We start from the raw sequence: 144,179 nt of genomic DNA on the forward strand, positions 1-144,179 counted from the left end.
TGAATACTTATGGACATAGGATTTCTCAGTTTTTTTTATTTTGAATAAATTTGCAAAAAACTCAAGTAAACTTTTTTCACGTTGTCAGGCCTATAGGGCTAAACCCCTAGCACACCTTGGCCAGTCTGATCATACATCTCTGCTTCTAATCCCTGCATATACTCCCCTCAGGAAACAAGCTCCCATTATGACCAGGACTGTTACCATATGGCCCGAGGAGGCCTCCCAACAGTTGCAGGACTGCTTCCAGAGAACCGATTGGGAGGTTTTCTATCACCAAGACTTGGAGTACCACACTACGGCAGTCCTGGATTACATCAGGTTCTGCACGGACAACGTCACCAGGGACAGACGCATAAGGATTTATCCTAACAGGAAGCCCTGGATGACGAGGGATGTCCAGAGTCTGCTGAAAGCTAGGAATACTGCTTTCAGGTCTGAGGATGGGGCTCTTTACAGTGTAGCCAGAGCGAACCTGAAGAGAGGCATCCGAGAGGCCAAGGCAGCATACAGAAGGAGGATAGAGGACCATCTGAGGAGTAACAACACCAGGCAGGTGTGGCAGGGTGTCCAGCACATCACCGGCTACAAATCCAGCAACTCCTTGGCCGCTGAGGGAGACGCTTCTCTGGCAGAGGAGCTGAACATCTTCTTTGCCCGCTTTGAGGCGACACCAACAGCAGCTCCATCACAACAGCCTGTTCACAACAGCAATATACTCACAGTGGAAGAGTGTGAGGTGAGGCGGGTGATGAGGAAGGTGAACCCGAGGAAGGCTGCAGGACCCGACGGTGTGGCTGGATGGGTGCTGAAAGACTGTGCAGATCAACTGGCCGGAATCTTCACCAGGATTTTCAACCAGTCCCTGTCCCAGGCCACTGTCCCATCCTGCCTCAAGTCCTCAATCATTGTTCCGCAGACTGTTCCGCAACACGAACAGTCTGAATGATTTCTGCCCAGTGGCACTCACATCTGTCATCATGAAGTGCTTTGAGAAACTGGTGTGGAGTCATATCATCGCCTGCCTGCCAGCAGACCTGGACCCATTTCAATTTGCTTACAAAGCAAAGAGATCCACGGAGCATGCTGTGGCCACAGCCCTTCATGCTGCCCTGACCCACCTGGAGCAGCAGGGGAGTTATGCCAGACTGCTCTTTGTAGACTTCAGCTCGGCGTTTAACACCATCCTCCCACAACGACTGGTGTCCAAACTGGCAGATCTGGGACTTCCATCACTCACCTGCAGTTGGATACTGGACTTCCTGTCGGGTTGCTCCCAGAGGGTCAGGCTGGGTCTCCACACATCCACTGCTCTCAGCCTCAACACTGGGACGCCGCAGGGTTGTGTGCTCAGCCCGCTCCTCTACACCCTCTACACATATGACTGTGTCCCCACTCACCATAGCAACAAGATTATAAAGTTTGCGGATGACACGACGGTGGTCGGACTCATCTCGGGCAAGGAGGGTGAGCTAGCATACAGGGACGAGGTGGAGTGACTGTCAGAGTGGTGCACAGTCAATAACCTGCTCCTCAACAACAAAAAAACAAAGGAGCTTGTTATTGACTTTAGGAAAAACAAAACTGACATCCAGCCACTCATCATTGGCGGGGCCTGTGTGGAGAGGGTCCCGGTGTTCAGGTTTCTGGGTATGGAGCTGGAGGATGACCTGACCTGGAGTGCAAACACCAAGGAGCTGCTAAAGAAGGCGCAGCAGAGACTGTACTTTCTGAGAATTCTCAGAAAGAACCACCTCCCAAAAAATCTGCTCCTTGCTTTTTATCATTGTTCCATCGAGAGTGTGCTGACGTATGGACTGTGTGTGTGGTACGGCAGCTGCACTTCCTCAGAAAAGAAAGCGCTCCACAGGGTCGTCAGGATAGCGGAGAGAACAATTGGTTGTACCCTCCCTACTCTGGAACAAATCTACACATCCCGTAGCCGCAAAAAAGCAATAGACATTTCACAGGACTCATCACATCCCGGTCATTGTCTCTTCCAGCTTTTGCCATCGGGCAAGAAATACAGAGCTATGAAAACCAGGACAAACCGCCTTAAAAACAGCTTTTATCCGAAAGCAATCATGGCCCTGAACTCAGAATAAAACTGCTCCATATCACTCTCCCAATGTGCAATATAGACCTTAGGTCAACAAGTGCAATTTGTATATTTATTACTATTTAGTTTGTTATTATTTTCTCTCTTCTTGTCTTTTTAACTCTTATTCCTCACACTGAGTCGATTGCACCTTCAATTTCGTTATTCCTTTGTAAAAGTGACAATGACAATAAAGATCTATCTATCTATCTATCTATCTATCTATCTATCTATCTATCTATCTATCTATCTATCTATCTATCTATCTATCTATCTATCTATCTATCTATCTATCTATCTATTATATAGTGCCTTTCATATCTATCTATCTATCTATCTATCTATCTATCTATCTATCTATCTATCTATCTATCTATCTATCTATTATATAGTGCCTTTCATATCTATCTATCTATCTATCTATCTATCTATCTATCTATCTATCTATCTATCTATCTATCTATCTATCTATCTACAGTGGTGTGAAAAACTATTTGCCCCCTTCCTGATTTCTTATTCTTTTGCATGTTTGTCACACAAAATGTTTCTGATCATCAAACACATTTAACCATTAGTCAAATATAACACAAGTAAACACAAAATGCAGTTTGTAAATGGTGGTTTTTATTATTTAGGGAGAAAAAAAAAATCCAAACCTACATGGCCCTGTGTGAAAAAGTAATTGCCCCCTGAACCTAATAACTGGTTGGGCCACCCTTAGCAGCAATAACTGCAATCAAGCGTTTGCGATAACTTGCAATGAGTCTTTTACAGCGCTCTGGAGGAATTTTGGCCCACTCATCTTTGCAAAATTGTTGTAATTCAGCTTTATTTGAGGGTTTTCTAGCATGAACCGCCTTTTTAAGGTCATGCCATAGCATCTCAATTGGATCCAGGTCAGGACTTTGACTAGGCCACTCCAAAGTCTTCAGTTTGTTTTTCTTCAGCCATTCAGAGGTGGATTTGCTGGTGTGTTTTGGGTCATTGTCCTGTTGCAGCACCCAAGATCGCTTCAGCTTGAGTTGACGAACAGATGGCTGGACATTCTCCTTCAGGATTTTTTGGTAGACAGTAGAATTCATGGTTCCATCTATCACAGCAAGCCTTCCAGGTCCTGAAGCAGCAAAACAACCCCAGACCATCACACTACCACCACCATATTTTACTGTTGGTATGATGTTCTTTTTCTGAAATGCTGTGTTCCTTTTACGCCAGATGTAACGGGACATTTGCCTTCCAAAAAGTTCAACTTTTGACTCATCAGTCCACAAGGTATTTTCCCAAAAGTCTTGGCAATTATTGAGATGTTTCTTAGCAAAATTGAGACGAGCCCTAATGTTCTTTTTGCTTAACAGTGGTTTGCGTCTTGGAAATCTGCCATGCAGGCCGTTTTTGCCCAGTGTCTTTCTTATGGTGGAGTCATGAACACTGACCTTAATTGAGGCAAGTGAGGCCTGCAGTTCTTTAGACGTTGTCCTGGGGTCTTTTGTGACCTCTCGGATGAGTCGTCTCTGCGCTCTTGGGGTAATTTAGGTGGGCCGGCCACTCCTGGGAAGGTTCACCACTGTTCCATGTTTTTGCCATTTGTGGATAATGGCTCTCACTGTGGTTCGCTGGAGTCCCAAAGCTTTAGAAATGGCTTTATAACCTTTACCAGACTGATAGATCTCAATTACTTCTGTTCCCATTTGTTCCTGAATTTCTTTGGATCTTGGCATGATGTCTAGCTTTTGAGGTGCTTTTGGTCTACTTCTCTGTGTCAGGCAGCTCCTATTTAAGTGATTTCTTGATTGAAACAGGTGTGGCAGTAATCAGGCCTGGGGGTGGCTACGGAAATTGAACTCAGGTGTGATACACCACAGTTAGGTTATTTTTTAACAAGGGGGCAATTACTTTTTCACACAGGGCCATGTAGGTTTGGATTTTTTTTCTCCCTAAATAATAAACACCATCATTTAAAAACTGCATTTTGTGTTTACTTGTGTTATATTTGACTAATGGTTAAATGTGTTTGATGATCAGAAACATTTTGTGTGACAAACATGCAAAAGAATAAGAAATCAGGAAGGGGGCAAATAGTTTTTCACACCACTGTATCTATCTATCTATTATATAGTGCCTTTCATATCTATCTATCTATCTATCTATCTATCTATCTATCTATCTATCTATCTATCTATCTATCTATCTATTATATAGTGCCTTTCATATCTATCTATCTATCTATCTATCTATCTATCTATCTATCTATCTATCTATCTATCTATCTATCTATCTATCTATCTATCTATCTATCTATCTATATCGCCTTTCTGTGGGGAGCACACACCTGAGGCACTTCACCTGAAGTTGTACTATAATGGAATTGTAATCTGACTGTGAGGTCAGGCAGGTAAAGTGACTCGCTGGGGGTCACCCAGTGGGCTAGCGGAGGGGAGATGACATATTCAGACATTGTATAGCGCCTTCTGTCTATTATTATATTACCAGTAACGGCGGACTGCACTATATTGTGCAGTGAATACACTTGACTTGATCATTCCTGGTTCTCCTCCTCTTTCTCTGTATGTTTATCGTTCGTTTGCTCAGAGGTTGATGCCCTCGCTGCTTCCTGAGTCGCTCTTCGTTACTCCACCCTAGCGGCCCGCTGCTTCTCTTCTTTCGTTGGCATCGCGTTAAAGCTGATTAAGTTAGTTTTTGTGTTGCAATTACTTAGTACGTTTTCTTTAATTTTTCACTTAAGCCGGCACTTAAGTCTTCAATCTGCCTCAAGAATGATTAGTGAAGGTGGTGGGGAATGTGAACGGCTCCCATACGCATGTGCCGCATGGCCGACCTGCTGCGCGGTGCTGAGAGTTAATTCAACAATAAAATAAAAGTAAAAAGTAATCCAAATCATCACCCCGAAAGCAGATAGTAGACGTCACGTAGTATATGTGTACCAATTTTCAAGTCAATAGGTGAAACGGTTTGCGAGCTACAGGTGATTTAAAATCAAGGACAGACAAACGAACAGCCACGGTAGCGTATTATAGAAGAAGATAAAGGTAGGACACAATGCTTTTCAAATTTCTAGGGGCAATGTTAGGTCTCATAACTCATTTAGGGACCCACACTGTGTCCCTGTGTGAAGAGCTTTTTGCTGTTATATAGTGCCTTTATCTACTGAGTACAATCCTATCATTGCATGTTTTCTGCAGATTGGAGCACGGCGATCTGAAACGACTCACTCCGGGACACACCCTGTGACGGTTGAAGGGGACGCATATTATATATAGTGACTTTCTGTACTACACGCAGTCTTAAAAGCACCTCACAGCTGGGAGGCCATATTAAAATTATTTTCCAATTTCACTGACCTCAGAGGCTAGGGATCTGCACTGGTAATCGGAAGGTTGCCGGTTCGAATCCCGTAAATGCCAATAGGGACTCTGCTCTGTTGGGCCCTTCAGCAAGGCCCTTAACCTGCAATTGCTAAGCGCTTTGAGTGAGAAAAGCGCGATTTAAATGCAAAGAATTATTATTTATTATTATTAGAGGTCACTGATGGAGAGGAGTTTTACACCCTTCTGTTATCATATAGCGCCTTTACATCATGAACACTGTCCTTCAGCACTTTACATAATGGGAGTTTTTAAGTGGGGTGACCCATCAGTGCTGATGAATTCTGTAACCTTTGTGCTATTAAATGGCACCTTTCTGTAATGAACACATTGACAAAGCACTTTAGAATTACAATCTCACAGAATAATTACTTCCATGTTTTTACAAGACTGAAACGACTCACTCAAGGCCACACTGTGAGCCAGCTGAGGAAGACGGATGCTGTGAACTTTTTATTATATAGCGCCTTTCTCTATTGGACACAATCTGAAGGCACTTCACAGTTATAGTGCCACAATATAATTATTTTGATAAGATAAAATGGATCAGTCAGGGTGACACAATAAGCCAGCTTCGGAGATGGATTTTGAGAACTTTGCACTATATAGCGCCTTTCTGTATTGAACACAAAGCACCTTACTGAGCTGCAATGCAGTTATTTCCATATTTTTACAAGATGAGCTCTTTTGGGTTTAATTAAGTATTCATGGTGACAGAGTGAGCCAGTTGAGGAGACAGACTCTTAGAACGTTTGTTATATAGCGCCTTTCGACATTATAGCCATAAGGCACTTTAAAATGACAGAAGTTCAATTCAATGGCGTAGCTCGAGTTCGCGTCACTCGGGGCTGGGCGGGGCTTCAATTTACCGCCCTCCAACGTATCTGAATATGTTAACTTATTTAAATAGAAAATTAAAATGACGTATTGAGAAAAATGAAGATACATTTTGCATAGATTTATTTATATATATAGAAATAGCAATATTTTTTTTCACATATAAGTATTTATAAGCATCAACTAGACAAGAATATAGTACAGATGCATTGATAAGCCGTGTTCTGATTAGTAGTTTAATATAATTACGCTGCGAAAATCAGAACCGGTGTGGTGTACAAGTGATAAGTGGGGACGAGCAAGAACGCATTCGGATTGCTAACGAAACGAAATTACACATTGTGAATTAGTTGTTTATCTTCCTTGAAATTATTATCGGTGTAATGTTTCTGTTTATTTTTGTTATTGCCTCATAAATTTCAACTGCCGTGTCTGATGCCGTCACAGAACGACCGTCTGAAAATGATTTTTGAAGCATTTGTGGATGAAAATCAGAGAATTTGACTTTTTTTTTTTATTCATGAGTGATATTTTTCCGAACCCTGCTGCTTACACGTGAAGTGTTCTGAGCCTTTTGGCCAATAATGCCGCTCCCCAAAAATGTGCCGCCCCCTCCTAGCTATGCCACTGGTTCAATTATTTCCACATTATTACAACGGAAGCTTTTCTTTTTACACTCATTTAAAGCCAAACAGTGAACCGGTTGAGGAGATGACTCGCTTTATTATATAGCGCCTTTCTGTACTGAGCAATTTGCTGTGATTAAATTATTTCCATATTTTTACATTTGGGTTAAATGAATCACTCAGGGCGACACGGTGAGCAAATTGAGGGGAGATGGATTCTGAGGTTTTTTTTTTATTATATGGCGCCTTTCTCTGTAGAACAGAATCCCATACATTGGGGTCGCGCTTTGACTCACAGGTGGCGACTGCTCATTAAAACAATAATAATAATAATAATAATAATAATCTGCGGTGAGTTGGCACCCTGCCCGGGATTGGTTCCTGCATGGTGCCCTGTGTTGGCTCCAGCAGACCCCCGCGACCCTGTGTTCGGATTCAGCGGGTTGGAAAATGGATGGATGGATAATAATAATAATAATAATAATAATAATAATACTAGGGCGGCACGGTGGCGCAGTGGGTAGCGCTGCTTCCTCGCAGTTGGGAGATCTGGGGACCTGGGTTCGATTCCCGGGTCCTCCCTGCGTGGAGTTTGCATGTTCTCCCTGTGTCTGTGTGGTTTCCTCCGGGCGCTCCGGTTTCCTCCCACAGTCCAAAGACATGCAGGTTAGGTGGATTGGCGATTCTAAATTGGCCCTGGTGTGTGCTTGGTGTGTGGGTGTGTTTGTGTGTGTCCTGCGGTGGGTTGGCACCTTGCCCGGGATTGGTTCCGTGCCTTGTGCCCTGTGTTGGCTGGGATTGGCTCCAGCAGACCCCCGTGACCCTGTGTTCGGATTCAGCGGGTTGGAAAATGGATGGATGGATAATAACAATAATTCTTTATGCAAGCCTGGCATGAAATAGTCATCACCTTTACATGACACTTTTATCCGATGTGACTTATGAATCACAACAGCACGATCGATTCGTATTTCAGCAGACTTAGTGACACCCGAGGCTGTGAGACGAGCCTAACTGCAGCCTTGCCACACCTGTGACATAAGTCGCGGGACGCCCCGGATGATTCCGGCAGGTTGCACATGCAGTTTATGACTTTGTCCACTAGATGGCGGCATTGTATGTCTGTTCACCGGCGATGCCGCTTTGTGCCGCCCTGACACTTTGTGAGTTGCCGTTCCCGGCTCGTGCATCAGGCTTTTTTGTTTGTGAGTCCTGTTTTTGGTTGTCGTCAGTGTGGAGTTTACGTGTTCTCCCCATATCTACTTGTATTTTTTTTTCCAGTTCCCACACTCCCAAAAAAGTAAGTGATCTGTCGATTCTGGATCGTCGCAGTCACATTGTCACTTATTGTGTGGAGCACAGTGACATTTGTACATGCGTGTCCAACCAAGTTGTAATGTGTCAGCACTTTCCAGCACCAGGACGAGAAAGAATGCATTAAAATTCTGAATTGTGTGTGATTGAAACAAGCAAACAAAACAACAAAAAATAGCTGAGCGAATGTGCCGCTTACCTCTGTTGAAGACGGGCACGGTGCCCTATGCTAATACTGGCACACTTAACTGGTGAATGCAGTTTGATGTGACTTACGACTTTCTAGGGGTGCAAACAATTGTAGTACAAAAAGAAATTGTTTAATAATAAGAATTTCTTTTTCCTTTTTAGTTCTTTTATTTCAGGTGAAATTCGATTTTAGATTAAAGACCAAGGAGATAAACAATGAGGGCATTTGTTGTGTTCATCAGAGTAAGTTTGGTGCCTCCTCTAAACTTAAGACACACCGTTCAACGCCTCTCGATATCAGGGACGTGCGATCAGGGCAGGCAGGTGACGTCATCATGAAAAGTAAAACAAAAATCTAATAATAATGTCATAAAATTAAGGAAGCGTATTAGAAAAAAATACGGACACAGTGACGAAAAAAAAAACTTGACTTTATTCTCAACATTTCCACTTTATTCTCGTCGTTTATGTCCAGATTAAAGTTGACATGTTGACTTTATTCTCGTAGTTTATTTTGTCATTAAAGGGGAATGTCGTAAACTAAACTTCATCTTAAAAGGGATGTTTAATTCAGTAGATTTTCTCAAACCCCGTCATAAGTTATGTAGCACATTAAATGCTTTGTGTTAAGTGTTCCCCGACCCAGTTGTTAATCGCTACGCTGTTCTTAAACTGACTTCCTCTGCACTGACAGCGATCGGCGCACAGAATCCATCGACTTTAGATAGATAGATAGATAGATAGATAGATACTTTATTAATCCCAATGGGAAATTCACAATTTATGATATTCCTGCTCTCTGAACATTTAGAATGCTAAGATAAATACTTGATATCATTTTCAGGATGATATGCATTAAAGCGTGTATTAAACATGAGCGGTAGTGCTGCTCCCTCACAGTAAGGCCGGATTCATACTTCACGGATGCTCCTGCTACGCAAGCGTTTTACTGTTTATTCTCACGCGCGTACTTTACGTAAATCTGGAGGAATCCACCAGGTGGCAGTGTGAGATATCATCACGGTGAGAGCAGGTTCGGCTTCGCTGCGTTGTGAACTGCCTGCTGGAACAGCCATTAAACTCCGATGACACCTTACTGCAATATCTATCTATCTATCTATCTATCTATCTATCTATCTATCTATCTATCTATCTATCTATCTATCTATCTATCTATCTATCTATCTATCTATCTATCTATCTATCTAATGATTAAATCCATCAGTCCCGGGATTTGTCCATTTCAGCTAGCATTGCGCACGAGGCAGAAACAATCCCTCAGATGGGACATCAGCTCATCGCAAGGTGAATACAAGCACTCACATACACGCTGGCGTCATTTTAGTGTCACCAAATCTGCATATTTTTGGAAGGAAACTGGAGCACATGGTGGAAACCCAGCAGGAAAACATCAAACTCCAGGCAGGGAATACCAGCGACGTGACTCCCTGCGAGACAGCAGCGCTAACGCTCCGCCACCATGTCACCCCGACGTGTGTCATTATTAACAGTATTCATTATTTAAACGAAATTAACGATTTATCTGTAAAATGTAACATACATACTTCAATGCATTTCATCATGAAAGTCCTATCAAGTATAAATCTAAGGATTCTAAATGTGCAGAGAGTTGGAATATCACACATTTAATGTGCTCAGTGTGGTGATCTATTGCGGTTTGCCGCTGCTGTCAGTACCGGAGGAAGCCCTAGAAAAAAAGATGGCGCAGAAGACGGTATGTGAGATTTTTAAAATGTATCGTGTCATTACAATCAGGAATATGCAACGCTTGAATATAAAAGCACCACGAATGCATCTGTATGTTGGCATTTTGCTTCACCACTTCGAACCGTTCATCAAAGATTGAAGCGCGCACACCGATCTCGTAGGATCCGCAAAGCGGCTTTCTGTCACACAGAAAGAGACTCGGACGTCACATTCCAACTTTTAGCATACTGCGCCCCCCGACTTTTGGCTGGTACTACAACTCGCGCACGCGTCACGTTAATTTCTGAGGACCTGCTCAGAGGACGCATCAAATGAACGCTCAGAACGTGTGGCGGCCATGATGCGAACGCATACGCATTCTGAGCGTGAAGTATAAATGAGCCTAAGGGGTCTGTCGCTACCCGATTTGCGCGCGCAGGCATATTGAAAGCCTAACATGCTGTAAAGTGTTCACGCATGCGTTAAACAGATTGGGTAGCACCGTAAAGTGTGTGATGACGTAACCTTTCAATACGCAGGAACCAGGTAGTGACACACACCGCATGCGCTTAATGAAAAAAACATTAAAGACAAAAAAAATCCACGCAGATCGGGTAGCGACAGGGACTCGTGTCGCGAAGTAGGGAAAACTCAGGTAGTCGTAATAATAATAATGTTCTGCGCGCGCATGCGCACACGGCTCTAATTGTCTTTGTGTGCATGCGCGCGCAAATCGGGTAGCGACAGGGTCCCCAGGTGTACCTTCAGTGTAGAGAACTTTATGGAAGGTGTGACAAGGCTCCAAAAAACTGGATGTATGAATGGGTATTGCACAGGTTTAACTTCAATATTCTGTAAATGTTGGGTTCGTGAACTGGTGGTTGGAGACATGAACACAGAATTCAATGGATGTTCTTCTCAATGGGCTTTCTTAATTGCATGTGTGCTGTCTCTGTCTGATGTACCAAAGTTCCTATCTTTCTTTTTTCTTTCTCCACATAACCAATCACCACACGATAAACATCTTTGTAACATTAAAGTTATAGTTATAAACTTAGACCACGGAGTGTTCAGAACTTTAAAAAATCTTTGTTATACATTTTTAATTATGCCATCCATTCAGGGTTGTGCCCATCCCAGCAAACATGGTGTGCGAGGCAGGAGCAAATCCTGAACGGGGTGCCAGCTAATCGCAGGGTGAATACGAGCAACACATACACTAGCAGGGTTAATAGAGCAGAACAAAACCCGCCATCCTACATGACTATGAAAGGAAACTGAAGCACGTCGAGTAAACCCACCAGAAAAACATGAAAACTCAAGGCAGGGAACACCCGGGACCCCCTTGCTGTGAGGAAGCAGTGCAACCTCCACGCCACCGTGCCCCCACACGCTTTAATACATTTCATCATGAAAATGATATCAAGTATTGTTGACATGTAGACTAAATGTCTTTGTGATGGCAAGAAAATTATTAACAGCGTACACTTAGGTAATATACTGACGACGGAAGAAAAACAACACTCTGAAGCTTCTTGACCAGGGTCAAAGTACACCAGTGACGCAGTCTCCTTTTATTACAAAAAAAAAAAAAATCTTGTACATGCACCTGCGCAGCACTGTGCACCATAATCACGCGAGCACGTAACAAGGGAAACACATCTTTCAATTGAGAGCGTTTTACATGTACAGTTAGGTCCATAAATATTTGCACAGAGACAACTTTTTTCTAATTTTGGTTCTGTACATTACCACAATGAATTTTAAATGAAACAACTCAGATGCAGTTGAAGTGCAGACTTTCAGCTTTAATTCAGTGGGGTGAACAAAACGATTACATAAAAATGTGAGGCAACTAAAGCATTTTGTGAACACAATCCCTTCATTTCAGGGGCTCAAAAGTAATTGGACAATTGACTCAAAGGCTATTTCATGGGCAGGTGTGATCAAGTCCGTCATTATGTCATTATCAGTTAAGCAGATAAAAGGCCTGGAGTTGATGTGAGGTGTGGTGCTTGCATGTGGAAGATTTTGCTGTGAACAGACAACATGCGGTCAAAGGAGCTCTCCATGCAGGTGAAAGAAGCCATCCTTAAGCTGCGAAAATGGAAAAAACCCATCTGAGAAATTACTACAATATTACGAGTGGCAAAATCTACAGTTTGGTACATCCTGAGAAAGAAAGCAAGCAGCACTGGTGAACTCAGCAACGCAAAAAGACCTGGACGTCCACGGAAGACAACAGTAGTGGATGATCGCAGAATCATTTCCATGGTGAAGAGAAACCCCTTCACAACAGCCAAGCAAGTGAACAACACTCTCCAGGGGGTAGGCGTATCGATATCCAAGTCTACCATAAAGAGAAGACTGCATGAAAGTAAATCCAGAGGGTGCACTGCAAGGTGCAAGCCACTCATAAGCCTCAAGAATAGAAAGGCGAGATTGGACTTTGCTAAAGAACATCTAAAAAAGCCAGCACAGTTCTGGAAAAACATTCTTTGGACAGATGAAACCAAGATCAACCTCTACCAGAATGATGGCAAGAAAAAAGTATGGAGAAGGTGTGGAACAGCTCATTATCCAAAGCATAGCACATCATCTGTAAAACACGGTGGAGGGAGGCAGTGTGATGGCTTGGGCGTGCATGGCTGCCAGTAGCACTGGGACACTCGTGTTTACTGATGATGTGACACAGGACAGAAGCAGCCAAATGAATTCTGAGGTGTTCAGAGACATACTGTCTGCTCAAATCCAGCTAAATACAGCAGTCAAATTGATTCATGATACAGATGGACAATGACCCGAAACATACAGCCAAAGCAACCCAGGAGTTTATTAAAGCAAAGAAGTGGAAAATTCTTGAATGGCCAAGTCAGTCACCTGGGGCCTCATGTATAAACGGTGCGTATGCACAGAAATGTTGCGTACGAACCTTTCCACGCTCAAATCGCGATGTATAAAACCTAAACTTGGCGTAAAGCCACGCACATTTCCACGGTAACTCATTCCTTGGCGTACGCAATTTATCCGCCCGGTTTTGCAGACTGGCGGCACCCAGCGTCAAAGCAGTGCTACTGTTCCTGTGTGATCACCCTTTCTTAGATCCACATTCCTGGCGCGGCTTTATCAAATACACTGAAATTAACTGCATATTGTTTATTAGTGTAATGCATCTGATTGTAATTAACCTGCAGCAATATAATGGTCCAGGGAATAGCCATAGTGTTCCAAATACCAGAACTGCTTTAGCGTTGTAACTCTCACTGCATCTTCTTTCAGCTGATCCCGTTAAGGGTTGCCACAGCAGATCATCTTTTTCCACATTACTCTCACTGCACCACTCGGAGTATTTATATCACTGTATCTGAGTGGGAAATCACAGCAGCAGCTGATTGGAAAGAGAATTATCAGTACACAGCATGAAGCAGATGCTGCCTGAGCCACAGCAAACGCTTTAGTCCCTGTACGGACTTCGCGGTTTAGAAACAGTTTCATCCCAAGAACTCTAAACACACTAAATCAGTCCATCAAGTGCTCCTTGTAGAAATATTTGGACTTATAAGTACAATTACCTCACTGTAAACTTGCACTACAGTTATAATATTGCACAACCTGCGCCACTTTATAAAGCGCGTATTTACATGTGATGACGGTATTCATTTCTAAGACGAAATGCAGCAAAACATGTTGATTATATTATACAGATAAAACTTTAACTTCATTTAAATAATCTGTATTGTTAATAATTAAACATGTGAGGACACGGTGCCGCAGCGCTAGCTAGTTCAGTAATTGTTCCTGCCTTGCGCTGTATTATTGCTGGTGCTGACGCGACACTGGAAAGATAGACGGATAGAATAATTAAACACGTACTACTAAGATATTTCAATGTTCCTTAAAAGTTTTGAAGAATCGAAGTTCTAAGCTTACAGATGGCTTCACGTCTATTACATAGCTGATTGTGTGGCGATTGAGTTTTTGGAGAAAGAAAAGTAAGGACAGGAATTGGAGGTTAGTATGTTTGAAAGAGACAGTACTGCTGTGATAAATTATTTCATCGAAGGTCACACATGGTGCAGCAAGCCTCTTGCGTGAGATATGAACAATCACTGCGCCACCGTGTTCCCATGTTTAATAACATGCTTTCATTCCTATCATCATGAAAAAGATCTCACGTATACATCTCAGTATTTTAATTATTCAGAGAGCTGTAATATCAAGAATGTAATGGATTATGTGTCCTGTCGGAGAAAGAGAAAGCCCGTTTAAAAAGCAGGTAGTGATTCATACACATAGAGCACATAGAAGATCAAATACAGAACAAAGCATTTAACATGCCACTTTAGTTACAATAGGATTTGAGAAACTAGTAAATTAAACGATTTTAAGATGAAGTTTAAGATGTTCTACTTTAATGGCAAAATAAACTACGTGATTAAAGTGGAAATTTCGAGATTAAAGTTGACATTTCGTGCTTTTTTCCCCACTGTGTGCCTTTTTTTTGTCTGTACCCTAATAAGCTTTCATATGACACTCAGACGGTGGGCTACGACTCGCTTTTTCACGGCGACTTTGATATGTGATTTCTTTTTTATTTCGGGCACTGTGCGACTTTGTGAAGTTGAGCCTTCGAGTTTCTCCGACACTCGGTCACTCGATCAGCTTCCTTTTGTTGATTATCCCACTGTTTAAACCAACAAATAGTACGTTTTTCCTTTGCCTCCACTTGGTATTCGCTGAAATTCTTATATTTTCTCCCGTGCTTTTCCCATTGTCTTTTCACAGAAGGCTATTTATATTGATTTGCATATTCAAAGAGGCGTAATTCTGGGAGGAGTTGGGGCGGGACAGAAGGCGCGTGCACGTGCGTTACTTTTCACGCAAATCGGGATTTATGTAGTAGAAGAACGTGAAAGTATGCGTGCGCACAGATTCCTGCATCTGGATTTTTCTGTGCATACGCACAATCCCGCTTTTGTGCTTACGCCATGTTATAGTGTGAGTTCTACGCACGGCGTTATACATGAGGCCCCTGATCTTAACCCAACTGAGCAGGCATTTCACTTGTTGAAGACTAAACTTCAGACAGAAAGGCCCACAAACAAACAGCAACTGAAAGCCGCTGCAGTAAAGGCCTGGCAGAGCATTAAAAAGGAGGAAACCCAACATCTGGGGCCTCATGTATAAACGGTGCGTACACACAGAAATGTTGCATACGAACCTTTCCACGCTCAAATCGCGATGTATAAAACCTAAACTTGGCGTAAAGCCACGCACATTTCCACGGTAACTCATACCTTGGCGTACGCAATTTATCCGCCCGGTTTTGCAGACTGGCGGCACCCAGCGTCAAAGCAGTGCTACTGTTCCTGTATGGTTACCCTTTCTTAGATCCACATCCACGGCGGCGGCTTTATCAAATACACTGAAATTAACCGCGTATCGTTCATAAATTTAATGCATCTGATTGTAATTAACCTGTAACAATATAATGGTCCACAGAATGGTCAAACTACTGTTCCTGTGTGCTCATCCTTTCTTTCTTAGCTCCACATTCCTGACGCGGCTTTATAAATACACTGAAATTAACTGCATATTGTTTATTAGTGTAATGCATCTGATTGTAATTAACCTGCTGCAATATAATGGGCCAGGGAATAGCCATAGTATTCCAAATACCAGAACTGCTTTAGCGTTGTTACGCTCACTGCATCTTGTTCTTCTTTTTGCTGTTCCCGTTAAGGGTTGCCACTGCGGATCATCTTTTTCCATATTACTCTCACTGCACCACTCGGAGTATTTATATCACTGTATCTGAGTGTGAATCACAGCAGCAGATGATCGGAAAGAGAATTATCGGTATACAGTTTCAAGTACACACTACCTCAACCACGGCAAAAAGCGTCAAAGCCTTTCCTGTACGGACCTCGCGTTTCAGAAACAGTTTCATCCCAAGAACTATAAACGCACTCAATCACCTCACTGTAAACTTGCACTACAGTTATAATATTGCACAACCTGCGCTACTTTATAAAGCGCGTATGATGGCAATATCATTTTTAAGATGAAATGCAGCAAAATGTGTTGCTTATAGTATACAGATAAAACTTTAATTTCATTTAAATAATCTGTATTGCTAATAATTGAACATGTGAGGACACGGTGCCGCAGCGTATAGCTAGTTCACAGATAGCTCCTGCCTTGCGCTGTATTCTTGCTGGTGCTGACGCGACACTGGAAGGATAGACGAATAGAATAATTAAACATGTACTACGAAGATATTTCAATGTTCCTTAAAAGTTTTGAAGAATCGGCGTTCTAAGCTTACAAATGGCTTCACGTCTATTACAGAGCTGATTGTGTGGCGATTGGAGAAAGAAAAGTATGGACAGGAATTGGAGGTTAGTACGTTTGAAAGAGACAGTACTTCTGTAATAAATAATTTCATCGAAGATCACACATGGTGCAGCAAGCCTCTTGCGTGAGATATGAACAATCACTGCGTCACCGTGTTCCCATGTTTAATAACATGCTTTCATTCCGATCATCATGAAAATGATATCACGTATACATCTCAGTATTTTAATTATTCAGAGAGCTGTAATATCTCGAATGTAATGCATTCTGTGTCCTGTCGGAGAAAGAGAAAGAACGGAAGCACGTAGTGATTCACACACATAGAGCACATAGAAGATCAAACACAGAAAAAAGCATTTAACATGCTACTTGAGAAACTAGTAAAATAAACGATTTTAAGATGAAGTTTATAATGTTCTACTTTAATGGCAAAATAAACTACATGATTAAAGTGGAAATTTCGAGATTAAAGTTGACATTTCGTGCTTCTTTACCACTGTGTGCCTATGTTTTTTGTTTGTACCCTGATAAGCTTTCATATGACACTCAGACGGTGGGCTACAACTCGCCTTTTCACGGCGACTTTGATATGTGATTTCTTTTTTTATTTCGGGCACTGTGCGACTTTGTGAATTTGATCTTTCGAGTTTTTCCGACACTCTGTCACTCGATTAACTTTCTTTTGTTGATTATATCACTGTTTAAACCAACAAATAGTACGTTTTTCCTTTGCCTCCACTTGGTATTCGCTGAAATTCTTATATTTTCCACTGTGCTTTTCCCATTGTCTTTTCACAGAAGGCTATTTATATTGATTTGCATATTCAAAGAGGCGTAATTCTGGGAGGAGTTGGGGCGGGACAGAAGGCGCGTGCACGTGCGTTACTTTTCACGCAAATCGGGATTTATGTAGTGGAAGAACGTGAAAGTATGCGTGCGCACAGATTCCTGCATCTGGATTTTTCTGTGCGTACGCACAATCCCGCTTTTGTGCTTACGCCATGTTATAGTGTGAGTTCTACGCACGGCGTTATACATGAGGCCCCAGGTGTTGTCCAGGAGTTCAAGACTTCAGGCTGTCATTGCCAGCAAAGGGTTTTCAACCAAGTATTAGAAATGAACATTTGATTTCCAGTCATTTAATTTGTCCAATTACTTTTGAGCCCCTGAAATGAAGGGATTGTGTTCATAAATTGCTTTAGTTGCCTCACATTTTTATGCAATAGTTTTGTTCACCCCACTGAATTAAAGCTGAAAGTCTGCACTTCAACTGCATCGGAGTTGTTTCATTTAAAATTCATTGTGGTAATGTGCAGAACCAAAATTAGAAAAAAGGTGTCTCTGTCCAAATATTTATGGACCTAACTGTAGATAGATAGATATGAAAGGCACTATATAATAGATAGACAGATAAATATGAAAGGCACAATGTAATAGATATAGATAAATATGAAATACACTATATAAGACAGATAGATAGACAGATAATGTGAAAGGCACTATATAATAGATAGATAGTATTAAAGACTCTGTATAATAGATAGATAGATAGATAGATAATGTGAAAGGCACTATATAATAGATAGATAAATAAATATGAAATGCACGATGTAATAGATAGATATATAGTGTATTTCATATTTACCTATCTATCTATCTATTACATCGTGCATTTCATATTTATCTATCTATTATATAGTGCCTTTCACATTATCTATCTATCTATCTCTCTGTCTTATATAGTGTATTTCATATTTACCTATCTATCTATCTATTACATCGTGCATTTCATATTTATCTATCTATTATATAGTGCCTTTCACATTATCTATCTATCTATCTCTCTGTCTTATATAGTGTATTTCATATTTATCTATCTATTACATCATGCCTTTCATATTTATCTGTCTATCTATTATATAGTGCCTTTCACATTATCTATGTATCTATCTATTATACAGTCTTTAATACTATCTATCTATTATATAGTGCCTTTCACATCTATCTATCTGTCTTATATAGTGTATTTCATATTTATCTAAGACAGATAGATAGATAGATAGATGTGAAAGGCACTATATAATAGATATATAGATAATGTAAAAGGCACTATATAATAGATAGATAGATAGTATTAAAGACTGTATAATAGATAGATAGATAACGTGAAAGGCACTATATAATAGATAGATAGATAGATAGGTGTGAAATACACGATATAATAGATAGACAGATAAATATGAAAGGCATGATGTAATAGATAGATAAATATGAAATACACTATATAAGACAGATAGATAGATAGATAGATAATGTGAAAGGCACTATATAATAGATAGATAGTATTAAAGACTCTGTATAATAGATAGATAGATAGTATTAAAGATAGATAGATTGATAGATAATGTGAAAGGCACTATATAATAGATAGATGTCCTCCCAACAGGCCAGGCCATGTTACCAGACCTATTCTAAGGTCCAGATTATAAACAGCCCACCACCTCACCTCATGGAGTCAGCAGGCGAGAGTTTACAGAGAATTTGTAATTGTGGGGTCATTGGCTCTGCACACTTGGAAGGTGTTGGTGTAAAATAAAAATCTGAAGCTGAGGCTGAGTTGGGCGTTATGGTGTCTGAGGTTTGAGGCTCAGTGGTGCCCCCCTGTGGTTACTCATCATATTGAATCACTCCCTTCAGATTAAGCACAGTAATTAAGGCCTTTAAAGAGCAGGCAGGCAGGTGTAACCCATAACCCTAACTGTTCAATGTGACTTTGCCCCTTTATCCATAACCCTAAGGTGAAGTGTATTTAGGACTGAAGCCAGGAAGCCCTTCTTTATGTAAAGAGTTCTAGGACTCTTGTACAAACTACCGAGACATGGAGTTGAATGAGAAACCTTGAGAAGCTTTAAGAAGAACTGAATGAGGTATGAGGACAGCTGAGCTAAGAGCTAAACAAGCGGGACTGATGGACTGAATGGCCTCCTCTCGATGGTCAAATTTCTTTTCTTCTTTGTGGTCTTTAAAAACTCCTTCATAGTTGAAAGCCTTACAAAGCAGTTGATCAGTCTTGATTGTGTGTGGGGCGCCTGTCACTATTAGAGCTGTCACAATGGAGATCCTTTGGCCGTTAACCTGCAGTTGCTGTACAATGGTGGACCCTGTGCTCGGACCCTAAGGGGTGTGCGAAAACGAACGTATTCCTAATACAAGAAATTGTATAAGGCGAAATACAGAATGAGAAAAAAAGACTTGGCATAGAAATCCCAACGTAGGGTGACTCAGTTTAACAAATGGTGTGCCATGGTGTGGTTTTCTTTTTCATGTTGCAACTTTAATTAAATTACAAAATTAAAAAGAAAACAGTTTGGTTTTAATATGATGCCTTTCATTGTGGGCTTTATCATACAATAAATGATTTTCAGATCTTTGCATAGATGTTTTCAGATAGAAATTAGAAAGCAGCCAATGTGGTGTCTTCCTTACAGATTAAATAATCCAAACTGTACTCAAGTTTAAAAAAAAAATGAAGAAGAAGAAGAAGAAGAGCGGTGTCCTCGGGTTTCGGTGTTGCATCAGCACCCCGGCAGGTTTCTCCAAAACAAAGATGGTTGGACGTTTTCCACAAACAGGTGCCTGCAAGGGAGGTAGTGGCTGAGAAGACTGTGGGAAATGAACCTGCGCCATTGTCTCCAGCGCTGAGGGCTGCCCAGAAAATCCAATGGCATGACGTCTCTGGTGTACATTTCAGCTGTGCAGCCGGGTAACCTTAGAGGGGCCTCATGAGCTGGAGGCAGAGCTGAAGCCCAGCATTAAAGTCGACAGCACATTAGAACAGTGGTGACAAGACCTGACCATCGAGGCCATCAAGCTCGCCCCCATTCTCCTTATTATTGGCAAAAATATCATCAAGTCGAGCTGTAAAGGTCCCTAAAGTCCTCCTGTCCACCACAATACTTGGTCATTTATTACAGGTGTCTATCGTTCTTTGTGTAAAGAAAAACTTCCTAATGTTTGAGTGAAATTTACCCTTCACAAGTTTCCAACTGTGTGTCCGTGTTCTTGATGAACTCATTTTAAAATAACCGTCTCGATCCACTGGACTAATTCCCTAGACATAGATAGATAGATAGATAGATAGATAGATAGATAGATAGATAGATAGTATGAAAGGCACTATATGATAGATAGATAGATAGATAGATATGAAAGGCACTATATAATAGATAGATAGGTAGATAGACAGATATGAAAAGCACTATATGATAGATAGATAGTATGAAAGGCACTATATAATAGATAGATAGATAGATAGATAGATAGATATGAAAGGCACTATATAATAGATAGATAGATAGATAGATAGATAGATAGATAGATAGACAGATAGATAGTATGAAAGGCACTATATGATAGATAGATAGATAGATATGAAAGGCACTATATGATAGATAGATAGTATGAAAGGCACTATATAATAGAAAGATAGATAGATAGACAGATAGATAGTATGAAAGGCACTATATGATAGATAGATAGATAGATAGATAGATAGATAGATAGATATGAAAGGCACTATATAATAGATAGATAGATAGACAGATAGATAGATAGATAGATAGATAGATATAAAAGGCACTATATAATAGATAGATAGATAGATAGATAGATATGAAAGGCACTATATGATAAATAGATAGTATGAAAGGCACTATATAATAGATAGAGAGCTAGATAGATAGTATGAAAGGCACTATATAATAGATAGATAGATATGAATTCCACTATATGATAGATAGATAGATATAAAAGGCACTATATAATAGATAGATAGATATGAAAGGCACTATATGATAGATAGATAGACTGACAGTATGAAAGGCACTATATAATAGAGGTGTATGCTCCCAGCTGGCCAGGCCATGTTACCAGACGTATTCTCAGGTCCAGATTATAAACAGCCCACCACCTCACCTCAGGGAGTCAGCAGGTGACACTCAACAGGAGGAGAGGAAGAAGAGGAAGAAGAGTTTACAGAGAATTTGTAATTCTGGTGTCATTGGGTCTGCACACTTGAAATGCGTTGATGTAACTTATTTTAAATAATAAACTGAAAAGACAGGCAATGCCCCCTTCACTCATAAGTCATGAATACAACGACTCGTCCAGTAGCCCACTAACTGGTTGGCCCATTCACTCACCCACTGTCATAAGTGGTCTTTGGCGTAGGGCAGATTTTTTAATAAGTGATCGTGTCCGGGAATGTCAAACTGTAGCCCTGCTCTGATGTTCTTTGTAGACAACAAAGGCTTTTCCTTTGCACACCTGGCAGGCCTGTCAAATCTGTGCCATCTCTTTCCGATTGTAGATGTGTTCACTGTGGACTGTGGACTCCAGTCACTCTGGGGTTGATTGGGGTACTTGGCTGATCTCACACATGTGTGTAGTGCTGGGCAGAACAGTTGGGTGCTTCGTTCGCGCCTCGGAGGTAACAGCGGATCACATCTGCACCCAGTCACAACAAAAGGGTGAAAGGGAGCCAGCATGGAAGGACAGGGTTAGTAGATAGAGAGATAAAGGACAGGAAGAAGGAAGAAGAAAAGGAGTAGGAGTGAATGAAGAGTGGGACTGAGAGAGAGAGACTGAGTCTGTGTGGAAAAGGGGTGAGAGGCAGGTGGTTAGGAACGAGGAGCATGCTGGGGAGTAGGAGCTGCCCGCTATGTGGTGTCTCCTGCTGACACAGAGGGACTGCTGGTGGGAGACAGGCATGTGGCTCAGCATGGTGCCAAATGATAGCTGCAGGCCTGGTAATGGGGACCTGAGCTCAGGCTTAAAGGTACAGTCATATGAAAAAGTTTGGGAAGCCCTCTTAATTCTTTGGATTTTTTGTCTCTCATTGGCTGAGCTTTCAAAGTAGCAACTTCCTTTTAATATCTGACCAGCCTTATGGACACAGTAGGATTTCAGCAGTGACATTAAGTTTATTGGATTAACAGAAAATATGCAACATGCATCATCACAAAATTAGACAGGTGCATAAATGTGGGCCCCCCAACAGAGATATGACATCAATACTTAGCTGAGCCTCCTTTTGTCCTCTAGACGCTGTCCTCCTATAGCCTCTGATGAGTGTCTGATTCTGGATGGAGGTATTGTTCACCATTCTTCATACAAAATCTCTCCAGTTCAGTTCAATTTGATAGACAGCCTGCTTCAAATCATCCCATAGATTTTCGATGATATTCAAGTCAGGGGACTGTGACGGCCATTCCAGAACATTGTACTTCTCCCTCTGCATGAATGCCTTTGTAGATTTCAGACTGTGTTTTGGGTCATTGTCTTGTTGGAATATCCAACCCCTGCATAACTTCAACTTTGTGACTGATGCTTGAACATTATCCTGAAGAATTTGTTGATATTGGGTTGAATTCATCCGACCCTCGACTTTAACAAGGGCCCCAGTCCCTGAACTGGCCACACAGCCCCACAGCATGATGGAACCTCCACCAAATTTGACAGTAGGTAGCAGGTGTTTTTCTTGGAATGCGGTGTTCTTCTTCCACCATGCAAAATGCTTTTTGTTCTGACCAAATAACTCAATTTTTGTTTCATAAGTCCAAAGCACTTTGGTCCAAAATGAATCTGGCTTGTCTAAATGAGCATTGGCATACAACAAGCGACTCTGTTTGTGACGTGAGTGCAGAAAGGGCTTCTTTCTCATCACCCTGCCATACAGATGTTCTTTGTGCAAATTGCGCTGAATTGTAGAACGATGTACAGATACACCATTTGCAGCCAGATGTTCTTGCAGGTCTTTGGAGGTGATCTGTGGGTTGTCTGTCACCATTCTCACAATCCTGCTCATATGCCGCTCTTGTATTTTTCTTGGCCTGCCAGACCTGCTGGGTTTAACAGCAACTGTGCCTGTGGCCTTCCATTTCCTGATTCCATTCCTTCCAGTTACAGAAACTGACAGTTTAAACCTCTGAGATGGCTTTTTGTAGCCTTCCCCTAAACCAGGAGACTCAACAATCTTTGTTTTCAGATCTTTGGAGAGTTGCTTTGAGGATCCCATGCTGTCACTCTTCAGAGGAGAGTCAAAGGGAAGGAAACACAACTTGTAATTGACCAACTTAAATACCTTTATATCTCATGATTGGACACACCTGTCTATGAAGTTCAAGGCTTAACGAGCTCATCAACCAATCAGCATTGAGCAGTGACAGGCATTCAAATCAGCACAATGACAAGGGGACCCACATTTGTGCACAGCCAGTTTTTCACATTTGATTTAATTTCATACAACTAAATACTGCATCACTAAAAATCTTTGTTCAGAAAACACCGCAGTACTCCTAGGAAATGAAAGACAGACCACTGTTATCTTTATTGTTGAAAGGAGAGTCAATTATAATGCAGGCTGAGAGGGGGTCACAAACTTTTCCATATGACTGTAGACCGCACCTGTTGGCGGGCGTCTCCTCATACTGTGACAGGGTAATGAGAGGAGATGCCTTGTTTTAGAGGGAAGCATTAGGGCTCACCGTTTATTTATGAACTGTCTCTGGATTTTACCCCATTTTTCATTGGATTATTTATTTGAACTATTTTTTCCAAACCTCCACAGATTTTGCAATTTTATGGAAGAAGAAAATATGATCCACTGCACGTGATTGCACTTTGTGTTTTTAGGTTGGATTTCCCCTTCCTACCTACCCCTTGCGGTGTGTGGGTGTCCTCATTTGCCCGGCTCATCCTGGTCTATGACTATTGACGGTTCAGGCTCAAGAAGTTCTCAGATGCAACTGGGAGTGTGGAGCCCACCCAGACAATCACCCCCCCCCATCTTTAATATAGTGCCTTTCCTATGACAGGTTACTTGGCTTAAGCTTAACTCAGTGCCTTTCTAATGGCAACTTGCTGAACCCACCAACTTCAATCCGTCTGCCTTTGTTTAGTTTAGCGCCTTTCCTCTAACAATTGGCTTAACCCACCAGCTTATTCACCGATTTATACCACCACAGATTCAATCAATCTTTTTATATTTAATATAGCACCCTTCCAAGGGCCGGTGGCTTAACTCATATATTTACCCACCCCTGCGGTGGGTTGGCACCCTGCCCAGGATTGGTTCCTGCCTTGCGCCCTGTGTTGGCTGGGATTGGCTCCAGCAGACCCCCGTGAACCAGTGTTCGGATTCAGCGTGTTGGAAAATGGATGGATGGATGGATTTACCCACTGAATCACTCACCCGCTCATTTAAAAATCAGCCAAGATCGAGTACACAAGCTTTCCTATAACAAGTTAGTTAGTTAACCCACCATCGTCTTCATCCATCTACACACCTTATGCTTAATGGAGCCCCTTTCCTGTAACCCTTGCACTGTGCACTTTTACTAATACTAAAAACTGCTGCTGTATCCTCACTTGCCCTAATCTGTCCTCGGGTGTGACTATCGGTGTCCCAGCAGATGGATGATGCCCAGGGCTATGGGCACCCGGGGTATCACAGAGTAGGAGACATTATTACACTGAACTGTTGAAGATGTCTGGGGAAGTTTTCTTTCCCAAAGCTTACTTGGCTTTCAAGTGAAATCTACATGATGAACATCCATCCCTCCAGATTAAGGTTCAATGTGCATTATTATTAGTTTTGGATCTATGGACTATTAAAAGCAGATGCTTGACATCTCTTTTTAAGCGGCTTAGACAGCCACTATTATTTCACACGCCGCTGCTTTGATTTTTAAAGACGTCAGCTTGTGGCCTTCTCTTTGAACCAAGGACTCTGTGCTTTGTGAGGGAACTGAGTGAGCAAACTTTTGTTTTGGGACATGGCGGGTCTGCTGGGACTGACAAAAGACTAAACAAGTTTCCAAACGCCTTCAAGGTCCTTAATCTTAAAGAAAACTGAGTAAAAGCTCGCACACTAGTGCGTAAACATTTTAAACATATTAACATTTTTTAAATTGCATTTAAATTTATAGAGTAAGGCTTATGCATATCCTAGATGATTGAGTTAAAAGCAAGCTGCATTGTGTTAGCTAGTTTGAGTTTTGAAAAGCTCGGCTGTCTGTGAGCTTTCAGCTTCAGAAGCTCAGCCCTTGTGCTGGCAAGTCGTACAGTACGCCCAACGCAGGCTGTCACATTGGCACATATACATATCTCCATCCATCTATCCATTATACAACCCGCTATATCCTAACTACAGGGTCACGGGGGTCTGCTGGAGCCAATCCCAGCCAACACAGGGCACAAGGCAGGAAACAAACCCCGGGCAGGGTGCCAGCCCACCACAGTATGCATATAGCTCTATTATAAAAAAAAAAAAAAAAACTTGTGACGAGACGTTTTTCCGGGGACGAGATGTGATCTTTTGAAGAGAGACACTTTCACTTCCCACAAGACGAACAAGTCACGTCGTACTCACAACCTTCAGACACCAAGTCCCGCGATGCACATGCAGAGCAGGTTAGAGATAATGGAAGTAGGAAGATTCGAAAGTCAAAAAAAGATGAGAGCAAAGATCGCATTAGTGCAAACAAATGGAAAATATTACTTGGGGAAATAACGGAACAGCGAAAAGAGATTGAATATTCAGGTGCTGTGCAGGCTTTTAAATGTTCAAGCTCTGCACGAAATGCAGATCACGTGGCACGCAGTAGCAGCAAGCCAGCAGCTTCTCGAGCAAAGAGGAGGTGAATTAAACACCTGTTGCTTGTTTCCCAATGTATCTCCGTTTAAGAGGGGGTTTCGGAGGAGCAGCCGCATCTCCTTGGGGTGTGCTCAGCCCCCCTCTTCACAATGGCACCTACCGTTGGCGGTTAGGGGTAGGTGAGCGAAGTTCAGATCATACGTGAGGGCGACAGCAGCAGCACGCCAGCAGCGGTTCGCACATAGAGGAGTTTGAAAAAAATGTATTTGTTTCCCATTGTAGCACCATTTAAGAGGCGTTTCGGAGAAGTGGCCTCTGGCAGGGGGGGAAAGTGGTTGGCATGCGAAGCGAACAGGGGGCGAAGCTCCCTAGTATTATATAAAAAAAATCCTGGGACGAGACGAGACGTTTTTCAAGTCCCCCGAGACAAGACTTTGGCCATGAGATGTTTTCAAGTCCCACCCTCCTCTCAATCATATTTAGCCACGCCCACAGTCCTCTCACCTCTCATTGGTGTGAATGCTTTTGACAGACACACTTCCTGCTCTCTCAGCTCTTATAAACGTTTTCCTCACTTTAAGTTCCCAATTTAAGAAGACGTATTATGTCCAAAAATTATTGGATAATTTCACCACGAAGGGTTATATAAAAGAAGAAATGAGTACACGGGCAATCCTAGCACCGAGAAACGATGAAATCAAATGATGAAATCAAACAAACCCCAAAAATGTTAGATAGGTTACACAGCAAACTGGTTAAATGCATATCAATAGACTCTGCTGAAACAGTTGGTGGTGATGGTGCGGAAGATGAAAACATCAACTTACAATATCATGAAGAATATCTACAACCGTTAACACCGTCTGGTCTTCCACCGCACAAATTACTGTAGAAAGAAGGATGTATTCAAGCAAGGTAATGTAGTCCATCTTCACTAATGACATTAGACACCAAAGGAGATATTGATATGCCATTCGTATTAAAATGTTTACAGTTTCCCAATAGAATAGCTTTTGCAAAGAAAATTAACAAATCACCAGGACAAACATTTGAAAAAGTTGTTTTATTTAATAGAGAGAAAGAAATGAAATTTAATCACAGGCAGTTATACGTTGCATTGTAACGATGAAACACAGAATCAAAATTCAATGCGATTTTGACGAAAAGTTAATTCAAAAAATAGTTTTTATTGAAGTTTTACAGTAAAAGTGTAAGTTTAAAAAGTATTTGCATGTTAATTTCAAAGCCAAACAAAACAAAATCGACTTACTGTTTTTTAATATGGTTAATTACTCACTGAAATGTAAAATAGTTAGTTCTATTATGTATATGTAACAATTCCCATGAAAATAAAAAATCTGTTTGAATTGCACATCTCCATACGTGAGCAGCAGAACCGCAAAGAGGCTAATGTGTAGCGCCGGCCCAGAGGTTGGAGAGCGAAGCGAGCAGGGGGCAAAGCTGCCTAGTATTTTAAATAGAATTTAGAGTCATATGAAAAAGTTTGTGACCCCCTCTCAGCCTGCATAATAATTGACTCTCCTTTCAACAAAAAAAATAACAATGGTCTGTCTTTCATTTCCTAGGAGGACTGCAGTGTTTATCGAACAAAGATTTTTAGTGACGCAGTATTTAGTTGTATGAACTTAAATCAAATGTGAAAAACTGGCTGTGCACAAATGTGGGTCCCCTTGTCATTGTGCTGATTTGAATGCCTGTCACTGCTCAATGCTGATTGGTTGATGAGCTCGTTAAGCCTTGAACTTCATAGACAGGTGTGTCCAATCATGAGATATAAAGGGATTTAAGGGGGTCAATTACAAGTTGGGCTTCCTTCCCTTTGACTCTCCTCTGAAGAGTGACAGCATGGGATCCTCAAAGCAACTCTCCAAAGATCTGAAAACAAAGATTGTTGAGTCTCCTGGTTTAGGGGAAGGCTACAAAAAGCCATCTCAGAGGTTTAAACTGTCAGTTTCAACTGTAAGGAATGGAATCAAGAAATGGAAGGCCACAGGCACAGTTGCTGTTAAACCAGCAGGTCTGGCAGGCCAAGAAAAATACAGGAGCGGCATATGAGCAGGATTGTGAGAATGGTGATAGACAACCCACAGATCACCTCCAAAGACCTGAAAGAACATCTGGCTGCAGATGGTGTATCTGTACATCGTTCTACAATTCAGCGCAATTTGCACAAAGAACATCTGTATGGCAGGGTGATGAGACAGAAGCCCCTTCTGCACTCACGCCACAAACAGAGTCGCTTGTTGAATGCCAATGCTCATTTAGACAAGCCAGATTCATTTTAGAACAAAGTGCTTTGGACTGATGAGACACAAACGGAGTTATCTGGTCAGAACAAAAAGCGCTTTGTATGGCGGAAGAAGAACACCGCATTCCAAGAAAAACACCTGCTACCTACTGTCAAATTTGGTGGAGGTTCCATCATGCTGTGGGGCTGTGTGGCTAGTTCAGGGACTGGGGCCCTTGTTAAAGTCGAGGGTCGGATGAATTCAACCCAATATCAACAAATTCTTCAGGATAATGTTCAAGCATCAGTCACAAAGTTGAAGTTACGCAGGTGTTGGATATTCCAACAAGACAATGACCCAAAACACAGTTGGAAATCTACAAAGGCATTCATGCATAGTGAGAAGTACAATGTTCTGAAATGGCCGTCACAGTCCCCTGACTTGAATATCATCAAAAATCTATGGGATGATTTGAAGCAGGCTGTCTATCAAATTGAACTGAACTGGAGAGATTTTGTATGAAGAATGGTGAACAAGACCTCCATCCAGAATCAGACACTCATCACAGGCTATAGGAGGACAGCGTCTAGAGGACAAAAGGAGGCTCAGTTAAGTATTGATGTCATATCTCTGTTGGGGTGCCCACATTTATGCACCTGTCTAATTTTGTTATGATGCATATTTTCTGTTAATCCAATAAACTTAATGTCACTGCTGAAATCCTACTGTCTCCATAAGGCATGTCAGATATTAAAAGGAAGGTGCTACTTTGAAAGCTCAGCCAATGAGAAACAAAAATCCAAAGAATTAAGAGGGCTTCCCAAACTTTTTCATATGACTGTAATTCTATATGTTAATGTGTCCTCGTAAATTGATATCTTAATTAATCAAATTAAAGCAAAATGTGTTATATCAGCTGGCTTTGAGCAATATAAGAGTTCAGTGTTGTGCATGAACAAGTTCAAAAGAGCGCCTTCATTGAACAAGCTCATATCTCTAAGAACGGTGAACTTAACATTACGTATTTTGCAAGTGAAGAACTTGAACGTGAGCAAGTTCAGTTTTATGTGATGTTCTCTGTCTGGTTTAGGTCCAGATTAAACATTTTGCCTTACCCTTTACTGTAGGGGTGGAGCAGAATCCAAATACGGTATTTGGATATGCACAAATGGATGGTGGATTTTTACGAATACAGGGAGTCCTCGGATTACAACGTCTCGACATGCGACGTTTCGAGTTTACAACGCTCACTCCCATAAAAACGTAAAAAAATTGAGACTGAGTGTTTCGGCTTACATCGTTAGGGTTGTACTTACAGACTACGTGGGCAAACTAGTTTGGCTGCGCGCAGCGTAAGAATACACAATAAGGCGGCGAATGAGTGAGGGAGTTGGCAAACTAGTTTGGTTGCGCGCAGGGGAAGTGTTCCGTTTGTGTTGCTTTGCTTGGCGACTCTTTGGCCCTCATCATGGCTCCTAAATGAAAGTCAGAGTCTACAGATGGTAGTGCTTCGACGAAGAGGAAAGCCATCACGATGGAAGTGAAATTAAACATTGTAAAGAGATGAGAAGGAATAACGGTTAGGAATTTTTTTTTACACTCATTTTTTGTCATTTTTTTCTGTTACTACAGTACAGTATATTTATGTCCTTTTCGTTTTTCTGTGGCTTAGTTGTGTTTTTATATTCTAGATTATGATTTTATGATAGGTAAGTGACTTAGGTTAGGGTGTGTTTTGACTTGCACTAAAATTTCGGTTACATCACTTTTGTAGGTACGGAACTGTGTCGTAACCTGAGGACCCCCCGTATTTATTTCGTACTAATGTTTTGCCATTTATTTGTATTCGATAAAAACAACGTCAAATGAAATGTCTGCCTGCTTGTGCTTAAGCTGCACCCCGCTGACACAAGCACACGGTGAAGCTTTGCTTTCACTTTTAGGAAAACGTACTTCGCGAGGCCATTTTCTATTTTTTCCCATTGAATATACAATATGTGATGTGAATTTTGACCAGCAGCGAAATAAGTTAGTTCACCTACATGCTGGTTCCACAGTCACCATTTGTGTCACGCGGTTGGAAATCGAGCGGTCATTTCTATGTATACTTGCATCTATTTAATTTCTTTATTGACCAGGAGGATATTAGCATATATGGTTATACGTGTCTGCTGCTGGGTATAACTTAAAAAAGTGTATTTAAATAAAAAAGTCTTCATAATTATTGTATTTGATTCAAGAACACTGTAATAGCCTAATATAAGGCATGCAAAATTGAAACTGAATTGGGTCATTTATTCTCACTCCTTCAAAAATACAAAATGAACTGAACATGAATGAGTTCAAAATTGAAATGGTGAACTATGAATGTGAATTTATTCCTTTGAATCTGTGTGAAGTGAACTTTGAGTGAGTTCTTGTGAGGTGTGAACTTGCACAGCACTTTAAGAATTTGAGGGTTAATTAGTAAAGGCTTGTATTGTTCTCTTTAGCACTGTGCTTGTCTGCTCAAGGCCACCCGCCTGCTTCCAGCTCCAGCAGCTTAGCCCTTATCAGTGAAGCCGTGTGCTGCTCTTACTAGCAGAGCTGCCTCTGATTTCAGCCTTGACGGGATGCTGTTGCAACAAGTCATTATTGATTGAGCAGTTCAGTTTCTCCTGTGTGGGTCATCCTGGTTCCAACTTAATGTGTGAATTGGGATTAATAAAGTATCTATCTATCTATCTATCGTGGAGGACAGCCAGGGTCCATGCCTGGCCAGGACGGTCCTTCTACTTATGTTCCGGGGGAGTAGCCATGGACTCCTCAATACCTTCCCCAGGATGCTTGGTGGCAGCCTCCCTGGTTAATGATGCCTTAGTTTCCCCACAGGGTTTCATGGGAGATGGAGTTCTTCCCATCCCTGTGGGGATGGCTGCCAGGGGGCGAGGCGGAGATAGTTAAGCCCAGCTGGGCTAATCATTGGGCCCACACAGGAGTGCAAGTAGGAACAGGTGGGCAAGCACCAAGAGCACTCCCGGGAGGACCATAAAAGAAGCCAGCAACCACCACTGAGGGCCAGAATCGGGAGGAAGAGGACGAGGGGCCTGAGAGGAGTGGTGGTGCCAACGGAAGGATTGCTGTCTTGATAAAGAGGTACTTTGGGACTGTGTTATACCTGTGGGGTTCACGGGGAACACGTGCCCCACAAGTGAAGAAAAAGATTTATTTGTGTTTATTGCATTAAGTGCCTGTGGGACTGTGTTGGGTCTGTGGGACACGGGGAAGACGTGCCCCACGGCTGAAGAGAAAATAAAAAGATTTGTGTTCAATTTATACGAGCCTCAGTGTGAATCTGTGCCGGGTCGGACGCTTATATAGCACCTTATTCACTCTATCTATCTATCTATCTATCTATCTATCTATCTATCTATCTATCTATCTATCTATCTATCTATCTATCTATCTATCTATCTATCATATAGTGCCTTTCACTCTATCATATAGTGCATTTCACATCTATCTATCATATAGTGCCTTTCACATCTATCTCTAATGATGTGGACTAATTAATTAAAAGGCCATACATTTTTATTAGCTCAAGAATAGGAATGTGAGAATCTGAGGAATGTAAAAGATGATTAGGTGATGGTCATCTCTGGACCAGGTGGCAAATACAACCTTCGAGTCTTAATGATTATTAGGGGAAAGAAGTCTACAGGTACTTGTTATAAAAAAACAGGTACAGCATGAGGTCATTATTATGAAGATAACATGTAAAGTGGATGACGGGAAAAATGGTACGCAGCGGAGAGGTTTTGTGATTAGAACTAAAATAAAAACGAACTGCGCCTAACCGACTCGGCTCATTTCAATTGACCTGAGATGACTTTATGCACTCTGCAATGGTGTCCTATGCTCTTAAGTAAAGTCCAATTCTGATTACCCATCTTAAGACTCTGCTTGTTTATTTCCGAAAAAGTTTTCTCCATGACATCATCCATTCATTCCATGCCACCTCACTTGGGGTGATGCCGAAGTGTCCCTAGGCCAGCTGAGTGTCCTGCGTCTGCCCTGAGCTCTCCTCCAGGTTGGACATACCCGGAACACCTACCCAGCGAGGAGTCCAGGAGGTATCCCTAATTAGAAGCCTGAACCACCTCAAATGGCTCCTTTTCATGTGGAGGAGAAGCAGCTCTACTTTGAGTTCCTCCTGAATGTCTGTGCTCCTCACCGTATCCCTAAGGATGTGCCCAGACACCTGGAAAGGAAGCTCATTTCTGCCGTTTGAATTTGCAAAGCTAGTTCTTTCAGTCTCTACTCAAAACTCGTGATCAGAGTCGAGAGCAGGGAGTCGACTCTCTTCACCACAACTGACTGGTACAAGGACTGCACAACTGCAGACACCACTCTGATCCATCTGTTGATTTCCCATTCATTTTTCTTTCATCACTCATGAGCAAGACCCCAAGTCATTCACTTGAGGCGGCACCTGGAGAGGGCACTCTATCTTTTTCCAACTGAGAATCATAACCTTAGACATGGAAGCTCTGATCATCATCCCGACCCCATCACACTTGGCTGCAAACCACCTCAGTGCGTATTTGAGGTCACAACCCAATGTAGCCAGCAGGACCACATCTTCTGCAAAAAGTGAAGATGATTGAAACCAAAAGACATGTAACCAGTTGTATCATAAACGTTGTAAGTCACTTTGGATTAAGGCGTCAGCTAAATTTAAATGTTTGTTTGTTCTCCTGAGGTTAACACTTTACTTCTTGGCTACACCTAGAAATTCAGCCCGTAAATAATGACCAGAATCGGTGACAGAGGGTAGCCCTGGTAGAGTCCAACACTCATAAGGAACAAATCCCACAACAGCAAGTCCAGTACCCCCTACTCCTGAAGCATCCCTCAGATGACACCCAGAGGGATGCGGTCGTCCAAAAAAACACATATAGACTGGTTTGACAAACTCCCATGAACCCTCCCAGAAGCCTTGTGAGGGTGAAAAGCTTGTCCAGTGCTCTACCGCCAAGATGAAAGTCGTAATCTTCCTCCTCAATCCAAAGTTCAACCAACAGCCAGACTCTACTTTCCAGAACCGTGGTATAGAACTTCAAGGAGGCTGAGGAGTAATCTTCATAAAGTTGGAACGCACAGTCCGGACCCCCTTTTTAAAGATGGGGACCACTAACTCAGTGTGCACCGTCTGCCACCTTCATGCAATGTTGAAGAGGTATATGAGCCAAAACAACCCAACAAGATCCAAAGCCTTCAGGAACTTAGAGCAAATACCATCCACCCTTGCCACGTCTTGCCACTGAGTTCTTCTTTTTTTAACTACCCTTGCTCTAAACTGATGGCATGAAGACATCACGGGGGATGTCACCAACACATCACATGACCAGCAATGGAAATTGGCTGCCTACATGAAGACAAAGAAGGGAATAGGAAAAGACATTACATAAAGGGGATAAAAAAATTAATAGAACCACAATGGAGTATCCCAGTAAGAAAACCAAAAAATAACGAAAATAGAAGCCAGAGGAGCCAAAATGAATTATGACAGAACAAAAATAAAAGGAATAAATAAATGGAAGTAACATTTTGAAAAAACAAATGAGCAGAAAAATTTTCAAACACATGAAGCTAGTTCAAAAATAAAATGGAGATCCAGACAAAGACCGCGTGGACCTGGGTGCTTCCCTTCCATAAATGTAGTATTAACTCCGTTTGTGTGTTCCTCCTAGCTCCTCAATATTTTATTTTTAATAAATTAGTAAAAACATTTGTAAAATTCTGTTTTTGTTTTGCTATTCTGGGATACTGAGTGTTGTTTGATGAATTTAAAAATGAATTTAAATGAATTTAGCACAAAGCTGCGACAAAACAAAATATGTTAAAAGTGAAAGGGGTCTGAATACTTTCTGAAGTCACTGCAATTTTTTTGTAAATAAAAACAATTCCTACTATCAAAACACACCGCCATGTGAAAAAGTAAGTACACCCCATGAAAACAGTAGAATTTTTCAACAGCTTTGAGCAGGCGAACAGTAGATCTTCATCTAAACAGTGCCTACAGATTGTGGGATATGGCCGGCCGTTTATCCCGGCCAATACCCCCAGGCCACCAGATGGAGCCCTCCCTGCAACATGGAGGTGCCTCGAATTCCAGCAGGGCCTCATGGACAGTGGAGTTTTAATGCACAGCCTTGCTGGATACCATGGGGGCTGCCAAGAGTCGCTGCAGGGAGGCCCAGGGATTTATATTTTCCGTATAGCCCAAGTCACGGGAACGGAAGAAATGATATACTTCCGGGCTGAAGAAAAAAGAGAAGTTTTTACCTGACCCGAAAGTGCTGGATAATCACATGGACTGAGGGCTCAGAAGCACTTCCGGGTCAAGGACTATAAAGGACTGTGGGAAATCCCAGACGGATTGAGCTGAGTTGGGAGGCAGGGTGGCTAAGCGTCTGGGAGTGAGGAGGATTATTGTTTATTGATTGTGTTTGAGTATAGTGGAGAAGAGGGTGCTTTGTGCACATTATAATAAATATTAATTTTGGACTTTTATCTGGTGTCCGATGTCTGGTCTGAGGGTTCAAGCGGTCACGGGGACTCGTAAACTGTCACAAGACAAAGGAGATAGACTCAAATAAAAATTCCAGGAGTGCTGGCCTTTTCGATCATTTGTTCAACAAAAAATATCAACAGATGGTCTACTGGGGAAAAAGTAAGTCCACCCTTGGCCTCAGAAGCCGGTGTTGCCCCCTTTGGTAGAAATGACTTCTTGTAGATGTTTTGCATACCTGCTCACCAGTCTCTGACATCCACTTGTGACCCCTTCCTCCAAGCACAATTCCTTAAGTTGCAAGATGTCCCCACCTGTTTCAATATTTCATATGAGGCCTTGGTACGAGGCCAGTCCATAACCCTTGTCACACACGTGCGCTTAGGAGGCAGTGAGCAAGCCCTAAGGTGAGTGAGACATCGCGACTTGAAGGGTTCATTTATGGTACTAACGCCTCTCTCTCTTTTTCATCAGACCAAAAGACCATTAAATAATTCCATGTACTCACCACATACACATCTGGATTCCCAAGATGGCCGCCCAACGTCACTTCCACATCTGACTCCTGCTGATGACGGCACTTCCGATCACCCGTTACGAAGTCATCTCCTGCCACATCATTTCCATCAGCCATATTTTATCTCCATAAAAATGCCATGTCACTATCTCCATATGTCAAATATTTTTTCAAATATTTATTTTCTTTGCTTCTATGGGGACTTTATCCAACTCTGTGTTGTGGAAAATCCTTTATTTCAAGGTACCTTACATTTCTTCCTTTTGAGACATTTCTATAAAGATTCACTAGTGTGCTTCAGATCATTATCAGGTTGAAAAGTCCATTTCCCAGTTCAGCTTTCAGACAGATGGCCCCTTGTTCTCCTCAAGCACACTGTGATACTTGAATGATGCATATGGATGACTGCAAGCTGCCCAATGCCCAAGCAACCCCAAAGCAGAAACATTTCCACCACCATGCTTCACAGTTGGTATGGAAATGCTGTCAGACATGTCTACTTTCACTGTGGCCAGACAACTCTTTCTTTGATTTATCTGTCCAGAGCGCATTGTTCCAGAAGGTTTGGATGGTCAACATCAAACCGTAGTCTTGCTCTGATGTTCTTTTGAGATCGCAAAGGCTTTTTCCTGGCACACCTTGCATGCCGGTCAAATTTGTGCCAATGGTAGATATGGGCACTTTGACACCAACATTGGGTAGGAGTTAACCTGCAGATCCTGCAATGAAATTTTGGTGTTCCTTTAGAGCAGGGGTCTCAAACTCCAGTGCTGGAGAGCCCCAGTGGCTGCAGGTTTTCATGCTAACCCTTTTCTTAATTAGTGGCCCGTTTTTGCTGCCAATTAACTTCTTTTCCTTTCATTTTAATTGACTTGTATTTTTAAGATTTGTTCCCCAGAATTTCTTCATCGTTCCTCTGAATTGCTTCCTTTCTTTCCTTAGACAGAAATGAAATGTGAAGTGAGTGAGCCAACAGAAGACCAACTAAGTCAGGGCCTCAAACTCCAACCAGCTGCTTCATTAGGCGCCGAGTAGAGATGGGAAAATGATACAGAAGTGTTGAAGCTTGTGTCACTCAATCTGAAGTGTAGTGAGTCGAAACTTGTGTCAAAACACCGCTGTCACGTGACCCAGGACGTTTGAAGCTTCACAGAGTGCTTTATTGGTTTGACAGCTTTGGTGCTAAATCAACAGGTAGCCTGTATAAAATGCATCGTTCGTATTCAACAACGTTGGGTTGTGAGAGATTTGGAGAGCTTTGGAGACAGATGGCGACTAACAGCGGAAAACGGCATTCAAAAGTCAGTCAGTCATTGTCCAACCCGCTATATCCTAACACAGGGTCACGGGAGTCTGCTGGAGCCAATCCCAGCCAGCACAGGGCACAAGGTAGGAACAAGCCCTGGACAGGGCACCAGCCCACTGCAGGGCACACACACCAAGCACACAGTAGGGACAATTTAGGATCGCCAATGCACCTAACCTGCATGTCTTTGGACTGTGGGAGGAAACCGGAGCACCCGGAGGAAATCCATGCAGATAACATGCAAAATCCACGCAGGGAGGACCTGGGAAGCAAACCCAGGTCTTCTTACTGCGAGGTAGCAGTGCTACCACTGCACCACCATTCAAAAGTTAAATAGTATAAATGGACAAGGACCTTAGCAGAATAAAATGAACACCGGCTTTTCTGACCTTTTACTGGTGACTTGAGACTGAAACAGTGAGTGTCACTTCACTTGCGCTATTGAGAGCTTGCCTTGACCGCAGTTAACCACCAGATGTCGCTGTTCATACTGGGGCTGAGACCTCAAAGCTTCAAATCTTTTTCAGCACAAATAGGATCATCCAAATGATTTGAAGGCTAAAATGGAGGAGGAATTCCCAGTCCTTCACTTTTTTCTCTTCACTTTCCTTCCAAGTATTTAATTAAACCCAATAGTGCATGATAAATACACACAGGTGTAAATGGAGACATGCTGGTCTCTTTTGTCATTTGCATGTTATTACTAATTAGGAGCCATTAAAAACCAAGAATACGGCTGTTTAAGACTAAAATAAGGGTTCAAAATCTTAATGAGTGAGACAACTGAAGTGAAGCAGAAGTGTCACTTGAGCAATAAGGGCTTCTTATTAAGCAATTGGGTTGGAGCAAAAACCCGTAGCCACTGCGGCCCTCCAGGACCGTGACTGAGGACCCCGCAATAGTGCAATAGAAATATTACAAGTACAGAGCAGAATTCAACAGAAGATGATATCCCATAATACGAGTCCTGGAGACCTCGGCCATCAAGCTGCCTCCTCCTATTGGCCATTCCACAGCTGAGTCAGCGCTGGGCCAGCCAATCCGAGGAAAGGACCCCACTATCCGATAGCAAAGAGGATACCAGACCCTCCATTTCTTGTGGTCCAGATAACCCACCTGCACATTTCTCCATGGAGAATTTAGCCGTTGGTACCTCATCCTGTGTGATGGACGGCCGGCAGCTCATCCTGGCCACTAGATGGAGTCGTCCCTGAAGCATAGAGGTGCCCCAGATTCCCGCAGAGCATCATGGGAGATGGAGTTTGGATTCACAACACTTCTGGGTACTGTGACAGGGATTTTTAGTTTCCCTGTAGCCCGGAAGCGCTCCTAAGTCACAGGAACGGAAGAACAGAAGTACTTCCGGGCTGAAGAAAAATATGTCTTCATCTGACCTGGAAGCGCTATTGCATCACATGGACAGAAGCACTTCCAGGTCAAGGATTATGCGAGACCCAGCAAGCTGAGCCAGAGTTGGGTGGTAGTGTGACGGAGCTGCTGGGAGGAGAGGAGGATTTATTGTATTGTATTATTGATTTATTGTTAATTGGGGTGATTGTCTACTGTGGCCCAATATCGAAAAGAAAAGAAATGAAAAAGATTATTGGTGCTTTTACTTGGTGTCCTGGATGTTTGTCTGCAGGGTTTGAGGAGCGACAGCGCCCTCTAGTGTCACACCTGAAAATCCTGATTGTCATCTGATGGATCCGAAGTGGTGAAGAACGTAGAGGTGGTCTGACTTTTTCCTCATTAACGAACAAAAATGTAGATTTGTTTCGGTGGGTTGGTGCCCTGCCCGTGGTTTGTCTCCTGCCTTGCGCCCTGTGTTGGCTGGGATTGGCTCCGGCAGACCCCCGGGATAGGATATAGCGGGTTGGATAATGGATGGATGGATGGATATTCCTTTCGAACACCTTAGCAATGTGATGTGTCATTTGTTCAGAGGGAGATGTCCCCCTGAGGTCACCGAAAGCCCTTTACACCTAGAAATTCTGCCCATAAACATTATGAACATAATCGGGGACAGAGGACAGCCTTGATAGAGTCCAACACCCATCAGGAACCAATCCTACATCAGTCGGTCTGGTAAACCCCCCAAAAGCATCATCCATCCTGCCCCCCCACAGGACACTCTTTTTTTTCTGTAGGCAACTGTCTGCACAAAAATCTAACGACTGCCTGTTCAACTCTGTCGAAAAAACCAACAATGTCCATGGGGTGCACTTACTTTTTCACTTGACTGTACCAAGCTCTCCAGGCCCAATTCCCTCTTTTCTTTTTGGTAGCCAAGACAGAGAATGTGTTTTGTTCTGATTTGCAAAAAAAAGCACATACTTTATTCTGTAAATAAAGATAATTTACAACAGAAGGCTAAAAACTCAACGCTCATATTTGATTGATGCTGTTCACATTTTACTAATAACATTTTTGGGCGTTTTAGCACCACAGGGTCCTAACGAAACAAAGTCCTGCAAGCTAAGATCTTGTCAATTCCCTTCAAACGAGCAGGGCACGCGGTCAAAGTCACAGTAAGGTTAGAAAAGGTAACTTGGCGCTAACAGATCAGACTGACCCGAAGACCCTCGATACTCATTGTAGCTCATGGTGGGGCTGGTATTTCAGGTTTCGCTCTAGCAGGTCTTTCTCCCAGTTGCGCCGAGATTTGTTTGAACCACTGGAGTGGCCAGACTTGGAGCTGTGGCAGCGGGAGGACGCCCTCCGCATCAGGTTCTGGGAGATGGAGCGGTGGAGGTTCTTCATGGAGGAGGAAGCTGCCATTGTCACTATCCATGGATGCTTGAGTGCTTGGCTTGCAGTCATTCTGTCATTTGGGTCGATGGTGAGCAGCCTGGTGATGAAGTCCTTCGCTAGGTTGGAGACGTTTGGCCAAGGCTAACATCATGAAAGAAGAAAAGAAAAGAAAGCAGATGGTTAGTGAGGGGGGAAAAATGCGCACAGGAGTCAAGCAGGCGATAAAATGTACGCACAAAAAACTATGACACGGTCAGGATGGCGTGTATCGTTACGTCATCCTGATGGCTGATTTGACACCCAGAGTACCTTCTGTGTGGAGTTCACTGCTACTTTTGAACAAATCTGGTGAATTACCATAGGGGACCCAATTTATTCTGGCAAAGCACCGCAAGGCTTTGTGGACATCTTGATAGGGCAAGTGGTGAAAAGAATAGTCAGATACTAAGACGTGTAAATGATCGTCAAAACTCGAAAATGCAAACCACATAAGAGAGTCCAAATGAAAAAAAAAAAAAAAAAAAACAAGTCAGACATTTGTAGGTTTGTTTTTTTTAATGCGAATCCACAGGCAGAATTGGAGGCTTAGGACAGGAGATGGATGGGAGGAAGGAATCACACAAACAATAAAAAATAATTCCATTAGTTTTAGTCACAAACAAACTGCTACATATTTACAGTGAAAACATAAAGGATTGAGTCCCCTTTGCTTTCTGCACATTTTATTGTGTTGGGGATTGTAAGTAAATATGTTGTGGATTGTTGTGCACCATCTATTGGAATGAATTTTGTAATGCATGTAATAATAAGATGCATTGCATTTGTCATTCCAACAGATGGCACCTTCCAAAAAATTTGTAGTAATAAGATGCTTTACTAAAAATGTTTCTTGATGCACCATCTGCTAGAATGACACATGCAATGCATATGTCTCTGTTACGTGCCATTTGGTATAGGATTTGTTAAAGCAGTGTTAATGTTTGTGATGCACCATCTGTTGGAATGACAAAGGAATTGCATTTTATTACTTATGAATGTTGGTCATGCACCATCTTTAGGGGTGACAGAGACATCACAAATGCATTTTATTTGTGCAAATGTTTGTGATGCACCATGTGTTGGAAAGACAAATGTAATCCAAATGTCTCTGTTATATGCCATTTAGTATGAGATTTGAAAAAGCAGTGTGTTCATTTTTGTGATGCTCCATCTGTTGGAATGACAAATAAATTGCATTTTTATTACTAATGAATGTTGGTCATGCACCATCTTTTGGAGTGACAGAGACATCACAAACATTTTAGTAATGCATTTTATTTGTGCAAATGTTTGTGATGTGCCCTCTGTAGGAAAGACACACGTAATGCATTTTATTACTAAAATGTGTGTGATGGCCCATCTGTTGGAATGTCAAATGTAACATATGCCATTTAGTATGAAATGTGTAAAAGCAGTGTGTTAGTGTTTGTGATGCTCCATCTGTTGGAATGACAAAGGAATTGCATTTTATTACTAATGAATGTTGGTCATGCGCCATCTTTTGGAAAGACAAATGCAATGCATTTTATTACTAAAAATGTGTGTGATGTTCCATCTGCTGGGATAACAAATGTAATCCAAATGTCTCTGTTATATGTCATTTACTATGAGATTTGTAAAAGCAGCATGTTAGTGTTTGTGGTGCACCATCTGTTGGAATGACAAAGGAATTGCATTTTATTACTTATGAATGTTGGTCATGCACCGTCTTTTGGAGTGACAGAGACATCACAAACATTTTTAGCAATGCATTTTATTTGAGCAAATGTTTGTGATGCCCAATCTGCTGGAAAGACAAATGCAATGCATTTTATTACTACAAATGTGTGTGATGCTCCATCTGTTGGAATGACAAATGTAATCCAAATGTCTCTGTTATATACCATTTAGTATGAAATTTGTAAAAGCAGTCTGTTCATTTTTGTGATGCTCCATCTGTTGGAATGTCAAATAAATTGCATTTTTATTACTAATGAATGTTGGTCATGCACCATCTTTTGGAGTGACAGAGACATCACAAACATTTTTAGCAATGCATTTTATCTGTGCAAATGTTTGTGACATGCCATCTGTTGGAATGATAAATATAATCCAGATATCTCTGTTATATGCCATGTAGTATGAGATTTGAAAAAGCAGTGTGTTAATGTTTGTAATGCTCCATCTGTTGGAATGACAAAGGAATTGCATTTTATTACTTATGAATGTTGGTCATGCACCATCTTTTGGGGTGACAGAGACAACACAAACATTTTTAGCAATGCATTTTATTTGTGTTAATGTTTGTGATGCGCCATCTGTAGGAAAGACACACGTAATGCATTATATTACTAAAATGTGGGTGATGGCCCATCTGTTGGAATGTCAAATGTAATATATGCCATTTAGTATGAAATTTGTAAAAGCAGTGTGTTAGTGTTGGTGATGCTCCATCTGTTGGAATGACAAAGGAATTGCATTTTATTAGTAATGAATGTTGGTCATGCACCATCTTTTGGAGTGACAGAGACATTAAAAACATTGTTAGCAATGCATTTTATTTGAGCAAATGTTTGTGATGCCCAATCTGTTGGAAAGACAAATGCAACGCATTACTAAAAATGTGTGTGATGCTCCATCTGTTGGAATGACAAATGCAATGCATTTTATTACTACAATTGTGTGTGATGCTCCATGTGTTGGAATGACAAATGTAATCCAAATGTCTCTGTTATATACCATTTAGTATGAAATTTGTAAAAGCAGTGTGTTCATTTTTGTGATGCTCCATCTGTTGGAATGACAAATAAATTGCATTTTTATTACTAATGAATGTTGGTCATGCACCATGTTTTGGAGTGACAGAGACATCACCAACATTTTTTAGTAATGCATTTTATTTGTGCAACTGTTGGTGACGCGCCATCTGTTGCAATGACAAATATAATCCAAATATCTCTGTTATATGCCATGTAGTATGAGGTTTTTAAAAGCAGTGTGTTAATGTTTGTGATGCACCATCTGTTGGAATGACAAATGAAATGCCTTTATTACTAAAAATATTTGTGATGCACCATCTATTAGAATGACAGAGACATAGCAACCAGATGGACACACAGATAGACACACAAACACTGGTGGATAGACCAGTCCAACCATCTCCAGTCTTTTTTACTGTACAGCACTCAGTACTGAATATTCTGAGGGAAAACTTTTCACATCTTTATATGCATAGCACCTTCCATTATTTGCCATACGCTGTTCTCTATTGTGAAAGGAATCTTACAGTATACGGTGGACTCAGAAAATCTTCTGTCCTCTTTACTTTCTGCACACTTTAATGGAAAAATTTGCCATTTTTGACCATCAGTCTACACTCAGTACCCCAGAATGAGAAAGTGAAATCACGTTTGCCGAAAGTTTGCAAATATATTAAAAATCAAAAACAGAAATGTCTCATTCTCACGAGAAAGGTGTCAGTTCCAGTCTAGAATTGTTTACATGCATTCATTCTGCAGGCATCTGCCTGGCGTCTAGCGGGTTTACATGCAGTTCAATATCCCGATTACTCACAGAAACTTGAATTCTAAGATGCTATGTTTTCGAGAAATCGTGTGGTTGGCCTTTGAGTAATCTGGTAGGTTTTTCAGTAAAAAAATCTGATGATGTTGCCATTCCGAAGTCTGTACTTGTCTGTTGCATGCGTATTTACTTCACACTCGCATTCAGCAGCCACAGGGAGAAGCGTCCACAAAAGAAACTTCCAGAGGCAAACATTCAGGCGATCGCATTATTCCTTCTCCGGGCTGAAACAGTCTGTCTCAAGATTTAAGAAAAATCACTAAATGAATGTTGAATGTACAGAGCTAAACTTGGCGACACAACCTCGAGAGTGTGACAGTGCAGATCGGCTTCAGGCTTCTCCTGGGAGAGCCTTTCCAACCCGAAACCGTCGATAGTCACAGACCGAGATGAGCCCGGCAAATGAGGACACACGTATCCAGCAAGGGGTTGGTAGAAAAAGGGTCCATCCAGCGCAGTGCACCAAATCTTCCACAGAGTTAAATAAATAATCTTGAAAAATCCATGTGAAGGTGGAGGTCAACCCTGAAACTGCCACATACTTGGGGGAGTTAATGCACCCCTGGACGCCAAATACTGTTTTTGATGCACTTTCAAGGAAACGTCACAATTCACCAAGAAAAAGTGACATTTAAATGGAGCACATATTTTTTTTCCATGCAAAGAGCTTCACAATTACTGCAACACTAATCATTTTACACACTGCTAATGAACTGTAAAAAACAACTTAAAATAAAACTACTGCAACAATCTATGATTACATTTACTGTACAAGGTGCAACTGACGCCATGGATGAGATTCAGTAAATCAATGACTGCGCTTGAACACAGTGGCCAAAGCTGACACTGGCAGGCTGGTCTAGAATCCCAGGGACAGTGATGGTGATCCACTAGGGGGCGCCGGTGGTCATGAGCGAATGTACGGCACGGAGTGTACAGCTCTGGCAAATTGCACTGGGAACAGAGTAGAGCCAGTTGTGGCAGTTTAAGGGTTAAAACAATTCAATAAATGAATATCTACTAAAAACGAGATTAAAATCATAAGGCAGGAAACGGTTCTAAAAACTCGGTCCCCAACACATCCTTTCCAAAAATAGACGTCTCCCCCTCTGCCAGATGGGATTCTGCTGTTTCATTGCAGGCTCGGTCACTGCTGTCACCCTGGGCTCCGAGCATCAGGGGCCTCATGCATAACGCCGTGCGTAGAACTCGCACTATAACATGACGTAAGCACAAAAGCAGAAATGTGCGCACGCACAAAAAAATCCAGATGCATAAACCTGTGCGAACGCCAGCTTCCATGTTCTTCCGCTACATAAATCCCGGTCAGTGTGATAAGTAACGCTCGTGTACACACCTGCTGCCCCACCCCCAACTCCTCCCAGAATTATGCCTCTTTGAATATGCAAATCAATATAAATAGCCCTTAAGTTCAGCCTTCTGTGAAAAGACAATGAGAAAAGCACGGAGGGAAATAGAAGAATTTCAGCGAATACCAAGTGGAGGCAAAGGAAAAACGTACTGTTTATTGGTTTAAACAGTGGTATAAACAACAAAAGGAAGTTGATCAAGTGACATAGCGCGACAGAGGTACTCGAAAGCTCAAGTTCACAAAGTCGCATTGCCTGAAATTATAAGAAGTTATCAGATATCAAAGTCGGGGTGAAAAGGCGAGTCGTAGCCCACCGCCTGAGTGTCATATGAAAGCTTATTAGGGTACAGGGAAAAAAAAAAATAGGGACACAGTGTGAAAAAACACGAAATATCAACTTTAATCTCTTAATTTCCACTTTAATCACGTAGTTTATTTTGTCATTAAAGTAGAACATCATAAACTTCATCTTAAAATCGTTTAATTTACTAGTTTCTCAAATCCCATCGTAACTAAAGTAGGACGTTAAATGCTTTGTATTGTATGTGTTCTTCTATGTGTTCTATGTATGTGAATCACTACCTGCTTCTTAAACGGGATTTCTCTTTCTCCGAAAGGACACAGAATCCATTACATTCGTGAAATTACAGCTCTCTGAATAATTAAAATACTGAGATGTATACGTGATATCATTTTCATGATGATAGGAGTTAAAGCATGTTATTAAACATGGGAACACGGTGGCGCAGTGATTGTTCCTGCCTCACACAAGAGGCTTGCTGCGCCATGTGTGACCTTCAATGAAATACTTTATCACAGCAGTACTGTCTCTTTCAAACATACTAACCTCCAATTCCTGTCCTTACCTTTCTTTCTCCAAATACCCAATCGCCACACAATCAGCTCTGTAATAGACGTTAAGCCTTCTGTAAGCTTAGAACGCCGATTCTTCAAAACTTTTAAGGAACATTGAAATATCTTTGTAGTGCCTGTTTAATTATTCTATCCATCTATCCTTCCAGTGTCACGCCAACACCAGCAAGAATACAGCTCGAGGCAGGAACAATCCGCGAACGGCACGCCAGCTCCTCCCTAGCACTGCGACACTGTGTCCTCACATGTTTAATTATTAACAATACAGTAATCCCTCCTCGATCACAGGGGTTGCATTCCAGAACCCCCCGCAAAAGGTGAAAATCCACGAAGTAGAAACCATATGTTTATATGGTTATTTTTCTATTGTCATGCTTGGGTCACAGATTTACACAGAAACACAGGAGGTTGTAGAGAGACATGAACTTTATTCAAACACTAAAAACAAACATTTGTCTCTTTTTCAAAAGTTTAAACTGTGCTCCATGACAAGACGGAGATGATAGGTCCGTCTCACAATTAAAAGAATGCAAACATATCTTCCTCTTCAAAGGAGTGCGCATCAGGAGCAGAGAATGTCAGAGAGATAGAGAAAAGCAAACAATCAAAAATCAACAGGGCTGTTTGGCTTTTAAGTATGTGAAGCACCGCCGGACAAAGCAGCTGTAAGGAAGGCAGCAATGTGAAGGTAGTCTTTCAGTATTTTTTAGAGGAGCGTCCGTATCCTCTAGGCCAGTGTGCAAACAGACCCTTCTTCTCACACCCCCTCCGTCAGGAGCAGAGAATGTCAGAGAGAGTGAGAGAGACGGAGAAAAACAAACAATCAAAAATCAATACATGCCCTTCGAGTTTTTAAGTATGTGAAGCACTGTGTGGGAAGTATGTCACTTGACAGAGCAGCTACACGGAAGAGAGCAACGTGAATGTAGTCTTTCAGCATTTTTAGACGAGCGTCCATATCGTCTAGGAGTGCGAACAGCCCCCCCTGCTCACACCCCCTCCGTCAGGAGCAGAGAATGTCAGAGTAAGAGAGAGAGAGAGAAAAGCAAACGATCAAAAATCAATACGTGCTGTTTGATCTTTTAAGTATGCAAAGCACCATGCGGGAAGCATATCGCTCGACAAAGCAGCCACATGTAAGCCCAGCACTGTCAAGGTAATCTTTCAGCGTTTTTTGAGGAGCGGCCGTGTCCTCTAGGGGTGCGAACAGCCCCAGTTCTTACAATATATTTGAGGAGTTTTATTTAATACGTAATACGCGCTCTGGTTGGGTAGCTTCTCAGCCATCTGCCAATAGCGTCCCTTGTATGAAATCAACTGGGCAAACCAACTGAGGAAGCGTGTACCAGAAATTAAAAGACCCATTGTCCGTAGAAATCCGCGAACCAGCAAAAATACGCGATATATATTTAAATATGCTTACATATAAAATCCGCGATAGAGTGAAGCCGCGAAAGTCGAAGCGAGATATAGCGAGGGATTACTGTACAGATTATTTAAATGAAGTTAAAGTTTTATCTGTATAATATAATCAACATATTTTGCTGCATTTCATCTTAAAAATGATATCATCATTATATGTAAATATGCGCTTTAAAAAGTGGCTCAGGTTGTGGAATATTATAACTGTAGTTCAAGTTTACACTGAGGTCATCACACTTATAAGTACTAACAGTTGCAAAAGGAGCACTTGATGGACTGATTGAGTGCGTTTAGAGTTCTTGGCATGAAACTGTTTCTGAACTGCGAGGTCCGTACAGGAAAGGCTCTGAAGCGTTTGGCATATGAGTGAAGTTCAAATAGACTGTGCGCATGGCTGAGGCAGCGTGTGCTTGATGCTGTAATTCTCTTTCCGATCAGCTGCTGCTGTGATTCCACACTCAGATACAGTGATATAAATACTCCGAGTGGTGCAGTGAGAGTAATATGGAAAAAAATGATCCGCTGTGGCAACCCTTAACGGGAGCAGCTGAAAGAAGAAGAAGAAGGTGCAGTGAGAGTAACAACGCTCAAGCAGCTATGGTATTTGGAATAGTTTGACCATTCTGTGGACCATTATATTGTTACAGGTTAATTACAATCAGATGCCTTAAACTAATAAACAATATGTGGTTAATTTCAGTGTATATGATAAAGCCGCGTCAGGGATGTGGATCTAAAAAAGAAAAGGAAACCACACAGGAACAGTAGCACTGCTTTGACGCTGGGTGCCGCGTATGAGCTACCGTGAAAATGTGCGTGGCTTTACGCCAAGTTTAGGTTTTACACATCGCGATTTGAACGTGGAAACAGGCTTACGCACCGTTTATAAATGAGGCCCATGGTCGCTAACGCTACCCCAAGAAATGGTCAGTTGGAGTGCCCATCTTCAGCCCCCTCAAGTATCCGCTCTACGTTCCTCCTAGGGACTCACTTCCCGGCTACCTGCCTCCTTTCTTCCACACACCGGTGGCTCACAATCCAGACATCTTCATAAGTCTTCCATCCATCCATTATCCAACCCGCTATATCCTAACTACAGGGCCAATCCCAGCCAACACAGGGTGCAAGGCAGGAAACAAACCCCGGGCAGGGCGCCAGCCCACCGCAAGGCACACACACACACCCATTAGGGACAATTTAGGATTGCCAATGCACATCTTTGGACTGTGGGAGGAAACCCATGCAGACACGGGGAGAACATGCAAACTCCACTCAGGGAGGACCCGGGAAGCAAACCCAGGTCTCTTTACTGTGAGGCAGCAGCGCTACCCACTGCGCCACCGTGCCACCCCTCGTCATAATCTCTGATTCTCTTTGTCTCTTCTTTTCCAGTTTCCTCCCTTTGCTGTGCAGGCTCCTTTCTATCTTTCCTACCTATTTGGGCATAGATGTGATTCACCGCTACCTCCGAAGTGTGAATGAGGCACCTGACTGATCTGTGTATGCGCAATCGGCCAAGTAACCCCGCAGTGCAGTGTGCTCACTCATTCACGCCCGCACCCGATTGAGGCCTGGACATCCCAGCAAGCGATTACTCATTGAAAAACGCCACAGCGCCATGGACAACTCATCACAGAGAGCAGCAGGGTAACATGTAAAAAAAGTAGCATTCCATACATAGCTTGAATAATTATACAATTAACAAGTAACCATAACGTAATTCTTATTGTAATGAAGTAAAAAGAGCTGCATTACTATTATTATTTGAGCACACATATCAGTATGCTGGTCCTATGCTGGGCTCAATCACACAGTCAAGCAGAAAAGAGAGTGCCGAGTGCAATCCAGTAACATAAACCTGTAAATAAAGCATCGATTTGACCGAACATATTCATAAAATACATGACAATTATGACAGGCATCAGGCTTATTGGAGGAATTAGAGGATGACATGTAACATTTTTTCACACAGCTTAACGTCAGCAATTCGCCTTGGCAGGCTGTCTGTCCATCAGCTTCTGGGCCCAATCCTGACTGATGGCAGGTGCCCATCCTTGCAGAATCAATGCTTGGAGTTTATTAGAATTGGTGGGTGTTTGTTTGTCCACCCGACCACAGGTTCTCAATGGGATTAAGGTCTGGGGAGTTTCATGGCCATGGACCCAAATTGTTGATGTTTTGTTCCCCAAGACACTTAATTCTCACTTTTGCTTTATGGCCCGGTGCTCCATCATTGTTGGTCACCAAACTGTTCTTGGATGGTCAGGAGAAGTTGCTCTTGAAGGATGTTTTGGTGCCATTCTTTATTCAGGGCTCGGGATCAGGGCACCACCAGTGTACAGAGAGATAGATAGATAGATAGATAGATAGATAGATAGATAGATAGATAGATAGATAGATAGATAGATAGATATGAAAGGCACGATATAATAGATAGATAGATAGATAGATAGATAGATAGATATGAAAGGCACTATATAATAAATAGATAGATAGATAGATATGAAAGGCACTATATAATAGATAGATAGATAGATAGGAAAGGCACTATATAATAGATAAATATGAAAGGCACTAGATAGATAGATAGATAGATAGCTAGATAGATAGATATGAAAGGCACTATATAATAGATAAATATGAAAGGCACTAGATAGATAGATAGATAGATAGATAGATAGCTAGATAGATAGATAGATAGATAGATATAAAAGGCACTATATAATAGATAAATATGAAAGGCACTAGATAGATAGATAGATAGATAGATAGGAAAGGCACTATATAATAGATAGATAGATAGATAGATAGATAGGAAAGGCACTATATAATAGATAGATAGATAGATAGATAGATAGATAGATAGTTATGAAAGGCACTATATAATAGATAGATAGATAGATAGATAGATATGAAAGGCACTATATAATAGATAGATAGATAGATAGATAGATAGATAGATAGATAGATATGAAAGGCACTATATAATAGATAAATATGAAAGGCACTAGATAGATAGATAGATAGATAGGAAAGGCACTATATAATAGATAGATAGATAGATAGATAGGAAAGGCACTATATAATAGATAGATAGATAGATAGATAGGAAAGGCACTATATAATAGATAGATAGATAGATAGATATGAAAGGCACTATATAATAGATAAATATGAAAGGCACTAGATAGATAGATAGATAGATAGACAGACAGACAGACAAGCACTCTAGAGTTAGATGTAAAGATTCTGAATTGGCACAAAGCGCCCGTTTTAAGTTTTCCCCAGTGGCCTCAATGGCCTTTCTGTCACACTTGTATAAACCAGTCCCTCCTTAGCAGGTCACCCTCTTGTGTTTACCTCCAGATCAGCTTTCTCTTTTGTCTTTCACCTCAGGATTAAAACCTGCCAGGCATGAAACTGACAATCTCCATAGTGCTCCCTCCAATCTGAGGTAAGTGTAGGTTTCAGTTTCCCTGCACGCAAGTGAAACAAAGAGAACAGACAACTAGGCCATAAAATGGCGCTGGGCACAACTGGTAATGTCACTGTAAGACGATTCCAGACTTTAAGACGCTGAGCATTTCACTTCATGGAATCCCGTTCTTTCAAACTGCAGTCTTCCCAATTAAATGGTGGGTACCACTTGTGCCTCATGGCATCAGACTGCTGGGTCCAAATCCCAGACCTGGGTGCTACCTGTGAGGAGTTTACATGTTCTAATGTGTCAACATTTGGACCTGCATTTGGTATGAGACTTGTAAAATGGTGTGAATGTCTGTGACACGCCATCTGTTGGAATAACAAATGCAATGTGTATATCCCTATTACATGCCATTTGGGACTTGTAAAAGCAGTGTTAATGTTTCTGCTGTGCCGTCTGTTGGAATAACAAATGCAATGCACCATCTTTGGGAATGACGGAGACAACAGCAACAGGACAGATAATTTCAGGATGTTCTTTTAATAACTGAAGCTCAGCATCACCCAAACTGTGGCCAACAGGCATTGAACCAACCACCTTCAGGCTTAGTGCCACACAATCAAGTTGGAGAATAAAAAGATGACGGTTATTGAGCGATTGATTGATTGACTGATTGATGGATTGATTGATATCCAATCATAAGAAACATAGATGGACAACCAGAGCGTCATGATTTATACATTTGGGATTATCAGGAGTCAGTTTTCGTGTGCTCTTTCAGATTTTCACTTTGTTTTCTATTTAAATGAAAGCGTCTTCTGTTTCATTGATTACCTTTTCATTACACTTCATTCCTGTGCCAGATACATGCGCTCATCATGCCTGCAGCATTAAGCCTGTTTATTCATTTTGTGTAACGTTATACCCACGTCGGCTTCCCGTTTCTGTCCCAGGTATGCAATTAGAGAAACCGAGGAAGCGTATTTCAAAAGTTTGGATAAGGACCACATTTCTCTGTTAAGCTCCTGCCTTCCCAGGTATTTGATAACATCTGACAGACGTTAAACGGGTCTGAGGAGAAAGACAGAGAGAGACTACAGTGTGACACAACACCATTTAAGACATCACCTCCCCTTGTGACCTGCTGACCCGTTTCAGTCATTGGTCTGCTCCTGATCCAGCAGTGTTACGTGAACCTGGTGGTCCTCAGTACTCAACAACACAATGGACATGTCTGGTAAGTGTTTAGGCTTATCCTCTGTGCCCCGTGTTTGTTTATTTTTTTAATTTATAGAAACATAGAACATAATTTCACCAAACACATGTGCACACACCTTGTTTGTGCAGGAAATTGACATTGACTTGAAAAATATCAAACTTATCCTTTCATTTACCTGTAATGATGCACATTAGGCTTACTTGCCTTTAGTTACCCGGATCAGTCCCATCATCCATTTTATTTAACTTGCCCCAAGGGTCTGAACTCAACGATTTCCTTAAGCCTTCAAGAATATTTGTTAACTGGTCCTGGTGATTCGGTTGATTTCAGCCTATTTAATTTATGCCACACATCTCTCTCTACAATTTCCAAATCATTCAGAATCTCCTTAGTAGTCCCTGTTACTGCTGGAGGTTATCCGCTTTCTCACATATGTTAACTTCAATAAAATGCAAGTTCATTGCATATAAATTCCAACATGCCATTATCCATCCATCCATCCATCCATCTTCCAACCCGCTGAATCCGAACACAGGGTCACGGGGGTCTGCTGGAGCCAATCCCAGCCAACACAGGGCGCAAGGCAGGAAACAATCCTGGGCAGGGTGCCAACCCACCGCAGGACACACACAAACACACCCACACACCAAGCACACACTAGGGCCAATTTAGAATCGCCAATCCACCTAACCTGCATGTCTTTGGACCGTGGGAGGAAACCGGAGCGCCCGGAGGAAACCCACGCAGACACGGGGAGAACATGCAAACTCCACGCAGGGAGGACGCGGGAATCGAACCCAGGTCCCCAGATCTCCCAACTGCGAGGCAGCAGCGCTACCCACTGCGCCACCGTGCCGCCCACATGCCATTATTGTTCCTAAAATTCTTTACCTCCACCTTGACTGTGTTTTTATTACTAAAATATTGAAAGAATCTCTGACTCATCTTTTGGCCTTATTTCAGGATTTCTCTCTTACTGCCTTTTAGCTTTCATAATAACCTTCTTAACAGTTGCTGTTATGCTCTCATATGCCGTGTGATTAACACAGTACGAATTAGTCTTACAGTATGTCTCTGTTACATGCCATTTGGTATGCGATTCATACAAGCAGTTTAAATGTTTGTGATGCGCCATCTGTTAGAATGATTAATGCAATGCATATGTCTCTGTTATATACATTTGGTATTGGATTTGTAAAAGCAGATTTAATGTTTGTGATGCACCATCTGTTGGAATTAATAATGCAATACATATGTCTCTGATACAAGCCATTTGGTATAGCACTTCAAAAAGCAGTGTTAATGTTTCTGATGTGCCATCTGTTGGAGTGACAAATGCAAAGCATAAGTCTTTATGAGTCTTTAAGACTTGACCATCATCATTAAATTCTTCCATGTGAAGCCTGAAAACCATGAGGACTGATTGAGCTCATTGATGTTAGATAGAATGCCTAGAGGGGGCTGGGTGGACTCATGGCCTGGAACCCCTGCAGAATTTTTTTTCTCCAGCTGTCTGAAGTTTTTTGTTTTTTTCTGTCCTCCCTGGACATCAGACCTTACTTTTATTCTATGTTAATTAGTGTTCCATAATTCTATTTTCTTATTTATTTTGTCTTTTTTCGCTTTCTTCATCCTGTAAAACACTTTCAGCAACATCTTTTGTATGAAAATGTGCTATATAAGTAAAAGCTGTTGCTGTTGTTTATTATATACATTTGGTATGGGATTTGAGAAAGCAGCTTTAATTTTTGTGATGTGCCATCTGTTGGAATGACAAATGCAAAGCATATGTCTCTGTTACATACATTTGGTATGGGATCTGTAAAAGCAGCTTTAATGTTTGTGATGCACCATCTGTTGTAATGACAAATGCAATACATATGTCTGTTATATACAAATGGTATGGGATATGTAAAAGCAATGTTAATGTTTGCGACGAGCCATTTGTTGGAATGACAAATGCATTGCATATGCCTCTGTTATATGCCAGTTGGTATGGGATTTGTAAAAGCAATGTTAATGTTTGTGACGTGCCATCTGTTGCAGTGACAAATGCGATGTACAGTATATGCCTCTGTTATATACCATTTGGTATGGAATTTGTAGAAGCAGTGTTATTATTTGTGATGTGCCATCTGTTAAAATGACAGACACATATCCTTTTATTAAGGCGGATACATACAGAGTAGATCAATCCATTGGGTGACATAAGCAGACGCCTAGAACACCAAAACCCATGGAGTGCCATTTTTGCAACTGAAATGACATGGGCTCTGTATCTTTCTGTTACATCCGTGCTATGGACAGCATGGCTTGGTGTTTTGGTAAGTAAAGGAGTGTGTACTACGCAGACTGTAGTCTATGAACACTACAAAGTCTATCACTAATGAACACACGCTATAGACACTGAAGGGCACCATTTTGGTAAGTCAAGGGACATGTGTTACAGACACCAAGGCTGAACCCCTAACCTGCGTCCACTAAGTCTAATAATACCGAAAGCACGCTATGGACACTGAGGGTCTCCGTTTTGGTAAGTCACAGGGTGAAGGACACAAAGGGTGACATCCTCAACTCTCAGTGCTTTAAGTCTATGATTGTTGAAAATGCACTTCAGATACAGAGGGGACCCATTTTGGTAAGTCAAGTGGCACACCTTCCGGACCTTTCCACCTCCTCCACCTCCACCTCCATCCACACTATGGACACTGGGGGGGTCACTGATTTGGTAACTAAAGGGATGTGCGTGTCTTCTTCCCACTTAAGGCTCCATATGCGCTTCGACTGGCACTTCATTCACACATACATACGTATGCAAATACAAATACTAAGAAACTTTAGACCTAACTATACAGTGGCTTAGAGGAATCTGCCACATCAGTGACGGACGTGTATTCCGGTTACCTGTTCTTATTAAACAGCCTAATTCCTGAATGTTACACCATGCATACATTCACATTCTCTAACTCGTTTCTTTTCTCCATGGATGTTTTATCATATTGTTTGACATCGTACAGCACTGATCACCTTGACTTGAATTCTGTCATCTTCTCCATGAAAACGTGAGATTAAATTTCTTTCTCACTCAATACTACAAACCACATGGAGTAATAAACAAAAAAAAAAAAAAAGATAATTTTTTTGGTGGAGTATTCCTTAATTATATTTGTATTTTTCTTGACTTTTTTCATTACAGTATGCATTGCTTTTTTCATTCTAACAGATGGTGTATCATAAACATTTCTTGCAATGCATTTTATTACTATAAATGCTTCTGATGCACTGTCTGTTGGAATGACAAATGCAATGCAGTTTATTGCTGCAAGCACACTGCAAACATTAACGCTGCGGACTATGTCGATAACTTAGATTTCATCCCATCTCAGATAGGCCTCACAGCTAGTCCACTCAAAAGAAAAAATAAATGTCTGCGTATCTGGATGTCTGTCTGGTTGCTATGTCTCTGTCATTCCAACACATGACACATCACAAACATTTGCAGTAATAAAATGTATTGCATTTGTCATTCCAACAGATGGCGCATCATAAAAATTAACGCTGATTTTATGAATCCCATACCAAGTGGCATTTAACAGAGACCTTTGCATTGTGTTGGTCCTTCTAACAGATGGCATATCACCCACATTAACGCTGCTTTTACGAATGCCATACTAAAAGGCATAGGACAGCTAGTAGTTAATATATGTATTTCTTTATATTGTATTTCTCTTTATTACATCCTATGTTTATATAAGTTTATTGTTTATGTACAAAATAAATTAATTTCCCTTTATAGGATAAAAAAGTAAAATGGTTATTTATTTAGCCATTTTCAATGCTGATTATGAAAGGTGCTGCATAAAAATAAAACTTTCTAACTCTTACATCTCTGCTTTTGCCTCTTGTGACCACACCCCCAGTGTCTATGAGACCCGCCCCTCAATACGGTTAGCCTTTGGCCACACCCCCACGTATCATTGGTTGCTAGGCACATGTCCTTCTTTGATATGTTTAGTTATCTGGCAGTCACCTGCGGTTTACTCGTCTTTTGTTATTTTTTTAACAGACACCTGACTATTGTTTGGAGCTCAGACACCAAACTAACGTTTTCATAGTTTCAGTATCCCTGTGATAATTTGGCAGTGATCCTCTTAACACTTTCCAACTTCTCAAGAAGGCAGTACTCCAGCCATCTCAACTAAGCCATTAACTGAGCCATCTCTTCCCATCATATCTATCTATCTATTATATAATGCCTGTCATTTCTATCTATGTATCTGCTATATAGTGTCTTTCATATCTGTCTATCCATCCATTCATCTACAGTATCCATCTATCATATAGCACCTTTCACATCTATCTATCATATACTGCCATTCACATCTATTTATCTGTTATATATTGCCTTTCATGTCTATCTATCTATCTATCATATAGCACCTTTCATATCTATTTATCTATGTATTATATAGTGTCTTTCCTATCTGTCCATCCATCCATTCACCTGTTATATAGCACCTTTCACATCTGTCTATCTAATAGCGCATTTCATATTTATAAATGTATCTATCTATCATATAGTGCCTTTCATGTCTATCTATCTATAATATAGCACCTTTCATATCTATCTATCTAAGATCGATAGATAGATATGAATGGCACTATATCTATCATATAGTGCCTTTCATATCTATCTATCTATCTATGTATTATTCTTTGCAGTAAGGAGACTGTGGAAGATTATGGGTTCGCTTCCCGGTTCCTCCCTGTGGATAGAGCTTTGAGTACTGAGAAAAGCGCTATATAAATGTAATGAATTATTATTATTATTATTATTATATAGTGTCTTTCCTATCTGTCTATCCATCCATTCAACTATCTATCTGTTATATAGCACCTTTCACATCTCTATCTAATAGCGCCTTTCATATCTATAAATCTATCTATCATATAGTGCTTTTCATATTCATCTATCTGTTATATAGTGCCTTTCATGTCTATCTCTCTATCCATCTATCTGTCATATAGTGCTTTTCATATCTATCTATCTATGTATGTATTATATAGTCTTTCCTATCTGTCTATCCATCCATTCATCTATCTATCTGTTATATAGCACCTTTCACATCTATCTATCTAATAGCGCCTTTCATATCTATAAATCTATCTATCAATCATATAGTGCCTTTCACATCTATCTACCTATCATATACTGCCATTCACATCTATCTATCTGTTAGATAGATAGACATGAAAGGCACTATATATCTATCATATAGCGTCTTTCATATCTATCAATCTATCTATCAATTAAATGATTGTATTGTGTGTTCTGTGATTTTGAATCTTTTTTTTATATTTCTCCTACCGTATTCATCCAAATGCCCCCCTGGGATTAATAAAGTTTACCTATTCTAATCTAAAACAGCCAAGGGGACCCATGCAGATGCCAGGCAGCAGAGGGCCGAGGGCAGATCCCTGGGGAGCTCCTTGTGTGAGTGGCACTAAGATGGACCTGCTGTTGTTAAAACTGGTTAACTGTTTTCTGTAAGGCAGTTAGGACTTAAAGGATACATTTGGTGCTTTTGAAGTTGAGGTTAGTTCTTCACTGACATGGCACATATACCATACGATTTCCATTGTTTGCTAAAGTTAAGCTTTAAGTTCAATTTTTAAAAGTATAAAGGCAATCCTGGCATTTTACAATGGAAGCTACAGGGCATGAGAAGCTTGGCAAACAAACGCCTATGAACTAAGTGAGTGTGTCCACTTTTCAGGCCAAGACAGTTGTTCAGAATGAATCCGCATCTCTGGTTGCACACACTTTGTACAATATCTTCTACATGTCATTTCCAAACAAAAAAAAATCACCAACATTTTGAGATTCGGCCATTTAAAAGAAGACCACTCATGCACACTGCATCAGTTCTTGTCATCTCTCCTAGTACCATTACACCCCTCAGGCTGTGGTTTTCTCTTGAAAGACCAAATCCCAGTAAAGTGTGTGTGCGCTGGACATCATGTCCATTTACTTCCATATTAATGTGAGGCCTCCTCCCTGGAAGGCCCCTTCAATCAACAAAGTGAATAGAAACAAATAGTTGAGAGAAATAGTAGCAGGAATATGTGATAAAATTATTATTTCCAGATACCTTTTGTTGTCACAATTATGGGTCGTGAACACAGAAGCCATGTTTTCTTATATTAAAACGTTTGCTACTTCAGAGAGGACATAGTCAGTAAGCTTTTAGGCTTTAATTTTCTGGTGGCACTCCATAGCCTCCATTATAAAACCTTTTGTTAAATTTATAGAAAACACTTAACCTGAGAACACAGCGATGAAGAGGATGAAGAATGGAAAAACCGTTGGTCCAGATGGCATACCTGTGGAAGCATGGAGGTGTTTAGGAGAGATGGCAGTGGAGTTTTGAAAAAGATTGTTAAATAGAATCTTGAAAAGTGAGAGGATGCCTGAGGAGTGGAGAAGAAGTGTACTGGTGCCAATATTTAAGAATAAGGGGGATGTTCAGGACTGGAGTAACTACAGGGGGATAAAATGGATGAGCCACAGCATGAAGTTATGGGAAAGAGTAGTGGAAGCTCAGTTAAGAAGTGAGGTGATGATTAGTGAGCAGCAGGATGGTTTCATGCTAAGAAAGAGCACCACAGATGTGATGTTTGCTCTGAGGATGTTGATGGAGAAGTAGAGAGAAGGCCAGAAGAAGTTGCATTGCGTCTTTGTGGACCTGAGAAAGCAAATGACAGGGTGACAAGAGGGGCGCTGTGGTATTGTATGAGGAAGTCAGGAGTGGCAGAGAAGTACGTAAGAGTTGTACAGGATATGTACGAGGGAAGTGTGACCGTGGTGAGGTCTGCAGTAGGAGTGACGGAGGTGGGATTACATCAGGGATCAGCTCTGAGCCCCTTTCTTATTTGCAATGGTGATGGACAAGTTGACAGACGAGATTAGACAGGAGTCTCCGTGGACTGTGATGTTTGCTGATGACATTGTGATCTGTAGTGAGAGTAGGGAGCAGGTTGAGGAGACCCTGGAGAGGTGGAGATCTGAGGAGGAGAGGAATTAAGGTCAGTAGGACCACCAAGACAGAACGCATGTGTGTGAATGAGAGGGAGGGCAGTGGAATGGTGAGGATGAGGGAAGTACAGTTGGCGAAGGTGGAGGAGTTTAAATAGTAATGGGGATTGTGGAAGAGAAGTGAAAAAGAGAGTGCAGGCAGGGTGGAATGGGTGGAGAAGAGTGTCAGGAGTGATTTGTGACAGACGGGTATCAGCAAGAGTGAAAGGGAAGGTCTACAGGATGGTAGTGAGACCAGCTATGTTATATGGGCTGGAGATGGTGGCACAGAAGACAGAGCTGGAGGTGGCAGAGTTAAAGATGCTAAGATTTGCATTGAGTGTGACGAGGATGGACAGGATTAGAAATGAGGACATTAGAGGGTCAGCTCAAGTGGGACGGTTTGGAGACAAAGGCAGAGAGGCGAGATTGCGTTGTTGTGCACATGTGCAGAGGAGAGATGCTAAGTATATTGGGAGAAGGATGCTAAGGATAGAGCTGCCAGGGAAGAGAAGAAGATGAAGGCCTAAGAGAAGGTTTATGGATGTGCTGAGAGAGGACATGAAGGTGATGGGTGTAACAGAACAAGATGACGAGGACAGGAGAAATGGAAAAAAATGATCCACTGTGGAGGGGCTGTCTTAATGGTAAATTCAAGTCTTTTGAGTATCTCGCCATTATTATTCAGGGAGATTCTCACGTTCTAGTATTATCCGTGTACAGACCTCCTAAATTCAACGCGTCTTTCTTTGAGGAATTCTCTGACTTGATGTCAATCTTAATTACGAACTATGACACAGTCTTAATAGTCGGCGACTTTAATTTTCATGTAGATAATCAATGTGACCAAAAAGTAAAAGAATTTATGCACCTCCTGGACTCTTTTGATTTGAGACAGCTCGTTAATCAGCCTACACATAAAGCAGGTCAAACGTTAGACTTAGTAATTACTAAAGGACTAAAAGTTGATATAAAGCAGGTCATTGATACGGGTCTATCAGACCATTTTCTTCTACTCTTTAATATAGAAATAATGATAGAAAACACTCATGAGAAGCATATTGTTAAAAAACGCTTCTTTGACTCATCAGCAGCTTTAAAACTTTCAAACATTCTAAGCAATCAGTCCGTTTATAGTGCCAACTATAATAGCGAGGAGAATGTAAATAGTAAGGTGGAAAGATTTAATACTAACGTGAGGGGTGCTGTTGACATAGTTGCACCTGAAAAGACAGTTAAAAAATCTTCTAGCATTGTTATACCTTGGAAGACCCAAAGAGTGTCTGATTTAAAGAGAACATGCCGTAGAGCTGAGCGTAAATGGAGGAAGACTAAACTAACTATTGACTATGAGATATTAAAAGTTAAAATAACAGAATACAATAACACAGTCCGTCTTGAGAGGCGCTGCTATTTCTCTAAGATTATAAATAACAATGCTAGTAATCCCAGAGTCTTATTTTCGACAATTGATCATCTGTTAAACCCAGGTAACTCAAAGGAATGCCTCCTAAGTACTTCCAGTAAAACCTGTGAGGCTATCGCTGTATTTTTCAATCAAAAAATTAATGATATTAGAAATAACATAGTATATCTCCCCAACACTAAGGATTCTCCTAAACCCCAGTACCCCATAATAAACAAATTAAAGTCTGTCACTAGGATAGATTTACCTGATTTACATAAAATAATTTCTCAAATGAAACCCTCCACCTGTGCCCTTGACCCAATACCAACAAATTTTTTCAAAGAAGTATCGGGCGTGCTTAGTGATAATGTTCTTGACATAGTAAATTCGTCATTAGATACGGGGGTCTTCCCAGACTGTCTTAAGACTGCGGTAGTTAAACCCCTACTTAAGAAAAATAATCTCGACCCCTCTGCTCTTGAAAATTTTAGACCCATCTCTAACCTGCCTTTCTTAAGTAAAATTCTAGAGAAGGCAGTCATTATACAGTTAAATGAGCACCTCAATAAACCTGCTATTCTTGATAAATTTCAGTCAGGTTTTAGAACAAATCACAGCACAGAAACTGCACTCGTTAAAGTAGTAAATGACTTGTGAGTAAATGCAGACAGAGGCCATTTATCTGTTCTCATCCTCTTAGATCTGAGTGCCACATTTGACACCATTGATCATAATATTCTTAAGAATTGCCTTAGTCAACGGGTGGGCCTCTCTGGCAGTGTCTTAAATTGGTTTGAATCCTACCTGGCAGGGAGAAAATTCTTTGTTAGTTGTGGTAATTATAACTCAAAGACACATGATATTCTATATGGTGTTCCACAAGGCTCTATCCTGGGTCCACTGCTCTTCTCAATCTACATGCTTCCATTAGGTCAGATTATCTCGGGACATAACGTGAGCTACCACAGCTATGCTGATGACACACAGCTGTATTTATCAATAGCACCAGATGACCCCAAATCTCTTGATTCGCTAACACAATGTCTAACTTCTATCTCAGAATGGATGAATAGCAACTTTCTCAAATTAAATAAAGAAAAAACCGAAATCTTAGTGATTGGCAAAAACAGATACAATGAGGCTATTAGAAATAAACTGGATGCATTAGGATTAAAAGTCAAATCGGAGGTAAAAAGCTTAGGGGTAACCGTTGATTGTAATCTGAATTTTAAATTGCATATTAATCAGATCACTAGGACAGCATTTTTTCACTTAAGAAACATAGCAAAAGTTAGACCTCTTATATCATCGAAAGATGCAGAGAAATTAGTTCATGCGTTTGTTTTCAGTCGGCTAGATTACTGTAACGCACTCCTCTCAGGTCTACCCAAAAAAGACATCAATCGTTTGCAGTTAGTGCAGAATGCAGCTGCTAGAATCCTTACCAGGAAAAGAAAATCCGAACACATTTCTCCAGTTTTGATGTCACTACACTGGTTACCTGTGTCATTCAGAATTGACTTTAAAATTCTGCTTATGGTTTATAAAGCTTTAAATAATCTCGCCCCGGCTTATATATCGGAATGTCTGACACCTTATATTCCAAATTGCAACCTCAGATCCTCAACTGAGTGTCTCCTTAGAATTCCAAGAGCAAAACTTAAAAGAAGTGGTGAGGCGGCCTTCTGCTGTTATGCACCTAAAATCTGGAATAGCCTGCCAGTAGGAATTCGCCAGGTTAATACAGTGGAGCACTTTAAAAAACTGCTGAAAGCACATTACTGTAACATGGCCTTCTCATAACTTCACTGTAATTTAATCCTGATACTCTGTATATCCAATTCACTATAATAACTATTCATTTAAAATCTGTACTAACCCCTACTCTCTCTTCTGTTTCCTTTTCCGGTGTCCTGTTGGTGGTGGCTTGCGCCACCACCATCTACCCAAAGCACCATGATGTTCCAACAATGATGGATGGATTAAAAGCCAGAAGTCTGTATGACCATCAGCATCAGGTGACTCCGTGAAAAACCAGAACTACAAAGAGGACTATTTCATTTATGTTAGGTAGAATGCCCAAAGGGGACTGAGTGGTCTCGTGGCCTGGAACCCCTGCAGATTTTATTTTTTTCTCCAGCCTTCTGGATTTTTTTTTTTTGTTTTTTCTGTCCACCCTGGCCATCGGACCTTACTCCTTTCTATGTTAATTAATGTTGTGTTATTTTAATTTCTTATTTTGTCTTTTATTTTTCTTCTCTTCATTATGTAAAGCACTTTGAGCTACTTTTTGTATGAAAATGTGCTATAGAAATAAATGTTGTTGTTGTTAATGCATGGGCATGCTGGGCAGTTGCCCCCACCATCATAGGGACCCCATGCTAATCTACATATGTTGTGACTTGCTGAGTGGTTGTGTAGGCAGGGGGCCCCATTGCACTGTTTTGCCTGGTGGGCCTATAATGCTGTTAAGATGGCCCTGAGCAGTGGTGACCCCTAACAAGAGCAGCTGAATGAAGAAGAAGAAGATAGAAAACACTTAACCTTAGAACACAATTTCATGTGGCAAATGCATATGTAATAATAATAATAATAATAATAATTCATTACATTTATATAGCACTTCTCTCAGTACTCAGAGCGCTATATGTTCCAGGTTTGTGAAGAAATAACTTACAAAATACTAAACTTATCCATTAAGCGACTAGAGGATGACACCCACATATCCATTTTTAGAGAAACTAACCAAAAACAGCGAACGTGAAATCGGCAATTAAACAACATAACCAGCCTCAGCACAAAGACATCCGGAACGTTATCTGTCAAACTAAAACTCTAAATCTTTATTTCTTAATAAAGACAAACATTGACTACAATGTACTCCTGAAGCAAACTACTGTATCATGTAATGTAAAGTAATCTGTGGTGCAGATCAGACAGCCTTATAAATCTTCACTGTACTCCACACCTGCGTGACAACTGAGAGCTTGTGCAGCTCTAAACCCCTGGCATCCTGGGAATACGTGGAATCCAAATGGTCATCCAGGAGAGGTTAGGATCTCCATATGGATGCTCCGACACACAAAGCAGTTAGTTATTCCTGGTAACAATGGGGCTTTGTCAAGTCTATTCATCAAACCTGTACAAACTGCGACTGTAAGCCCCTTCCGCCATCCCCCTCAGCTCAGACTTCACTGGGGCTCGTCTCTATGGTGTGGTGTTGAATGTCTGCGCTTTAAAGGGGCATACACTGCCTGCGTGAAGGAAACATTTTCAGCCTCAGTTTTACCAAAGACGTGTCATCAAATCATTAAATGGAAGGGGTAAAGGGCGACAATGGTATATAGCGCCTTAAAGCAGTGGCCCTCAAAGTATTTTGAACCGTCTGTCAATGTCAGAGATATGAAGGACCACCTATGGCTAGTAGCCATTTATTACTGTAAATTCCATCTTACAATTATCACACCCTCTTACTTACAGGCACTTGTGTGAAACACACCACAAGGACCTGAGGTACAAACAAGAACATTTGGATCACCAGCTCAGCCAGTGAGTTAGCAGGCCTGAGCAGAGCAGTTCATTGGAAACCAACCCCCTAATTTAAGTGCCTGTGCTACTCCTGCTGTTTTGCCTTTACATACAGTGCATCCGGAAAGTATTCACAGCGCATCACTTTTTCCACATTTTGTTATGTTACAGCCTTATTCCAAAATGGATTAAATTCATTTTTTTTCCTCAGAATTCTACACACAACACCCCATAATGACAACGTGAAAAAAGTTTACTTGAGGTTTTTGCAAATTTATTAAAAATAAAAAAATTGATAAATCCCACGTACATAAGTATTCACAGCCTTTGCCATGAAGCTCCAAATTGAGCTCAGGTGCCTCCTGTTTCCCCTGATCATCCTTGAGATGTTTCTGCAGCTTCATTGGAGTCCATCTGTGGTAAATTCAGTTGGGCTGGACATGATTTGGAAAGGCACACACCTGTCTATAGAAGGTCCCACAGTTGACAGTTCATGTCAGAGCACAAACCAAGCATGAAGTCAAAGAAATTGTCTGTAGACCTCCAAGACAGGATTGTCTCGAGGCACAAATCTGGGGAAGGTTACAGAAAAATTTCTGCTGCTTTGAAGGTCCCAATGAGCACAGTGGCCTCCATCATCCGTAAGTGGAAGAAGTTCGAAACCAGCAGGACTCTTCCTAGAGCTGTCCGGCCATCTAAACTGAGCAATCGGGGGAGAAGGGCCTTAGTCAGGGAGGTGACCAAGAACCCAATGGCCACTCTGTCAGAGCTCCAGAGGTCCTCTGTGGAGAGAGGAGAACCTTCCAGAAGGACAACCATCTCTGCAGCAATCCACCAATCAGGCCTGTGTGGTAGAGTGGCCAGACGGAAGCCACTCCTTAGTAAAAGGCACATGGCAGCCCACCTGGAGTTTGCCAAAAGGCACCTGAAGGACTCTCAGACCATGAGAAAGAAAATTCTCTGGTCTGATGAGACAAAGATTGAACTCTTTGGTGTGAATGCCAGGCGTCACGTTTGGAGGAAACCAGGCACCGCTCATCACCAGGCCAATACCATCCCTACAGTGAAGCATGGTGGTGGCAGCATCATGCTGTGGGGACTGGGAGACTAGTCAGGATAAAGGGAAAGATGACTGCAGCAATGTACAGGGACATCCTGGATGAAAACCTGCTCCAGAGCGCTCTTGACCTCAGACTGGGGCGACGGTTCATCTTTCAGCAGGACAACGACCCTAAGCACACAGCCAAGATATCAAAGGAGTGGCTTCAGGACAACTCTGTGAATGTCCTTGAGTGGCCCAGCCAGAGCCCAGACTTGAATCTGATTGAACATCTCTGGAGAGATCTTAAAATGGCTGTGCACCGACGCTTCCCATCCAACCTGATGGAGCTTGAGAGGTGCTGCAAAGAGGAATGGGCCAAACTGGCCAAGGATAGGTGTGCCAAGCTTGTGGCATCATATTCAACAAGACTTGAGGCTGGAATTGCTGCCAAAGGGGCATCGGCAAAGTATTGAGCAAAGGCTGTGAATACTTATGGACATGGGATTTCCCAGTTGTTTTATTTTTAATAAATTTGCAAAAACCTCAAGTAAACTTTTATTACGTTGTCATTATGGGGTGTTGTGTGTAGAATTCTGAGGAAAAAAATGAATTGAATCCATTTTGGAATAAGGCTGTAACATAACAAAATGTGGAAAAAGTGATGCGCTGTGAATACTTTCTGGATGCACTGTATGTAAGCTGTCTGTATTTTCTGGGCGGTTCCCCAAGAGGCGGGGCCACCTGCCAGTCACACCCAAGGACTGCCCTCCGCCCTATAAATCTGGAGGGTCCCCCACAATTCCTGGCGGTTTATTTTAAGCACAATTAGGAGTGAGGAGTTCACTTGTGCGTATTGTGGATTCAGTTTATTACTTTGAATTTCTGGTTTGTTTTTTTTTTTTAACCTTGCCCTTGGAATTTGATTTGGATTTCCTTCAAGTTTCAGGGCAATTCCCTTTTCCTTTTGTGCTCCATTCAGCTTACTATTGGGGGGGAGTGGGGGTTGATGGACGTTGCCCTTTATTGTTCACAGTGGGTGGTTTGTGTTATTAGACTTTGATGACTGGTATGGGGGTCTCCCTAGGTCTCCCTAGATGTGGCTCTTCAATAGCAGAAAAGCTGCCCCTTTGTGCACATACTGGGGACATTAAGGAGCGTGCACCCTTTTACTTTCATAAATGTTCCCCAGGGGATAATGGCGTCCACTCAGTATCATCAGAGTTCAAGGACAACATCCCCCTCAGGTTTATTTTCATTTAAGGGGGCCTACTCATTATTATCATAGTACGACAACCGGGTAAGGGGAGGTCCCCCTCAGAGTTCGGAGCCCATAAATGGTGCCCCTCAGATTAAGGTGATCTGTGTGGCGGTCCAAGTCTCCTAATGGATTGTCCGTCTCTGCTTTCCTCTCTTTACTAGCTGGGCTTTGAAGGTGATATCCCCTCTAGTGGGCATCATTACAAGTGCTTTGGAAACAGGAAGTTCACAACACACTTTCACAAAGGAAGGATCCGGATGGCCAGGCTTAGTAGTGCAGGAGGATATCATTGTGTCATTCCTTTAGGTTACGACTTTAATTGCATCCCTTTGCTTATCCCTCCCTCCATCCCTCTGTTTTAATACTTGCATCACACCCCCCCCCCCCCCTTTGCTCTTCTCCTTGGTGTTTTACTCTAAATAGGAGAGACCTGTAGGGGGCGCTCTCTTTCTGTGTATTCTCCTCCATTGTTGTATTCCTAGTTGCTTTTCTAAGCAGTTCAGCAAAAGAAAAGAACTTGTGTGGTTCCAGGCAGGAGATCAGAGGGAGGGAGAAGTCAACATTACAGCATTACAAGGGAAATCAAATTAATGCAGGAGACTGTGCAGACAGAACAAAAATAGCACGGATAAAACGAAAATATCAAATCTGTTAATCCTTTGGAATGCTGCCTATTCATCAAAAAGAATTTGAAACAGATGGGGAAAGGCCGCAACCGGACTGTTTTTACTTCCGACGATGCCGTTGTCATCTCCACGGCCATTGTTCGGATATTTCTCATGAGTGCAAGTGTGACCGACGCTGCAATTTCTCAATCGGAGACTCGCTGACAGATGCCCATCCATTTTCTAACCTGCTTATCTACGTGGGGGGCTGAAGCCTCCTCTGGAAGGACTGGGTGCAACGTGGGAGCCAACCATGGACATGGGGGTCCATAATCACTCTGAGTAGGAGTTGACAATTCATCCAACACACACACACCTGTGGTGTTTGAAAAGGAAACCGGAGAACCTTGAGGAGCAATCCAAGCAGATATGAGAGGAATGTGAAAACTTCACACAGGTAATGCCCACTAGGTCAGGGATAACACGATAAGAATGGCCAATTCTGTGCCTGTGCCAGTCCAGACACCAGGAGACACTCAACATACAAGTATGCAGGCCCTTTGCTGTGACACCTGAAATTTGGCTGCGGTGCACTCCATTGTGTCCATCTATTAGATGTTTCAACATCAAACGGCAGCCCACGGGCCACATGCGGCCTGTGAGGAAACCTCCGAGTATCCCAGACCCGTGGTCCTGCCAGGGCTCCAGAATGCAACTTAAATGGTCTCAAATGCAACCAAAAATATCATTTCTACTTAGTTTGCTAGTTGTGAATGTACAGAAGCGTATTGGGGCCCATGGAGAAGAAAGAAAATACGAAGTCAGTGAAGAAGGAAAAAAAAGTGTATGTCGAGAAAAACGTTGACATGCCGTCTTAATTCTCGACATTTCCATTTTAATTTCGCCATTTATGTCGAAATTAAAGTCAACATTTTCATTATATTCTCGATGTTTCCACTTTAATCACTCCGTTTATGTCAAGATTAAAATCAACATTTCCACTTTATTCTCAACGTTACCACATTATTCTCACCTTTTAGGTCAAGATTTAAGTCGACATTTCCACTTTAATTTCAACGTTTACGCCAAGATTAAAGTCAACATTTTCACTATATTCTAGATGTTTCCACTTTATTCTCGACATTTCCACTTTATCCTCACCGTTTAGGTTAAGACTTAAGTTGACATTTTCACTTTATTCTTGATGTTTCCACTTTAATTTCTCCGTTTATGTTGAGATTAAATTCAACGTTTCCACTTCTTTCTCGCCGTTTATGTCGGATTAAAGTGAACATTTCCACTTTATTCTCAACATTTCCATTTTAATCTTGCCGTTAATGTCGAGATTACAGTCAATATTTCACTTTATTCTCGACGTTTACACTTTAAACCCTTGTTTTTTTCGCTCTCTATTTTAACTTTGTCATGTCGTAAACTTCTTCTTAAAATCAAACTTTAATTTATTAGATTTTCTCAAACCCTGTCCTAATTAATGTAGCACATTAAATGCTTCGTATTAAGTGTTCCCCGACCCTGTAATTAATCGCTATGCTCTTCTTAAACTGACTTCCTCTTGCACTGAGTGGAGCCGCACGCAGCGATCGGCGCACAGAATCCATTCACTTCATGATGTTCCTGCTCTCTGAACATTTAGACTGCTAAGATAAAATACTTGATATCATTTTCATGATGATGCGTGTATTAAACAAGCTCTGTTTATCTCCCACCTAGGAGTACTTTTGGTCTTCAATACATCCATCCATCCATCCATCTTCCAACCCGCTGAATCCGAACACAGGGTCACAAGGGACTGCTGGAGCCAATCCCAGCCAACACAGGGCACTAGGCAGGAACCAATCTCGGGCAGGGTGCCAACCCACCGCAGGACACACACCAAGCACACACTAGGGCCAATTTAGAATCACCAATCCACCTAACCTGCATGTCTTTGGACTGTGGGAGGAAATGGGAGCGCCGGGAGGAAACCCACGCAGACACGGGGAGAACATGCAAACTCCACGTAGGGAGGACCTGGGAAGCGAACCCCCAGGTCTCCCAACTGCGGCTACCACTGCGCCACCATGCCGCCCGTCTTCAATACATGTGGTCTGAAAGCTCTTCTGGGTGAAGATGGAGCCCAGGCTCCCCATTCCCTATAGCATCAACTGAAGGCACCCACGGAATCCAGACCCCCAAAGAACTCTGTCTCCAATGATGCCCTGAGAGGCCGTTGCAACCTGGGGGGCTTCCATCTAGTGCTCCGGTGCAGATAATGCCCTATGCACGCCATCTCTCTCTCTCCTAGTCCTTCCATTCTGAGGGCATCCCGGCCGGGTAAGGACATGGGCCATCCCTCACAAAGGGAATGGTAGCTTAAGTACTAAGGGGCTTCTACAAAGTACTAAATGAAGGGTCTGAAAGCTTCAAGGGATGAGAGGTGTAACTTTTTGATTTTTATTAAATGTAAAAACTTTTCCGAAAACATGCTTCACACTTTGTCATACTGGGGTATTGAGTGTAGACTGATGGTCAAAAATGGCAAATTTCTCCATTAAAGTGTGCAGAAAGTGAAGAGGGCAGAAGACTTTCTGAGTCCACTGTATAAAATTCCTTTCACAATAGAGAGCAGCATACGGCAAATAATGGAAGGTGCTATGCATATAAAGAAGTGAAAAGTGTTCCCTCAGAACATTCAGTACTGAGTGCTGTACTGCAAAATAAGACCGAAGGAAATGTACTTGAAAAGCAATGGTTCGACTGGCCTATCCACCTTAACAAAAGGATAAGTGCTTGTGTGTCTGTCTGTGTGTCCATCTGGTTGCTATGTCTCTGTCATTCTAAAAGAGGGCGCATCACAAACATTTTTAGTAATAAAATGCCCTGCATTTGTCTTTCCAACAGATGGTGCATCACAAACATGTGTACAAATAAAATGCATTACTAAAATGTTTGTGATGTCTCTATCACTCCAAAAGATGGTGCATGACCAACATTCATTAGTATTAAAATGCAATTTCATTTGTCATTCCAACAGATGGTGCCTCCACATACAAATCTCATACTAAATGGCATATAACAGAGAGCTTTGTATTACAGTTGTCTTTCCAACAGATGGAGCATCACAAAAATTAAGACTGCTTTTACAAATCTCATACTAAATGGCATAGGACAGAGAGATTTGGACTACATTTGTCATCCCAACAAATGGCGCATCACAAACATTTTTAGTAATAAAATGCATTGCATTTGCCTTTCCTACAGATGGTGCACCACAAATATGTGTACAAATAAAATGCATTACTAAAAATGATTGTGATGTTTCTGTCACTCCAAAAGATGGTACATGACCAACATTCATTAGTAATAAAATGCAATTTCATTTGTCATTCCAACAGATGGTGCCTCACAAACACTAACACAGCTTTTACAAATCTCATACAAAATGGCATATAACAGAGAGATTTGGATTATATTTTTCATTCCAACAGATGGAGCATCACAAACATTTTTAGTAATAAAATGCTTTGCATTTGCTTTTCCTACAGATGGTGCACCACAAATATGTGTACAAATAAAATGCATGACTAAAAATGATTGTGATGTTTCTGTCACTCCAAAAGATGGTGCATGACCAACATTCATTAGTGATAAAATGCAATTTCATTTGTCATTCCAACAGATGGTGCCTCCACATACAAATCTCATAGTAAATGGCATATAACAGAGAGATTTGGATTACATTTTCCATTCCAACAGATGGTGCCTCCACATACAAATCTCATAGTAAATGGCATATGACAGAGAGATCTGGATTACATTTGTCATTCCAACAGATGGCGCCTCCACATACAAATCTCATACTAAATGGCATATGACAGAGAGATTTGGATTACATTTGTCATTCCAACAGATGGTGCCTCCACATACAAATCTCATACTAAATGGCATATAACAGAGAGATTTGGATTACATTTGTCATTCCAACAGATGGACCATCAAGAAAGATTTTTGGTAATGCATTTTATTACTACAAATTTTTGGAATGTGTCATCTGTTGGAATGACAAATGCAATGCATTTTATTATTACATGCATTACAAAATTCATTCCAATAGATGGTGCACTGCAAATGTAAACACTGAGGTGTATTTTGATGATTTCAGTTTCAGGCAGCCTTACATTGGTAACACAGCTAGTCATATCATGAAAAGACAAGTGCCTGTGTGATTGTCTGGGTGTCTGTCCGGTTGTTACGTGTCTGCTATCAAATAAATGGCACATCACAAACATTGGCGCTGCGTTCACTAGTCCTGTACACAACGTTATGGTAAGCAACAGAGACATAGCAACCAGACGGAGACTCAGCACTGAAAACATTAACGCTGAGGTCTACGTTGATTACTTAGATTTCACCCCCCCCCCCCTTAAACGGGTAGCACAGCCAGTATTTCATAATAAAGCAGACATTATTTTGTAGGTGAGTTGACATGGAGGAACACAGAGTGTGTTATCCAACTGGAAAGTCCACCCAGACGAAACTGATATCCCCAGACAGCCAAACCGTCCTCTCTGGGCTGCTCCAGCCGGACCCTTAATCGAGTTAAAGCCTAACCACAGTGCGCTCACAGCCCTTCGGCCCCCCACACGCCATTCTGTGTAGGAGGTCAACTCTGAGGTCACGCCTGTCCAATTGGAAGCCTTTGTTTTGTTTGTGTCTCGATTCTTCAACATTTTCGTGAAGAAGCAGAGCAGGAGAGCAGAACATCGCCTGGGTGGCTGCCCTCTCAGCTTTATCCTCGTTCGAGATGTTGCCAGGGCTGCCAGCTCTTTACAGCTGGTGGGGGAGGGTCGGAGAAACGAAAAGTCTGAAAATCAAAAGGGCTGATGGTCGGGGTGGTCTCTGGACAGTCACTGTATTCATATAGGTGATGAACAGCACGCAGGAGCAGACCCTCTTACCCCGTATTCCTGTAGTGCCTTCCACAACATGTGTGCGGGACACTGTGACGTGCTTACAAAACACATGTGAACGGGATAATCAAACTCCAAATCAAATCAAATTAGTTATTAGAGAAACCTTTGGAATTACATTTCCCCAGTGACACCTGTTATTTTGTTCACTTGAGATGCAAGTTCCTGGCTTTCATAAAGTCCAGTTCTGGGTTCAAAACTGGCCAGCATGATCAAGAAGCATGCTTGTCATGCCTGCCTAAGGTGTCCATTGCTGTCTTGAGAGAAAAGGACAAAGTGTAGCTGGACAAGGTAGAAAAAAAAGGGGACAACTAAATAAGAGGACAAGGACATCGGAGTGTGGAGTTTAAGAAACAAACACCTTACAGGCCCTCATCTGATTTCTTCACTAAATAAACACCAAATGTCGGTTTCATCTGCAACATAGAAAAGATGACTCCAGAATGCTGTTATATAGCGCCTTTCATTATCTAGCCTTCACCCCGACTTGGTGCAGAGTTCCTCCAGACACAGTGAATTCCTCCTGCAGTTCAAACCCTGGCAGACTGTCATCTCCATGATGGCCTGCCATTTTGATTAATCATTAACCTGAGGCAGCTAATTGGATTTGCTCTTAACTCACATGTTTCAGTGTCGCTGTCTGTCTGAGAGGTCAGAGGACACGATGGCGTGTGTGTGTGTGTGTGTGTGTGTGTGTGTGTGTGTGTGTGTGTGTGTGTGTGTGTGTGTGTGTGTGTGTGTGTGTGCCTCTCCCAAAAAAACAGATAAAGTGGAGTTTAAGGGTCACTGGATTTTTCCATTTGTGTGTGTGTGTTCAGCCAGCGATGGCCTCTCCCTGCCTTGCACCCAATGCATTCTGGGATAGGCTCCAGGTTCACTGCTCCTGCCTTGCACCCAATGCATTCTGGGATAGGCTCCAGCTTCACTGCCCCCACCTTACATCCAATGCATTCTGGGATACACCTTGCACCCAATGCGTTATGGGATAGACTCCGGCTTCACTGCCCCCTGCCTTGCACCCAATGCATTCTGGGATAGGCTCCAGCTTCACTGACCCTGCCTTGAAGCCAATGCATTCTGGGATAGACTCCAGCTTCACTGCCCCCTGCCTTGCACCCAATGCATTCTGGGATAGGCTCCAGCTTCACTGACCCTGCCTTGAAGCCAATGCATTCTGGGATAGGCTCCAGCTTCACTGCTCCTGCCTTGCACCCAATGCTTTCTGGGATAGACTCCAGCTTCACTGCTCCTGCCTTGCACCCAATGCATTCTGGGATAGGCTCCAGCTTCACTGCCCCCTGCCTTGCACCCAATGCATTCTGGGATAGGCTCCAGCTTCACTGACCCTGCCTTGAAGCCAATGCATTCTGGGATAGGCTCCAGCTTCACTGCTCCCGCCTTGCACCCAATGCTTTCTGGGATAGACTCCAGCTTCACTGCTCCTGCCTTGCACCCAATGCATTCTGGGATAGGCTCCAGCTTCACTGCCCCCTGCCTTGCACCCAATGCATTCTGGGATAGGCTCCAGCTTCACTGACCCTGCCTTGAAGCCAATGCTTTCTGGGATAGACTCCAGCTTCACTGCTCCTGCCTTGCACCCAATGCATTCTGGGATAGGCTCCAGCTTCACTGCCCCCACCTTACATCCAATGCATTCTGGGATACATCTTGCACCCAATGCGTTATGGGATAGACTCCGGCTTCACAGACCCCGCCTTGAAGCCAATGCATTCTGGGATATACTCCAGCTTCACTGACCGTGCCTTGAAGCCAATGCATTCTGGGATAGACTCCAGCTTCCCTGACCCTGCCTTGAAGCCAATGCATTCTGGGATAGGCTCCAGCTTCCCTGACCCTGCCTTGAAGCCAATGCATTCTGGGATAGGCTCCAGCTTCACTGCCAGAGACATATATAGGTAGATGCCACATTCACTGTGTTGCCCAGCCATCACAATACATCTGCGCGTCCGCCATATTGCGAGTGGCAAAAATGCCATTTAAGCTAATACTGAAGAAAAAGCAATAACGTTTAAAACAGTATCATTTACATACAACAGATTTTGGTGAATCTTTAAATGCAATTATTTATATCCATTTATACACTAATAATGACAATTATTGAGATGAAAACTTGTCCAATGTCTGAAAGTCAAAATAGTAAGACAGCAACTGGCAGTCTGGTCTTTCTTTTAACAGTGAAATGATCCACTCGATGACAAAAATAAACAAATATATTGTATACAAATTGGCTTAATAATTTCTGAAAACATTTCACTCATTCCTCTCTCACACACACGCACACACACACAATATGGTTACTTAAATACATACAGGATAGGATCTAAAATCCATGAAACAGAACTGTCTTATAGCTTTTTCCGTGTGTTGCCACTCTGTAATTTGAGAGTATTCAGTCTGGCAATATGGTGCAGCCTTAGTTTGTGGAAGACGGACACAACTAAAGACATGAGCATAAAATGATGCTTGTCAATTTCAAACTGTGTTTCCTCGATGTGCTCCTTGAGAACAAACACATCATCTGAACCAATCTCAGCCCGAACAAACTGACTGATCAAAGATCCACTGACAGCTTGCCCTCATGTCGACTGTCGGATAACACGCTCAGCTACTTTGACCACCTTGACTGGACCCTCAGAAGGAATCATCAGACCTCCTTTGTTTTTTAATGTGAGCGAGTGGTAGCTTTGATCATATGATGCCAGTACAGCATCTGTTACCAAACTAGCACGGCACACGTCACAGGACAGCTTTCTCAAAATCTGTCCAATGACAAACCCTGAGATGTAAACAAGGGCACCAGAGTGGGTAGGTAAGTAGCTATGGTCACACACAATTGCAGGGATATTTGCAAAAGGGGATGGAAGCTGTTCTGCTGCTGCTGCTGCTGCTGGTGTAGAGGACCTCATTCTGTGCTGCCACGTTTCCAGATGTGCTTGGAGAGACACCACACCGAACCACGAGACGATGGAAAATGGCCTGGAGCTGACCAGCTGAAGGGTTGTTATTCCAGCCCCTAAAACACACATGCACCACTTTTACAGATCTTTACTCTTTTTCAGTTGAATTTCTTGAGAAAGAAAAAAAAAACTGAACTGCTAGTAACAGTTTGGCTTCATAAATTGTACAAACGAATAGATTTACATGCTTGTCTGTCCATCTGTCTCCACAAAGTCGATCAATCACAACTGTCAGTCTGAGGATATTAGAGAGACAATGAAATGACCGTGGTAACACAGCACCTAAATGCCTAGCTTTGCTAGCTTAGCCTGGCGTAGCTAAAGTTAAGATTATAAAACGGGATTGTCTAATGGCCAAATATAACCAAAACAATTGTTCAGACTTACCTATGAAATGTAATCTGGTTTGGAGCGTACAGCGGTTTGTACAATCCCAAACAACACATGCGTGAGGCATCTTTATCCACTACTTCATTCCACAGCAGTGCCACTCGCATTATGGTGGTGACGGTGATGTACGATGCTGGGGCTCATGCGGCATCTACCTATATATGTCTGTGTTCACTGCTCCCGCCTTGCACCCAATGCATTCTGGGATAGGCTCCAGCTTCACTGCTCCCGCCTTGCACCCAATGCATTCTGGGATAGGCTCCAGCTTCACTGCTCCCGCCTTGCACCCAATGCATTCTGGGATAGGCTCCAGCTTCACTGCTCCCACCTTGCACCCAATGCATTCTGGGATAGGCTCCAGCTTCACTGCCCCCGCCGTCAAGCCAATGCATTCTGGGATAGGCTCCAGCTTCACTGCTCCTGCCTTGCACCCAATGCATTCTGGAATAGGCTCCAGCTTCACTGCCCCCGCCTTCAAGCCAATGCATTCTGGGATAGGCTCCAGCTTCACTGGCCCCACCTTGAAGCCAATGCATTCTGGGATAGGCTGCAGTTTCACTTCCTCCCCCCTTGCACCCAATGCATTCTGGGATAGGCTCCAGCTTCACTGCTCCCGCCTTGCAACCAATGCATTCTGGGATAGGCTCCAGCTTCACTGCCCCCGCCTTCAAGCCAATGCATTCTGGGATAGGCTCCAGCTTCACTGCTCCTGCCTTGCACCTAATGCATTCTGGAATAGGCTCCAGCTTCACTGCCCCCGCCTTCAAGCCAATGCATTCTGGGATAGGCTCCAGCTTCACTGGCCCCACCTTGAAGCCAATGCATTCTGGGATAGGCTGCAGTTTCACTTCCTCCCCCCTTGCACCCAATGCATTCTGGGATAGGCTCCAGCTTCACTGCTCCCGCCTTGCAACCAATGCATTCTGGGATAGGCTCCAGCTTCACTGCCCCCGCCTTCAAGCCAATGCATTCTGGGATAGGCTCCAGCTTCACTGGCCCCACCTTGAAGCCAATGAATTCTGGGATAGGCTGCAGTTTCACTTCCTCCCCCCTTGCACCCAATGCATTCTGGGATAGGCTCCAGCTTCACTGCTCCCACCTTGTACCCAATGCATTCTGGGATAGGCTCCAGCTTCACTGCTCCCGCCTTGCACCCAATGCATTCTGGGATAGGCTCCAGCTTCACTGCTCCTGCCTTCAAGCCAATGCATTCTGGGATAGGCTGCAGTTTCACTGCCCCCCCCTTGCACCCAATGCATTCTGGGATAGGCTCCAGCTTTGCTGCCCCTACCTTGCACCCGTGACCTTGCTCCAGATAAGTGGCTTTGGAGATGGTCCCAAGAGTGTGATTCCTTAGGTTTTCATCAGACGGTTTGGTTTCCTGGCCAGTGACGGTTCCTCTGATGATCCTGGCTGTTAACGTTTGTTATCTAAAGCAGCAGGTGACAGTAATGGTGTATGTGAGGTGTTGTAAGAGCAAACAGTGCACATCTGTCTGTGATGCGTCTCCTTGTAGAATTCAAGTATTCGGTGCATTTACACAAGGCATCCATGTGAAAGGAGCTATAAAAATGCACAACTAAATAGCTCTTTGTTTATGTGAGTGGCCGTGTCCTTCCCATTTATAAAACCACAGAATTCCAGTGGGGGATCGTGAGGCCTACTGGCTACACCAAAAAAAACAAAAAAAAAAAACCAAAAAAAACCAAAGAGAAGTAAACTGGCACAGTCCCCACTTCCTTTAGGATGAGAATCCGGCCTGTCAGCATTTCAAAGCAGGTTTCTCGCTGGACTCTCCATGGCCTTCACTGAAAGAAAAGGAAGTCAGCAGACTCGCTTCTCAGGTGCGTGTGAAATGAACGGCCGCCTGCCACCTTCTTGATGCTTTTCACACTGGCCAAGAAGACAAAGACCCCCGCACTCCACCCCACCCCCCTTCAGCCCCAGCCTACCATCTGCAGGGTTCTTAAGCAGCCTGAGTCCTAGTGGTAGACATCTGCCTCTGTTGCAGTAATATGTGACTACATGGTGGGCTCAGCAAGTATTGAGACCCCTGTGACTATATGGTGGACTCAGAAACTATTGAGACCCCTGTGACTATATGGTGGGCTCAGAAATTCAGACCCCTGTGACTATATGGTGGACTCATAGTATTGAGACCCCTGCACTTACAATATATAACATACTAAAGTGAATTTCATTTGAAATGGATCAACTTGCCATTTTTGAACGTCAATCTATATTCAATGTTTTACAAAATTTTCCTTCCCACTGCCACCTTCTTCCAATGACCACATCATCCCTAAGACAGCAACAACTGCTACCACGTCATGGCCAGTGAGTAGACCACCTCTGGTGGTCCAGTATAGGGTGGCCATAACTGAGTGAGGAGACAACTGAGGAAGCTCCACATAGGAAAGGCTGTGGGACCAGATGGAGTTAATCCTCGAGTTCTTAAGGCCTGTGCTGATCAACATTGTGGTGTCCCCCGTCACCTATTGAGTCTGTTGAAAGTGCCACTGCTGTGCTGAACATCCTGCATTGTAAAGCGGACGCCTCTTCAGCTAATGACCACAGACCAGTGGCACTCACGTCTCACATCATGAAGACCTTTGAGAGGCCGGTCTTGGACTGTATCGGTCCTCTTGAGGTAGACCACCTGGACCCACTGCATCTAGCCTACTGGACAAAGACTGGAGTGGAGGATGTGATTACCTGTCTGCTCCAAAAGGTTGGACAAAGCAGGCCACACTGTGAGGATTCTGTTTTTTGATTTCTCCCATCCTTCAGTACCATCCAGCCATCCCTGTTAAGGGGTAAACTCAGAGATATGCAGGTGGGTGAGCCTGTGGGGTCCTGATAATGGACTGTCTGTCTGGGAGACCACCATGTGTAAAACTCAAGGTCTGTGTAAGCAACACTGGAGGGATAATCCAGTCTGCTCTTCTCTTCACTCTGTAAGCCTCCAACTGCAAATATAGCAGCAGGTCAGGGCACTTGCAGAAATTATTAGATCCTGCCTCGGAGGTCTACAGACAGTTCCTTTGACTTCATGCTTGGTTTGTGCTCTGACATGAACTGTCAACTGTGGGACCTTCTATAGACAGGTGTGTGCCTTTCCAAATCATGTCCAGTCAACTGAATTTACCACAGGTGGACTCCAATGAAGCTGCAGAAACATCTCAAGGATGATCAGGGGAAACAGGATGGACCTGAGCTCAATTTGGAGCTTCATGGCAAAGGCTGTGAATACTTATGGACATGGGATTTCTCAATTTTTTTATTTTTAATAAATTTGCAAAAATCTCAAGTAAACTTTTTTCACATTGTCATTATGGGGTGTTGTGTGTAGAATTCTGAGGAAAAAAATGAATTGAATCCGTTTTGGAATAAGGCTGTAACATAACAAAATGCGAAAAAGGTGATGCGCTGGGAATACTTTCCGGATGCACTGTATACCGTGCCTTTCATATCTATCTATCTATCTATTATATAGTGTATTTCATATTGGCGAAGGCCCTTTCCTATTCCAGCAGGACTGTGCCCCAGTACACAAAGCAAGGTCCATAAAGACATGGTTGGATGAGTTCGGAATGGAGGAATGTGACTGACCCACATAGAGCTCTGACCTCAACCCCACTGAACACCACTGGGATGAACTGGAACGAAGATGGCGAGCTGGGCCTTGTCGTCCAACATCAGCACCTGACCTCATAAACGCTCTACAGAATGAAGGGACACAAACTCCCCCAGTAACACCCCATAGTCTTGTGGAAAGCCTTCCAAGAAGAGTGGAAGCTGCAAAGGTGGGGCAACTCCATGTTAGAGTCAATGTATTTGAATGCAATGTCATTAAAGTCCCTGTTGGTGTAATGGACAGGCATCCAAATACTTTTGTTTATATGGTGTATACAGTATAGTGCCTTTCATCCATCTATCCATCTATCTGTCTATCAATGAATCAATCATACAGTGTCTTTTCCTATCTATCTATCTGAAAGGTGCAGGAATCCCTACGGACCATAAGTGGGCGCTGTAGGGCGAGGACCTCCCTACTTTCTTCATGGTCTGGAAGTGCTTCCCCGAAGATACGGCATGACACCGGAAGCATTCAAGCTCAGGAAGGAGCAGCTGCCACACATGGACGAGTCAGGAGGCAACGGGCAACACTCAGTAGGGGTCGTGAAGCTTGTTAGAGAGAAGCAGCACCTTGTGGATGAATGTCCTTTATTTTATTCATATAACGTCTGGTGTATTACTGTATCTTAGGTTTTGGGTCTCTCTCTAGCGCCTCCTTGTGGTCACAATATGTTCCGGAAATAAGAGCAACACATGACTTCTGACCAAATATTTGAAATTCTTGCACATGAAGACCCAGGTTCTACATGCAGATTACCAGAGAAGACATCATAACTTTTATGAAAACTAAAGATCACAACAGTTTCACATACAATTTTGCAACCGCGAAGCTGGCTCAGTCGAGAGTTTTGAAGTTTTAAAAGGTTTTTGGGAACATTACTCCTTAAGGGTTTGGCAACACCCTAAACCTTTCTATTGCAGTAAGGAGACTGTGGAAGATTGTGGGTTCGCTTCCCGGTTCCTCCCTGTGTGGATAGCGCTTTGAGTACTGAGAAAAGCGCTATATAAATGTAATGAATTATTATTATTATTATTATTAGGCTTCAAACAGTGAAAATGATCTTTATAGCTAAACAAAACCCACAATGAGACACAAGCTGTAACCCAGTAGGCCGATGAAATTGTCATCTAAATGAATTGAGAAGAAAATATGGCATCTGTGGTCCTAAGCGCAGTTTATACTTACCAGGTGAAGTCTGCGCAAAGACCGCAATGCCAAGCACAAGTGCGGCGAGCGACCAAAACAAATTTACACTTGCTGTGGCCCATTGACAGCCTCCTATGAATAGAGTTTGGTCAACATCACATCGCTGACAATGTCACAGCAGAGGATGTGAGACTCTAGTGAAGAAAGAAGAGCTGTGCCTGCTGTGACTCACTTTAGGAGGAAGAAAAGGAAAAGGTGGAGTGTCAGGCGCATTCACTAAAAGTGTTATATTGTCACGAGTGAGCCACACCACACACACTACAGAAGTTAAACACGTTCAGACCCGGCCAGTACTTGGATGAGACACCATCTAGAACAATCTTGGGTTGCTCCTGAAGGAGGTGTTGGTAAGGCCAGCAGGGGGCGCTCACTCTGTGGTCTGAATGTGGATCCCAATGCCCCCCAGTGCAGTGACGAGGACACGGTGCTGTACAAATGGCACCGTCCTTCAGTTGAGATCCTGACTCCCCGAGGTCATTAAAGGACTCTATGCATCTTTCATAAAGTTTCCGATGTCCTGACTAAAATGCCCACCACAGCCTGGTCATTCTGGCCCCCTAACCATCCCCTGTCTCTAATCTCTCAGTTCTTCACCACCAAATAACTAATGTGCAGTGAGCATACTGTAAAATGGCTGCCGTCCCATCATCCAGGTGTTAGTTGAAGTGGCTCCCCCCCTGTCAACGTAAAGCACTTTGAGTGTCCCCAGTGGAGGATGCAGTGCAGTGGCTCATGGCTCTCCACTACACCTTATGCCAGACTCTTATTTGTGGTTTTCAGTTCTGCATTTAATACAATCAGGGCGGCACGGTGGCACAGTGGTAGCAATGCTGTTGATGCGTTACATCGAGTAATTTCCACAACAGGCTGTCAGAATGTGTACGGAGAAAATGGACAACACCTTCATGATGTGTTCTTCAAAACATAAAGTGAATATTGATTACCATCATTAATTGCATATCCTGTACAACACATTTCATCGTTAAATGTATTTTATAATATGTTTATTCATGCATTGAACGTCAATTGAAAATTTCCAGTTTCTCTTCACCACCCTGCATAAGCAAAGACTACAGTCATGCGGGCGACCAGCTCTGTTGAGGAAACGCCGGCAGTCACTAAACTCAAAAACTACTCGACAGTGAAACAGCTGGAGTCCAAGTGCAGTCACCCTGGTTTAACCCCATCTCGAAACTTACGTCTGTCTTGTCCTGATTAATAAAACTCCTACATCCAATCAAAATGAAGGACTTACTTGATAGGTAACTCTGCGGGAGTGCAATTCTGCTTTACTGTATGGTTTGCTAAATTTGTCTTTTGTGCAATAAAGTATTCATTACTACTGTACGTAATGTTGGGATGGTGTCATGTATTTAATATTGTTTGGTTTAATTGTATGTTCTTTGTTAGGTGCATGGATGGCACACCATCAGAAATTATTAGAAATTCCTACCAATGACAATATGTTTCTTCCTGAGTCAAAGACACAAAGTTCACTGGTCACAAGCCAGCTAGTTTCATTTGTTTTTTTTGGTGAACAGAAACCCCAAACGTTCGCTTCAAATTAATTTTCACTGCTATGGAGCTCCAGAGAGGACTTAGGTCGAAAGAAAATAACAAATCATGGGCATGACTCACAGTTTGTGCACATTTTAATTAATTTAGTTGATTACTTGATTTAGTTAATTTATGCAACTGATCAGAACTAATCGCAGAGATTCACAGAATACAACTTGAATATGCCAGATCTCCTAATGAACTGAGAATTTCATCTCTGGACAACGCGAGAAATGGAACCACTTAGTTTTAAATGGCAACATCGTTAATATGAACACAGAGAAAAGGCTGGTAAGATTTTAGCTCAACAACTCTGCATGCAATCAGTTCACCAGAGATTACCAACATAACTGGTAATAGAATTAGGAAGCAGAAAGAGATAGACGATCTATTCAAGGAGTACTATGGCTCCTTATATTCCTCGCAATGTAAAGAAGATGAGACTGAGAAAGCTATGGAATTTTTCAATAAAGTACAAATATCACAACTTGCTATTGTAAGTGCAGAAGCCCTTGAAAAGTCACTGACATCTTTAATGATACACTAATACTCCAAAGTGGGAAAAACGAGGGACCTGATTGACACCCGGTTGAATTTTACAAAAAAACCCCAAAAAAACTAATTAACCATGTTGGCTCCTTTATTATTAACAACATTTATTGAAGTTAGAGACAGCAAAAATTTTAGTCCAAACATTCTGTCAAGCATTAATAACTGTTTTTGCCCCAAATGAAAATAAAGACATATACAGTGGAACCTCGGTTTGTGAGTAACTTGGTTTACGAGTGTTTTGCAAGACGAGCAAAAATTTTTAATAAATTTTCACTTGATAAACGAGCGAGGTCTTGCAGTACGAGTAGTATGTACTGTATACGCTTTGTCTGCTGAGCGTCATGTGATCACAACTGAGCTGATGGTTCTTCTCTCTCTCTCACTGCGGGATTGTGGGTAATCGTCTTCTATTCTCCGTCTGAGTCGGCGTGCCTCACTCATATAGTCAACATCCGTACGAGCATATACTGTTTACTACAGCATTAGCGTTGTGACTGTGTGCGCGTGCGTGTGTGCTGTGACGTGCGAGTCCCCATCCTGCACCCTAAAAACACGAAGCTGAGTCTCAGTACTTTAGCAACACCAGCTTTATTCAGCTTGAAACAGCAACAGCGCAGTTATTTATACACAGACACAGCAGTCAGGCAGGGCCCTGCACATTTATAACGTTCCTTGTATCACCCATTGACGGCAGGCGCTTATAGCATGTCCGCGATCTTTTCGGATTCGCTTTTACAGAGAACCGCTACAGCTACTGCTACAGCGCTGGGAGACTGCGATTGCTTTGGGACGCTCTTCCGCGTGTCGTCCCGTTGGGTGCAATCCCACAAGAGTTTAGAAACTCACTCACACCAGCCATGATTCTTTTCAAAGGTAAAGTGCAAGTTAATTTGTTTTATGTATTTTTACTTTATATTTTGTATTAATCATTTTTATAGGAATAGTTTCGGGTTGTGGAACGAATCATCTGAGTTTCCATTATTTCTTATGGGGAAATTCACTTTGATATAAGAGTGCTTTGGACTACGAGCACGTTTCCGGAATAAATTATGCTCACAAACCGAGGTTCCACTGTACTTCATATAGACCAATTTCAGTCTTGAATAATGATTATAAGATACCAGTAATGGAGTAATGCACGATAACATGCAGTGAATACACTTGACTTATAGTTTTCATACTCTTTCTCTGTACATTTAGCATTTGTTTGCTCAGAGGTTGATGTGCTTGCTGCTTGTTTTCTTCACTCTAGCGGCCCACTTCTTTTCTTCTTCCATCGGCATCTTTTTGAGTTAAAACTGATTAAGTCAGTTTTTGTGTTGCAATTACTTAGTACGTTTTTCTTAATTTTTCACTTAAGCTGGTACTTAAGTCTTCAATCTGAATGATTTAAGATTAATGGTATTAATGGTATGATGCTCTTTATATCAAACCCACAATGGTCTCTGCCATCAGTTGTTAACATGTTATGACAATGTTTTAAGATTTCTGGATTAAAAATTAATCTGAATAAAAGTGTATTCTTCCCAATGAACTCTCTAGCACCTCATACTAAATTAGACAGCTTTTTCATTCATAGTATCAAACCATTTTGAATATCTTTTGCAATAACCATCACCAGTAAATATAAGCATCTCTTTCAATAGAATACTGGAAGTAACATGAATAAAATCAAACTAACTCTACATCTCTTGTTAGCAGGGAGAATTAATACCGTTCAAACGAACACCCTTCGTAAACTGCTATATCTATTCCAGAGTATCTCCATATACACAAACAAATCATTTTTTATAACGTTCCCTTAATTTGTGTAATTCACGCACACGTATAATTGAAACATTCCCTCAGTTTGATAAGTTAATACGTACACCTGCTCTCTGTATCGCCCTGCTGCACTTATTGCAGTATACGGATGGAGACACCGTGAAAAGGCTGTTCTTTGGGACTAGGAATGAGTTAGGATGGCATTGTGGTCACTGTTACCTTACAGGGCACCCGTCTGAGCAAACGTCGACTGCAAAGGATTCTCAGGGCCAATGTGACCTACTGACGACACCACACCAGCAGCAAAGACGATTTTCACTTAATTGCTGATCAGTTGCAAGGTCACTGTGTGACTATCACTGCATGTTCACTAAGTGTACGGAGCCATTTCAACATCATCTTTTCTCCCAACTCTTCATCCACTCAAGGGTGACCCTGGCCCTGTGCGTCACATCTTTATCGTGTTCCAAAGTCCAAAGGCTTTCCCTCTAAAGTCGTTCTCTGATAACCCGTAGCTTTCATTTCACATCCACTTTTCATAACGTACCCTATGGACACATTAAATGGTGGAAAGATTTTAACTAAAACTTGCTCACAAATTACAGAAATTGACAGAACATTTTACTTAAGTGCACAAATGAACTTAATCAATGGAATGTTTTAATGAAAATGTGTGCAAGAATTACGTCAAACAAGGGAACGTTTTAGTTAAATCAACTAAATCAAAGGAATGATTTATTTTAAAGTGTGCACAAGAATTTCATAAATCGTGGGAACATTTTTTACTTAAACACACAAACGAAATCGAGGAGACGTTTTAACTTTAGCTTGCACGTGACTTACGCTAATTAACTAAATCGAGGTAATGTTTTAATGAAAACTTGAGCCCAAATTACATAAATTGAGAGTACATTTAAAAGGCACTGCACTAATTACTAAATTGAAGGAATGTTTTAATTAAAATGTGTGAAAGAATTACATTTATGAATTAAACCATGCGCAAAAATTATATAAATTGAGGTAACATTTTAATTTAAGGCACTAATTGACTAAATCGAAGGAATGCTTTAATTAAAATGTGCACAAGAATTTCATAAATCGAGGGAGCATTTTAATTAACTGCATGAATGAACTAAATCGTGGCAATGTTTTAATTAAGATCACGCAAGAATTAAATCAAGAAAACATTTTAATTAAAACTTGCACATGAATTGCATAAATTGAGGGAACATTCCAATTAAATGCACAAACAAACTAAATCGAAGGAATGCTTTAATTAAAATGTGTGCAAGAATTGCATAACACAAGGGAAAGTTTTAATCAAATGGAATAATTAACTAAATCAAAAGATTTATTTAAAATGTGTGCAAGAATTTCATTAATTGAGGGAACGTTTAAAATTAAATGCATGAATTAACTAATTCAGGGGGACATTTTAATTAAACACACAAATTAACTAAACTGAAGAAACATTTTAATTAAATCTGGAGCATGAATTATATAATTTTAAAGTAACATTTTAAATAAATGCCTGAATTAACTAATTCGAAGGAATGATTTAATTAAAATGCGCACAAAAATTAGAAAAATGAAATGCATGAATAAATCGTGGCAACATTTTAGCTAAAATTTGTGCACAAATTAAATAAACTGAGGGAACTTTTGAATTAAAAACGCACTAATTAACTAAATCGAAGGAAAGTTTTAATTAAAACTTGAACACAAACTACATAAATGGATGGAACGTTTAAATTAAACACGCTAATTAAGTAAATTAAAGAAATGTTTAAATTAAAATATCCACAAATTAACTAAATTGTGGGAACACTTCAGTTACTATTCAATGTGTGATAGTGGTGTAGAGAAGGGTGGGCTTAACTGGGCACAGTCCCACCCTAATTGGGCATAGGCCCGGCCAGTCACTTCATTGTATATGAAATTTAGCATTCTTGTAATTGATTGGGTATTCAGTTTTGAAGTGGTGTGTTAAATCCCATTGGTTTACTGAATTTTCAATAAATAAATAAACAAATGGGGTGGAGTTACGGTGTATGTGTAACCTGATTGGTGGTAGTCATTAGGCAGTTCACAGAACCTTAAGTTGCTTATTTTGAGTATTTTCTACGAACACCAACAGATAGGTTCTTACTTTGAAGGATTATTTCTGACACAGCAAAACAAACAGAAATATCCAGGTTTTTCAAAACACCTCGTTTAGATGAAGAGGAAATGAGACACGCAATATGTAGCAGCGTGCGGCTGAGAAAATCACAGCCGCAAACATTTCAATCGCGTCCTCATCTGAGGAGACTCTGGCGTTAGTGGCCCCTAAAGACAAGATATGTTGTGACAGAACCTCCCAAAGATTTGTCAGCCATTGATGAACCAGCCACCCAACCTAATGTGCAGTCAGCTGTGATAACTGCACGATGTTCCTCTGCAAAATGGGTGGAGCATTTCAAATGGATCGATTACAGGACAGGTGGGGACTGATTGTGTGTGTGTGTGTCTGCGTGGCACAACAACATCTGATTGCTCAACGTTTGCATGGTCCTAATAACTCAGTTATGTGAATGTACCACAGTATGAAGAGTTGTAAAAGTGCCCTTATATATCCTACTAAAAACTAGAATGCCCATTTTTTTTTTAATACACAGGCCCACCTAAAACCTATTCCTGGATATGCCCCTGATGTGCACAGGAATTACATAAATAAAGAAAATGTTTTCATTAAATGTACAAATTAACTAATTCCAGGGAACATTTTAAATTAAGCCTGCGCTCAAACTGACCCTAAGATTCATTATTTTTTTCTTCTGCCCACATTAGGGCAGAGTGGTGGCTCTGAGGCTAAGGGGCTGCGCTCGTATCTGGAAGGCTGCCAGTTTAAATCCTAACAGATGGGATCTTACTCTGTTGGGCACTTGAACAAGACCCTTTACCTGAAAACTACTCCAGGGGTGCTTTGCAATGGCTGACCCTGTGCTCTGACCTCCAAAAGGTCATGCGAAAAGACAACTTCCCCTTGAGGATTAATACAGTGTAACAAATATCAAAAAAAATAATCCTCTCCGGGGCTCCATACACAGTAATAGCTTACATGTCACTAACAACAGGCTGAAAGTACAGGATCTATCTATCTATCTATTATAAAGTGCCCTTCAGTCTATCTATCTATTATATAGTGTCTTTCATATCTAGCAATCCATCTATCATATAATGCCTTTCAGTCTATCTATCTATCTATTATATGGTGCCTTTTAGTCTATCCATCTATCCTATGGTGCCTTTCAGTCTATCTATCTATCTATCTATTATAAAGTGCCCTTCAGTCAGTCTATCTATCTATCTATTATATAGTGCCTTTCAGTCTATCTATTATATGGTGCCCTTCAGTCAATCTATCTATCCATCTATTATATAGTGCCTTTCACTCTATCTATCAATGTATTATATAATGTGTATCAGTCTATATATCTATTATATAGTGCCTTTCATCTATCTATTTATCTATCTATCTATCTCTTGTTGTGGAAAAACCTTTCCTTTGGTTTTAAAGAAGTCATTCTTGGAGACCAGATGAAATGCAGAACAATTCTTCTTTTGCACACAGATATGCTCAAATGAATGCATTGATTAAAAAAAAAAATTGATTAAAATTATATACTATCTATCTATTGTGATGGACAACCGGCACCCTTGCCTGGCCAGGACACCCTCAACATTGAATGACGGGGGATGCAGCAGGCACAGGGCATTGTGTCTCTCTCAGACTACACGATAGCAATCTGCCCTGGGTTGACGTAGTGCCACAGTTTCCCACAGGGAATCATGGGAACTGGAGTTCTTGGACTCTGCCCTTTTGGGTTCCGTGTACGCTGTGAGGACTAACGAGCCCTAGCTTGTTGGGCTCCAGCCTAACCCGGAAGTGTTCCCAGACCACAATTATGGGACACTGGAAGTACTTCTAAGTTTCACATAAAAGGAGCTGCCTGCCACTGCTAGAGAAGCCACAGATGGGAGGAAGGAGGACAACAGTTGCGTAGAGGAGTGGAGACAGTGACTGAATCACACAGTGAGAGACAGGAAAGAAGGCAAAGAGTTGCGGTGTGAATCTTGTGCTTTATACTGCATTGTGGCTGGGATGGGAAATGCTTACAAAGGAAGAGTTTCCCACAATAAACACTCTCATTCATTTTATACTTGTGCCTGAGCATTTTTGTTGGGTGTTTGGGGAGCTGCTGCATCCCCTGGTAGCCACACTATTTCTCTATTTATTATGTAGTGCCTTTCCTATCTATCTATCTATCTATCTATCTATTGTATAGTTCCTTCATATCTATCTATCATATAGTGACTTTCACATCTATCTATCTATCTATCTATCTATCTATCTATCTATCTATCTATCTATCTATCTATCTATCTATTGTATAATTCCCTTCATGTCTATCTATCTGCACTATATGGACAAAAGTACTGGGACACACCTCTTAATTATTGAATTCTGGTGTTTCAGTCAGACCCAGTGCCTCAGGTGTATAATATCAAGGACCTAGCCATGCAGTCTCATTTACAAACATTTGTGAAACAAAATGAGTCATCCTGAAGAGCTCAGTGACTTCAAGTGTGGTACTGTGATAGGAAGCCACCTTTACAATAAGACGGTTCGTGAAATTTCATTCCAGCTGGATATTCCACAGTCAACTGTAAGTGGCATTATTAGAAAGTGGAAATGTTTAGGAGCAACAGCAACTCAGCCACAAAGCAGAAGACCACGTAAAGTCACAGAGCGGAGTCAATGACTGCTAAGGTGCATGGGGAGTAAAAGTCACCAACGATCTCCTGATTCCATAGCTGAAGAGTTCCAAACTTCCACTGGCATTAACTGCGCGGTGGGAGCTTCAAGGAATGGGGTTCCATGGCCAAGCAGCTGCATGCAAGCCTCACATCACCAAGTCCAATGCCACCGCCACTGGAGTGTGGGGCAGTGAAAACGTGTTCTAGAGAATGACCAATCACGCTTCTCCGTTTGGCAGTCAGATGGCCGAGTCTGGGTTTGGTTGATGCCAGGAGAACATTATCTGCCTGACTACAAGAGGAGGGATAATGGTGTGGGGCTGTTTTTCAGGGTCTGGCCTAGGCACCCCTTACTTCAGGTGGAGGATAATCTTAATGCTTCAGCATATCACGACATTCTGGACAACGCTATGATTCCAACTTTGTGGAAACAGTTTGGTGAAGGCCCTTTTCTATTCCAGCATGACTGTGCAGCAGTGCACAAAGCAATGTCCATAAAGACATGGTGGGATGAGTTCGGTATGGAGGAACGTGACTGACCCCCACAGAGCTCTGACCTCAACCCCACTGAACATCACTGGGATAAACTGGAATGGAGATGGCGAGGCAGGACTTCTCATCCATAAATGCTCTACAGAATGAAATGGCACAGATTCCCCCAGAAATGCCCCATAGTCTTATGGAAAGCCTTCCAAGAAGAGTGGAAGCTGCAAAGAGGGGGACTAACTCCATATTAGAGTCAATGTATTTGAATGCAATGTCACTGAAGTCCCTGTTGGTGTGACAGTCGGGTGTCCAAATACTTTTGTTTATAAGGTAAGGGTCAGGGTGGATGAATGAAATGATTTATACCGAAAGAAAACTGAAAAACGAATTTCTGAAACTCACACAGCTTATTAAGGCCAGTTTTGGCCAAAACAAAATGAACAATTTTGCACTACTGGTTTATTTCGCTAATGAACTTACTGATTTTGGCCCTGTTTTTTAATCAAAAATCTAATCTACTGAAATTGTTATAGAAACCCACCAAAACAAGTACAAGAATTTGTGAAATTTGTGACACATTGCTCACGTTTGGTATCGGAAGCTGTTATATAAAGTAATGCCTTATTCTTCTTACCTCCCCAGCAAAGCTGTACCGTCCCTTCAGAATCATCCTGTACAGTCTCGTGCGATTCTCTTCTTCAAAGGGCATGGATCCACTCAGCATGATATACGTGATCACGCCGAGCGCCCAAGCGTCCACCGCATTGGTGTACGGCTTCCTCAAAAGGATCTCGGGGGCGATATATTCAGGCGTCCCACATGTTGTCCTCATCAACCAATCACCGGCTTTATTTCCAGAGCTGGCCAACCCAAAATCGGTGACTAAGATTTTGGAGTCAACCCCCGGGTGATAATAAAGGAGGTTCTCCGGTTTTAAGTCCCTGTGAGTGATTCCCAGGCTGTGCAGATATTTGATGCTGTCCAAAACCATCTGCAGCACGCGAGTGGCGTCGCGTTCGGTGAAAGAGCCTTTGGCGATGATGCGGTCAAACAGCTCTCCTCCCGTCGCCAGCTCCATCACCATGTAAACCCGCTCGTGCGACTCAAACACCTCCATGAGCTGGATGATGTTGCGGTGACTCACTCGCCGGAGGACGTTCAGTTCCGACTCGCAGACCTCCCTTCCTTCTTTGGCTTTTGTTTCGATGATTTTAATGGCAAAGGGTTGTTTGGTGGCCCGGTGCTCCACTCGGACCACTCTACTGAAGCTGCCTCTTCCAATAAGGGCTTTAATATTGTACCTACAAAACAAAAAAAGGGTGGAAATTTCAGTTAAATGATACTCGGTTTCTGCCTGGGTTCACATCCTAGACTTCAGTTGTGTTGATAGTTGCACATATTGTGGAACATTAGACGATTAAAAAATTTAGAACACTGTAGACAAGAACGGGACATTCAGAGCAACAAAGCTTGCCAGTCCCATCCATTTAATCCTTTTAAAATAACATCAAGTCTACTCTTGAAGGCCCCTAAAGTCCTCCTCTCTGCCACACTACTTGGTCACTCATTCCAAGTGTCTGCGGTCCTCTGTGTGAAGAAAAAACTTCTGAATGTTTGTGTGAAATTTTCCCTTCACAAGTTTCCAGCTGTGTCCCCGTGTTCTTGATGAACTCATTTTAAAGTCACCGTCTCGATCCACTGGACTAATTCCCTTCATCATTTGAAACACTTCAGTCAGGTCTCATCTTAATCTCTGTAAAGGCTCAGCTCTTTTAATCTTTCCTCATAACTCATCCCCTGTATCCCTCAATCAGCCTAGTCGCTCTTCTCTGGACCTTCTCTAGTGCTGCTATGTCTTTATGGAGACCCAAACTACACCCAGGACTCCAGATGAGGCCTCACCAGTGTGTTATAAAGCTTGAGCAGAACCTCCTGTGACTTGTACTCCACACATCAAGGCGCTATATAACCTGACATTCTGTTAGCCTTCTTAATGGCTTCTGAACACTGTCTGGAAGTCGATGGCTTAGAGTCCACTGTGACTCCTAAATCCTTCTCATAAGGTGGACTCTCGATTTTCTGACCTCCCAGTGTATTCAAACCTCACATTTTTACTTCCTATGTGTAATTCTTTACATTTACTGACATTAAATGTCATCGTCCACAAATCTGCCCAAGCCTGTTTGCTATCCAAGTCCTTCTGTGATGATATAACGGATTCCAAATTATCTGCCAATCCACCTATCTTGGTATCATCTGCAAACTTAACCAGCTTGTTCCTTATATTCCTATCCATCCATCCATTTTCCAACCCGCTGAATCCGAACACAGGGTCACGGGGGTCTGCTGGAGCCAATCCCAGCCAACACAGGGCACAAGGCCGGAACCAATCCCGGGCAGGGTGCCAACCCACCGCAGGACACACACAAACACACCCACACACCAAGCACACACTAGGGCCAATTTAGTACCGCCAATCCACCTAACCTGCATAGCAGTGGCCCCAGCACTGACCCCTGCTGGTCACCACTCTTAACATCGGCCAGTTCTGATGAGGTTCCTCGCACCATCACCTTCTGTTTCCTGTGTCTGAGCCAATTCTGCACCCATCTACACACCTCACACCCTGAACTGCCATTTCTTTTAATTTGATGCCCACCTCTCATGTGGCACCTCATCAAATGCTTTCTGAAAGTCCAGATCAATAATCTCATCTGCTCCACTCTGGTCGTATCCTTTTGTTGCCTCCTCATAGAATTCCAGCATGTTAGTAAAACACGACCTCCCTCGTCTGACCCCATACTGACTGTTCACTTAAACTCCTGTTCCATCTTTTCTTTAATAATTCATTCCATTAATTTTCCTCTGATTCACATTAAACTTACTGGCCTGTAGTTGCTTAGATCTGCTTGTTCACTCTTTTTATATAACGGGATAATATCTGCCATTTTCCAGTCCGTCAGACTTTCCTCAATGCACAATGATGCGATAAAAAATATGTGTCAAGGGTTTATATATGTACTCGCTAACCTCCTTAAGAACTTGAGGGTAAATATGATCTGGTCCTGGTGATTTGTTTGATTTCAGCTTATTTAATCTCAGCATCTCTTCTCTCTCCACAATTTCCAAATCCCTCAGTACCTCCTTAGTAGCCCCTGTTACCGCTGGAGGTTAACTACTTTCTCACTTGTGAAGACCTCAGAACAATGCGAGTTTAGATCATCCGCTATTTCATTGTCTGTATCTTTTATCCCCCTTTACTATTTCTGATGCACTTCACCTCCTCCTTGACTGTTCTTTTACTACTAAAAACACTGAAAGAATCTCTTAGGGTCGTCTTTCGCCTTATCTGCTATATTCCTCTCCAACTGCCTTTTACCCTCCCTGCTATCCTTCTTAATGGTTGTCCTCATGTTCTCATACGCTCTACGATTCACTTTGCACTCATTAGTCTTATACGCCTCATTCATCTGTTTTTTCCTTGGCAGTGTCTTTTTTAACTCTTTATTAACCCACTGTGGAGTTTTTATTTTACTTAATTTCCTTTTAATTCCAAATTTAGCTATGTACCTGTCTGGCATTGCCTGACAAACATTTTTAAACCTGTCCCACTGCTCCTTGACAGTCTCCATAGTTAGCTTATCCCAGTCTATCCTCTTTAGACTTTGCCACATCTGCTCAAAATTTCCCTACCAAAGCTCAACTTTACAATTTTAGTCTTTGTATCCACACTCGTACAAAACACTGAGAATTGAATTACATTATGATCACTTGACCCTAGTGGTTCAATCACCTCTATCACCTCAAGTCCGTCCTGATTATTACAAAATACTAAATCCAGAGAGGCTTCAACCTGTGTTGGTGCTTTAACATACACACCGTGTTAAAAACAGTCACTGATTACGTCTACAAACTCCTGCTCTTGTGCTCTGCTATATGTAATATTATTCCAGTTAACATTCCCGCATGACTACAATACACCCCCTTGTAAACTTGCCTTATTAATATTACCAAGAAGATGTTCTTTGAAATTACTCTCTGCATTGAGATGTCTACCGAATAACACACTCTACCATGGGCGGTCTATAACGCACTCCTAAAATAAGGCCTCTTTCCCGAATGCTTTCCAGATGAAGCCAGATGTCCTCACTAAGATGGGGCTCACCGGAAAGCATTTGATGAGGTATTATCCGGTTATATAAAAAGAGTGAACAGGCAAATCCAAGCAACTACAGGCCAGTAGGTTTAATGTGAATCACAGGAAAATGAATGAAATGAATTATTAAGGAAAAGATGGAACAACACACGGCAAGGACAAGAGTTTAAGTGAACATTCAGTATGGGGTCAGAAGAGGGAGGTCGTGTTTTACTAACATGCTGGAATTCTATGAGGAGGCAACAAAAGGATATGACCAGAGTGGAGCAGATGAGATTATTGATGTGGACTTTCAGAAAGCATTTGATGAGGTGCCTCATGAGAGGGTGGGCATCAAATTAAAAGAAGTGGGAGTTCAGGGTGTGGGGTGGTAGATGGGTGCAGAATTGGCTCAGACACAGGAAGTAGAGGGTGATGGTGTGAGGAACCTCATCAGAACTGGGTGACGTTAAGAGTGGTGACCAGCAGGGGGCAGTGCTGGGGCCGCTGCTATTTTTAATATATATATATATATATATATATATATATATATATATATATATATATATATATATATATATATATATATAAATGATTTAGATAGGAATATAAGGAACAAGCTGGTTAAGTTTACAGATGATACCAAGATAGGTGGATAGGCAGATAATTTGGAATCCGTTATATCGTCACAGAAGGACTTGGATAGCAGACAGGCTTGGGCAGATGTGTGGACGATGAAGTTTAATGTCAGAAAATGTAAAGAATTACACATAGGAAGTAAAAATGTGAGGTTTGAATACACAATGGGCGGTCAGAAAATCGAGAGTCCACCTTATGAGAAGGATTTAGGAGTCACAGTGGACTCTAAGCTATCGACTTCCCAACAGTGTTCAGAAGGCTAACAGAATATCAGGTTATATAGCGCCTTGACGTGAGGAGTACAAGTCACAGGAGGTTCTGGTCCAGCTTTATAACACACTGGTGAGGCCTCATCTGGAGTCCTGGGTGTAAGCTTAGGTCTTGATTGGTCTGAATATACAATGGGAGGTCTGAAAATCGAGAGTACGCTTTATGAGAAGGATTTAGGCGTCATAGTGAACTCAATAATGTCAACTGCCAGACAGTGTTCAGAAGACATTAAGAAGGCAGTCAGGTTATATAGCGCCTTGATGTCCATCCATCCATCCATTTTCCAACCCGCTGAATCCGAACAAAGGGTCACGGGGGTTTCAGTCCAAGGAGGTTCTGGTCCAGCTTTATAACACACTGGTGAGGCCTCATCTGGAGTCCTGGGTGCAGTTTTGGTCTCCAGGCTACAAAAAGGACATAGCAGCACTAGAGAAGGTCTAGAAAAGAGCAACTAGGCTGATTCAGGGGCTACAGGGGATGAGTTATGAGGAAAGATTAAAAGAGCTGAGCCTTTACAGGAGATGAAGAGGAGACCTCAGTGAAGTGTTTAAAATTATGAAGGGAATTAGTCCAGTGGACTTCATCAAGAACATGGGGAGACAGCTATAAACTTATTAAGGGGAAATTTCGCACAAACATTAGGAAGTTTTTCTTTACACCGGCGGTTCTCAACCTTTGGGGCGCACCCCCAGAAGATGTGAAAAAAAGAGAAGAAGCGGTGTATCGGCAGCAAAAAATATAAGAATAAATTTTATTTGGGTTTCAGAAAAACGTTACGGGGGCGCGATTAAAACTGTTATGAAAACTCGGATCGCAAATACTTAAAGGTTGAGAAACGCTGCTTTACACAAAGAACGATAGACACTTGGAATAAGCAACCAAGTAGTGTGGTAGACAGTAAGATGTTGGGGACTTTCAAAATAAGTGGAGTGGACTGGCGAGCTTTGTTGGGCTGATTCTCGTCCAGATTGTTTGAATGTAATTGAAGAGAACTTGCGTTTTTCATTTTACCTCCCTCAAAAGCCTCAGAGTTGTACTTAATGAGCAATCAAAAGGTGGATGCATATGGGTGTGTACGATTGTCCCCCAGAAAGAGAAGACTCCCATCCAGGGATGGCTCCTACTATGGGCCTGAAGGTGCCGTGATTATCTCTGCTCCGCTGCCCCATGGCAATGAATTGGATTCTGTGAGTATGAGAGTGCTATGTTATGGCACTCTGATATTACATTGGAAGACTTTATGATTTGAGTAATTAAATGAGAAAATCCGCATTTGTTTGTCTAATGCCTAAGAATAAAAAGGAGGTAGAAAGAGTTAAAATGACCTCCTGATTTTGACTGATTTTTCTGCAGATGGAGTACAAAAAGATGATGGGTTATTCTTGTGACCACAGAGTGAAACAATAAAAGACTGAGGGTTCATATAGTGCCTTACAAAGTTAACCGACTGGCATAGCGGACAACACCCTACAAACCCTGCAAGGCTCCACGTCCAAACTTTAAAGACCCCTTCATCGGACATTTTACAGATTTTCTTTTTCTTATCATGATGGAACTCTTTGGTGTATATTATTTATATTAAGATTTAAAGTCTTATTGGCAACCACCCCTCTGCTGCCTGTAACATTATGCAATACAATGTGACACATTAGTTTCTTACAAAGGAATCCACTAAACATTTATTTCTACTTTCACAAATATACAGTATTCAGGCCCCTTCCCTTTCTGTACACTTTGTTGTGTTGTAGATGTAATGTTAAATGGATACATTTGACATTTTTGCCTACTGTATAAACTTATCCTCCATAACCTGTAATAAGACCTCAGCGTTAACATCTGCAGAGGATCGTGCAATGTCTATGTTTCTGTTATATGCCATTTGGTATGGGATTTATAAATGCAGTGTTAATGTTTGTGACGCACCATCTGTCAGAATGACAAATGCAAGATGTTTTATTATTGCAAATGCTTGTGATGCACCATCTGTTGGAATTAAAAAATACAATGATATGTTTCTGTTATATGTCATTGGGTATGGGATTTGTAAAAACAATGCTCATGTTTATGATGTGCTGTCTACTGGAATGACAAACACAATGCATTATATTACAACAAATGTTTGTAATGTACCATCTGCTGGAAAGACAAACACAATTGCATTTAATTACTACAAATGTTTGTGAGACACCATCTGTTAGACATACAAATGTGATGCATATGTCTCTATTATATGCCATTTGGTAATTTACTTCAAAAGCAGTGTTGTGTTTGTGATGCGCCATCTTTCAGAATGGTAAATGAGAGACATTTTATTACTACAAATGTTTGTGATGTGCCATCTGTTGGAATGAAAAAATGCTAAGCATATGACTTTGTTATAGGCCATTAGGTATGGGGCATATAAACGCAGCATTAAAGTTTTTGATTTGCCATCTACTGGAATGACAAATGCAATGCATTTTATTAAAATAAATCTTTCTATTTAGAAACATGGTTGTGATGCACCATCTGTTGGAATAAAAAGAGCAAAATGCCTATGTCTCTGTTATATGCTATGAGAATGACAAATGCAATGAATTTGTATCTATTATATGCCATTTGGTATGGTGCTTATAAAAGTAGTGGTAATGTCTGTGATGTGTCATTGATTGGAATGAAAGTGCAATACATTTTATTATTACAAATGTTTGTGAGGCACCATCTGTTGTTGTTACCAATGCAATGAATTTCTTTTTCTCTTGGAATGAAAAAAGCAGTGCATATGTCTCTGTTATATGCCTAATAGGTTTGGGGCTCATAAAAGTAGTGTTATGTGCCATCTACTGGAATGACAAATGCAATGCATTTATTACTACAAATATATGTGCTGCGCCATCTGTTGGAATTATATATGCAATGCTCATATCTCTGTTATAAGCCTTTTGGTATGGGATTCGTGAAAAACAGTACTATTTGTTTGTGATAAGCCATCTATCCACAAATGCAATGCGTTTTATAACTACAAATGTTTGTAACGCACCATCACTTAAAATTACAAACGTAACACATAAGTCAGTTTAATATATAAATTTGGTATGTGCCACGTAAAAGCAGTGCTAAAGTTTGTGATGTGCTATCTACTGGAATAGCAAATGCAATGCATTTTATCACTACAAATGTTTGTCATTGGATTCAGCGGGCTGGAAAATGGATGGAAGTTTGTCATGCTCCATCTGTTGGAATGATGGAAACATAGCAGCTGGAAGGACACACAGGCACTGTTTTTATTAAGGTCCATTAAAAAATTAAATCTCTCATTTCTAGAAGTCTTCAAGCACTTTGCTAAGACATGCCAGTTTATGCTCAGGTACCTCCTGTCTGTTTTAATTCCCCTTAAGATGGGTCGAGAACTTGACTGGATATCATTTAGAAAGACACACGTGTAGCTGTGTATAGGAGGTCCCTCCAGTCACACTGCACATCAGGCCAGAAACCAAGCCATGAAGTCTAAGGAACTCTCTAGACATTCCAAGTCGAGACTGGAGCGTGCCATAAATCAGGGCAAGGGGATCAAACCATTTCTAAAGCTTTCATTTATTCCCAGGAGGTCAGCAGCCTAACTATTTGTGAAATGAGAGAAGTTTGGAACTACCAGGACTCTTCCTAGAGTGGGCTGTCTGGGCAAACTGAGTAACCAGACAAGAAGGCCCTTGGTCAAAATGATGAGCAAGAATCTCAATGGTCACTCTAAAGGAGCTCCAGAGGTCATCTGCTGGGATGGGAGAACCTGTTGAGCCATCTCAGCAGCACTCTCTTAATAAGGTGCTTATGATAGAAAGACAAGACGAAAGCCACTTTAAAGTTATTGTAAAGGTATGTGACACTTTAAAAGGACTCTGAGAGCAGAAGGAAAAAGATCCTCTGGTCTGGGGAGACAAAAATGTAACTCTGTGGGCAAAACACCAAGCACTATGTCTGGAGCAGACCAGGCACTGCTCATCACGACCTAATACCACCCCTGAGGTGAAGCTGGGCAGACTATGGGGGTGCATCTCAGTGATAGGAGTGGAACTGAGAGAAGGATGAACGCAGCAAAATTCAGAGAGGTGAAGCTGATGAAGGGGGTATGTGACCTCAGACTCGGGTGACGATACACCGTACAGCAATGACAATCACCTGAGGCATAGAGCACAGCATTATTATTATGGGGTTATTGAAGGCACTGTTTAATAATTCAATAATTATCAGGGCATGAGGAACACTTTTTGTTCTGCACATGGATGTTGGAATGATAAGAAAAGATCCTTGATCCGTTCAGTCAAGACAACGCCAGGCTGGTTTTGGGACAAATCTCCGAGTGTCTCAGCCAAAGGCCTGACTTAAATTATGCAGAAAATGTGTGGAGAGACCTGAAAATGGTAGCTTACAGACATTTCACATCCAGTCCAATGGAGCTTCGAGAGGAAATGCCAGGAAGAATGGGATGAAAGACTCAAATTCAGGTGTGAAAAGCTTGTAGAGACTTAGCTGAGAAGATTCGAGGATAGAACTGCGGCCAAAAAAGCTTTTAGAAAATACTGAAGGAAGGGTCTGGGAATCCTACAGAGCTGAGGGGTTTCAGTTTCTGATTTTTAATAAATTAACAAACCTCTCTGAAAACACGTTTTCAGTTATATTGAGCAAGTAAGAACGGCAAATTTAGCCCTTTAAAAATAAATCTGTAACACAATAATGTGTGCAGAAAGGGAAGGGGACTGAAATCTTTCTGAAATCAGTGTAAACTGGCCCAGGGCAGGATATCAATATCTGCATGTTTTACCAAAGCCAAATCTTATCAGAAAAAAATAAAATAAATAATAATAATAATAATAACAACGATATACAGTTTTACTGCCTTATATACCTACCCCACTTATATATTCAATTTAGCATTTTAGCATTGACCACTTAGAGCCTAAGCATTAATATGCCATTATTTAAACTGACACACCCAAGTAAGCGATCCTTTATCAGTTTACATGACCAAGTCATTAGCTGCTGATCAGACTTCACTCAGCACATTGTCACACACACAAGTGTGTATGTAGTTTATGATAGATAGATAGATAGATAGATAGATAGATAGATAGATAGATAGATAGATAGATAGATAGATGTGAAAGGCACTCTATAATAGATAGATAGATGTGAAAGGCACTATATAATAGATAGATAGATAGATAGATAGATAGATAGATAGATAGATATGAAAGTCACTCTATTATAGACAGATAGACTGATAGATAGATATGAAAGGCACTATATAATAGATGTGAAAGGCACTCTATAATAGATATAGATAGATATGATAGGCACTATATAATAGATAGATAGATAGATGTGAAAGGCACTCTATAATAGATAGATAGATGTGAAAGGCACTATATAATAGATAGATAGATAGATAGATAGATAGATAGATAGATAGATAGATAGATAGATATGAAAGTCACTCTATTATAGACAGATAGACTGATAGATAGATATGAAAGGCACTATATAATAGATGTGAAAGGCACTCTATAATAGATATAGATAGATATGATAGGCACTCTATAATAGATAGATAGATAGATATGAAAGGCACTATGTAATAGACAGATAGATATGAAAGGCACTATATAATAGACAGATAGATATGAAAGGCACTATATAATAAATAGATAGATAGATAGATAGATAGATAGATAGATGTGAAAGGCACTCTATAATAGATAGATAGATAGATAGATAGATAGATAGATATGAAAGGCACTATGTAATAGACAGATAGATATGAAAGGCACTATATAATAGATTGCCTTTCACATCTTTCTATCTATTATATAGTGCCTTTCACATCTATCTCTCTATAATAGACAGTTAGATATGAAAGGCACTATAAAATAGATAGAGAGATGTGAAAGGCACTCTATAATATACAGATGTGAAAGGCACTCTATAACAGATAGATAGATAGATATGAAAGGCACTCTAATAGATAAATAGATAGATGTGAAAGGCACTATATAATAGATAGATAGATATGAAAGGCACTCTATAATAGATATAGATAGATATGAAAGGCACTATATAATAGACAGATAGATATGAAAGGCACTATGTAATAGACAGATAGATATGAAAGGCACTATATAATAGATTGCCTTTCACATCTTTCTATCTATTATATAGTGCCTTTCACATCTATCTCTCTATAATAGACAGTTAGATATGAAAGGCATTATAAAATAGATAGACAGATGTGAAAGGCACTCTATAATAGACAGTTAGATATGAAAGGCACTATAGAATAGATAGAGAGATGTGAAAGGCACTCTATAATAGACAGATGTGAACGGCACTCTATAATAGATAGTTAGATATGAAAGGCACTCTATAATAGATAGATATATAGATAGATAGATAATATGTACACACTCACAGTCCTATGCATACACAAATGTGTTCAACCGTACAGCCACCTGCACACTCGCATACAGACGATATTCTTTCCTCGGGTGGTCCCAGTATTTATCGCCCCTTTTCGTCAGGTTTTCTTTACCTTGCTGTTACTCTTGGGTCAAACTTGGCTCGGTACTTCGCGACTTTATTTTGTTTTGTGACCTCTTGATCCCCTTGCTTGTGCTTCTGTTTCGGCGGCTGCGCTGCGGGCGGCGTCGGTTCCTGCGCATCGCTGGAACAATAAACCCCCCAGAAGTAGTTTTTCTTCCCGGGGGGTTTAAGGGACTCCTCCTCAAAGAGTTTCTGCTTCTTGTTTCCTTTCACAACCGCTTTGACGAAGTCCACGCAGCAGTTTTTTGGGGGCTCCGGCAGCACCTTGCTCGACCCGCAGCCCATGTCAGCAGCCGGCCACAGAGGGGGTCGCCAGGAGGGCCATGATCTCTGCGGTGACCCCCGGGTGCGCAGCGGTCATTCCGTGCAAGTCCATGAGAACAGGAGAGCAGAGGCGGAAACAGCGCAGACGAAATGAGGAGGCGGCTATTGCGGACACACCCACCCCGGACTCGTCTACAGTGAGGTGCGAAGCTCGATGGCTCGGAGCCCACAGCGCCTTGCATTTGCATTCCCTTTCCTCTTTTTGTGGGATCAGGTTACGCCTGAGGGGGAAGACTCGAGTGAATCTAAAGGAAATCTGTCACGCACATGTGAGGAGTGAGAGTTTAGCAGGTCAGTCCGTCATTATCCAACCCGCTATATCCTAACTACAGGGTCACGGGGGTCTGCTGGAGCCAATCCCAGCCAACACAGGGCTCAAGGCAGGAAACAAACCCCGGGCAAGGCACCAGCACACACCAAGCACACACTAGGGACAATTTAGGATCACCAATGCACCTAACCTGCATGTCTTTGGACTGTGGGAGGAAACCCACACAGACACAGGGAGAACATGCAAACTCCACGCAGGGAGGACCAGGACATGAACCCTGGTCTCCTTACTGTGAGGCAGTAGCGCTACCCACTGCGCCACCATGCCACCCAGTTTTACAGGTAACTCCTGTAAATAAAGAGCGACTTAACACGTTAGCATGCAGGAGAAAAGGTGCTAATTATTTAATAAAGACGGTCTACATGTTAACTGACTGAGCATATTACATACACAATTTATACATGCAGACAAATACATACCACACCATCTTCTATGTCATCTCAGTCCTGAGCGGGGTCGTGGGGGCTTCTGTTAATCCCTGCAAACATAGGGAGCAATGCAGGAACAATCGGTGGAGAGGTCGACAGCAAACACACACATCCACCCACCCATTAGCGGGGGGCTAGGTTAGCATTGCCAAGCCGCCGGCCCTGAATGTCTTTGGACTGTGTGTAAGAAACCACAAAGACACAGAGAGAACATTCAAACTTCACTCAGGGAGGGCCCAGAATGCAAACCCTGATCTGCCTACTGAGAGGAATGAGTGCCACCGCTATACCACCATGCCATCCACAGATCTATCTATCATATAGTGCCTTTCATATCTATTGTGGACACCTGGGGCATCTCCAGCTCCCCAAACACCTGACACAAAGGCACAAAGTATAAAATAAACAAGAAGGTTTATTTGTGGGGAATGCATCCCTAAAACGTTTCCCACCACATTCACGGTCACAAAGCAGCACACAACAATAAAGCAGTCTGCAACTCTGCCATCTCTTTCTCTCTCTCTCTGTCTTTGTCTTTCTGCCTCCTCCACTCCTCCACGCAAGGTCCATCTTTCTACTTTCTGACTTTGGCTCCCTCAGTAGTGGCAGGCAACTCCTTTTAAGTAATCCTGGAAGTACTTTCAGTATCCCAAAGGCTTGGCCTGGGAACACTTCTAGGTAAGGCTAGAGCCCCATGAAGTAGAGCTCCCTAGTCCTCGCAGTACCCCCCTGGCAGCACCCAAAAGGGCTGAGTCACAGAACCCCAATGCCTATAATGCCCTGTGAGAAACCGTGGCACTGCCACAAACCAGGGGGCCTGCCATCTTGCACTCTGGGAGAGAAAATTCCCTGTGCATGCTGCGCCCCCCCATCATTCCATGTTGAGGGTGTCCTGGCCAGGCAAGGGTGCCTGCTGTCTGTCACAACAGATAGATAGTATATCATTTTAACCAAATATTTTTAATAAATACATTCATTTGTGCCTTTCATATCTATCTATCTATCTATCTATCTATCTATCTATCTATCTATCTATCTATCTATCTATCTATCTATCTATTATATAGTGCCTTTCACATCTATCTATCTATCTATCTATCTATCTATCTATCTATCTATCTATCTATCTATCTATCTATCTATCTATCTATTATATAGTGCCTTTCAAAGCTATCTACCTATTATATAGTGCCTTTCACATCTATCTATCTATCTATCTATCTATCTATCTATCTATCTATCTATCTATCTATCTATCTATCTATCTATCTATCTATCTATTATATAGTGTCTTTCACATCTATCTATCTATCTATCTATCTATCTATCTATCTATCTATCTATCTATCTATCTATCTATCTATCTATCTGTTATATAGTGTCTTTCCTATCTATCTATCTATCTATCTATCTATCTATCTATCTATCTATCTATCTATCTATCTATCTATCTATCTATCTATTATATAGTGCCTTTCACATCTATCTATCTATCTATCTATCTATCTATCTATCTATCTATCTATCTATCTATCTATCTATCTATCTATCTATCTATCTATCTATTATATAGTGCCTTTCACATCTATCTATCTATCTATCTATCTATCTATCTATCTATCTATCTATCTATCTATCTATCTATCTATCTATCTATCTATCTATCTATCTATTATATAGTGCCTTTCACATCTATCTATCTATCTATCTATCTATCTATCTATCTATCTATCTATCTATCTATCTATCTATCTATCTATCTATCTATTATATAGTGCCTTTCAAAGCTATCAACCTATTATATAGTGCCTTTCACATCTATCTATCTATCTATCTATCTATCTATCTATCTATCTATCTATCTATCTATCTATCTATCTATCTATCTATCTATCTATTATATAGTGCCTTTCACATCTATCTATCTATCTATCTATCTATCTATCTATCTATCTATCTATCTATCTATCTATCTATCTATCTATCTATCTATCTATCTATTATATAGTGTCTTTCACATCTATCTATCTATCTATCTATCTATCTATCTATCTATCTATCTATCTATCTATCTATCTATCTATCTATCTATCTATTAGATAGTGTCTTTCACATCTATCTATCTATCTATCTATCTATCTATCTATCTATCTATCTATCTATCTATCTATCTATCTATCTATCTATCTATCTATTATATAGTGTCTTTCACATCTATCTATCTATCTATCTATCTATCTATCTATCTATCTATCTATCTATCTATCTATCTATCTATCTATCTATCTGTTATATAGTGCCTTTCATATCTATCTATCTATCTATCTATCTATCTATCTATCTATCTATCTATCTATCTATCTATCTATCTGTTATATAGTGCCTTTCATATCTATCTATCTATCTATCTATCTATTATATAGTGCCTTTCAAAGCTATCAACCTATTATATAGTGCCTTTCACATCTATCTATCTATCTATCTATCTATCTATCTATCTATCTATCTATCTATCTATCTATCTATCTATCTATTATATAGTGTCTTTCACATCTATCTATCTATCTATCTATCTATCTATCTATCTATCTATCTATCTATCTATCTATCTATCTATCTATCTATCTATCTATCTGTTATATAGTGCCTTTCATATCTATCTATCTATCTATCTATCTATCTATCTATCTATCTATCTATCTATCTGTTATATAGTGTCTTTCCTATCTATCTATCTATCTATCTATCTATCTATCTATCTATCTATCTATCTATCTATCTATCTATCTATCTATCTATCTATCTATCTATCTATCTATCTATCTATCTATCTATCTGTTATATAGTGCCTTTCATATCTATCTATCTATCTATCTATCTATCTATCTATCTATCTATCTATCTATCTATCTATCTATCTATCTATCTATCTATCTATCTGTTATATAGTGCCTTTCATATCTATCTATCTATCTATCTATCTATCTATCTATCTATCTATCTATCTATCTATCTATCTATCTATCTGTTATATAGTGTCTTTCCTATCTATCTATCTATCTATCTATCTATCTATCTATCTATCTATCTATCTATCTATCTATCTATCTATCTATCTATCTATCTATCTATCTATCTATCTATCTGTTATATAGTGCCTTTCATATCTATCTATCTATCTATCTATCTATCTATCTATCTATCTATCTATCTATCTATCTATCTATCTATCTATCTATCTGTTTTATAGTGTCTTTCCTATCTATCTATCTATCTATCTATCTATCTATCTATCTATCTATCTATCTATCTATCTATCTATCTATCTATCTATCTATCTGTTATATAGTTCCTTTCATATCTATCTATCTATCTATCTATCTATCTATCTATCTATCTATCTATCTATCTATCTATCTATCTATCTATCTATCTATCTTTTGTATAGTGCCTTTCATCTCTCTCTTTCTATCTGTATTAGTATAGCCAGCAGGTTGCTAACTGGAGTTACAGAGGTGCGTATTTTGGGCTGTTATGTCAGATCGGTTATCAACACCCAGTCCACAGTCACTTTCTTGCTGTGTTTTCTATTCAGAGACTTTGATTTCTTGTGGATGGCTCGTTTTCTGTTTCGGTGAGTTCACCTTAATGGTGCTCGGTTAGCTCCACACTGGTATTTTTAGCAAAGTGTTTTCTGTTGATGTTACACCACCTGTTGGAGTGCCACATCACAGTGTGTGACTTTTTATACCCATTTTTATTTGCAGACTTCACTTCCACAGTCTTAGCCAGGCAAAGGCCGTCCCGCCGTGTGCTCCTTTAACACACAGTCATGCAGTCTGATATACCCAGCAGTACAGAGCGACCGTTCTGTGACTCATCCCTGGTGGGTTTGAGTTTCTCTTAAGTTATAGGGGTTTCTTGTTTGCATGTGAGAGTTAACAACCAATGAATGCTCATTTGGAAGTGTAACGCATATAACAGAATGATGAGGAGTAAGGACCACAGGTGTGTTGGACCTTACAAACAGAAGAGAGGCTTGCCTGTTTGATGTCTCGAGTTTTACATACCACAACAGAATGGATTATTAAAATAGCAGCAACTCACTGAACGTGTAAAGACTTCACACAGCACCAACTTCACAAGGCAGCAGGGTACGGACTGTGAGAAAGACGGCAGCTTGAGATTCATTGCACGCTTTTCTAATCTAACCTGTCCTGCTCTGCTGTCTCTAGTCGTGTAAGCTGACATTCTCTGCCATCGAGGTAGGCGACCACAGTCAGGAAGTTTGACATCCCTGCTGACCCAAAGTCGTGTGGTGTGGCACCAACATCTTCTAATCAGACAACTCTTTAGTTTCATTGCTGCTGTTCATTTAATTAAAGTTCTTTTGACTTCCTTGGTTTTTTGAAGAGACAACTCTGGGATCCATTTAATTGTATCCTGGAAATTCTTACCGGCCAGTGCCCGCTTACAGACATCCAAACGCCTGCCTATTGAGACTTCCAGCCCACGTTGTTGATCTGCTCAGGGCAGCTTGATAGACGACTTTAGTGTTCTTTGATCTGTTTTAACAGAATTAATAACTGATGTGCTTTCATTTTTTCGTCTTTTGCACCATAAACCAACGTGTGTCTGTCACACTGATGAAGTCACTTTGTCATTTGACACGGTGCTCTGAGCTGTGTAACATCGTGTAAAGAGCACTGCCAGCTGTGCTGCCCCGCTTTTGGTGGGCTGAAGTCCACAAGTCGAATTCAGGGCTGACAAATCATTAACCCGCACACTGCTTTGGGGGTCTTGTTTGTAGGAGCGTTGCTGTAGGAATCACAGCCCACGCAGCCAAGGCAATGTGTCGAGCTGGCATGCGTCACGTTATGTATGGCTTTTTAATACTCTGAGATCATCGTTCTTATGTCATTAGGATGATTTAAGCCAAGCAATGGCACGGCTGTGAGAAGCTATGGGAGAAAACCAACAAAATCTGCTTGCCACTGGCTTTCTTGTCCTTTTATGTTTAGGCTTTAGTAACTACAGGGGGATAAAATTGATGAGCCACAGCATGAAGTTATGGGAAAGAGTAGTGGAAGTTCAGTTAAGAAGTGAGGTGATGATCAGTGAGCAGCAGGATGGTTTCATGCACAGAAAGAGCACCACAGATGTGATGTTTGCTCTGAGGGTGTTGATGGAGAAGTTTAGAGAGAAGGACAGAAGGAGATGCATTGCGTCTTTGTGGACCTGAAGAAAGCATATGACAGGGTGACAAGAGAGGAGCTGTGGTATTATATGAGGAAGTCGGGAGTGGCAGAGAAGTACGTAAGAGTGGTACAGGATATGAAGTGTGACTGGGGTGAGGTCTGTGGTAGGAGTGACGGAGGTGGGATTACATCAGGGATCTGCTCTGAGCCCTTTCTTATTAATAGATATAGATTAATAAAGTATCTATCTATCTATCTATCTATCTATCTATCTATCTATCTATCTATCTATCTATCTATCTATCTATCTATCTATCTATCTATCTATCTATCTATCTATCTATCTATCTATCTATCTATCTATCTATCTATCTATCATATAGTGCCTTTCATCTATCTATCTATCTATCTATCTATCTATCTATCTATCTATCTATCTATCTATCTATCTATCTATCTATCTATCTATCTATCTATCTATCTATCTATCTATCTATCTATCTATCTATCTATTATATAGTGCCTTCATATCTATCTATCTATCTATCTATCTATCTATCTATCTATCTATCTATCTATCTATCTATCTATCTATCTATCTATCTATCTATCTATCTATCTATCTATCTATCTATCTATCTATCTATCTATCATATAGTGCCTTTCATATCTATCTATCTATCTATCTATCTATCTATCTATCTATCTATCTATCTATCTATCTATCTATCTATCTATCTATCTATCTATCATATAGTGCCTTTCATATCTATCTATCTATCTATCTATCTATCTATCTATCTATCTATCTATCTATCTATCTATCTATCTATCTATCTATCTATCTATCTATCTATCTATCTATCTATCTATCTATCTATCTATCTCATTTGCAATGGTGATGGACAGGTTGACAGACGAGATTAGACAGGAGTCCCCGTGGACTATGATGTTTGCTGATGACATTGTGATCTGTAGTGATAGTAGGGAGCAGGTGGAGAAGACCCTGGAGAGGTGGAGATATGAGAGGAGAGGAATGAAGGTCAGTAGGACCACCAAGACAGAATACATGTGTGTGAATGAGAGGGAGGTCAGTGGAATGGTGAGGATGCAGGGAGTAGAGTTGGTGAAGGTGGATGAGTTTAAATACTTGGGATCGACAGTACAGAGTAATGGGGATTGTGGAAGAGAAGTGAAGAAGAGAGTGCAGGCAGGGTGGAGAAGTGTCAGGAGTGATTTGTGACAGATGGGTATCAGCAAGAGTGACAGGGAAAGTCTACAGGACGGTAGTGACACCAGCTGTGTTATATGGGCTGGAGACGGTGGCACAGGAGACGGAGCTGGAGGTGGCAGAGTTAAAGCTGCTAAGATCTGTATTGGGTGTGACGAGGATGGATAGGATTAGAAATGAGGACATTAGAGGGTCAGCTCAGGTTGGAAGGTTGGGAGACAAAGTCAGAGAGGCAAAATTGCGTTGGTTTGGACATGTGCAGAGGAGAGATGCTGGGTATACTGGGAGAAGGATGCTAAGGATAGAGCTGCCAGGCAACAGGAGAGGAGGAAGGCCTAAGAGGAGGTTTATGGATGTGCTGAGAGAGGACATGCAGGTGATGGGTGTAACAGAGCAAGATGACGAGGACAGAAAGATATGGAAGAAGATGATCCGCTGTGGCAACCCCTAACGCGAGCAGCCGAAAGAAGAAGAAGAAGAAGATTGTATTTAGGCTCCTTGGACTTTTTAAGTATGAGAATAACTCACAAGCTCCCCCTGTGGTTCACAAATGCCTATTGCTTGCACTTAATAACCCTTTAAACCAGTGACCTGCGGTGAGGTTCATGGCTGGTGAGGCACGGACTCCTTCTAAATAAGATTTACAAATAAACTGCTCAATAAAATTAAAGGAGCGCTTTGAAAACACATCAGATCTCAATGGGGAAAAAAAATCCTGCTGGCTATCTCTACTGCTATGGGCTGATATGGGGATGTGTTAGAAATGAAAAGATGGAAATAATAATAATAATAATAATACATTTTATTTATTTGTAGGCGCCTTTCTAAACACTCAAGGACACCGAACAATAGATAAAACACACATGATAAACAAAAGTAAAATACAAAAATTAAAATCAGACAGAGTAATTGAAGATGTGAGTTCCAAAATCTGCTAATTACACCTTTTGGTAAAATTTAGTGAACACGTGATTGTGACTTTTCATGCAGTTGGTCATGCACCGAAAATATGTTTGAGCTTCAAAACCTGCTAATTGCAACAGTGTAGCGCTATAGATTTAGGGATTTAGTTTCAAAATCTGCTTACGGACCCAGATTTTCCTATTTATCTCAAAAATTTATCTTTTGTACTTAGCTGATTTTGGAACTGAGCTCTTCAATTGTAATCAATAAGAAAAAGCAGTCCTAAACAAATGAGTTTTAAGTTTAGATTTGAAAGTGAGAATGATTTAATATTACTAAGCTCAGATGGTGGTGAGTAACTGAATGCTGTGCTCCCCATGGTGGTAAGATGGACGAAGGGGACAGTCGAGTGGATGGAGGAAGAGGATCTAAGGTTATGGGAGGGAATGGCAACATGGAGGTGGTCAGACAGATATGGAGGGGCGAGGTTGTGGAGAGCCTTAAAAGTTAACAGGAGAATTTTGAATTGAATTCAGAACTGAACTGGAAACCAATGAAGCTGCTGCCAAATGGGAGTGATATGGTGAATAGAGGGGGTTCTGGTAGTGATGCTGGTGGGCAGTTGAATTCTGGACCAGTTGAAGCTTATAAAGAGATCTGCGAGAAAGACCAAAGAAAAGGGAATTGCAATAATCGAGACGAGAAGTGACAAGGCTATGAACGAGGATAGCAGTGGTTTGGGGAGTGAGGGAGCGGAGAATACGATTAACGTTATGCAGGCCGTGAGATGTTACTGATGTGGGACTGAAAGAATAAAGTACTGTCAAGGATGACACCTGTGGAGAAGGGGAGACAGAGGAATTATCAATAACAAATGAGAAATGATCAGTTTTGGATAATGTTGATTTTGTACCAATGAGGAGAACCTCAGTTTTGTCACTTGTTGTTATTTAATTTAAGAAAATTTGAAGAAAACCAGGATTTGATTTTTGCTATGCAATCAGTAAGTGAGGAGGGTGGAAAGGAAACAGTAGGTTTGCTAGTGAGGTAGAGCTGGGGGTCATCAGCATAACAGTGGAAGTTAATGTTATATTTACGAAAGGGGAAGGAGGTCAATAATGAAAAGGAGTGGCCCCAGGACAGATCCCACCTGAAGTAACAGCGGTGGGTTGGGATGTGAAAGTTTTAATCTGAACAAACTGAGTGCAGCCTGAGAGGTGTGATCTGAACCAGTCTAGTGGAGTGTGGGTAATGCCAATCGAAGATCATCTATGTAATGAAGATGATCAACATACAGAGGGCTGAATTCAAAGACACCCTGAAAATCAAAGGGAAAAATGATGTGGCAGGCAGGCAGCGAGTCCATTTGGACGAAATTTCATTGCAACATCTCCAAATCAAACTCAGTAGTTTGTATGACCCCCCCAATAGCCTGACAATGTCCTAATAAGACGATGGATGGTGTCCTGGGGGATCTCCTCCCAGAACTGGACCAGGGCATCACTGAGCTCCTGGACAGTCTGAGGTATTAGATGGACCGAAACATAATGTCCCACCCAGAGGTGTTCTATTGGATTGAGGTCAGGCAAGTGAGCGTGTTTGCCAGTCAATGGTATCAATTCCTTCATCCTTTTGTCACATGAGGCCGGACTTTGTCATGCACCAGGAGGAACCAGCATAAGGTCTGACAATGTGTCCAGGGATTTCATCCAGACACCTAATGGTAGTCAAGGTGCCATTGTCTAGCCTGTAGAGGTCTGTGTGTCCCTCCATGGATATGCCTCCCCAGACCATCACTGACCCATCACCAAACCGGTCATGCTGAACGATGTTACTGGCAGCATAACATTCTCCGCGGCTTCTCCAGATCCTTTCACATCTGTCACATGTGCTCAGGGTGAACCTGCTCTTATCTGTGAAAAGCACAGGGCGCCAGTGGTGGAGCTGCCAATTCTGGTATTCTAGAGGACGTCGGGCCCTCAGGCCACCCTCATGAAGTCTGTTTCTGATTGTTTGAGATGTCAGAGACATTCACACCAGTTGCCTGCCTGCCTGCTGGAGGTCATTTTGTAGGCTCTGCCAGTGCTCAACCTGTTCCTCCTTGCCCAAAGGATCAGATAGCGGTGGGTCCTGCTGATGGGTTAAGAACCTTCTATGAGGGGCCCTGTCCAGCTCTCCTAGAGTAACTGCCTGTCTGTCTCCTGGAATCTCCTCCATGCCCTGTGCTGGGAGACACGGCAAACCTTCTGGCAATGGTACATATTGATGTGCCATCCTGGAGAAGTTGAACTACCTGTGCCAGCTCTGTAGGGTCCAGGTATGGCCTCATGACACCAGTAGTGACACTGACCATAGCCAAATGTAAAATGAGTGACAAAACAGATGAAGGGGGAGAAATGTCAGTGGCCTCCCTCCAGCTGTTTTGGGGGTCGTCTCATTGTGGCCCCTGTAGTGCACCAAAGCAGCTGAAACTGATGAACAAGCCCATCTGCTACTGAACTGACCAGATCAATAGCCCACAAGTGTCATTGACTTGATGCTAGACTCTCATTAAAAAAGGGTCCTTTAATTTTTTTTGAACAGTATCTATGAACCCCAAAGAGTCGCTTATTCACTATTCAGTTGTCAGCCAGCATACACATTGACTACTGGTTATGTTTCATATCTTACTCTTTACACACACAGGTAAGGCGCATATCTGACTATTAAAGAACGTTACGTTTATAGCGACGAGAGAGCAGAGAGAGCGCATTTGCTCCTCACCCTCCATGTGTAATAAATTTGCCATTGCAATTCCACAGTTCCTACTCCTTCAATACAAATGAAAGTATAGAGTGGCGTACAAAAAAAACGGATTTCAATTTTGACCTTAATTGAAATATTTAGTTGTTTTTAAAAGCTTTTAATTCAGATGCTATAATCAATTTTAATACAGACTGTTCAACAAAAGGATAACGAGACAAACAAAAGAATATTTTATTTAAGGTCAAAATTTACGTTTTTAAATATTAGATTTTTTTTTTCTTAGTCTGCTCCCATTTTTTTATTTGTAAATGAAGTCCATGCTCTTATCCTTCTTCACGAAAATCTCCATCACTTTCTTGTAAAAGTCCTCCTTGTTTTCCTTTAGTTTTAAAAATCTTAATCTTCCATTTTGGCAGTCAGTCTGAACAAAAATATAAAACTAAACGGCCCGCTGCAGTGCGCTTGACTTTCTGATGTCGCTAACTTATCGGCGCCTCTGCGTCAGCAGCAACGAGCGTCTGTTGGGCTCACATGCGCCCCCTTCAGGGCGGCACAGTACTGTCTGCCTCACTCACCTTGTGCTTTCTCACTACAGTTTTATGTCCGATCAGCAAGACTAAATATGTCACACACATTCATTAAAGATATTAGCCAGACTGTGGAAAGTCAGGGTGTATAATAAACGTGTCTGCAAACATTGGTGACATAGAGAGAGACAGCAACAGGCACAGGCCTAGGGAATCCATTCCCAGGCTCCCGATTACTGGGAGCTCCTGATTCCTGGACATTTTTCATTCCCACATTCCCGGGAATGAAACTGCTGTAATTCCCGGGAAAACGGGAATGGCCAAGCTCGCATATATAGTGTTTAAAAGTGTAAAAATCGATCAAGAAATAACAGAGTTATAGTTGAAAATAGTTAAGTTGGTGCCATTGCTGCAGCTTGCACTTCATCAGACAACAGCTTTGAAGAGCAACTTGAAATTGCAATGCGTCAGTCTGTTGCATCCGCATTATCTGTGCTAAGAAACTTGCCATCACAGGATGATGACAAGAAACTGGATGCATGAGTAAAAGCTGAAATGGCGGTGTTTCAGAGCAATGGCAAGGGTTGTTTAGAACAAGTGTATCAGTATCTGATGACTGTGCCGCCTACTTCAGTGGAGGCAGAGCGTGCTTCTCAGCGGCTGGTGCACGAAGGTGCGCTCTAGCTTGGACGACCACACGCTGGACACGTTAATAATAAAAATAATAATAATTCATTACATAGCGTATTTCTCAGTACTCAAAGCGCTATCCACACAGGGAGGAACCGGGAAGTGAACCCGCAATCTTCCACAGTCTCCTTACTGCAAAGCAGCAGCACTACCACTGTGCGACCTGTGAGGACGTTGTGCTTTTTATGCTCTTATTACCACAACTAAAGATACATCTACTTCTATGACAGCATGTACTTCTTGTAGACAGGGTTAGTCTTTTATTTGTGTCAACATATAGCAGTAGTTTTATTAAAAATAAGTGTCGTCGTTCTAAAACCGTTCACATGTGAGATGCCCGTACACTGTGTCATCCCGGGCGCCCGGGATTCCCCGGAATGAAATGCGGGATTCCCGAATTCCTGGGAATGGATAAACCCATCCGGGAATGGATTCCCTACACGCGCCAGTCGCACGCATCAACTCCATCAGTGTGTGAGGAGCGCGCAGTCCAAGGTGAGGTGAGCATAGACTTAGAATTACTAGGCGCCGCATGACCAGCAGCATCATACGTCAATGTCGCTGCTATATTGCGAGTGGCAGAGCTGTGGAGTGAAGTAGTGGATAAATTGTACAAACCGCTGTACGCTCCAAAGCAGATCCCGGGGGATTACATTTCATAGGTAAAGCTGAACAATTGTTTTGGTTACATTTGGCCATTAGAAAATCCCGCTTTATAATCTTAACTTTAGCTACAGCAGGCTAAGCTAGAAAAGCTATGCATTTATGTGCTCAAGTGAGCCTCCAAGCAACTTTTTGGCTAAACGTATTTAGTAACTAACTATGTAGATTGTTGTTGTCTGTTAACATTTCTCAAACTTTGAAGGTTTACCAAAGAAATCCACCTCAGGAAGCAGTGGGAGGTCAGGTAGCCCTTAGACGGGATTTTGAGAAAGCTGTCCTGTGATGTGCGCTGTGCTAGTTTGGTAACAGATGCTGTACCGGCATCAGATGATCAAAGCTACCACTCGCTCACATTAAAAAACAAAGGAGGTCTGATGATTCCTTCTGAGGGTCCAGTCAAGGCGGTCAAAGTAGCTGAGCGTGTTATCCGACAGTCGACATTAGGGCAAGCTGTCAGTGGATCTTTGATCAATCAGTTTGTTCGGGCTGAGATTGGTTCAGATGATGTGTTTGTTCTCAAGGAGCACATTGAGGAAACACAGTTTGAAATTGACAACCATCATTTTATGCTCATGTCTTTAGTTGTGTCTGTCATTCACAAACTAAGGCTGCACCATATTGCCAGACTGAATACTCTCAAATTACAGGATCTGAGTGAGCGAGAGGGAGTGTAAGCCTGTAGGAGATCAGTGAGGTTGTGGAGAGCTTTAAATTTTAAGAGCGGTATTTAGTAATGTATTCGGTAGTTAACAGATAGCCAGTGAAGTTGAGAGAGAAGAGATGTAATCTGTTCAGTGGATTTAGAACAGCAGGTTATTATCCTAGCAGCAGAATTTTGAAGAAGTTGTAAGCGATGGATACATTGTTTGTGGGATGCCAGATAGAATAGCAATACAGTAATCTATCCGTGAGGTGACTCGGGTACTAACCAATACTTCAGTACTGTGTTGCGTAAGAACAGGATGAAGTCTAGAAATGTTTCAGAGATGGAAGAAGGCAGTCCGAGAAATGTTACTTATATGGGAGGAATTATTTAATAATAATAATAATAATAATTATTTAATAATTGCCATTATTAGTGTATAAATGGATATAAATAATTGCATTTAAATGATTCGTCAAAATCTGTTGTATGTAAACAATACTGTTTTAAACATTATTGTTTTTTCATCAGAAAACCCGATATCCACGTCTACATGTATTAGTTTAAATGGCACTTTTGCCACTCGCAATATGGCATATCGTGTCGACTGGGCAACACAGTGAATGCGGCGTCTTCCTACGCTATAACTTGTTAAGTTTATTACATAGAGAACTCACAAAAAATTATTTTTTGTTGCCGATAGATGGCAGCACCTGCCCTGCATTTGTTTATTACAAGATATTTCGAACAATTCTTTTGTCTTGAATTGTTTTCCTGCATTGCATTAAAAGTTGCATAATTAGATTTGGACCACCCTATATATATGTCTATGGAGGTGAGGCTCGTCGCTGCCGTATGTCGCGTTTCTCCCCTGGAAGTGCTCAAAATCAGCGATTGTGACTATAACATTGGTCAAAATTACTGGAATCATCCAGAAAACAATTTTATGTTATCATTATTATTTTTTTTTTCACTTTTCATGATGACCTCACCTGCCTCCCTGGTCAGAGGTACGACTGCGGGAGCGTGAAGGAGGATGGGAGGAGAACTGACCTCGGACAGTGTGGCTGCGCATTTTGGAGGCAGCTAAGATGGGGGTCTATTGAAAGGAGTTTGTGGCTGCTGAGTCTCCGCCGGCTACGTGAGTAATGGGTGAGCCAGGGAGACAAAGAAGGACGTGGGCTGAGATTGGAAGGAAGGAGCTAATGACTGCATTTTAACCTCTGGTTTTATTGGATTTATTTATTATGGTTTTTTATCCCCCACTTTTCACCTGGTTTTTATGGATTTATTTATTTATTGATATTTGAAACTCTGCACTGTGGACACTTTTTGTTTTTGTTTTTATTTGGTTTTTAATAAAGCACCCTGGCAGTTTTCCACCATTCCCTTACTACTTGTAAGATTTGTCCCCATTTCTCAGCTCGGCATAACTATCAATGGTGTTGGGTTCAAGAGGCTTCCCATATGTGACGAGGGAGTCTGGAGGGGACCCACACCATCACAATCGTGTCCAAGATAAAAGAGTAATCACGAATGGTGGGGGCATCTCCTGGGTGACTCCATTTAATAAACTGAATTAACAAAAACAGTGAATAAGGCTGCAAAAACAATAAAATCAATTCTGATGTGAGCGTCAGTAGGCTTTGTGCCCTCAGAACCAACTGACCCAAACTATTCTCTAAAAAATGATTTACTGCTCTGTGGTAGGCTGGCGCCCTGCCCGTGGTTTGTTTCCTGCCTTGCGCCCTGTGTTGGCTGGGATTGGCTCCAGCGGACCCCCGTGACCCTGTAGTTAGGATGTAACGGGTTGGATAATGGATGGATGAATGATTTACTACTCTGACGACGATCTTTTTGATCATAAAATAGTTCGTTACGATAGCAGCTGACGAGAAGAATTCGGAATGAATGCAGAATTAGGGTATTTGAGGGTTCCTCTCGAGTTCCTCCTTCGCTCAAAAACTAATCAGCACATCGTCATCTCATAGGCAGAAGTTTTGAGTTTGGGATTTTTCTGTCCAATCATTTTAGCCTCAAAAAACTGTGACACACAGACCGATGTCAATATCAATGTCTTCGGTATCGGGGGACTCTAAAACGTCGAGATCCATTGAAAAGCGGAGATCGAAATTTTGGACGATCTAAATCTTTCATTCCTCCCCCATAGACGATAGGTTATGGTGCAGGAGGGCACAAAGCAAGAAAGACAGAAAAAGATGGACAAGCAGACCCACGGAATAATCACCCAAAGGAGGGAATTTCTTTGAGGAGCTCCAGCCAAGTTGGGATCCAGGTTTGAAGTGTGACGCCACCCTCCAAGGCCGTCTGGTTTTATAGGGCCCCCAAAGCAGAAGGGCCAGCTCTGGGCACTGAGTTCAGGTTTAGTCGACCTCACTGGGTGAAGTAGGGAAGACTGTTAGTGTGAGTGCCCCCTCTCGTCCTGGAGAGCCCGTAAGTTAGTTTAGTTTTTCAAAGTGGGTCCACTGCAAAGAACACCCGATTGCTTTTGTTCATGCAAAGTTCACAATGGACAATTAAAATAAGTCAGCAAGGTATTTACAGAGTGTGAACTCCATCCATCCATCTAGCCATCCTTACATGTTCTGCAGCTTATCCAGGTCCAGGGCCTGGTGGGGGCAGTAGCCAAGACCATGATGCTCTTTTCCCGACCACCACCTCTAACTCCTAGGGGGATACCATTGTGTTACCAGACCAGCCGAGACATATCATCTGTCCAGCATGTCCATGGGTTTGCTCCCAAGCTCTCATCCTAGTTGGACACGCCTGAAACACCCACCTAAGGAGGTGACCAGATGGCATCCTGATCCGAAATCTGAACCACCTTAACTAGCTCCTTTCGTTGCTGAGGAGTGGCGGCTCTGCTTTGAGGACCTCCCGAACATCTTCACTCCTCACCTCATCTCTAAGGCTGAGTCCAGACACCCTGTAACATTAGTCCTTTCATTCCGTACCCACAGCTCGTCACTGTAGGTGAGGAGGGGAGACGGAGATCAACCAGTAGATCGAGAGCTTCACCACCGCTGACCGGTACAACGTCCTCATGACGGCAGATGCAGCCCTGGCCCACCGGAGTGTGAAGTGTTTCATTAAGTGATGCGGTGACTGTGCAGTTCTCTCCTGCTGGACAAGTGGATGCATCTCAGTGTATCGTGGCATGGCGGCCATTTTCACTGGCCATGAACTGAGCGCGTGCTGTAAAGGCGTCCATCTTAAAGCAATGCTCCATTCAAAGAGGAAAATATTTATATATATTACTTACCCTATTGAAAATTAATCTCATGTATGGTAAAGAATGGAGTGAAAAACGTTGATGACAATGGAACGGCCAACCACTACACTACCAAGACTTATTCCTTGGATCACCTGAGGTTTCTTGCTCTAATAACAAGCTGTTCTCCTTACAAGTTGTCTTACTTTTCCAGACATGACGAAATAACCAGAAAACAGTAACAGATATGTAAAATCAAACATGAATATACTGTGAAATGAAAGGACAGACAAATATTCAATAATATCTCTCTATTATAAAAAAAACATCTTGGGATGGAGACTAGGGAGACGAGACGTGATCTTCTCGGAAGACAATTTGACATCCTGCAAGATAAGGCAGTGAGACAACATTTAAAACAAGTTCACGGACATCTACCCTAGCAGTCGTTGGAATGTTTTTGGCAGACACGCTTCATGTACTCCCAGCTCTTAAAACAACGAGAAGCAGAACACGCAGCTCGCCAGCAGCAGCAAGCCAGCAGATGATCTGGGTCTTGTTCAGAAAGCGGACGCCATCTCCTTCTTGTTGTTTGTTTTAGACTGTCCAACCCCACGTATCCGAAGAGCAACCCTACAAAGACCTCAGGCAGAAGGTGGCATGGCTTTACCTAATTTTCAGTTTTATTACTGGGCAGCAAACATACTAGCCATAAAAACCTGGACACAAAAAAATGAACATACACAGGCTTGGTCCGCAATAGAAGTAAAATCCTGTAGTACTTCTTTATACTCCCTGCTTTGCTCTCCAATAAATGCAAGTTATCGCAAATATACTAATAACCCAATTGTGCTTTACTCACTTAGAATATGGAACCAAATTAGAAAGCATTTTAAGACGGAAAACCTTTTATCGGTGGCACCTCTGTAAGAAAACCACCTCTTTCAACCCTCGCAAACATATCCAGTTTTTAATACCTGGAAAAGTTTTGGGATTAAAATGCTCAGAGATCTTTATATAGACAACATATTTGCATCTTTTGAACAATTACGTTCAAAATTCAACCTCCCAGCTACACATTTCTTTCACTATCTTCAAATTAGAAATTTTGTTAAGCAGAAATTGCCCGATTTCCCCCATCTCGCACCCTCCACAATACTGGAAAAAATACTGCTCAATTCCGAGGAATTAAACACCATTTCCGCATTATATAAAATCCTATTAGAGTCCCTACCTTTCAAAGATCCAAGAGGACATTGGGAAGAAGATCTCTTAATCAATATATCAGAAAAGGAGTGGAAGGTAGCAAAGCAGAGAATTCACTCGAGCTCCATATGCGCAAAGCATAGAATTATTCAACTAAAAATTATATATCGAGCTCATCTGTCTTGCTTAAAACTGTCCAAAATATTTCCAGGACAAGATCCAACCTGCGAACGCTGCAATCGAGCTCTTGCCTCACTGGGTCACATGTTCTGGGTCTGCACCAAATTAACATTATTTTGGACCAAATTTTTTAAGTGCCTTTCAAACAGCCTTGGTGTCACAATCCCTCCTAACCCATTAACAGCTGTGTTCGGTGTTCTTCCAGACGGACTTGAATTGGAAAAGAGACAAGCAAACGGTGATTCCATTCACAACACTCTTGGCGCGCAGACTTATTTTGTTAAATTGGAAGAATCCTAACTATCCTCTGATAAGTCAGTGGGAAACCGATGTTTTATATTATATGAAATTGGAAAAAATCTAATTCTCAGTTAGAGGATCCTTACAATTTTTTTTCAAAACCTGGCAGGATCTAATCAATATTATTTTAGAATAAGAGAAATAACTATTACCGCATTTAATTCCCTTCTCCATCTCTTATTTACCTATATATTTATTTCTCACTTTCCTTTGCTTAATGTTGTCTTATTAAAAAGCCCTAAGCAATTCTCCTTTAGTTAAGCTCTCCTTCTCAGGGGTGGGGTTTGATTTGTCTTTAATTTTGTTTGGTTATAAATTGATCTATTTGTATGGAATGATTACAATCAAAATTAATAAAATATATTAGACTGTCCAACCCCTGCTACAAACCCTGAACTTAAGGTTCATGGAGGGTAAGGCCAGGTACACCAGGGTCCCCAATCTTAAAAATTTAGAGTAGGTGCCTAATCTTAAAATAGTGTAAGGGTGCCTAATCGTAAAAACAAGTGGCGTCCACTTTCTGAACAAGACCCGGTGATCTGACCACATCTCCTTAGCGTGCGTTCAGCCGCCCCCCAATTTATAACACGAGCAGCGTTATACGTCCTGCGCGAAAGAGATGTAACCACACCCGGGGCTGGAAATAAAGGACAAGTATTGTTTTTACAAAAGTTTTAAAGGAAAAGTGAAAATACTGCATATGTAACAATTCCCATGAAATTAACAATCTCTTTACATTGTATATCCGGTAAACCAAACCCTGCAGTGGGTGAGCAAAGCAAGCAGGCAGCGGAGCCCGCTAGTATATAGATAGATAGATAGATAGATAGATAGATAGATAGATATACTGTATATATATATATATATATATATATATGTGTACACAAAACACCACTATCCCAAAAACACCACTGCCTAATTACTATACAAGAACACGAATATACAGATATTTACATTAACCCTCCATTGCCCCTAAACAATAAACAAAAACAGGAACACAAATACATTCACAGATTAGGTAAACACAGCGACTGAAAATGTGATGATAAATGAGTCCAGAATAAAGTCTGGTGGTACTGATACTGGCTGTAATGTTATTGTGCTCCTTCCCGAAAACAAAACGACCTCACAAAGAAAAGTCCTGGCAATGGCTGAGATGAATCTGAACCCCGGGATTACTCGGCTCTGGCTGTCGCGATGCTGAATCGGATGTTGAAAAATGCAAGCAGTGGACTAAAGCAATGATCGGCAGGGATGAGTTGATAAATGGATGGTTAAATTGTCTTCTTTTCACTCCTTCCTCTTCCTCTTCCCCTCTCTCTTTCTCTCTCTCTTGCTTTCGCTCCTCTTTTTTAAAAGCAAACTGGTGGATCCAACAGGTAATTTCCGTCTTGGTGCTGCGGTCTCTCTCCATCATTCTTCCCCTCTGCATTTATGGGGACATCATTTACTGACACACATATAACGGACAGTAAACGGGACGATGAAAACAACGCGCACTCAGCACAAACACAGAACATACTGTAATAAAGACGCTATATAGCGCCTGACCCGGCACAGACTGATGCAGAGGCACGTACTTAAGTAGAACAATCTTTTATTTTTCTCCAGCTGTGGGGCACGCCTTCCCCGTGTCCCACAGGCCCAACACAGTCCCAAAACACTCTCAAACTAACCACAACACTCTTCTCTTCCTTTACCACCACTCCTCCTCAGGCTTTGTCCTCCTCCTCCCGACTCTGGCTCTCTCGAGTGGTGGTGGCTGGCCTTTTTTATACCCTGGGCCTAATTGCATTTCCGGGTGGGGCTGAGGAATTGACCAGCCGGGCTGCAAAGTCCATGCAGCTCCCTCTGGCGGCCATCCAAGCCCCCAACCAGGCTGTGGAGGAGTCCATGTCCCATGGAGCCATGCGCCAGGTTGGGGAATCATCGTCCGCCAGGGAGGCTGCCACCAAGCATCCTGGGGGAGGTATTGAGCTGCCTATGGTGGCTCCCCCGGAACAGATGCAGCAGGGGCGTCCCTGCCGGGCATGGGACCCGGCTGTCCTTTACAATACTATTAATTATATTGAAGCTGATGGTGACCAATGCTGTACGACAGTAAATGATGTGAAAAACGTAATACCCCACTTGTTAGTCATCCAGTCGCTTCTTTAAAATGTATAAAATACGCGCTTTACATTGAGCGGTAAAACAAAACCATCATTGTGTCCTTCTGATTCGTTACAAGCTTTGGACTGCATAGGCCCACATGTTGTTGTTATGTTGTAAGACTTAACCGCAGCGTTTGACACCATTGACCATTGGTGATGGACAGGTTGACAGACAAGATTAGACAGGAGTCCTGGACAGGACTGTGATGTTTGCTGATGACATTGTGATCTGTAGTGAGAGTAAGGGAGCAGGTGGAGGAGACCCTGGAGAGGTGGAGATATGAGGAGGAGAGGAATGAAGGTCAGTAGGACCACCAAGACAGAATACATATGTGTGAATGAGAGGGAGGTCAGTGGAATGGTGAGGATGAGGGAGTAGAGTTGGCGAAGGTGGATGAGTTTAAATACTTGGGATCAACAGTACAGAGTAATGAGAATTGTGGAAGAGAAGTGAAGAAGAGAGTGCAGGCAGGGTGGAGTGGGTGGAGAAGAGTGTCAGGAGTGATTTGTGACAGATGGGTATCAGCAAGAGTGAAAGGGAAGGTCTACAGGACGGTAGTGACACCAGCTGTGTTATATGAGCTGGAGACGGTGGCACAGGAGACCGAGCTGGAGATGGTAGAGTTAAAGATGTTAAGATTTGCATTGAGTGTGACGAAGATGGACAGGATTAGAAATGAGGACATTAGAGGGTCATCTCAGGTGGGATGGGTGGGAGGCAAAGTCAGAGAGTCGAGATTGCGTTGGTTTGGACCTGTGCAGAGGAGAGATGCTGGGTAAATTGGGAGAGGGGTGCTAAGGATAGAGCTGACAGGGAAGAGGAGAAGAGGAAGGCCTAAGAGAAGGTTTATGGATGTGCTGAGAGAGGAGATGCAGGTGATGGGTGTAACAGAACAAGATACAAAGGACAGAAAGATATGGAAGAAGTTGATCCGCTGTGGTGACCCCTAACAGGAGCAGCCGAAAGAAGAAGAAGATGCAGATGACACCCAGTTATACCTTTCTTTTAGACCAAATGAAGTTTCTCTGATGTTGTCTTTAATTAGTTGTGTTAGCGAATTAAAGGAGTGGATGGATGAGAACTACTGTGTCTTTAAACACAGATAAAACAGAGATGTTAATTGTTGGAGGGAATGACGCTGATCATAACAATATTCTGTCATCATTTAACTCAGTTGGAATCCCAATTAGTTTTACTGAATCAGCCCGCAATCTCAGACTTATCTTTGACTCTAACATTTCATTTAAAGTGCACATTACAAAGTTGTCCAAATTATGTTTCTTCCATCTTAAAAATGTTGGGAAATTAAGGCACTTTCTAAATAAACAGGATTCTGAGTTCTCTAGTAGGATTGACTACTGCAATGCAGTGTTCACTGGATGTTCGAACTGTTCTTTATACAGCCTCCAGTTAATTCAAAATGCTGCTGCAAGAATTATTACAAGAACAAGAAAATACGAACACATAACTCCAGTTCTTAAATCCTTACACTGGCTCCCGGTTAAGTTTAGGGCAAATTTTTCAAAATCCTCCTTTTAACATATAAAGCATTAAATGGCCGAGGTCTGGCTTACTTGTCTGAACTTATCACTACTTACAAACCAGAGTGTACATTAAGATGCTCAAGATGCTGGTCTGCTTATGATTCCAAGGATTAATAAAATAACAGTGAGAGGTCGAGCTTTTAGTTACAGGGCCCCTAAACTGTGGACTGGTCTGCCTGCTACTATAAGAGATGCCCTTTCAGTCTCAGCTTTTAAATCCCGGCTGAAGACTCACTACTTCAGTTTAGCACACCCTGCCTAGAGCTGCTGATTAATTGTACAGACTGCATCTCTGTTGTTAGTCATTAGCACTAAAACATAAGTAGTATGATAGTTATTATTTGTTACTAAGCCTCACCTGTTCTGTTTCTCTTCTCGGTGCTCAAATGGTGCCATGGCCCACCTGCCAATTTGTTTTGCCTGCCTAAGGTAAAGTCATCTCTGCTGGAGGACCACAGGAATCGTGGAGTAGAGGGGTCCTTTCATCAGATTAGCGCTATTTCAGCTGTGGAATGACCAAATGGGGGAGGCAGCTTGATGAATGAGGTCTCCAGGACTCTGAACAAATCCAAATCATATTATGGGATATCATCTACTGTTAAATTCGAATTTTTTTATTTTTATACTGTATTGAGGATTTGTTCTGTTCTGTGTATTGTATTGTATTGACCCCCTTCTTTTGACACCCACTGCACGCCCGACCTACCTGGAAAAGGGTCTCTCTTTGAATTGCCTTTCCAGAGGTTTCTTCCGTTTTTTTCCGTGCAAGGGGTTTTTTGGTCTTCTTAAAGAGTCAAGGCTGGGGGGCCGTCAAGAGGCAGGGCCTGTTAAAGCCCATTGCGGCACTTCTTGTGTGATTTTGGGCTATACAAAAATAAACTGTATTGTATTGTATTGAAGGTGCTGGAGAAATCATAAAACATCCTCCTCACAGTACTACCATCTCAACACTGTCCAGCCTTGTGGAGCAAACAGGTAATCACATCCTCCACTCCAATCTTTGTCTGATCCAGGTGGGTCCAGGTGGTCTACCACAGGAGGACTCATATAGTTCAGAATGAGCCCCTCAAACATCTTCATGCTGTGAGACGTAAGTGCCACTGGTCTGTAGCCATTAGGTGAAGAGGCTCCTGTTTTCTTTAAACAGGAACAATGTATGACGTCTTCCACATCTGCATCACTTTCTAGAGCCTTCGGAACAGACTGGACGGGTAACAGAGGACACCACAAAGTTGGCCAGAGTAGGCCTTAAGAACTTGAGGACTCACTTCAGCTAATATGGCAGAGTTCTGATTAATCCTTTTAGTGTGCGTAAATGAAACAACAGAAAGAGATCAGAAAAGAGCTGTTAATTTAGAATTAGACCTTAATTTAGAAAGTGGCTGTTAAGAGCAGCATCGGCCACACGGTGGCGCCTACTCACGGTTTATAGACAACAGATCTCATTTCTTCTCAAGCCTTAAACAGCTGTCATATCACTATTGGCCACATGAGGGCGATGTCTGTTTAATTTTATAACGGGAATTGCAAGCCTTCACATCAGTAAAAGCTTTATAAGCGTTATGCTCAGGCAGTCAGCAGGGGAAGAGAAAACGTGAAAGAGAGAAATGTGGAGACAATACTTTCACAGACATGTACGCACTTTCAAAATATTAACAAAATGGTAAAAATGTAAGTGCTTTTACATAACCGTGTGAGATGACAAAATAATAAGCCTAAACGTGTGTTAGGCATTTTGAGGTCCCCAAACAAATCTACATTTCAAAGAAGAAACTTCTATCAATCAGGGAGCTGTGAATCATGTAGAATGGTGGGGTCACATGGCATTTATTCTTAAATTATAGAATGTCAGAAAGAGACCCTAGGAATGGGGCAAGGGGGGCTGATGGGGTGAATGATTCGCAACAGCTTCACAGACAGATAGAGAGACATTCTGACTGGTTTCATAATCAGAAATCAGAAAAGCCCACCAGTTCTATTAGACATGGAAATGAAAAAGTGTTTATCACCCCTTCATTATTCTTCAAATTTGAAAGACAAAAAGTCATCAGGCAAAAATCCAATATTAGAAAAAGGCACCTGAGTAAAGGAATAACACATAATTCACTTATGTCATTTATTGAAAATATAGGGGTCTTAAGTCCAATCTATCTATCTATTATAGCGCCTTTTAGATAGATAGATAGATAGATAGATAGATAGATAGATAGATAGATAGATAGATAGATAGATAGATAGATAGATAGATGAACTGAAGAGTTGCATAGTGTGGTGGAGGAACGATCTCCTCAGTCTGTCAGTGGAGCAGGATGGTGACAGCAGTCTGTCGCTGAAGCTGCTCCTCTGTCTGGAGATGATCCTGTTCAGTGGATGCAGTGAATTCTCCGTGATTGACAGGAGTCTGCTCAGCGCTCGTCACTCTGCCAAGGATGACAAACTGTCCAGCTCCGTGCCTACAATAGAGCCTGCCTTCCTCACCAGTTTGTCCAGGTGTGAGGCGTCCTTCTTCTTTATTCTGCCTCCCCAGCACACCACCGTGTAGAAGAGGGCACTCGCCACAACCGTCTGATAGAACATCTGCAGCATCTTATTGCAGATGTTGAAGGACGCCACCCTTCTAAGGATGTATAGTCGGCTCTGTCCTCTCTTGCACAGCGCATCAGTATTGGCAGTCCAGTCCAGTTTATCATCCAGCTGCACTCCCAGGTATTTATAGGTCTGCACCCTCTGCACATAGTCACCTCTGATGATCACAGGGTCCATGAGGGGTCTGGGCCTCCTAAAATCCACCACCACCTCCTTAGTTTTGCTGGTGTTCAGGTGTAGGTGGTTTGAGTTGGACCATTTAACAAAGTCCTTGATTAGGTTCCTATACTCCTCCTCCTGCCCACTCCTGATACAGCCCACGATAGCAGTGTCGTCAGCGAACTTTTGCACGTGGCAGGACTCCGAGTTGTATTGGAAGTCCGATGTATATAGGCTGAACAGGACCGGAGAAAGTACAGTCCCCTGCGATGCTCCTGTGCTGCTGACCACAATGTCAGACCTGCAGTTCTTGAGATGCACATACTGAGGTCTGTCTTTAAGATAGTCCACGATCCATGCCACCAGGTATGAATCTACTCCCATCTCTGTCAGCTTGTCCCTGAGGAGCAGAGGTTGGATGGTGCTGAAGGCGCTAGAGAAGTCCAGAAACATAATTCTTACAGCACCACTGCCTCTGTCCAAGTGGGAGAGGGATCAGTGTAGCATGTAGATGATGGCATCCTCCGCTCCCACCTTCTCCTGGTATGCGAACTGCAGAGGGTCCAAGGCATGACGGACCTGTGGCTTCAGGTGGTGAAGCAGCAGCCGCTCCATGGTCTTCATCACATGTGATGTCAGAGCGACAGGCCGGAAGTCATTCAGCTCACTAGGACGTGATACCTTTGGGACTGGGTTGATGTAAGATGTTTTCCAAAGCCTCGGGACTCTCCTCTGTTCCAGGCTCAGGTTGAAGATGCGCTGTAGAGGACCCCCTAGCTCCGATGCACAGGCCTTCAGCAGTCATGGCGATACTCCATCTGGACCCGCTGCTTTGCTGGCACAAAGTCTCCTCAGCTCTCTGCTCACCTGTGCTGCTGTAATTGTGGGTGGGGGGAAACTCTCTCCTATGCTGGTATCAGCAGAAGGATGTGTGGAGGGTGCAGTACTCTGAGGTGAGAATGGGTTAAGGTGGTCAAACCTGTTAAAGAAGTTGTTCATCTGGTTTGCTCTCTCCGCGTCTCTCTCAATGGTGGTACCCCACTTCGAGCTGCAGCCAGTGATGATCTTCAGCCCATCCCACACTTCCTTCATGCTGTTATTCTGCAACTTCTGCTCCAGCTTTCTCCTGTACTGCTCCTTTGCCGCCCTGAACTGGACTCGGAGTTCCTTCTGCATGTGCTTGAGCTCATGCTGATCACCGCTTTTAAAAGCCCTTTTCTTCTGGTTCAAAAGGCCCTTGACGTCACTTGTAATCCATGGCTTGTTGTTAGCATAGCAGCGTACTGTTCTTACTGGAACTACAATGTCCATACAGAAGTTGATGTAGTCAGTAGTGCAGTCAACAACCTCCTCAATGTTCTCACTATGTGACCCCTGCAGGATATCCCAGTCCGTAGTTTCAGTTTCTCAGAGCCTTCTCTGCCTCAGGGGACCACTTCCTGAATGATCGTGTGGTTAGAGGTAGGACCCTCACTCTTGGTTTGTAGTGAGGCTGAATCAGAACCAGGTTATGATCTGCTTTCCCAAGCGCAGGCAGCGGGGTGGCACTGTATGCGTCTTTAATGTTTGCATACAGTAGGTCAATAGTCTTATTTCCCCGGGTGTTGCAGTCCACATACTGGGAGAAGGCAGGTAATGTTTTGTCCAGCGTCACATGGTTAAAGTCTCCAGCGATTAGCACAAGTGCCTCAGGGTGATGCGTTTGCAGTTTAGCAACAGTGGAATGTATGATGTCACCTGCTATCGCCACGTTCGCCCGAGGAGGGATGTAAACAATAACAATGACGTGTCCAAACTCACTGGGAAAGTAATAGGGACGCAGACTTACGGCCAACAGTTCGATGTCCCTGCAGCAAGTGGAGATTTGGATGTTAACATGTCCAGAGTTACACCACCATGTATTAACATAGAGAGCGAGTCCTCCTCCTTTGTGCTTCCCACATGTATTTGTGTCTCTGTCCGCTCTAACTGTGCTAAACCCAGGTAGCTCCATGTTAGCACCTGGGATGGTGTTAGTTAGCCACGTTTCACAAAAAAACAACAAACTGCATTCTTTGTAGGTCCTGACATTTTTCACCAGCGTAGCCACTTCGTCGATTTTATTTGGTAGCGAGTTCACATTTCCCAGAATCACAGATGGCACTGAATGTTCAATTTAGGAAACATCTGTATCCAATGTTGCACCTACCTGCTGTTTCTTTATGAGATTCTGTGAAGCGCTTTGAGCATGGGAAAGGCGCTATGTAAATAAAATTTTTTATTATTATTATTATTGTAGGCATATAACAGGGGGCCTCAAGAGGAGTTGTGGAATTGTATGAGGAAGTCGGGAGTGGCAGAGAAGTATGTAAGAGTCATACATCAGGGATCGGCTCTGAGCCCTTTCTTATTTGCAATGGTGATGGACAGGTTGACAGATGAGATTAGACAGGAGTCCCTGTGGACTGTGATGTCTGCTGATGACATTGTGATCTGTAGTGAAAGTAGGGAGCAGGTTGAGCATACGCTGGAGACATGGAGACATGCTCTAGAGAGGAGTGGAATGAAGGTCAATAGGAACAAGACAGAATACATGTGTGTGAATGAGAGGGAGGTCAGTGGAATGGTGAGGATGCAAGGAGTAGAGGTGGCAAAGCTGGATGAGTTTAAATACCTGGGATCAACGGTACACAGTAATGGGGATTGTGGAAGAGAGGAGAAGAATAGAGTGCAGGCAGGGTGGAGTGGGTGGAGAAGAGTGTCATGAGTGATTTGTGACAGGTCTATAGGAAGGTAATGAAACCAGCTGTGTTATATGGTTTGGAGACGGTGGCAGAGTTAAAGATGCTAAGATTCACATTGGGTGTGACGTGGATGGACAGGATTAGAAATGAGGACATTAGAGGGTCAGCTCAGGTTAAGTCAGAGAGGTGAGATTGCGTTGGTTTGGACATGTGCAGAGGAGAAATGCTAGGGATATTGAGAGAAGGGTGCTAAGGATAGAGCTACCAGGCAAGAGGAGAGGATTAAGGCCTAAGAGAAGGTTTATGGATGTGGTGAGAGAGGACATGCAGGTGATGGGTGTGACAGAACAAGATGATGAGGGCAGGAAGAGATGGAACAAGATGATCCACTGTGGCAACCCCTAACAGGAGCAGCCGAAAGAAGAAGAAGAGTATTATTGTTATTATTGTAACGTGCCACAGCAACAAGTGACATCCACTTTTCCCCCGACACAGGCATTGACTGTTGCTGCATTGTGAACTGTGGCTGAAAAAAGGGAAATCTGATGACCATCAATAACTGCTTAGGGAACAGACGTCTTTGGTGTCCTTCCACTTGATTGCAACCATTTGGTGTTTTTGTCACATGGCTCCTACAGTTTGACGTCTTGAAAATAACCAGGACTCGACACCCTCAAAAAGGTTTGGGGCAGCCACCCATATAATTTCCCAGGCTGCAAAAGGGTTTGTTGAATAGCACTGATGTGCATGGGTTGGAGTCCAAAACTGAACTGATAAGTTAAGCCCAAGATGGTGGCTTTATAGTGCTTTGCAGGAAGTAATGTCATTTGAGCCGGAACCAGAAGTGATGTCGTCAAGACTGAATCAGGTAGAATTTCCCGTATTTGGTCTGCAGAAATAACCGAGGCAGGTTTAGTGCACCCTGCCACCCCTTGGCCTGGCATGGAATTACCTTCATTAGGTCCATTCAGCTTCCTCCTAATCGCACGTGTGTGACAGTGTGTTCAATGAGCGGAATCAGCAGGCCTGTCACAGCGGTTCGCTCATACACTGCAATGAGCTTACGTTCTGCTTTGAAGTAAAATGTCCAGCAGTTCAGGCAAGATATGGAAATCGTCCTTCACCATAAAGTAACATTGGTCAAGCAAAGGGTTCACCAGCGACAGCACAGATGATGTATTGATGGCGTATGCCACCCCACTTGGTTCATTCTACTGGTGTAAGGTATCAAGTTCCAGACGTATCCATCCAAATCAACAATGAGATCTCCTTCATATCTGTTTGGATTCTCCTAGACAACTATGAGATCAGAAAGAAGTAAAATGGAGACATTGTCTCTTGTCTCATGCTTCAAAGATTTTTATTCTGTGATAAAATACCCCAAGGGTCTCCTCTTGAGTTTGAGTCACACAAACACAGTGTTACCCTGTGTTTGTAACTGAATTTCAAAAACAATGCTGTAACTCTGCTAAGTAAGGAAAAGCCTGATTTATGAACTGACAAAAATATGTTATGCAAGGGCTCAGGAAAGTGGTTTCTATATGATTCAAACTGCCTTTTCTGTTAAGTTCCTCAAAGTGAAATGACTCTGGGGAAAAAGGTCACAAGGCTGCAAGTGCAAGGCGTCTGTCCTGTGATCAGTCTTGGGGACATAGATAATGCTTAGCTCAGACATATTGCTCAACTTTGATATTTTGATGATAAGGATGTTTTTCTGTCTCACCAATCATGAGATCTCTACTCCTGCGACTCTGCTTACTGATATTAAAAAAGAGAACTAAGAGAAAAACCACCTGCTGTCAGTCTGCACTTTTTCGTCCACACATATCTATCTATCTATCTATCTATCTATCTATCTATCTATCTATCTATCTATCTATCTATCTATCTATCTATCTATCTATCTATCTATCTATCTATCTATCTATCTGTCTGTCTGTCTGTCTGTCTGTCTGTCTGTCTGTCTATCTACTATATAGTGCCTTTCATAGATAGATAGATAGATAGATAGATAGAAGTGAAAGGCACTATATAATAGATAGATAGATAGACAGACAGACAGACAGACAGACAGACAGACAGACAGATAGATAGATAGATAGATAGATAGATAGATATGAAAGGCACTATATAATAGATAGATAGATAGATAGATAGTGTCTTCTATCTATCTATCTATCTATCTATCTATCTATCTATCTATCTATCTATCTATCTATCTATCTATCTATCTATCTATCTATCTATCTATCTATCTATCTATCTATCTAAACTGGCCACTTTTATTCTGTGCCACAGGCCCACTATTCCACAACCCACCAGAACAGTGTGAGTTTTGTTTTACAGTGGTTGGAGTGCCAATCCTGTCCCCAACCCTTAAGTGTTCCCTGTAAGTTGGAGGACCCCTGGCAGGGTTAGATGCACATTAACCCTTAACTAGCCACGCTGGTGTATTTTGCACACCAATCTCAGTTATTTTTCTCCTTTTACTTGAACCTACCGGCAGCATCTGCCATCTCTCCTCAGCTTGATTCACTACAGCTACAGTAATCCGTCACTATATTGCGCTTCGATTTTCACGGCTTCACTCCATCACGGATTTTATATGTAAGCATCTATACTAATTAATAAAAGGCAAAGCCCTCACTGACTCACTGTCTGACTGACTGACTGACTTACTCACTCACTCATCACTAATTCTCCAACTTCCCGTGTAGGTGGAAGGCTGAAATTTGGCAGGCTCATTCCTTACAGCTTACTTACAAAAGGTAGGCAGGTTTCATTTTGAAATTCTACGCGTAATGGTCATAACTGGAACCTGTTTTTTGTCCATATACTCTAATGGAGGAGGCAGAGTCACGTATCACGTCATCACGTATTACGCCTCCTATGTAATCACGTGAAGTGAAGACAAGGAAGAGATTTACAGCACGAGTCAAACGCGGGAACGAAGGTAAATGACGTTAATTGTTGAGTGTCTTTTAATACTGTGTAATTGTTGAGTGTCTTTTAATACTGTGTAAGCATGCATATTAACAGATGTGCAATTAAATGTGTGCATTTACGGGGTGATTTCTCAGGCTTACAGCTCGAAGTGATCACTCGAGTGAAGGCAGCTTCACAGAAAAACTGATCCTTAACAAACTGTTATTGGTATATTTTACCTCAATTTTAAAAGGTTTTCTTTTCTTCTTAATAAAAATTTAAAAGCAGTACTTCGCCGATGCCAAGCGCGGGGATTTCAGCGACTGACACATACAGATATATTCATGAGTGCAGGTACTATGGAAACAGAGCACCGTGTAAACCTAAAGTTTAAATTAAGTTCATAGACCTACAAAAAGTTGCCATTGATTTCAGGCAAGATTGCTTTTCTCCTGTACAACTATACGTTGCATTCTCAAGAGTGTGCTTGCACAGCTTGGTCATATTACAACCGGAGTGCTGAACTGACAAATTGGTATACAAACAGAACAATCGTAAAAACAGGATTAAATAAAAAGGCTGCTTCCGTTGGCGAAGCAACGAAAAAGGAAGACCTTATATGACGTTCGTTTATAAAACAGCGGAGAGGCTGTGTGAAGTCAGCTACACAAAAAAGCAGATCCTTAACAAATTGTTAGTGGTATATTTTACCTCAATTTAAAAAGGTTTTCTTTTCTTCTTAATAAAAATTTAAAAGCAGTACTTCGCCGGTGCCAAGCGCGGGGATTTCAGCGACTGACACATACAGATATATTCATGAGTGCAGGTACTATGAAAACAGAGCACCGTGTAAAGCTAAAGTTTAAATTAAGTTCATAGACCTACAAAAGGTTGCCACTGATTTGAGGCAAGATTGATTTTCTCCTGTACAACTATACGTTGCATTCTTAACAGTAAGCTTGCAAGGCTTGGTCATATTTCAACCAGAGTGCTGAACTGACAATAGATATATATATATATATATATATATATATATATATATATATATATATATATATATATATATATATATATATATATATATATATATAGATATATGTATATGTATGTAGATATGTATATATGTGTGTATATATGTGTGAGAGATAGATAGATAGATAGATAGATAGATAGATAGATAGATAGATAGATAGATAGATAGATAGATAGATAGATAGATAGATAGATAGATAGATGTGTATGTATGTATGTATGTAGATATGTATATACAGTAATCCCTCCTCCATCGCGGGGGTTGCGTTCCAGAGCCACCCGCGAAATAGGAAAATCCGCGAAGTAGAAACCATATGTTTATATGGTTATTTTTATATTGTCATGCTTGGGTCACAGATTTGCGCAGAAACACAGGAGGTTGTAGAGAGACAGGAACGTTATTCAAACACTGCAAACAAACATTTGTCTCTTTTTCAAAAGTTTAAACTGTGCTCCATGACAAGACAGAGATGACAGTTCTGTCTCACAATTAAAAGAATGCAAACATATCTTCCTTTTCAAAGGAGTGCAAAGCAAGCAGTCAAAAAAAAAATCAATAGGGCTTTTTGGCTTTTAAGTATGCGAAGCACCGCCGGTACAAAGCTGTTGAAGGCGGCAGCTCACACCCCCTCTGTCAGGATCAGGAAGAGATAGAGAGAGAGATAGAGAGAGATAGAGAGAGACAGATAAAAAAAATCAATACGTGCCTTTTGAGCTTTTAAGTATGCGAAGCTCCGTGCAGCATGTCCTTCAGGAAGCAGCTGCACACAGCCCCCCTGCTCACACCCCCCTACGTCAGCGCAAGAGAGAGAGAGGGAGAGAGAAAGTAAGCTGGATAGCTTCTCAGCCATCTGCCAATAACGTCCCTTGTATGAAATCAACTGGGCAAACCAACTGAGGAAGCATTTACCAGAAATTAAAAGACCCATTGTCCGCAGAAACCCGCGAAGCAGCGAAAAATCCGCGATATATATTTAAATATGCTTACATATAAAATCCGCGATGGAGTGAAGCCGCGAAAGGCGAAGCGCGATATAGCGAGGGATCACTGTATGTGTATATATATGTAGATATGTAAATATGTATATGTATATATATATATGTGTCTGTATGTGTATATATATATATATATATATATATATATATATATATATATATATATATATATATATATATATATATATATATATATATACTAATAAAAGGCAAAGCCCTCCCTCACTGACTCACTGACTGACTGACTGACTGACTGACTGACTCACTCATCACTAATTCTCCAACTTCCCATGTAGGTGGATGGCTGAAATTTGGCAGGCTCATTCCTTACAGCTTACTTACAAAAGGTAGGCAGGTTTCATTTTGAAATTCTACGCGTAATGGTCATAACTGGAACCTCTTTTTTGTCCATATACTGTAATGGAAGACAGCAAGATGGCCGTAGGAGACGGAGTTGCGTATCGCGTCATCACGCCTCCCACGTAATCACGTGAACTGACTGTGAAGGCAGTACATAGAAAACAAGGACGAGCGCGAAAGAGCACTGAAGAAAACATTCATTACACTGAGGAGGCAGCAAAAGAATAAGAAGCGAGAGAGCGGCTCACGTGAAGTGAATGAACGGAGCCCGAGTGATCACTTGGATGAATCAAACCTGTTCAAAAAAAAAAAAAAGCAGAGCGCCTTATATGAGCAGGCAGGCAGCTAAAGAAGGGAATCAGGGAATCAGAGAATATAATCGTAATAAACGAACAAAAATAGCGGAGAATCCGCGGATTACATAAATGAATTGGGTACCTGAACACAAAAGTAAGTCTCAAATAGTCACACTAAGTACCATAGTTCACTTGCGGTATCGATGTATTTATGCAAATCCAACAGAGTGGTTGTGGGCTCAGAGCATGGGGGCGGGGCCTTCCTCATTCACTCGCCAGCCTCTGTTCCAGTTACTCCACGTCTCGCCACGTGTTGCAGTGCACCTTGCCTCCGCTTAGCTAGCGATACCTGTGTGTTCAACAGACATTATCATCTACAGATTGTTAAGGAGTAATGTTTAACGTTTTTGAGAGAGAGATCAGAGCTACGTGTGTTTTAGAGGGTAGCTGCTGATTGCCACAGATATCACGGGCATGTGCTTTTCTCCCCACCTGGGGAACGCTTTCCCGTAAGAACTGAACACGATCAGATACAGTGCCAACATCTATTGTCCTGTTTCATGCATACATGACCGCAAGACAAACACATTAGTTAGTCTTCATTGTTTGTTAATTTATTTTTATTTTTAAAGTTGTGTTTTTGTTTTTATTACCGTATATACCGTCAGGACTGGATTTTACTGTATAACTTAGCGGAAAACTCTCGCTATTGATCTAAGAGATTATGATATGCTAATGCCCACCTGAGAGAGTAACCACAGAACACACTGCCTTTTTTTGTAGGTGAGGCAATGCGCTGCGTCAGCACGTACTCCTAACCTCTCTCTCTCTTTCTCTATTATGCCTACGTGACCAGACGCTAATACCCGAACTATTCCGAAGCAACATTTGCACTGTTTTGTGTTTTTTGTATCTCACACCCTCATACACTTTTATCGTAAGACCATCCCTTATCTACAATGGAGCGTTCAATCAGAAGAAAATATGAAGCTGATTTTAAATTAAATGTCTTTGAAGTGGCAAAAGAAATTGGTAACTGCGCTGCTGCCACACAATTCAATGCATCTGAGAAATTGATGCAAGATTAGAGGAGGCAAAAAATTTAAGTGTTGCATTTTTGAACGGGCGTATAAGTTGGGGTCTGATATTATGATCGCTTTTTTGGGTTTCAACAAACGACTCATATTTATTTTTATTTTCAAACTTTTCTCAAACAATAAAAAAAAACACTTTATTTTCCTCCCAGGCAATGCTGGGTATTTCAGCTGGTATATATATGTATATATATATATATATATATATATATGTGAATGTATGTATGTATGTATGTATGTATGTATGTATGTATGTATGTATGTATGTATGTATGTCTATATATGTAGATATGTATATATATGTGTATATATATGTAGATATGTATATATATATATGTAGATATGTAAATATATATATATATATATATATATGTGTGTGTATGTATGTATGTATGTGTGTATATATATATATGCATGTGTATGTATGTATGTGTATATGTATATATGTATATGTGTGTGTGTAGTATGTGTGTATATGTATGTGTGTATATATATATGTTGATATGTGTATATATATATATATATATGTATATATATGTGGATGCGTATATGTATATATATATATATATATATATATATATATATATATATATATATATATGTTTATATGCATATATGTGTATATGTAGATATGTGTATATGTAGATATGTATATATGTATATGTATATATATGTTTATGTGTGTGTGTGTTGTGACAGATTAAAGGTCTCCGTGACCCCTTGAACCCTCAGACTAGACGTCAGACACCAGATAAAAGTCCAATTATTATTTATTATATAATAATAATGTGCACCAAGCACCCTCCTCTCCACAATACTCAATAATAAAACAATAATAATAACAAAAACCAATCCTCCACTCTCCCAGACACTTTGCCACCCTTCCTCCCAGCTCAGCTCAAATGTCTGGGCTTACCCATAGTCCTTTTATAGCCCCCGACCCGGAAGTGGTTCCAAACCAAACCCACAAGTCCATTTCCTTCCGGGTCAGGGCAAACAGTCCTCCTCTTCATCCCGGGAGCACGTCACTTCCTCGAGTCACGTGACTGACATGCACTCCCGGGTTATAGGGCATACAAGAGTCCACTAGCCCCTCCACAGCGACTCCTGGCGGCCCCCAAGGTATCCAGCAGGGCTGTGTATAGAAACTACAAAGTCCATGAGGCCCTGCTGGAACTCGGGGCACCAATATGCTGTCCGGAGGGCTCCTCCTAGCGGCCTGGGGGTGGCGACCGGAGTCCATAGCCGGTCGTCCGTCACAGTCCCTCCCCCTTAGCGACAACCAGTGGGGCGGAGCGTTGACTCCCGCGAGGGACGTCCTCCTCCAGGAGGATGCGAGATCCGGGCCGTGGTTCTGCTGTCTAGATCCCCCAGCAAACCTTGGGGGAACGGTGTATCTGCTCTCCCACCGCTCCCTTGTACTCCGGGGACAACTACGCCACACGTGGCCCGGTTGCCGGCAGTTGTAGCACCGCCGACGTCCTCCTGTTGGCTTCTCTTCCCGAGACCGGAAACATCTCGGGAATTCCGTCAGCTCCATCCTGTCCTCCGTCAAGGAGGGTTTAACGGCCGCTTTGCTGCTCTCCACCCTTTTCTTTATTTTGTTAGGAGACCCTCGTTTTAATTCGGGGATCTCCTGCTTTGTCTGGGGCTTGTGCACAGCGTGAGGCTCTCTATGGAAAAGAGAGAGCCTCTTTGCTGTTTGCACGCCCGTTGTCCTATGTATTATTGGAGGCGGCGTCATTAGTACCACATCGTTCCGGGTAACAGCACTATCCAGCCGCCCCGGTTCGATTGGCAATTCCTCCGCCCCTCCAGTAACCAACGGCAACCCCTTTTCCACGCGGGTCGGGCTCTTAAAGTCTGCATTAGTCCAGACCAGCGTCTGATACCGCGGCTCCGGTTCTAGCGGACAATTTCCCGACCACTCCGTCATTGTGCCACATTCCAATGTCGGGTTCACAGCGCTTTGGCAACCGCTACTTTTTAAACGCGGTGCCGGTTCACACTGTGTCCCCTTATTATATACGGTACAGAGGGCACCTACCTGCACTGCCGCATTAATCGAGGCCGGGACTTCACGGCCTAACCGCCGAAGGTATTTCTGCAGTCCCTTCAACGGCGCTTCGGCTGCAGCTCCCAGCTCCTCCACTCGTGCTTTTAGTTCCTCCAGACCCTGGAAGAAAGTGTAAAGGGGCGCGAGACATTTCTCGAGCTCCCCTAAGTTTATAAAGTTATTTGTCTCGGCCGGCGGTAAGGCTACTTCCTTGTTATGATCACCTGCCGACCGGGAACCAATGAGCACGTCCGCTTCTGGCACGTGCTCTGCTGGGCTTCGTGAAGGCTTCTGGGGATTTGAGTCCCGCATTTTAGACGGCCTGGGCGCTGCTACCGGCCGTGAGCCAATGGGCACGTCCGTTGTCGGCACGTGCTCAGTGTCACGCAAAGACTCTTGGGAGTTGGAGTCTTCTGAGGGACGGGTGGCTGCAACAAGCCGACTGAGGTCTGCCTTTTTAGCTTTGTGTGCAGACACTACAGTCACTTCCCGCCCCTCTTTACCTTGATGTGAAGTTGGCGCTGCTTCGCTCGCTGCCCCCTTCCCCTTCAGGGAGCTCTGAACCGTCGGGGGAAAACTGACCTCACCAAAGGACCGTTGTTGACCTTCTCTATCCCAGCCTCCATCGCGCGAGGTCACGTGGTCGTTTTCCTCGAATGGGCTGGTAGATTGACGACTCCTAGCCTGGCCTGCCTTCTGTGTACCGCGGCCATCTTGGTGAGGTACGTGGCAGGCATCTGACGTGCCGTCCGCTCTCTGGAGGTATGTTTCTGCAAAATAGGAAGAAAAACTGCCCGAAACTTCGGGCTTTTTCCCGGCACATACCTCCAGATTTGTCAGCGGTGTCCCTAGTCCAATTAGGGCTTTCGGCGCGGCCGATTGCTGACAGCGTTCTTGCTGTTGTGCCCTTCGGGCTTGTTCAGCCTTTATCGGCTCACGGTCCACCTCACACCCAGTCAGGTAAGCCCAGGTCAGCTCGGCGTCGGTCGCGGCCTTCATCCAGTCGGTGTGTACCTTCTTTTTTCCGGATTTTTTTCCCATCTCGACCAGATACGAGGCGAGATTCATCAGCGCAGCCCACGGAGTATGGTGAACTTTTCTGTGCGTCCTGACGCTGTCTTCTTGGGGTTCTGTCCACAATAAAATTTTTAAATACAGGTCCTCTGCCAAAATCGACAGCCAGAGAATCCTGCCGACTACGCCAATTGTGACAGATTAAAGGTCTCCGTGACCCCTTGAACCCTCAGACTAGACGTCAGACACCAGATAAAAGTCCAATTATTATTTATTATATAATAATAATGTGCACCAAGCACCCTCCTCTCCACAATACTCAATAACAAAACAATAATAATAACAAAAACCAATCCTCCACTCTCCCAGACACTTTGCCACCCTTCCTCCCAGCTCAGCTCAAATGTCTGGGCTTACCCATAGTCCTTTTATAGCCCCCGACCCGGAAGTGGTTCCAAACCAAACCCACAAGTCCATTTCCTTCCGGGTCAGGGCAAACAGTCCTCCTCTTCATCCCGGGAGCACGTCACTTCCTCGAGTCACGTGACTGACATGCACTCCCGGGTTATAGGGCATACAAGAGTCCACTAGCCCCTCCACAGCGACTCCTGGCGGCCCCCAAGGTATCCAGCAGGGCTGTGTATAGAAACTACAAAGTCCATGAGGCCCTGCTGGAACTCGGGGCACCAATATGCTGTCCGGAGGGCTCCTCCTAGCGGCCTGGGGGTGGCGACCGGAGTCCATAGCTGGTCGTCCGTCACAGTGTGTATATATATATATATATATGACAGCAACACTCATAACAATGACAACACAATTACATTGACAATCATGTTACGTTATTTTTAAAATGTTTCCTTTTCTTTTTCATAACCTCTTTAACACACTACTTCTCCGCTGCGAAGCGCAGGTATTTTGCTATATATATTTAGATAAGTAGATATATTTATAAGTTGATATGTATATATATATATATATACAGTATATATATATGTGAATGTATGTATGTATGTCTATATTTATATATATATATATATATGTATATATATATGTACATATGTATAGATTTATATGTATATATATATGTACATATGTATATTTATATGTAGATATGTAAATTTGTATATGTATATATATATGTATATGTGGATGTGTATATGTATGTATGTATATGTAGATATGTATATATATGTGTATGTGTATATGTATATGTATATATATGTTTACATAACCTCTTTAACACACTACTTCTCCGCTGCGAAGCACGGGTATTTTGCTAGTATTTAAATATATATCACTGATTTTTTGCTGGTTCGCGGATTTCTGCGGACAATGGGTCTTTTAATTTCTGGTACATGCTTCCTCAGTTGGTTTGCCCAGTTGATTTCATACAAGGGACGCTATTGGCAGATGGCTGAGAAGCTACCCAACCAGAGCGCGTATTATGTATTAAATAAAACTCCTCAAATTAATTGTGAGCACGGGGGCTGTTCACACCCCTAGAGGATATGACCGCTCCACAAAAAATGCTGAAAGACTATCTTCACATTGCTGCCATCCTTGCTGGGCTTTCATGTGGCTGCTTTGTCAAGCGATATGCTTCCCGCACTGTGCTTCGCATACTTAAAAGATCAAACAGCACGTATTGATTTTTGATTGTTTGCTTTTCTCTCTCTCTCTCTCTTGCTCTGACATTCTCTGCTCCTGATGGAGGGGGTGTGAGCAGGGGGGCTGTTCGCACCCCTAGACGATACGGACGCTCATCTAAAAATGCTGAAAGATTATCTTCACATTGCTCTCTTCTGTGCAGCTGCTTTGTCAAGCGACATGCTTCCCGCACGATGCTTCGCATACTTAAAAGCTCGAACAGCACGTATTGATTTTTGATTGTTTGTTTTTCTCTGTCTCTCTCACTCTCTCTGACATTCTCTGCTCCTGACGGACAGGGGTGTGAGCAGAGCGGGTGTTCGCACACTGGCCTAGACGATACGGACGCTCCTCTAAAAAATGCTGAAAGACTACCTTCACATTGCTCTCTTCCTTGCAGCTGCTTTGCCCGGCGGTGCTTTGCATACTTAAAAGCCAAACAGCCCTGTTGATTTTTGATTGTTTGCTTTTCTCTCTCTCTCTCTCTCTCTCTCTCTGACGCGCACTCCTTTGAAGAAGAAGATATGTTTGCATTCTTTTAATTGTGAGACGGAACTGTCATCTCTGTCTTGTCATGGAGCACAGTTTAAACTTTTGAAAAAGAGACAAATGTTTGTTTGCAGTGTTTGAATAACGTTCCTGTCTCTCTACAACCTCCTGTGTTTCTGCGCAAATCTGTGACCCAAGCAGGACAATAGAAAAATAACCATATAAACATATGGTTTCTACTTCGCGGATTTTCATCTTTCGCGGGGGGTTCTGGAACGCAACCCCCGTGATCGAGGAGGGATTACTGTACAGTGTCGCCATGGTGTCCCTCCAGTGTGCCCCCCAGCCAGTTTTATGAGTGGATGCGCTGTCGCCGTTTCCTTCAGGCGGGTACTTACGCATGTATGCCAACGATGAGATGTCTGCAAACGAACATTCAATAATTGAAGTGAAATGTGACCGCTGTGCAATTCCTGCAGTGGATGAAAGTGTGAACGGCGACGATTGAGCACCGGAGAAGTAAGATCAGGTTGATTTTCAAGTAGTCCTAGACTTTGTCATACTATTCAGTAAAATGGCATTGTAATTACATTGAAAACATGTATAATTTAAAATTATTGCAATATTACAGCCTCACAGTGTGCACATCAATAGCCATTTCAACACATAAAGTACTTATGAGATGAGAAGTGGTGCGAGTAGTTAAGGGTGAACGCCATACCCACGTTAAGTGTGCCCAGCAGAGGTTAAGGTTAAGGGCCCAACGGAGTGGAATCACTTCTGGTATTTATGGGATTCAATCCCCAGCCTCTTTCAAAACTCACACAGATTCCTTTCTCCCCAGTGCCCTGCGTCTTTTTAATCATTCCAGAAGTGTAGAGTTTCTCTTACATATCGCGTATCCATTTTAAGTTGGATGCACGAACCGTTAAGACACTTCGTTTTAACCAAATGCAAAAAAAGAAATCTGTTTGCCAACTGATTTTTTTCGAGGTGCTGGGTTGAAGTTTTACCGGCTCTCGTCTTCACCTGTATGCTGTATTTCATTTCCGCCCCATACTGGATGGAAGTGACAGGATGAATTTCATGTTTTCTAGTGTAAGAAAGCCCTGAACGCTGAAGAAATCGAAGAAACGCAACAGGGGAGCAGAATTGGGCATCGGTTCTCATGTGTGACTCTCTGTTGTTAGTGGTCGAGACGTTCAGGTCACTGAAGTCAAGCTGACGTGGCAAAGCCATCAGACGACTTGAAACATGTTATTGAGGTTATCTAAAGAAACACACACACATATTTCAAATACGTGGGGTTTACTACTGGAATAGAGGCAGGATATAAGAAAAGTCCGAGTAATTGTAGAGCAACAGAGCAGGGGATGATCAAAGGTCCTGCCCCTTGGCTGCACGTATAGCTTGGCTTATTTTCGCTCTAATCCCGCTTTAGCCTTCCAAAAACACCCTACGGATTGAACTGTGTTTAGCTTTCCATTCTTAATTACACTTTGACTCAAGTAACAGTTCATAGATAAAAATATACGGCCTGTAATAAACTGCTTCAGGAAGAAAAAATCTTCTGTTTTTTGTCTCTTGTTCTTTAACTTTATTAAGGATGGCAGCAATTCCTGGAATGCTTTTTATTTTCTGTCTCGTCCATAATTTCGACGGCTTGGCACGATTTCACTCGCGCTGGGTCACTCAGTCTGTTTCCCACCAGCGCCATGTGCACAGTCCACTTGCATGCACACTTGAGCTCTTGTGGGTCCTCGGCCGTCACTTACGGACACACATCCCAAAATGGGATCCTGCCAAGTGACAACGTACGGCAAAGCAGTCAGAACATTACAGAGTTGGCGGTGAGTCATCTTCTGACCAAGTTGTGGCCTGTGGTGGTTGGACCTTCTCCCATTGGTCCCATTGGTCATGCAGAACTCCAAAAATGAGCAGACATTGGTCTCTCTGGAGTGTTTGCTCTGGCATGGAGTGACTCGTGCTACTAGAACCAGTATTAAGACTCCAAGATGGTTTAAATGCACTTAGAATAGAGATGGCTAGAGGGACAGAGGGGCAGGAGTCACTTCTGTCACACACTGCTGCAAAGACAAATACAAATAAAAGAGTGGCCAACGTACACCTCACAAACACAACTTCCTAGGGAAACCGAGGGGACTCTGATATAAAATGGCGCAAAAGGTTGCACCAGACACCACAAGAAAGTTTGGGGGCAGCCACCCCATATATGTGAAAATTAGTCCAGAAAAAAAGGCAAAAATATAAGAAATCAGTCTTTACAGACTTGAGTCCGAAACAGAACTGAGGTAACAGAAAATTCATGGCGGTTTTTTAAAGCCAGACAGGGGAAATGATGTCATCTGGGCAGGAACCGCAAGTGATGTCATCAGGCCCTGGAAACAGAAGTGATGTCATCATGCCCTGGAAACAGAAGTGATGTCATCATGCCCTGGAAACAGAAGTGATGTCATCAGGCCCAGGAAACAGAAGTGATGTCATCAGGCCCTGGAAACAGAAGTGATGTCATCATGCCCTGGAAACAGAAGTGATGTCATCAAGCCCTGGAAACACAAGTGATGTCATCAGGCCATGGAAACACAAGTGATGTCATCAAGCCCTGGAAACAGAGGTGATGTCATCAGGCTGTTGTGGTGTGAAATGTTGTATATAAGCTGATTAATATTTTGGATGAAGCAATGTAAGAACTAAAACAGCGCCCCAGTCTTCAGGACAGAGTCTTTGTAAGCTTACGACAAAGTCGAGGGAAAGGACTCTCTCAATCAACTCCCACATGGAGGCCAACTACTCGGCTGGCAAGCTTCACCCTGTAGCAGTCCGGTGCCGCTAAGATTCACACTGTCACAGAGATGGTGATTTATTTATTTATTTATTTACTGGAGATTCCAGAAACGCTCCCAGCCTTGGCCCGATCTTTAATCACTCACAAACAGAGCCAATGGAAATCCATCCAACCATCTATTATCTAACCCCGCTACATCCTAACTACAGGGTCACGGGGGTCTGCTGGAGCCAATCCCAGCCAACACAGGGCGCAAGGCAGGAAACAAATGGGCAGCGTCGGGGCCAAGTAATCCTGTTTCCTGAATTTATAATGTTCCTTGCATCACCCATCGACGACAGGCGGGTATAGCACGCGATCATCTCGGAGGGGAAAGTAGAGTCACAGAGAACAAAACACAAACCCTGGTGGAATTTCCTGTGGTTGGTCTGCAGAGTATAAACAGAAAGGATCAGTGCACTCTGCCACCCCCTGGTCCGGCATGGAATTACCTTCTTTTGATCCCTTTAGCTTCCTCCCATGTGTGTGTGTGTGTGTGACAATGGCACCTCCATGTTACTTCACTCAAGCCTTCTGACTTGTGTTTAATAACAAAATGCATTTCATTACTCTACTGAAATAACACTCCATTGGCGTCATGAACAGATTCACTTGTTTTCCACTGTGGAAGTCAACGTCTCAAGGTGGTTGTGCGCCATCCACCTCGTCCAAGTTTCTAGATATTCAAATAAACACGTTTACTGAGCCTGGAACAGGGGAGAGTCCCAAGGCTGAGGAAAACATCTTGCATCACCCCAGTCCCAAAGGTATCACGTCCTATTGAGCTAAATGACTTCTGGCCTGTCGCCCTGACGTCACATGTGATGAAGACCATGGAACGGCTGCTGCTTCACCACCTGAGGCCACAGGTACGCCATGCCCTCGACCGTCTGCAGTTCGCATACCAGGAGAAGGTGGGAGCGGAGGATGCCATCATCTACATGATACACCGATCCCTCTCCCACTTGGACAGAGGCAGTGGTGCTGTAAGAATTATGTTTCTAGACTTCTCTAGCACCTTCAACACCATCCAACCTCTGCTCCTTAGGGACAAGCTGGTAGAGATGGCAGTAGATTCATACCTGGTGGCATGGATCGTGGACTATCTTACAGACAGACCTCAGTATGTGCATCTCAGGAACTGCAGGTCTGACACTGTGGTCAGCAGCACAGGAGTGGGACAGGGGAATGTACTTTCACCGGTCCTGTTCAGCCTATATACATCGGACTTCCAATACAACTCGGAGTCCTGCCACGTGCAAAGGTTTGCTGACGACACTGCTATCGTGGGCTGTATCAGGAGTGGGCAGGAGGAGGAGAACAGGAACCT

At 42.0% G+C, this 144,179-nt stretch overlaps 1 protein-coding gene across 1 annotated transcript; it reads right to left on the reverse strand.

Annotated features, from left to right (window-relative positions):
- Window positions 1-38,942: 38,942 nt before the first annotated feature.
- Window positions 38,943-100,832, reverse strand: LOC114653857 (serine/threonine-protein kinase H1-like). Its single transcript, XM_051929282.1, has 3 exons — window positions 100,318-100,832; window positions 89,346-90,012; window positions 38,943-39,683 (listed from the first exon to the last, which is right to left on the reverse strand). The coding sequence occupies exons 1-3, from the start codon at window positions 100,611-100,613 to the stop codon at window positions 39,381-39,383; spliced, it is 1,266 nt and encodes a 421-aa protein (XP_051785242.1). The 5' UTR covers window positions 100,614-100,832; the 3' UTR covers window positions 38,943-39,380.
- Window positions 100,833-144,179: the final 43,347 nt, after the last annotated feature.

Source organism: Erpetoichthys calabaricus, chromosome 6, assembly GCF_900747795.2.
Source record: "Erpetoichthys calabaricus chromosome 6, fErpCal1.3, whole genome shotgun sequence".
NCBI lineage: Eukaryota > Metazoa > Chordata > Cladistia > Polypteriformes > Polypteridae > Erpetoichthys > Erpetoichthys calabaricus.

Bases quoted from the DNA above. Each gene is read 5' to 3' on its own strand.
- LOC114653857 (XM_051929282.1), bottom strand. From the start codon at position 100,613: ATGGGCTGCGGGTCGAGCAAGGTGCTGCCGGAGCCCCCAAAAAACTGC. The intron at 90,013-100,317 runs GTAAAGAAAACC...TTTGTTTTGTAG, and splicing joins GACCCAAGAGTAACAGCAAG to GTACAATATTAAAGCCCTTA. The intron at 39,684-89,345 runs GTAAGAAGAATA...TCATGATGTTAG, and splicing joins GGTACAGCTTTGCTGGGGAG to CCTTGGCCAAACGTCTCCAA.